Source organism: Lissotriton helveticus, chromosome 1_1 (assembly GCF_964261635.1).
Source record: "Lissotriton helveticus chromosome 1_1, aLisHel1.1, whole genome shotgun sequence".
Classification (NCBI taxonomy): Eukaryota; Metazoa; Chordata; class Amphibia; order Caudata; family Salamandridae; genus Lissotriton; species Lissotriton helveticus.
The window spans coordinates 450,693,555-450,837,733 of record NC_136057.1 but is presented as its reverse complement, the minus strand read 5'-3'; positions in this window follow the sequence as shown (position 1 = coordinate 450,837,733).

The window sequence follows — 144,179 nt, the reverse complement described above, 5'->3', positions numbered from 1 at the left end:
AACATCATTGAGGCCATGGATGGGCTGGGATTGTGCTGATTTGTGTGTTTTTTGTCGTTTTTTTTGGGGCTGCTGGTTTGGCCTTTTGCCCAGGGGTAGTGGTGCATGGACTGAGTGTGCCTGTGGGGTCTCACTCTCTTTAATGTAAACATCCTGGATGGCATTGGATTGTGGTGATTTTTGGGTGTTTTTTGTTTTTTTTGGGGTGTACTGTTGATGTGGACTGGCCATGTGGGTGGTGGTGGTGGCCATCTTGAGTGCTGGTACAGCAGGCAACATGTGCTTGGGGTGCAAGGGGCCATTTTGAAGAGAAGCAGTGTCTTAGGCCTGCACTTATTTTGCCTACTTTTCATCCATTATGCCCAGGAGTAGTGAGTGGTGCATGGGCCTAGTCTTTCGGTGGGGTGTCTTCTTGAATTTAAACACCATTGAGGCCATGGATGGGCTGGGATTGTGCTGAATTTTGTGTTTTTTTGTCGTTTTTTGGGGCTGCTGGTGGGGCCCTTTGCTCAGGGGTGGTGAGTGTTGCATGGGCCTAGTCTTTCTGTGGGGTATCTTCTTGAATTTAAACACCATTGAGGCCATGGATGGGCTGGGATTGTGCAGATTTTTGTGGTTTTTGTGGTTTTTTGTGGCTGCTGGTGGGGCCCTTTGCCCAGGGGTGGTGAGTGTTGCATGGGCCTAGTCTTTCTGTGGGGTGTCTTCTTGAATTTAAACATCATTGAGGCCATGGATGGCTTGGGATTGTGCTGATTTTTGTGTGGTTTTCGATTTTTTGGGGTGTTCATGGGGACTGGCCATGTGGGTGGGGGCCATTTTGAGTGCTGCAACAGGCAGGCCCTGGCCATGTGCTGGGAGGCAGGCGGACATTTTGAATGCAGGCAGTGTTCTTAGGTCTGCAACCATTTTGCTTAGCTTTCAACCTTTATGCCCAGGGGTAGTGAGTGTTGCATGGGCCTAGTCTTTCTGTGGGGTGTCTTGAATGTAAACATTATGGATGGCATGGGATTGTGCTGATTTTTCTGTGTTTTTCGATTTTTTGGGGTGTATAACTGAACTGATGTTCCTCTGTCTTCCATTGCTTTTAGATGCACAAGACTCAAGAGAACCACCTGTGCCAGGAAGAAGTCCTGCAGCGGTGTGTGTGTGCAGCATAACGTCACGCGACGTCACGTCTGGACACAGACAACTCTGCAACTCGAGCAACTGCTGCCTGCTGTTCTGACCTGCTCTGAAGAAGATGGCCCCAAAAAAAGTTACCCGTAGCTCCTCTAGCAAGAAAGTTGCCAGTAAGGAGCAGAAGAAGCAAGTTACCAAGGAGACTGGTGTGCCGGCCGCCCCTTTTTTTGGGAGTAAAAAAAAAAGTATGCCTGCAGCAGCAGCGGGATCTGCTGGGGACCAAGCTGGGAGCAGCACCCCCGCTCCATTGGGCTCAGTGCCACCACCACCACCACGCCAACTTAAGTCCAAGCCCTTCACTGCTGCAGAGGCACTTAGTCTAGTTGTTCAATCACCATCGACCAGTGATGTTGGCTCATCGCAAGAAAGTAGCAGCAATGTCCCTCAATCAACACAGGTTGTTGTAACTCATCTGACGAGTGTTGAACAACCACAGCCGCAACAAAAACCATATGTGCAAGTACAAGCCCAAGTACATGTGGAAGGAGAGGCAGCGCAAGAAGATGCGCAAGCAGAGGTGCATGGAGGGTCACAAGTGCCCACAATAGTTGTTCCTCCTGAAGTAGGGGCACATCAGGAAATCGACAATCAAGGCGAGGTATCATTTGAGGAAGCCACTCCTCCTGATGATCATTCATTGTCTTCCACACCCCTAGCAAGGAAGAGATCAAGGGTGGTGTCTACATCTTCTACAAGCACACCTCCTTCTGATGATACGGATCAAAATTGGGAACCAGCACCACTGCCGTCTGAGAGTGAGGCACACCATGATCTGACAAAGGTAGTTAAGCGTAAAAGGAAGCTCGTCCAAAGTCTCAGAGTTATGGAGTGTGATGAGGCTCAACAAGAAGTGGCGGATACTGCTGCTGATGAAGACTCTGACAACGACGACCCAGTCATCATAAAGGTCACTGCAGCCCCAGCGGGCATGCAGCAAACAGACATTTTGACCCTAGCCCGAAGAGCTGCTGAGCGTGATGATGATGATGTTGTCGACGAGGAGGCAGTGGAAACACCACAATCATTTGAGTTAAGTAGTACACCAACTCGTACCGCTTCCATATTTCTTTCTCGCAAGAAGGGACCTCCATCCACCTCGACCTTAATTAGTGGCGGTGAAAGTGCACAGCGTACTAAAGTTCGGCAATCCACATCCTCCACTTCATCTGGCATTAGCAGCATGACCACCAGTATCGCCGCCTCCTCCGGCCCCCACAGACAATTCAAGTCCCCAGTTTGGGACTTCTTTACTGTTTGCCCAAAAAGGGAAAAGTTCGCCATTTGTAGCATTTGTAAGATTGCAGTTAGTCGTGGTAAGTTTGGTACCAACTATGGTACCGGAGGCCAGAGAGGTCATCTTAGGAGACAGCACGCTGTCCAATGGTTTGCGCACCTGAAGGAGATCAAGGAAGCCCGAATTGGAAGTCAAGAAAACGTTGATGTTTCATCTGATGATGACGAGGAGGAAGAAGACGTGTCAAACACTTCACTTACACCCAGTACCCCTGTCAGCAGCACACCCCATGTGAGGCACACTAAGAGTGTTGGAGCGAGTGAGACACCAATGCGAAAAAGTTCACCAGCGAGCAAAATTGGGTCAACGAAGTCATTATCACCCCGTAAATGCTTGGTCCAGGGCAACATTAGATCCATGTTTTGTTCAGACGCGCCATATGAACGCAACCACCCACTGACGTGTCTGTATAACACTAAGCTGGCTAAAATGCTAGCTCTGGACCTTCTCCCTTTTTTTTTGTAGAAGCGGTAGGTTTTCTAGAATTAGTGGCAGCGCTCTGCCCTAAATGGAAGGTTCCTAGCCGGTTCTATTTTGCCCGAGTTGCGGTTCCAGCACTACATGAACATGTGCTGGAGGTGATTGGGGCAGCTTTGCAGAAGAGTGCTGTTCACACTATACATCTGACAACAGACATGTGGACCAGTGGCGCAGGCGCTGATTACATGTGCATCACTGCACACTGGGTCTCTTTTTCAGGGGTTAAAGAAAAGCTAAACGCAGGTGTTGACCCGGACCAAGTTTTTAAAGCTGCTCGGAAACATTCAACACTAGCCATGTTTGGCTTGGAGAAATGTCACACAGCACGAAACATTTTGGACGAGTTTAACAAAAAGGTCTTTCACTGGCTGTCCCCAAAAAAACGCCAGATTGGTTATGTTTCCACGGATAATGGCGCCAATGTAGTTAAGGCCATGGCGCTGGGTGACTATTTCAGAGTGCCGTGTTTGGCGCACTGTATCAACCTGGTAGTTCAAAAATTCTTGAGTGATAAAGACAATCCAGCGTGCGAGGTAATAGCCACCTGCCAAAAAATGTGCAACCATTTCAGCCATTCTTTTAAGGCCCGGAAGCATCCGAGGAGCCTGCTACATCAACGTCGAATGCCAGTGAAAGCACTCATCCAGGAGGTGTCAACACGTTGGAACTCAACCTTCTACATGCTTGAGCGTCTGTATAAGCAGTATACGGTACTCGATCACTATTTCTTAAAACAGGGTACACCTCAGAAGGACCTGAGGATGGATGCGGCGCAATGGGACATAGTTAAAAGCATGACAGAAATGCTTCGTCCTTTTGAGGTCTTCACGCGTGCAGTCAGCAAGGAGGACTGTAATTTGGGAAAAGCTATCCCATTGTTGTGCATGCTGGAGCACCAACTGAAGGCGGTGTCTTCTGAGTTAGAAAAAGATGAAAAAAACAAAGACCCTTTTGTTTTGTCGGAGAAATTATTAGAGCGCCTACGTGGTGATGAACGTCTTAAAATGATCAACTCAGAACAGCATTACATTTGTGCTACTATTCTGGATCCACGCTACAAAAAGGCGCTGGCAGGCCAAGCATTCTTTCCTTTTGCTGATGAAGATGTTAAAAAGTACAAACTTTGGCTAGCCAGGTCAGCCAAGAGGTTTGAAAAAGAACGGCAGGATATTGAAGGAGAAGGCAGTACATCAGCATCAGCATCAGCAGGCCATCCCCAGTCAAAAGAATCCACTTCTGCACCTGTGGCTGTGGCACAAGTGACCTCTCAGCCGTTAAAGACACCGGCAACCGGATCATCTGCACCACACACAAGAGTAACATTTGCTGCTGAAGAGGATTGGCTATCTTGGCTTGGGTATGGTTCTCGAAAAAAGGTCACAGGCACAGCAAAAAGTAAGCAAAGTGGAGGAACCGTTGAGGACCTTGAGTCGATGGTGCAGGACTATCTGAATGACTCAACAGAGGTCTTTCTTAATGATGAGCCATTGGAGTATTGGCATGGGAAAAAACAATTGTGGCCACAGCTCTCCAACCTGGCTATAAACTACTTGTCTTGCCCACTCGCAAGTGTGTCTTCTGAACGTGTTTTCAGTGCTGCTGGTGGCATTGTAACTCCCAAACGGAGCCGCCTCTCGCCCAAAAATATGGAGAGGTTAACAATAATAAAGATGAATTAGCACCTCATACCACCAGATTACAAAGTACGAGAAACCACGTTGCATGAAGACGAGGAGGACAGCAACGTAGATGAGGGAATTTGTTCTCTGTTCGGTGACACTGACCGCATCCTGCCTGAATTCGCAGAGTATGATGACAAACTCTTATTCTTATTCCCTGACACCGAGCCCTGAAAATGAGACAATGAATAAATAACTTTCTTTTTCGTCCTTATTCACTTTTATTCCTGTGTGTCTGTCTTTCTTTGTTTTGCACAGTTAATTTAATTCAAACTTTAATCACCTAATGACAAAAACAAGCCCATCAGCAGAACTGTCTTCACTTGTTTGCTTATTGATTTGAAGGTGCCGCAGTGTACATTCCTCAGGTTCACAAGTTCAGAAGAACATGCTCCTCTATCCTCCTCCTCCAGACTCCTATTTCCCTCAAAGCAGAGGGCTGGATTACGCCCAATGAAGAAAGACTCAGCACTTGTGGGGGTGTTCTACTTCTTTGCGGGTGAGTTGAGGGCTCTGGGCCCATTGCTCTGAAGCTCTAATAACGGATAAAAGTGGTTTGGACCAAATATGAGGCGGAAACTTCTTGCCGTTTTTGCTGACTTGCTTGCCTTTGAGGTGCTCTTTGGCGGGGTTCCGGGTGTTTGTGGGTGAGTTTTGGGGTCTGGGAGCACTGCTGCGACAGTCTAATCTAGATTGCATTTGCTTTTCAGGAAATCCGTGGTGGAAAACAGGAGTTATGATGATGACCTAGCTTCACAGCGTGTTTGGACCGAAGGCCGAGAGATATTGTAAGTATGAGATTTTGCTTTTTGGCTGTTTGGGGGTGTAGTCGCGTGCTTTTTTGCGGGTGGGTTGGCGGGTCTTGGGGCATTCCTGGGAAGGTCTAATACCGGATAGAAGTGGTTTGGACAAAATCCATAAGGAAAAGCCTTTTGGCACTTTTTGTAACTTAGGGTTCGTTAGGGTTAGCCCTAGCAGCAGGATTGCATGTGTTTCGGGGTGTTCTAGATTTTTGCAAATGAGTTCTGGGGTCTTAGAGCACTCTTGGAGCGATGATGGCTATGGATACTTTTGCTTGCTTGCAAGTGGTTTGAATACAATCCACAGTGGGTAAAGGGGTATTTGGGCCTACTTTTAATTTCAAAGTACGTTTTGTCACCAGTTTTCTGCTAGGCCTCGTTTTTTGAGATCTGATTGGGGGTCTTCTACATTTGTGCGACTGGCTTTAGTAAGGGTCTGGGTGGGAGCACTGCTGGGAAGGTCTAATTTTGTTCTAAAACACAGTTTACAGTACACCTAGCTTGAGGGGAAAGATCCGCTAAATTAATTTGGCCATACTTATTTATCCTTCAAAAGGTGACTCAGACAGAGTACGCACTTTCAAAAATATTGTACTGTCTATTAGGAAAATCAAAGTGTGACTTTTTGCACCACACAGCGTACATACCTTATATTTATTTATCAGTGGTATTGTAATAGCACTTACTGTTTTCCGTTCAATAATTACAGGCCGGGTTTCAGTCTGTGCAATGGGGAAAAAAGATGGAGTCAGGCTTCACATTAACGAGCCGCAATTCAACATCCGCCAGGCAGGCAGTGGACAGGGTGTCTTCTGTCAGTGGTCACCAACATTGATGGACGAAGCGTCAGCTGGAATGGAGGAGTGCCGCTAATAAGAGGAATTGTTTGCTGCATGCAACTTACTTACCAAATTCAACAGGACAACTCCAACAACATACAGATACAGTATCCATTGTTTTCTTCTATGAGTGTGACTGCATTTCTTGATCTCTCTCTGCTTCTAAATTGTTCCCTACAGCCTTTCTATAGGTTTTACTTCGGCTAATTTTTAAACCTAATTTAATGTAAGAAGTGTTTCTCTGAGTGCAGAGATAGGCTAGTGAAAACGCTGCAGCCCTGTACTGTCGCATTCTAGTACTACTTACTTTTCAGTAATGTTAAAATAGGACTTTTGTTATGTTAAAATAGGACTTTTATAGCGCAACGGCTACTCCAAGGGAGTGTCCCGGCGCTTTAAGCTCCAAACCATAGAGGAGAGCATGAAACATAACAGTAACAGAAAGGGGCCCAAAGAGAGAAAAGATTATCCAGCAAAACAAAGTAACAATGCATGCAATAGGGCATGCACTTCCTTTATGTCACTTAAAAGATTTGTGGTTAGCTTTAGTTTGTACCCAAAGATTTCTTTATCTTCAATTATTGTTTGTCCATGTTGTGCTTTTTTTTTCTTCTCTCAACAAAACCTACCCAAAAAGAAACCCCCATTCCCATCCATTTTCCAAACCCTAACCCTCTTCCCCCAGGCTGTGTGGTTTTGCTTGATGTGTGACTAAATGACATCAATAATTCCACACACTTGCTGGGGAGGATAAGGTCATAGCAACAGGCTGGTGAAGGAATACGAGGATATATTCTAGACTTACTCAGCTTCAGTAAATGTAAATGTAGTATACTTGTAAAGCGCACAGCTGCCCCAGCAACGGGGCGTCCCGGCGCTGTATAACTCTGGGGAACCCGTCCTGGCTTTCCCTGTGGGATGGTCCCTTGCTGGGAGTCCCCAAGGTGGAGCCAGGCATCCCCGGAATTGGTGGGGCCGTTGTGGAGATTAGGCAAGCTAATGCCCAGAGTTGCCGAGTGGAACCCCTGATTATAGTAAGCACCGAAGCGAGAATTATCGAGTCCGCTGACCAAGGTCCACGACCCTGCCGCGTCGGGAATTGAACCCTGGTCCCGGGCTGACTTCTGCTCTCAGGCCTGCCGCCTCTAACCAGTGAGCCACACTACTCCACTGTACTATTTCTTGTAGTAGTAGGAGCCAATGTCAAATAAATTCAATGCAAGTACTAGTTATACTTGCAATACTTTACCATTTGTTAGGCTACATTGTGGCACTGTTCTAGTGTACTGTCACCTGCTATATTCTCTATCGTACCGTAACCGTTGTAATGCTACAGTAAGGACAAACCAGGTTTCGTTTTCTTTTTTTCCATATGCATGCAACTGCCACTGTGTCACACCACTAGTACCACCGCAATGAGGACATTTCATCCGCCCAGGATTGCCAACCTTAATCCCCATTTCCCGTGGAGCCAGCCCTGGGCCTAGCCCTACTTTCAAACACAAATTACAGATAAGATAAGCGTTTGGTGGGAGGTAGTATAATGGAGCATTAGGACTAGACGAGAGATTGACGGTAGTACTACTAAAGTCCTAGGACTCTTCAGGAAAACAAACTTACTGTTAAACCCCCACCCACCAGACTCAAAAGCAGTAAAAAACAGGTATGGTCAGATAAAGTTTAAAAAAGTATATTTATGTAGCCCTAACAAAATAATCTCCCTCAAGACCCTCCCTAACCCCAACGATTGTCTTTCAAAAGTCCCAAAAAGAACCCAACTCCCAAATCCCACCCCCCAAAAGTCTCTAAAAAAAGGGCAAGGGACACTACACTACTGGAGGGTGCTGTTGAATTTAGCGGCCAGGGCATCATACTCCTTGCGGAGGGTGGCATGGTCGAAGCGGAGGCCCTCCACCAAGTTCTTGTAGCTATGGACCTCCTGCTCCAGGTAGGACACTCTGAGGGATAAGCGGCGTTGGCGTGCCTTGCAACTCCTGTGGGGGGCAGCTGATGTCTTTGCTGCTCGGCGGTGGCGGTTGGCTTTGGTAGCCCGGCTCCGTACCGCTGGAGCACTGCGCTGGCTGGCAGCCCGTGGGGGCACGGAGGAGGATGCAGCTGTCCCAGTGGAGGATGTTGTTGTGGTTCCACCGGTTGACTGCGTGTCCTCCTCCTCCAGGGCCACCTGCCGTCGATATTCGGTGACAGTGGCATCCAGCCTCCGTTGCCGGGCCATTCGAGCCTGCTCCCTCCGTGATGTCGATTTGGAAGGAGCAACTATATGAAGAAAGAAAGACATAGTCTGTAACCAATGCTCCTTAACATTAATAACACAAAGTGATTGAGCCGAAAGTTGTGTCAGTACAAGTAGCAAATTGAAAGCACTGTACATAACTATTGAGGACAGTATCTATCTAACCTCCCACTTCTGCATCCTTGCTCTAACATTAGTGGGAGTTTAATGAACAAATTCTACGACCACTATGGACTTCCATTACAGTCGACTAGGACAGTACACCAGTCTTATTATTCTTCTTCTTCTCTCTTGTTTAGGAAAATTGGTACGTTATCTTATGCAAGCCGGCAGAATGCCAGCGCAGTGAACTTGCACCCGAGAAAAACAGACGCACACCATGATGAGTGAGACAGACTTGCGTTACTGTACCGGTCCAGTACATGCAGGTGGTGAAGCTATTACTTTTCTATTACAGGTTTCACTGAGAATACTCTGTTACAAGGGCTACTGCTTAATTAATTTAGCTTTCACCCTACAGTGCAAATGAGTACTAGAAAAGGAAAATGAAGAAGCTAAATAATTTGATTATCTATCACTTCACATGGGATGTATTTGATGACATATGGGATGACTTTAGGTGCTTTGCTTATTATTGAGTGAACAGTGATACACCCACACATGAATGACATACTACTACGAAACTAAAGTTATTAAGAGAGGTACGGAGTGTCCACCGTAATAACCGGATATATGCTGTGCTTGCAGTTGTAATACAAACTACTGCTACTATTCAAATTTACAACTTCTTTTCCTTGCCTTCCCTACACTGGAACGGACGTGCGGGTGCGGTGTTACATGCTCTTCAAGGTAACACTTAGTTCATCCAGTGCAGTGACCATCTACTCTCTCTAGATACACATATGCTATCTAAGAGTCAGATAATACCATGCTCCAGGCATCCATCCATTCAAAGTATATGCACACATACAGTTTCTGTTTCACCCACCCAGGCTGTTCTCCTTCCACCCATCCTTGCTTCATCATTGACCCAGCCATGCACCATACCATATTCTTTCCTTCCCAGCCACCTCGGGGACCAAGCAAACACATATCATTCTTCTTTGCCAGCCGTCATAAAATTTCTCGTCCTTCCACACTTACTTACACCCTTCTTTCGCTTTTCGTTCATCCCATCCATCAAGTTCATCTAAGATCTTATTGGGATTCTTCTCACCAAAAACTTCACAGCTAAGTCGAAGTACATTTAGAGGAGGCTACTACCTGGTTGATTTATAATACACCTGTGCAGAAAGCACACTATGCAGTCTTCAATCTCAATAAGTAAGGAATATATAGCTTACCTCTTCCCGCCACCACCGTGTGAACCCTCACAGGAACGTCCGGCACTTGCACCGCCTCCTCCCCAGAGTCCTCCTTCAACACCACCACCTCCGCGCTGGCCCCGCCACCAGATGTTCCACCTACAAAGTACATTTAAGAATGTTAGAATACACCACTCACTACTATATAATATTTGGTCTAGGAGGAATAAAGAAATGTTAAAAAAACGAAATACAATGTAATAATTTGTAACTGTCTACTCTAATGTAAAAATGTCCCTTTTTCCAGGGAAGGCTGTTGTCTTGCTGCACTTTTTGGCACAACTGATGAATGCTTGCTTTTTATTTTTAACACACACCACTTTTTCTCCTAACAGAAGATTGACTTCTAAGAACACGATCAGGGTCAAGCTCAAGTTCAAACCAGGTGAGAGCTCAGCTCGACCACAAGAAATGTGTCCAATTAATCGTTAGCACTAAGCACTTTTCCATTTTCAGTTAAACGTTTACTTTTATGACAAAGTTGCTTTTAATAAATGTGTTTACTTTTAATAAAGCTTTGAAACTTAAATAGACTCTGTGGTTTTTGGTCCTCCAGACTAGAGTGGATGAGCTAAAGGTTTTGGAATTTTTGCAAGCATGAGTGCCTCTGACACTTCTTGACTCTGACTCCGTACTCTTGTCCTGCGTTGGATAATCTAATCATCATTGGGGATCAATCATCGGTGACTTTGGGAGCTAAATGACTCTGCCACACTATCTAGTCAGTAAGGAGATTGGGGGTTCTTCAAAGTCTGATATCACTGAGGTATGTGGAAAGAAAGTCTACCTGCGCCTATTATAATTGATAAACAATGCACTATTTAGTGTTCATAGTTCGGTTTGTGCAGATTTGTCCCTGCAACAGTAGTAGAATGAATTGTCCTCCTATCCAAACCAAAAGTAAAGTAGTATCTTATTCTTTCTTGGTGGTCATTCACCTTTTTATTGTTGGCAATTGTCAAAGCATAAACATTTAGAAGACTTGAAAAGACATTATGGACAATCCCAGAGGACTGCACTCAGTGCATAGAGCTATTGCTGACTAGAATGGGAGTCCAATGGAATTGCCAAATGTGCAATCTTAGTTAGCTACACAGACAGACTAATAAGAATAATCTAGTAATACCACAGGGAGTCATAGTCGAGGCAGGATAAGAATTTAGATCCAGTCTACAAGAAGATCAAAGACGATTTAGAAAAAATCGAATGAGGAACGCTAGGAACAAATAGGTACTCTATATTGAAATTAAAACTTACTGGGGCCAGCAAAGGAGCCCTCGCCTGCCCGATCCTGGCCTGCATCCTCCTGAACAGCACCCTCCTCCTCCTGTGTCCTCTTGCCCTTGGGGGGAGCTGATGTACAACATGAAAGAAAGAAAGACCAGAAAACATGGATGATATTTGTCAACCAAATCAAAAATTTCAAAAGAACAATAACAAAATATTTTGGCGAAATAGCAAATAGATAGACAACTATTCCACGGGATATATTGACCAATCTCATGTGGTATACTACGTTATTCGTATTGCCTGATTTGCGGACCGTTGACTTTGAAAGTTCCTATGTAACTCACTAAACAGACTACTAAAAAGGTTTGCCTAGGCCTGGCAGGCAGCAGTCCGCAGCACGCGAAGTGACAGACAAAGTCCATCGTGCTTGCAGATCAGTGAATACTCAAACTATCAATCCACCGACCACCACCACTATTTCTTCTTATAGCCATGTGTCTAAAGGAAGTACTGGACTTCAGTCTTTTGGGGCTGATTTAGAAGTCCCTTGCGGCTCATTTTCCTCCATTGTTGCGTGACTTTTGTGACGCAGCGGCAGAACAAAAGAGACGCCATGGTGCGGCGTATATCCAAAAAAAAAATGACGCATATGGGAGATGCATCACGTTGTAAAGCCCTGCGCCATCAGGGGGCGTTCCGGCGCAAGGGAGGGCGTTCCTGCGCAGGAACGAATCCTAAAAGTGGCTGAGGGAAATCTACAAGATGTCAATCAGTCACTTTTAGGACAATGATGCGTGACTCAAACCCTGCGCCTGCTTGAAGCCGACGTACGGCTTGATGCAGCATTGGGGAGATAGGGCACCCCAGAGCATTGCTGGAGCTGCGCCATCGTTGGCTGCAACTCCAGCAATGCGCCGCCTTTACGGCACAGATGCGTAAGGCTTCTGTGACGTTTTGGGCCCATGGGTGGTGGTGGTGGCATGGCGCACAATTACTGCCGCATCCCTGCTACTTTGCAGGGATGCACCGGTAATTGAAAATATGACCCTTAGTGTCTAGCATTACGCAGTTCTTTACACTACACTCATACATAAATTCTCAGGCCAATGAAATGAACACAAAATACAAAACAAATAAGCATAGTAGCAAGGCTACTGAGAAGGAGAGCAGTACACCTGAAATGCATAGAAGATTTTGAAATATAATTTACCTACAATGTAATCGGCAGCATTATTGCTCTTGGTAAAGAACAAAGATTTGCAAATAACAGAGCCGGATAAAACAGAGTAGTGATGAAATAGCTAGAAATAGCTACTACTACTCACCAAGCCCGGGGACCTCTACGCCGAGCACGTCCAGCAAGTCGCGTTCCCGGTCCATGACATCCGTCCAGCGGTGGGTGGCCTGGTTATAGGTGCGCCGGACCCCAGAGAGTTTAAACATGGCCCGGCACACCTTCTCCCACCGCTTCCGGCGCTCCCGGATGCCGTAGCCGGTTGCGATCTTGCCGCCTCCCAGGATGGTCTTGGGGAGGCGGCGCTGGACGTGGAATATTAGTGCGGCCACCTCCTCCGCACTAAAAATCTCCCGGGCTGTCACTGTCTCCCCCCTCAAACGCCCGCACGGCAGCCGGGCACAGGGTGCGGGACCCTGCCCCTTCTCAGGGTGCTTCCCGGCTCCCTTTACCATGGTCTGGGCAGAAATGAAGTTAAATAATAAAGAAAAAATAGAATAGGGAAGAAGAAAAGAAAAGAGTTTAAAAAAGTAGTTTAAAATTAACAAAAAGTAGTAGAAAACACAAAAATATAGAGCTAGAAAAATAGAGGGATAGATAATAAGTAAAATAGATCAAAAAAACTTCAAACAAGCAAAGGATGGCAGAGATTCAGAGAGGATACAGAAAGCATGCCCAGAACCATAGCAATGAATGAGGAACAAGATGGCCGCGCCCGTTCACGACCGCGTGGGTAAGTTCGCGCGAGATTTTCCTCGCGATCACGCGCGAAATTGTACTAGCGAGCCGCACACTTTGCGAGATTACACATAGCGGCCGGAAACGGAATTACGTCACGCCAACAAGATGGCCGCGCCCGTGTACGACCGCTAGGGTAACTTGGCAAACATATCGCTACAAGCGCCTTGCGAACACGGAAAAAAACACGCGTACATACACGCCGCAAAAAAAAAAGTGTATTTGCACGAATTTGCGGCTTCCGAAATCGATCTCGCACAGATTCGCGCCCCGCAAATCGCGCGAAATTGCAGAAAAACGATTTTAGCAAAAATGAAAGCAATCAGCAGGTGCAAAAGTTCAAACTTAACATTAGTAACCATTCACTCTAGTGCTTCCTGAGGGGCCCCTCCAGAGTTCAGTTGCCTATTTGCAACTATTCTATGGCCCTGCTATGACCCAAACAGCAGGCTCATAGAATAGTTACAAGTAGAACATAAAGGTCCTGTGAAAAAAAATTGCACTGCAACAGAAAGCAAATTACAGATAAGGAAGGAAGCAGGTGCCAGCCAGACTGGAAGTTTCAAAATTACTGACACATTAATCAACCCCAAATTAATTCATGGCAGTTGAAGAAGGGCAGGTGTGCTTGCTTTCACTGCAACAGAAAGCAAATTACAGATAAGGAAGGAAGCAGGTGCCAGCCAGACTGGAAGTTTCAAAATCACTGACACATTAATCAACCCCAAATTAATTCATGACAGTTGAAGCAGGGCAGGTGTGCTTGCTTTTTTTCACCCCCATAATCTACAGTGATAAACAAACCTAATGGGTGGCAGTGAGGATGTACCAGAGGGTGGCATGGGTGTACCAGAGGGTGGCAGTGGTGAAACAGAGGGTGCTGTGAACCTGTGATGATAAACCAAACGTAGAAACAACATAGTCGCGGCCGTTGCGAGCCGAAAAGTAAGTTCGCAATTGCGAAATGGTCCACAAATCCTCGCGAACGCTCGCCAACACAAAAAACATAAAAATACGCTAATCCGCGAGAGTTCGCGGATTATGCGGATTGCGAATCCGTAAATACGCAAATTCGCGTACGAGATCCGCTAGATCCGCCCATGCTTATGCGTGACTGACTGTATGAGTGAGTGAATAAATGTGTCGTACTAAATGCATGGGTTAGTGACTAAACTGTCTGAATGTGTGCATCAGTATGTCTGTTGTGGTGTAAACTGCTGCATGTGTTGATCATTAGCTATACGAGAGGCTATATGTGTTATTGATTGGTTGCTCAAGTATTTGTATGGGAGATTGAGTGTGTGTGGGGGTGGCTGGGAGGTGTGTGACTCTGTGCATAGATGTGTGAGCAGTTGATTCACTAGGTGTATGAGTTCAAGAGTGCATGTGGAAACAGCTACATGGGCGGTTGACTGTGTGCATGAGTGTATTGATGAGTGAATGGATATCTGAATGCTACATGTCATAGTAAGTACATATGTAAAACACAGTACATGTGAGAGTTGGCATATATAAATAACTGTGCATGAGAGCCAGTGAATGTGTGAGTGGCTGTATGGATCATTGTGAACTTGTATCAGGGATTGTATAAGAGAGTAAATATGTGCTAGTATATGTTTGAATAAGTAAGGTGTGTATAACTGTATAGTTGAGGAAATGGATGTGAGATTGTTTCTTTGCATGACTGACTAGGTGTGTGAGTAACTCCATGGATGAGTGACAGTGTGTGAGTGTCTGTATACACTGAGTGTATCTAAGGTTATATCAGAGTCTGAAGAGGTTCATCGTATTAGCACAAGAATGATGTCATCAGTGATGTGATCAATGATGTCAAATGAGATGTCATCAGTGATGTCATCAGTGATGTCATTTGAGATGTCATCAGTGATGTCATCAGTGATGTCACTGACCATGTCATGAATGATGTAATATGTGACATCATCAGCAGTGGATTGCGGGTGCGCGAAATATATAGTTAGTGCAACTAACTATATATGGAATTTCATTGGTTTTGTATGATTAAAATATTCACCTAACTATATATGGTCTCATACCTATGGTTTTTTCATTGATATAAATATATACATATATATATATAATTAATATTCTTTAAAGTAGAGCTACTATTAAATAGAGATTACATAGTTATAATGTGGCTCAATGGTTAGAGCGTCAGACCCTGATGCAGAGGTCTAGCCCGGGACCAGGGTTCAATTCCCCGCTTTGGCGGGTCTTGGGCTCAAAAAATTCCACGGACCTGATAATTCTCGACTTGGTGCCTATTCCAATCATGGAGTCCCACTCTGCAACTCTGGGCAATAGCTTGCTTAATCTCCACAAGGGCCCCCACAACACTAAGGATGCCTGGCCTCCACCTTGGGGGTGGCCAGGAGTGGACACCTCACAGGGAAAGCCAGGATGGGTTCCACAGCGGTATTCGTACAAGCGCCTTGAGACCCTTGCGGGTGAGTAGTGCGCTATACAAGTATCAATTTACAATTTACAATTTATAATAGCAATAGATAATTAGATAAATATATCTTAAGAAGATAAATAATTATCAATAGGTTTCCAAAATAAATTATAAGAATTACAATTATGATTAATACCATTCAAAGATAAATGAGCTCCTCTTCTAGTAAAAATAACCCATGATCACCAAACATGAACAGATAATAATAAAATATCTTTCCAACATGTTATAATGGATTTTAGAGATAACAAAAAATGTAACAAGTTTTCCGTCTAAGTCAATTAATTTATGAGAAATCACAACAGATTAACTAATTAACAATTTGAATGAAAAATCTTCATGAATAATAATTATCTTTTTTATAATATCTCAAACTTCATACCAAAATGTAAAAACCGAAGGACATTCAAAAAGCATATGTTTTAGCGAAACCACATTGTAAATTACAGTGCCAACAATTTGAAGTTGGAAGAACTTTAGCTTGAAACAAACGCAATGGAGACCATAGACAATCATGTAAAATATAGGAATTTGTTTGATAAAGCGAAACAGGTAACCATCCAGAAATATTATTGAGCCAGATAGTTTTCCATTTATCAAGAGATAGAGAAGTTGAAAGTACAATATTCCAGAATGTTGAGATTACATTAATGTTGGTACTTGAGAAGTGCTCATCTTTTTATATAATATGGAAACACTGTGAGATGAAGTGGATACAGTTTGAATATGAATTGCGAGACCTGATTTAACATTAGTAGGAATATTATGAGGAAAGGAATCTAATATAGAATTACATAAAAAATATTATTTGAGAAAATCAGAGGAAGGTAAATTAAATTTTGTTTGTAAAACATCAACAGTTATAAAATCATTATTATAGGAAACATCTTTGAGATTAAAAATATCTGTTTTAATCCATGAATGCCAAAATCTAACATTTCTAGTAAGTTGTATGCATGGTTTGTACCATTATGACATAACTTCAGTAATGGACATGGGTTATTGAAAAAATAAGTCAAAATCATTTAATATTAGTTTAGTGGATTTTAAAATAACAGATTTATGAAAAAAATGAGATTTATTGGACATATTTAACAAAGTAGGTATTGGAAATGGTTCTAATAAACTGAGGATGATTAAACCAAAGAGAACGTTGTTTTAATATAAAAGCTTTATGATAATAAAAAAAGTCTGGTAAACCAAAACCTCCATTAAATTTCGGTAATTTTAGTTTTATAACTAATACGAAGTGATTTATTGCTCCAAAGAAATTTAGAAAGAAGTTTATCTACATTTTTATAAAACTTTAAAGGAACGCGCCAACTCAGCTAATTCTACCTGCCACTGCCGTGAGGGAAACGGCCACAATCAGCTACTGTACCGGATCTCCCTACCTTGAACAGCTCACCGCCGTGAGGGGAACATCCGTCCGAGCTCCACCAACTTCCTGATGCCTCCAAACTCGCATGAGGACCATGCCTCCCAGGGGGCCTAGCGGGTCGCCAGTGACACGCGTCACCAGATGGTGCCGGAGGCCCTCAAAGGAAGCTTCGCTCCCCTGCAGCGCGGGACGCGCCAACTCAGCTAATTCTACCTGCCACTGCCATGAGGGAAACGGCCACAATCAGGTACTGTACCGGATCTCCCTACCTTGCACAGCTCACCGCCGTGAGGGGAACATCCGTCCGAGCTCCACCAACTTCCTGATGCCTCCAAACTCACGTGAGGACCACGCCACCCAGGGGGCCTAGCGGGTCGCCAGTGACACGCGTCAACAGAGGGCGCCGGAGGCCCTGAAAGGAAGTGCAGCTACCCCGCAGCGCGGAACGCGCGCGGGCGTGCCCGGACGCTGCCCGGGCAAAGCCAGGGCCAAAGGCAGGCCCTTCCCACGCCCGTCAGCGTTTTTTAGTTCCAGGCATTCCTAATTAAAGTGTGGATCGATCCAGAGAACTGAGGAAGGTACTGTTTGCCGTTACAGCTATTGTTTGCCCAGCTGAAATTGCCTGTTATTTACTGTGGCCTACCTAAGGATTAATTGTGCTAATTGTTATTGTATTAAGCCCTTTTGGTTCTAGCAAGTGAGAAGTTCACTGGTATGGGAAAGGGCAAGTCAATGGAAGGGGGAGGGGGGTGATCTGAGATCGCTAATCCCTCTAAACCGCAAAGAAGGCTAAAAAGATGATTAGACATTCCGCTTCTAATTGCATCCTCAACCGTATTGATGGTCTTGTTGAAGAATGCAAGACGATCTTGACTACTGGTAATAGCGCACAGAAGGGTGGGCCTACTATCCAGCAGAATAAAGGTGGTTTGGGTGTAGAATGGGAGGATAATGTATCCATTGTTATCCCTGCTATGTTCCTCTCAAAATAAAAAGGGCCAAATGGAAGCAATTGTGAAGTAAGGGGATCTGTATCCCCAATGAGAAAAACCATCGATCCCAAGGGCACTGATAAGTCTATTATAGTTAGCAGTAGCCATCTACCTGTGTGTGATCTACCAATATCATGCACCAATAGATTCTCTGTTCTGGCAAACATACACAATGAGAATCCTGATTTACAAACATTACAATCCACCAGACTAGGAGTGGCCCCAGCTTCAAACTCTTTATCAAGCCATGTTCCAGATCTCCAAATTCCACATAATAATAAGGATAGAAGTGATCCACAAGACATTTGTGATCTGATGAATTTAGTATCACTTTTAAGGGACGAGGATGAGTCCATGAAAATTTTGATTGTAAATTTAACTGCCATGGTAGCTACTACACTTGACGGGGGGTCACACACCTTATCTAACATTAGTACAACCAATGCTAATTCTTTCCCTCTGAAACCTGGATTAGCACATTTTATGGCTACGCAAAAGGTAGGGGCCGGTGGATGAAAAACCATCCCTTTGCCTGCTGAGGTAGCTAGGAATTGCAGACCCACACCATCCCTGGAAGTCCAAAATAAGCCATCGTTAATATCAATTAAAAGGTCAATCCACCAGAAGTCGATACTGGATTGGGAGCATTTGCCTGCTGACACTAGGGGGAGTGCAAAAGATAGGGTGGCATGTAATGACAAGGTTTATACTAGAAGGGAGAGTCCATACACGAGTGGAGTACATAGTGCAAACAAAATGTATATGACTAATGTCGCTAAGTTCGCTTTGGGTGGAAATAATCATGAGAGTGCTGATTCCCTAACTAATAAAGCGATTCATTGGTTACGAAATGTCAGAGGATGTCGCTCGGTTATTATGGATGACATTACTAAGGCAAGAAGGCTACGTTTTCCTCTGAGCAATATGATTCCATTGAGCTAATGTTAAGGACTGAGCTACTGGCTGAAAATTTGTTTGCCCTTGAATTTAGAACTAGTCTGCCAGTACAGTCATGCATCCAGTTAAGGAAGGTTTGCCCCTTACCCCTGGTTCACTCCCACTCTAGGCAAAGTCAATGGGGCAGGTCTGGAGGTTCTGGGTTGGAGAACATTGACTGACTCCTGTTGAATCTACTTTAAGTTCCCCCAGTAGTACAGTGGGTGACTATGGCAGTGGAGAAACTGCTACCCATATAATTGATAAAATGTGTAGACGTAGTCATAGTCATAATGGTAAGGATCTATCTGACAGTGACAATTCCTCTAGTAACTCCTTGGGGGTGGCCTCCATTATAACTCAGTCAAATAACCGCCCTAACTTAGGATCAAAGAGGCAGCCCAGTATAAATCCATCAAGCGAAGGAAATACTTTACCATCCACAGGTCGCAATTTCAGTGGGGTACGCTAATCTCATGGAACATAGCAGGCCTGGGTCCCAGAGCACAATTGGCGGAATGGCTCACATTCATCAATGAATTTGATGTTTGTGTCTTCCAAGAGACCTGGTTGTGTGAACCACACTTTTGCCAGGGCTATTTAAACATCTTTGTTCCCGCAATTAAAGGGGCTAAAGGGCTCCTGATGGGTGGTCTAACTATTTGGGTTCGCCAACAGCTATCTCTTAACATCAAAGAGTTATCTTCCAGGAGCAATGACATTCTGCTCATTAGATTAGATTTTGGCCCCTTGGGTTGTTTGGACATCTACAATGTTTATTTGAGGGGGTTGCGGGGGGAGGGGGGGTCCCAGGTCATAGCGGCCCTGGACTCCCTCCTAGAACTCCACTCAGTAGAGAGTAGTGTAGTCATCGCGGGAGATCTAAACACAACTTTTGACCCTCTGGCTGATCCCAACTGGTATCTTGTTGATGATGAGTTCAGCCAACGGGGGTGCCAAAGTTGAATCTTAACCCTGTAAAAAAGTGGACAGAGACTGTCATTCAGATTAATGCTATTTATTATGAAAGGGGACTGAGGGCATTAAATGGCAGAACTTTGAATGACAGGTCTGGGTCCAATACATTTGACAACGGGCGTAGTAAAAGCAGGATTGATTACGTCCTTTGTAGTATGAGGCTCTGGCACACAATAGTGGACATGATGGTTAAGGTGCGCATAGAAAGTGATCATAACCCCTTGTGTGTTATGCATCTATGGTGGAAGCCGGAACAACTAGAGGCAGATGGGGTTGAGCTCTGTGCACCTGAAATCATCCCTACTAATGACATGCGCCGGCTCAAATGGTCGCATGTCATGACTAACCAAAAGGACCTAGAGAATATTAGTCAGGAAGTTGATAAAGTCATATCGGACCTATATCATGTAAATAGCTCAGGAGATGATCTGAGATGTGTACCTATACTGCACGACAGTCTCTTTGTGGGTATCAGGGCCCACTTTCTTATGCTGACTAAAAACAAAAAGGTACTGCCCCCAAACCACTGAGGTGGTACAACGATGACTGTAAGCGCTAGAACTGTTCTAGGCTTTGCTATCAGGGGGGGACTTGGACGCTGTTCGTCTAGCCAGACAGGAGTATAAAAGAGCTATATACAAGGCTAAGAAATTATGGGATGATCACCGATGGCAGGATCTCAAAGAGGCAAGTGATAAAAGGATACTAGGTTATTTTGGAATATTGTTAAGTGGGGGGGGGGCAGTCTGATCCACCCCGAAATCACGTTACACAGGAAGGCTGGGTAAACTATTTCAGACCGCAATATGCGCGTAACCCTCTAGACCATGAAATGGAAGATTTTAGATTTGTTTTTTATATTGATAAAGCTTTTAATGATAACGATGTGCTAATGGCTCCTGACACAGTGGCTGGTGGTGGAGCACCGGGACCAGATGGGGTCCCTGCGTATGTCTTTCTCTATGATAAGCCACGCTGGGGCAGATACATCATGTTGTTGGCTAATGCTGTGGCCCAGGGTGCACTGATCCCGGTATCCTGGAAAGGGGCGGTGATAATCCCGGTGTACAAAAAAGGTGACAAAACACAGCCGGGAAACTATAGGCCTATCAGTTTGATAGACACCATCCAAAAGGTAATTGGCAGGATGACCTTGAATAAGATTTTAGACTGGGTCGAGGAAAATAGTATATTGTCCCCTTTTCAAGCAGGTTTTCGTAAATATACAAGTACTATCAACCAGGTCTTTCGTTTTACTCTACTTCATTGGAAGACTGTGGCATTGGGCAAAGGCAGCCTTTATGCTGCCTTTGTTGACCTACGTGCAGCCTTTGACCTTGTTCCCCGTCCACAGTTATGGGTTGTTTTGAAATAATTAGGTCTATCTGAAGAAATTTTAACTTTGGTGATGAGACTTCACGAGACTAACTATGCCAAGATTCAATGGGGTGGACAGGGAATGGTGACTGCCCAATTCCCATGTTGAGCGTGGTGTCCGCCAAGGCTGCCCAATGGCCCCTACACTCTTCTCTTTGTACATCAATGGAGTAGTCGACCACATGTTACTAGTAAATACAGATGCCCCCACTTTAGCCGGCACTAAGATTCAGATTTTAATGTTTGCGGACGATACCCTAATTGTATCCAAAACTCTGAGTGGCTTGCAGCGAGCCCTAGTAATTTTTGAAGAGTTTTGTATTGACCGTGGATTGGAAGTTAACGTGACAAAAACCTAACTTATGGTTTTCAATCCGCATCATAGTTTTAAAGGGAAATTTTTTATGAATGGTCAACCGCTTGAAATGGTCAAGGCTTTTACTTATTTGGGTATCCATCTAGCAAAAGATCTCAAATGGGACCAAAACATAGACATAGCTGCTCTAAAACACCGACAATATGCAGGAGCATTAAACTTGGAGCATAAGAAATCATTAACAAAACCGATTAAGTCTGTTCTCCGAGTTTATGAAGCTAAAGCTCTCAGTTCTGCGCTTTACGGAGCAGAACCTTGGGGGTTTGAGAAAGGGATTCCACTAACTCTCTCAGAAAATACGTTTTTTCGTAGCATCACCGGTCTTCCCCAGAGCACCCCATTAAAGCCACTCAGATATGATTTGGGTAGGAAAGCAATCGCTGATGTAGCAAAGCTTCGACTGATGTTATATTGGCGTAGGCTTTGGACTTCACCGGAGTTCTCCAATTATGCTGAAGGGTTCATTGATGTTATAAAATCCGATCGCTTCCACAAGATCAGTTGGCTATGGGAACTCAGAAATAGTCTGGTTATATTGGGCATGCAAATGCTGTGGGAAAATCCTGCGGTAGCTTCGTTCCCATCTAAAAGTGTTTTAACAGAGAAGTATTGGGAGCTGGTGGCATATCGTATTTGGAGTGGCACCGACTCTTCCACTATGGCGGGGGACTTTTTAGGGGCAAAGCTTATCCCCAGGTTAGAATCATACTGGGACGTTATTACAAACCGGGAGACAGGAAGCTCTACTTTCAGCTTAGAGCTGGATCTTTGCCCCTCAAGTCATTGACCTCTAGGTGGGCTAGCACAAGCAGTGATATCTGCCCTGCTTGTGGGAGCCAAAAGGAAACCATTGCTCATCTTCTGTTTGTTTGTCCTGTATATGCAATACCAAGGCGTGTTTGGCTCACTCCGATGTGCAAATTACTGGGCACAAACAGAAGCGCTGTAGCTCATATGCACCAGCACTTTGCCTTTCATCTCAATAGCATTCATCTCAATAGTAGTTGGTAAATATTTGGGATGGGTGTGGGTGTTAAGGCAGAACCCAAAGTTGCGATAATTGATTATCTGTCTATTTCCTCTTTTTTGAAACTTGGAATTTGCCTAGTCTGATCATGTAGCAAGTTTGACCAGTTTGTATGTAAAGAGTTTAATTTTATCCTAGCTGTCGAGATGAATTTCTACTTCTTCCATTTTTCTAGATCCTGTTTTTAACATAACTCATTGTATGTATGTAAATAGCTAATTAGTACTTTTAAAATTTGTATACAATGTGGAGGTTTTTATTTTTTTGCTTTTATGAGTAAATCTCGAATAAAGCTAATTTGAACTGAGTAGGAATCATAGCAAGCGGATAAAAATTATTTGGTGTGAAAGACATTTTTATAGAGTCCATTCTTCCCCACCATGAAAATGAAGTGAAGACCATTTGAATATTTAATCCTTAACATAACTTAAAATAGAATCACAGTTTAATAATATTGTTGTTTTCATAGAGGAAGAAAACAAAATTTCACGGTATTTAAATGTATCTCTTTGCCAAATTATTTCTTTCATGGGTAACATATTGGATACAGTAAATAGTTAAAGGAAAAAATTCTGTTTATTCGCATTTCACCTAGAACTAGAAATCATGGAATAAGAGGAAATAATCTCAAATAAGGGAGTGAGTGAGGACAACGGATTGCTTATAAATAAAAGTACATCATCTTCATATGCTAATGTTTTAATAGTAACCACCTTAATATTGATTCCAGTAATATCATCACATTATATGATGGAAACAAGCAAAGGTTCGATAACAAGAAGAAATGGAAGTGGCAAGAGAGGACATCCCTGTCTGGTGCCTCTAAAAAGTGAAAATTGGTGCGAAGGTTGACCATTAATAAATGAACAAGCAGTAGGAGTAGCGTTTAGAGCAGATACCATACGAATAAATAAATCACCAAAATGAAATGCTTTTAAGGTATTAAATAAAAACTGCCAATGGACTTTATTGAAAGCTTTTTCAGCATCCAATGCAAGTAATCCTGATGGTAAAGATAAAGTGGATCCATGTTCAATAACATGTAATAATGTTCTTGTATTATTGGTAGAATGTCTGTTTCTCATACAACCAGATTGATCTGAATGAATAATAAAATCTAAAACAGAAGATAATCTAGTTGCATGTATTTTGGCATAAAGTTTATAATCTTGGTTTATTAAGGAAATAGGACGGGTAGTTTGACACAAGTGTAGTGTCTTTGTTAGATTTGGGTACTATATCAATTAAAACCTCAGTAAAAGAACCCGTAGTCACTCCTGCAGAACTAAAAAAGTAAATAGTTTAAATAAATGAGTAATAAGTTGTAACTGAAATTCTTCATAAAGTTCTGCTGGAATGCCATCTGGTCCTGGGTATTTTTTTTTTGAGAGACTTAATAGCTAATAAAATTTCATCTTGAGTAATCGGCAAATCTAATTCATTTTTATTTAATTGGAAAATCTTGGGTAATCCACATTTATATAAAAAAGAAGAATCATCAAAATTAGTTTTATTGTACAGAGTAGCGTAATAATTTAAAAATTCATTAACTATATCATTTTGTGATAAAGCTATTTTATAATTAGAGCCATGAATTGAATTAATTTGTGTTTTATCTTTTTTAATACGTAAATAGTTGGCTAAAAGTCGCGAGATCTATGAGCATTAAAACAAAATTTGGCTTTAGAATTCAAAAGTTAAATGCCAGCTCTTCTGCTAAGGGTTGAACTAAACTCGTATCAAAGTTTTTGCAAATTCAGTCTATATTGAGGATCGTTGGATGTAATAAAAATTCTTTAATATTTTGCAATTTGTTTATCTAGATCTTTAATTCTTGCATTGAAAGTTTTGTTTTCATGTGCCATCAGAGAAATAGAAGCTCCTCCAATATAAGCTTTAAAAATGTTCCATATATTCACCATGGAAGTAGAGCCTTCTGGGTTAAGATGAAAGCAATCATGAAGAGCATTTAAGATTTTTGCTTTATTTTGTTAATTTAGAACACTACTAGTATTTATTCGCCATATAGATTGCGCCTTAAAATTTGAATTACATTGTTAAACAAAGAATATTAAGGCATGATCCGAAATATCAATATTACCAGTAGTAGGAGTATCCACAGAATTAATTTGTTGTCGAACTTAATAAATAATCTAGTCTTGAATGTGAATTATGTGGATTGGAAAAAAAGGTAAAGAAGAATTTCTGTTGGAAAATGTAATCGCCAAATATCTACCAATTTTGTAGTTTTAAGAAAAGATTTAAAAGCAAAAAATGCTTTAGGGGGTTGAAATTTAGTGAGGGAAAATTCATCTAATAAAGGATCAGATATAATATTGAAATCTCCTGCAACTATAAGAGGAACTTTACCCAACTTGGGTTCTTCAGTAGTTATATTAGACCAAAATAAAGGATCATCAATTGTTGGACCATATACATTTAGTAAATATATAACTGAATCATGAATTAAAATTTTAGCTATAACATATCTACCTTCTGAATCTGTAGATTTACTCAAGATTTGACAACGTAAACTTTTTGCTAAAAAAATTGCAACACCGGTTTTTTTACCTTTCACGGGAGAAGATATATTATCAACTCCTTTTTTTCATATAATCAAATACTTTGTCATTAACATGTGTTTCCTGTATGAAGCAAATATCTGCTTTACAACTTGCTAAATAATCTACATTTTTTATACGTTTAACAGTATGGCATAACCCCTTGACATTCAAAGAGATTATTTTAACATTATGAAAATTAGCCATAGTGAAAAAGAGAGGAAGAGAAAAATTAAGAAGAGGAGAAAACAGTTAAGAAAGAACATGAAGAATAGTAGCTCCAGGACAGGGTAAAAGGAAAGAGAAAGAAAAAGTAAAAACAAACAAACATAGAAAAGAAAACAACAATTAAACACTAATAACAGGATTGAAACGCACACACGCTTTACAAGCATGACCAAAACCATTGGAGCCCCGTGTGAAGATAAACAGTAAATTAGTCAGAAATACAAGTAGCAGTAATATTCAAGTAGCGGAATCATGTGTATCCATTGAAGGCTGTGAATGCTGTTCCAGGAATAATCCTAAATCTTCAGGTTATTTAAAGGACTTTGTTATGTTATCAATTTCTTGTAAAGCGCACGTTCACTAGGAGGTTTCATGGTGCTAGCTCTAGCGTGTGCTGGGACCGTTGGAGGAGTTACACTTGGGCCTGTGTAAACAGCCATGTTTTAAGCATTTTCCTAAAGCTCAGGAGGTTGTTACAGGATCGAATCTCTAGCGGAAGGGAGTTCCAAAGTCCGGGGGCTAAGATCGCGAACCTGTGGCCACCCTGATGTTGTAGCTTAAAAGAGGGGGTGGTCAGAAGTTAGAGGTTGGCGGAGCAAAGGTTGCGGGAGGGGGTGTACCTAGGTAGGAGGCATTTGATAAATTTAGGGCTCCGACCATGAAGAGACTTCAAGATGATACAGGCCATCTTGAATGCTGTAAATTGGGGGATGGGGAGCCAGTGGAGTTTTTTTAGCAGAGGTCTAGCAGATTGCCATCTAGGTAGCTGATAGATCAATCTGGCCGCCTGATTCTAGACTAGCTGGAGTCGTACACTGAGGAAGAGTGGTAGGCCCAGGTATATAGAATTAACATAATCTAGGGGTGCTAGTACCAAGGCTATCGCAACCTGAATCAAAGCAGAGTGGTTGAACATATGACTGATCTTCCTAATCCTGCTTAACTGGAATAAGCAGGTGGAGACCACTGTGCCTACTTGAGTTTTTAGAGATAGGTCATTGTTAATGATTACCCCTAGACTCTTGACCGAGGTGGATGGGATGGGGGAGAGCCAAGTTCTGCTGGCCAGTAATGTGGGCCCCAGAGGGTTTGACTGTTCCCGTTCAGGACTAGCTCGGTCTTGCTGGGATTCAGTTTCAGATAGTTTCGGTCCATCCACTGGCGGATGAAGAGCATGGTACCCGTTATCTTTCCAAATTTGTGTTTTTGAAGGATCAAAAAAAACATATTTAAATCCATGACTTTTTAACTGAGGGCAAAAGTCAGTGAATTCTTAGCGAGTTTTAACAGTATCTTTGGCAAAGTCCTGGTGAATAAAAATGTTATTACCATTGACCATTAATGAGGGAATTTTCCGTGCTGCTTTCCTTATCAAAACCAAATGATGGTGACGTAAAACCTTAAAAATCATTTGTCTTGGTTTGGTGTGGTGAGGATTACGATGAGATGGAATCCTATGCGCTTTATCAATTTCTCCGTAAATTTGATGTTTAGGAGGCCAGGAATCAAATTCACGAAGTATAATCTGCAATTGGAACCTTCAACATCTTCTGGTAAGTTAAAAATACGTAAATTGTATTGCCTGTTATGATTTTTCCATATCCAGAAGGAGGGCAGACATAGGAGATATTTTTGCCAGAAGTGGAGTAAAAGCATCAATTTTTACTTTGGTGTCTTGTATTTTACTTGAATTATCTGAAACTTTCATTAACATACTAGCAATGTTTTTGTGCAGGTTTTTAATCTCTGGCGCAATTGTGTCAGTGTTAACACGAAGTGCTTGAATTTCATCAACAATTAATGTCTAAGAAGGATCACTAGATTCCGCTACTTTAGACTTTATTGGAGGAGGAGAAATATGCTGTTTAGTCTAATTAAGAGGTGTTTGCGCATTTTTATTTTCCATTTTTCTTTTATAAAAATTAACAATGCAGAAAAATATAAAATGAAGGCAAAAGAAGATATTGTAGACAAAATACTGCAAAAAATGATTGGTGCAGCAGCTAAATCAGACTGCGGGAGTGGTTAGGCCAAAGCCATGCCCTCTCTTGAACACTTACTTCGCCCCCTGACAGAAAACCTGGGCAGTACCTTAAGGCAGAGCTGGGAGAAGAAGTAGGAGGGAAGAAAACACCACTTCCGACATCCTAAAGTCCAGGAAAAACACCACAGCAGCAGATAAGGTGTTCCAAACGCAGTTACTTAATTTGGAGAAACTTCTGACAGGAATTGGACGATTTATCGTCGAAAAAACGGGCTGTTCGAGATGGAGCTTACCAGGAGGCGGCCATTTTGTTTCACGCTTGCATGTCTCCAACAATAAGATCTTAACCTTAAAGATTTTATTTAAGTGTTTTAGGCATACAGAAGCGGATTATCAATTTTCAAAAACAATTACTCAATATATCCAAGTGCAAAGCTCAGTTAAAGTACAAAATTAATCAAGAATTTAGGGGTTTATTATGAGTTTGGCAGTCGCAATATCATCGAACTTGGGGTGGCGCTGCAACCATCGTAACCTAGGCGATCCAACTACCTGAATATGAGCACTAACACCAACAGAATCCTGGCAGGTACTGGCAGTGTGCAGAGTTGGGATGAATGGAGGAGATGCCGACCCCGGTACCGCTATCCATATTGCAACTTACCCTTTGGCAAGTCTTTTATAGCGGTAACACCGCCATGAAAAAGCTGACAGAATGGCAAGGAGAGGGTGCCAAACAAGGCCTCTGGGCGTCGCACACATTTTGTTATGTGACTCGGGGCACATGTTGTGCCCCCTTATGCCTGCACTCTTGTGCATGCACTGTGGGGCATGCACAACTTGGTGTATCTCAGCAGTGAATGCGCGACAGTGCAGGCACTGCTGGGCTGCTGCATTGGCTTAAGGCTCACTTAGTGAGCTGTAGCATGCAGACAACCAAGACTGCGGCTGGCACACCGCCAACCCAGTGGTCCAGTTGGAATGCGACGGTCTTAAGACCACTAGTACTGCGATCTTGTGGTCGATGCAGCTTCAGCAGTCCAGTGGTTGGACTGCCAAAGTTGTACTAAAGCCCTTAATAAACTACAAATCATCAAATAAAGAGTATACAAAGAGAAATACATCCAGCATATATTTGCTTTCTAAGGTAAAGGAAAAGGGTCCTCTCACATCCAGGAATTACAATCCTGTATAAGGTTCTAAACAACGTATTTCCACCATTCACTACATTAGTACTTAGTTCACAGGCTATTGAACTAATCAGAATAGAGTAAAAGAGAAACCTTACAACTAAAAATTAGCTTGAGTACGAATTTTCAACAGTACAAAGCATTAATTTCAGCAAACCAACTATATCAGATACTGAGGAAATAAAAGCAAGCTAGTATTAATGTTTCTCTGTTTAGCACAAGCTGTATTACAACATGTAGTCCCTAGGTGTCTATGTGGTGGTATTTTATTTCAAATGACACTCCAGGTGCAATCCAAATCAGTACATTCCTGTTGTAGTACTTAGTAAGTAGTAAGGGATGAGTAGTACCAGTTATATGCCTCCACCATTTTCTAGATAGCAACAGAGTTCTGTGACAGTCAAGTGAGCCGCTTGTATATATGCTATGTGTATGCGTTATGAATAGGTGAATGTTCCCCTTTCATTTGGTTGGGATGGTAATGCGATGTATATTTCTTGTTAGATGGTTATACTTATTGGATACTAATTTTCTATTTTGTGAATGAGGTCTGTTTAGCATGCCTGTGTAATTGTGCTAGATTTAATCAGGCTTACACAAAATTCAAATCTGACATGTAATGCTACATTTATCTGTGGGATTTTTACCTGAACAGGCTTGAAATTCCGTAACATGGCAAAATGGCATCATTTGGAGAATTTCATGTAACAGGAATAACACGAAATTGTGGAAATTAGATTAAGCAATTTCAGCTGGTCCTAGACTCATGTTTGATCTACTGAGCTTCCTTCCTTAAGGTATTATGTTGGACTCAGACCTTAGCAAAACTCTTCCCAACTGCCTTACCCTCGCCGTCATCAGTGTGACCACCGGACTGTGATCTGTTTCTTTGCCTGATTTTTTCTGCGCTGGATTCCTCCTGGTCTTCTGATGTCCTGTTGTTGTTGTTCAATTCAATTATTTGAGAACTATGGTGCTTGAATGACATTTGCCACTGGGCGTGCTCTTTTGTTTGTGGCTTGTTTTTTCGTGGATTTCCAAAGGTGCTGCGTGCTGCTGCGCTTCCTGTTACTGCATTTCTTAATGTTTGATCTGCCTCTGATGTAGACTCCCCTGGATTCCAGCCAATCTCAAACATCTGGTACTGATGTAAAGAAGTGAATTGAGCCTACAGTGCCGCAGCGCTGGTGGTGGCTGTGGCGTACTCTTGCAGCGAACTTTCACGCTTTGGTGTTTTATCTGGCTACGGTGATCTGACCCGTTCTTGAGGAGTTACGGGGAGAAAAATACTCTCTTCTAACTAGTGCCCTGAGTGGGAGTGGCGCTATCTTGGAAAACTACTGCCTGCACTGGGGGACTGCAAGTCCCGGTACTCCGTCTGTTCCAGCACACCTGGGCCGGACCATTGACACGCCCCCAGCCTCAGGCGCATTGAAAACGGCTCGCCGCACACGCTATCGCGAGTGCCGCAGCGCTGGTGGTGGCTGTAGCGTACTCTTGCAGCGAACTTTGACGCTTTGGTGTTTTATCTGGCTACGGTGATCTGACCCGTTCTTGAGGAGTTACGGGGAGAAAAAGACTCTCTTCTAACTAGTGCCCTGAGTGGGAGTGGCGCTATCTTGGAAAACTACTGCCTGCACTGGGGGACTGCAAGTCCCAGGACTCCGTCTGTTCCAGCACACCTGGGCCGGACCATTGACACGCCTCCAGCCTCAGGCGCATTGAAAACAGCTGCCGCACCCGCTATCAAGGGTGCCGCAGCGCTGGTGGTGGCTGTGGCGTACTCTTGCCGCGAACTTTCACGCTTTGGTGTTTTATCTGACTACGGTGATCTGACCCGTTCTTGAGGAGTTACGGGGAGAAAAAGACTCTCTTCTAACTAGTGACCTGAGTGGGCGTGGCGCTATCTTGGAAAACTACTGCCTGCACTGGGGGACTGCAAGTCCCAGGACTCTGTCTGTTCCAGCACACCTGGGCTGGACCATTGAACCGCCCCCTGTCTCAGGCGCGATTTAACCAGTCTATCGTCCCCGCGGCGCAGGAGCGCGCGGGAGCATGCCGGGAGAAGCCCGGGACAAGGGCGGGATCGTTCTTGGCCGTTAGTGGCCAGAAGAGGCCCGGCAGGGCAACCCCCCTTGGTTTTCTTGGTAGGGCTTTAAGACTCCTTTCAATCAGTGTGAGCCACATTATTTCTTATTGTTTTAGATTGGTTAATTTTTATGCTTTGTACTGTACATTATTTTTCTGTACCATTGTCCCAATATTAGAACTTGTTCATTGGTACTTTCTATCCCAGCACTTAAGCCTCCACATTTAGGGATAAACAGCTTTGCGATGACTGCCCCAGAGTCAAAGCAAAAGTCGGGCCTAAAACCCCCGTTACCCAGCTTGACAGCAATCGACCATATGCTCCAAAAAACCATCAGGGTGGTGGCTAATGCCATAGAACACACGGAACGCCGTCTTTCACTACCTGCCGGGTCCCTTCCCCCCTTGCCATCTTCTAATATATCCACAACCACCATTAACTCTCAGGACTCACTTTTGGCTCCATCCTTTGTCTCCCTCTCAGGACTCCATCACGTTCTAAATACCCATAATAGTCTCTCTACTAGAAGCAATGTATCACCGGAGTTTCTGCCCCCGCCAAACAGGTTATCCCTGACCCCTACTACCTTTTTGAATGAGCCTCTACCCGATCCCCTTCCTCAAGCTGATGATCCTATTGCTAGCGGGCCCTCTGATTCATTTGTCAGTCTAATTTCGATCTTCGCTTCCCCCCAAAGCGCAAGTAACGATAGCCCGAGGGTTACAACTAGAGGACAAAAAGCTAGGCTCAAGACAAATCATAGTAACTCGGAACACCCACCTATAGGGAACGCTAAGGGGAACGTGGGGGGCCAGAAACAGAAGCAGAAAAAGGCCGCTGTCACACTGAGTACAACAAGAGGAAAAAAAACTGATAAAAGAGTGCTTGATATAGCACCAGCTTCAAGTAGTGACAGTGGTCCTCGGGACCGAATCAATGATACTCTAGCCTCCTCTTTAATTTCCCCGTTACAAAACGAGGGTCTATTAAGTAAAATTGAGCATCTTATGAAATCTCTAATGGCACCCCTCTTGGAAAGGGTAAAGCGCATAGGAGACAAAATTGACAATCTGGAGAGAGTAGTGACCAGCGGCTCGACTACCCCAGGGCAATCAACTAGCGTACCAAACACTAAGTCTATTGTCCAGCAACATCGCCCTACTGTACATAACACTCGTACTAATAACACGACCCAGCCTTTACCCGCCTATCGACCCCTAACTAATCAACTAACGACTACGGCGGTCACTATGGGCAGACCCCCACAGAACATTTTGAAGATACCAGAAACTAAGGAGCTGGAAAAAGCGGAGGGATCCTCAGGTCAGGGCATGGACCACAAGGGACAGACGTTAGTGAACCCTAGCGTAATAAAGGACCTTCCCCCGACAACAAAATCTAGGAGGTCATTTACATGTATCGACCTACCCCCGCAATCACAGCCATACACGGTAGTGTTAGTTGGAGTCCCGGAATTGCCCCAAGGAAGAGTAGAGTATTTTCCTGACTTAAGAAACAAAGTGGCCCACTGGCTGAATAAGAACAGGCCCTTGCCACCTGACATATCCGGGCACATTTTATTTGCAAGGAGGTTAAGCTGGTTGGGACACAGAAGAAAGGATCTTCCTGGGGACTGTGTTGTTATTAATTTTGGGGATAGGCGGGTGGTAGAACACATTTCAACTGGCCTGCCCAGTTTAGCGAGTGTAGCATCCTTTGCCAGGGACTTGAGTTTTTTTTATACCCAACTTCCCCCAATTCAAACCATCAACCACCGTAGGGGATTTCCAAATCGAGACATGCCAGAAGGCGGGGGTTTGAGATATAACATCCCTACCTTCAATTATTTCGATATGCTTTCCGATTTGGAATGGGTGGATTGACTTCCTCCCAGGGTTCCGACCCAACCCGGGGGGGTCAACACACACGTTCGTTCCTCATCTTTAGTTAATTCGGTCCACAGTGGCGTAATAAACAACAAAGCCCCTCTAAACTCCATACAGCTTAGTTACTGTGAGGGAAACGTGGAAATAGATTCTAAGCCTGCACCAACTAAGGCTGACTCTATCTTGAACATTTTGTTCTGGAATGTGGCGGGCCTACGCCTAAAGGTTGTAAATGATATCTGGTTAGATTTCATCCACAACTACAGTATTATAAGCTTGCAGGAAACTTGGGCAATATCAGAATTACACATAGAGGGTTATAGAACTCTCCCAGCGTTACCTTCTCCCTCTGGTAGAGCAAAGGGCGGTCTGGTTATATATGTATCCAACACTCTCCAACTTACAAGGATAGTCCCTGTCACAATGGAACTAAACTTCCAAATAGTCGCCCTTCATCAAAGTAATACCAACGCCCTGGTAATAGTAAATTTTTATAACAACTTAATCGTGGAGGTTTTAATAAATACAATAAAGGAAATAGGCCTTTGTCTCCACAAATTTTCTTTCAGGGCTCTCAAGGAGCTGACTATAATCTGGGGCTGGGACTTTAACCAAACCCACTGCAAAAACAGTGCTAACTAACTCTGTGGTATAGTGGATGAAAACAGCGATCCGATAACCCATTTCCCTCACACCGCATTAGGGCATATCTTGAATGAAACCTTATGTGGCCTAGATGAAATGAAATGATTACGCACTTGTGTAGCGCACGACTACCCGTAGGCATCTCGGCGCTTGTACGAATACCGCCGAGGAACCCTTCCTGGCCTTTCCCTGTGAGGTGCCCACTCCTGGGCACCCCCAAGGTGAAGTCAGGCATCCTCAGCGTTGTTGGGGCCGTTGTAGAGATTAAGCAAGCTATTGCCCAGAGGTACAGAGTAGGACTCATGATTAGAATAGGCACCGAGGAGAGAATTATCAGGTCCGAGGAAATTGAGCCCGAGACCCAACGAGGCAGGAATTGAACCCTGGTCCAAGCCAGACCTCTGCATCAGGGTCTGCCGCTCTAACCATTGAGCCACACTTCTCTACTCGCCCTTGCCAATGACTTGGTTAATCCTCCTGTATCTGTAACACCCACCTATAACGGCAGAGGAAGGCAAAGCACAATTGATTTTATATTTATATTAGGGACAGCGGGTAGGGTTCTTTTAAAATGCAAAACTCACGATATCGCTGTCAGCAACCACTACGCGAATACCATCGCCTTAAAACTTCCTAATAGCCACGTGAGGCCTAACATCGAAATGCTTCTAAGTCAAAACAACATCTTAATGGATAGACTAAACGGCTATTCACTTAGGTGGGAAAAAGTGGATCCGCTGGCCATCACAACAAGCCTGGTTACAAACCTTAGGCAAGCGTTCGCAAATTGTCTTGATCCAGCAACTACTAGTGAGGGAATAATAGCTAATTTTTCTAAAATTATAGCATCAATTAGGGAAATCCTTTTTGTAAACACGAAATCAGGTAAAACCAGAATCAAGGGATGGTTCGACAGTTCCTGCACAAAAGCTCATCAGAACTTAAAAACAGCCTTAAACAAAAAAGATAGAATCCCAAAGGACATCGCAGCTCTTAGAAAGACCTATAATCAGGCCCTAAAATCCAGGAAGACTACTCTTAAACAAGATCTCTGGATACAACTCCACAGATCATGTACTATGAGGGATAGTGCCGCCTTTTGGAAGGTTTTGAAGTCCCCTTTCTTATTAGACGCAACGGCTAACCCCAGCATCGATGTTGCGATTGACGAACACCTGTGGGTTGAGTATTTTGATCGGATTTTCAGCCTTCCCTCAACTGCAAATCGACCAACTCCAGTTGGGCCAGTCCAATCAAACTTTCCGTTGCCTATTTATATCACACACGAGGAGGTGGTATTTGCCCTAAAGGCCAGTAAAAACGGCAAGGCGCCGGGACCCGATAGGGTTCCAATCAATCTCTTCAAGTTCAACACGGATCTATGGTCGCCAATTTTAACCAGGGTTCTCCATGCTTCATGTGACTTGGGACTTATTGAATCATGGTCCCAGTCAATCCTCGTTCCTATTTTTAAAAAAGGGGACCGTCAATCGCCATCCTGCAATCGGCCTATTTCCCTTCTTGATTCACTGGGGAAAGTGGCCGGTCGTATCATCTTAGAGCGCCTTCAACATTGGGCCTCTGATAATAAAGTTCTTTCCAACCTCCAATTTGGGTTCCGCGAGGGATTGGGAACTATAGAGCAAGCTCTTAATTTATCCTTACTGATGGGGAAATATGTAAATGCTAAGGGGGGGGCCCTTTATATGGCATACGCTGACCTTTCTGCAGCATTTGACTGCTTCAACCATAGAAAGCTGTGGTCTATTTTGGCAGAATTTTGGAAACTTCCCTTATTATGTTTCTGCGCGAACTATATTCAGATGCCACAGCCAGAGTCAGATACGGCACAGGGGGCGAGAAAACAGAGTTGTTTAGAGTGGAGCGAGGAGTAAGACAGGGCTGTGTCCTGGCCCCGTTTCTATTTAACTTATATACCAACGGCTTGGAAAAGGCCATGCTGACGGGTTGCCAGGACCTCCCCTTAATAAACACCTGCCCAATTTCGGTCCTACTCTATGCGGACGACGCTGTAATTTTAGCCTGCACCCCTATGGAATTACAGCGTGCTCTTGAGAAATATTACATCTTCATGGCTAACCTCGACCTTAAGGTTAACATTAAGAAAACGTTTGTAATGTCCTCAGGGTCGAGGATTAAGAACATCAAGCCCCTATATATCTATGCACACAAACTAGAGAGCACAACTACGTATCCATATTTGGGAATTACATTTGACCACAAATGCTCTTGGAATTACGCCATAGAATCCAGGAAACTCACCCTTATGAGAACAACTGCTGCCTTAGTAAAGTTCGCGAATAAATTAGGTAGACAGCCCACGGTAGAACTCCTAGAAATTTACAGTGCTAAATGTGTATCGAGCGCACTTTATGGGGCAGGACTGCGGGGTTACGCCAAGGTCGAGGAGGTGCAAAAGGTGGAAAACACTTTCCTACGATTCCTTCTGGCAGTCCCTCAGGGCACGTCTACCTATGCTTGTCACATGGAAGTGGGTCTGTCCTACCTACCAGATCTGATCAGGATCCAACCCCTTCTCCTGTGGCATCGCATATGGTCGTCTAGTGAAACAACCCTCTGCCGGGGATCATAGAGGACTGTCTTTCCCTTGACATGGCCCTAAAGATCGGTTGGCTTGCTTACATCAGAAAATCCTTTAACGACCTTGGCATGATACAGTACTATCACCTCCATAGCTGTAATCCCGAGAAAGAAGTTTAAAAAGATTTGTCTGGCACACTTAGAATCTCTTCGGCTTGCTAGTGAGGTTTCAAAGGTTTCAGTGCAGCACTCACTAGCAATCCAAACATCATCCACGATCCAGCCCTATTTAACTTACAACCTTACAGGCTACGAAAGATTCTTGTTAACCAGATTCAGACTTAATATCTTCCTTCATCTGGTTACTTTTCCTAAGATCAACACCTGGACAAAACCCCTTCAGGCTTGTCCTTGTGACGATAGCTCTCCCCAATCGACGATCCACATAATACTGTTCTGCAAATTCTATCAGGAACTGAGGTACCACTGGCTTTTGCCAATCCTTAAAGTAATGGGTCTGCGTAGGTGCCTTCCAGCACTCCTTGCCCTCCAATTCCGTGACGCTGAACCTTTTGCTAGACTAGTACTAACATTTCTGAAATTAACCATTAAGCACAGGCAGAACTTGGGCTGAACCACCTCTGCATTCCCCCAAATTAGCGTCCTCTCACGACTATTAATACTCTAACCTGTTGTGTTCTATGCCAGTCTTTGTCAGTTTTAGGGTTGCTGTTATTTGTTTTTAGCATTTTATATATTCCTATTTTTTCTCGATACCTATCAGAATTGGAGCAATTCATCTGATTGCTCTTTCACGGGTAAAATGGAATATAGTGCGAACTTACGGTGTAAACTGTGAACTCGTTATTTTTTAGGTTTTGTTTTTATTCCTTTGGCTATCCCTTTTTAACAAGTTTTACTGTGATTTTACTGTGATTTTTGTATATGAAATATATTGTGCTTTTATGGCTGTTTTGCCTACAACCGAATAAAGCTTGATTTGATTTGATTTGATTTGATTTGACTATTCTCAGTTTTGCTGGCTATATTAGGGTGTATTTCAAGCCCAATTGACTGCTATGAAGGAACTCTGTTGACATTTCACTGAGCTATTTAATGTTGTCTTTTAGGTTTCTGCTTTGTTTTTATAAATCATCATAATTGGTCTCATTGTTGTAAGGGATGATTCATTCCTGGTGACTAGTTTCTTGTGATCAGCCCTCAGGAGTCCTTGGGACCAGGGCCACCACGTCTATTTTGGCTTCTAACATGTTTCTCATATCCAGTATAGCTTGCAGAATTTTGTCACAGATCCCTGTGTGCTCATTCAGCTTAGTCACGATGTGTTTCAGGGAGTCTCTGGCGCAATTTTCACTCATGATCTGTATTAAGATATCCTCTTTCATTATTAGTGTTTTGAGGGATTTAGGTATCGCCATGCTGTTGGTTGCGGTGGCTAATGTTACGCCAATTTGTGTAAATTCTCCCTTCATTTCTTGAGAACTCTAATCTAACTGGGGTGTGTCACTTTAGGATTGCAAGAGCTTCCTTACGACTATGAACTTTTATATTTTAGTTCAAACTATTGCAGTGGACCCTCCCGTTCTCCTGCATAAAAGTCCTCACGAATAAAAAAAATTTGAACTTTACTTTTCCACTTCAGGGACGCCCACCACCTATCATCTACTTCAGATGGGCAGAGAGAGGTGGCATCTATTTGGGCAGACATGACTCAGATGTTCCTCTGTCCAGGCCTCTTCTGCAAAGCACTGAAGGAGCACTTCACCCAAACGTGTCAACCCCAGAGACATTGTCTGATGATGTAACAAAGATGTTCGTTGAAACCGCTGATTCTGCTTTTGTATTTGTGCTAGGTATGGTGCTGAGAATTAGTTTAGCAGTGCAACTCAAGCTCGAAATTAAATTGGAAGAGTGGTGTGAAAATTCTGAGGACACATCACACATTATGATTGCCTGCCTAACTATTAATCTGTCTGACAGCCAGCAGACAGCAGTGCAAGCTTCAGAATGTGTCCCAGTCTTTACATTGTCACACCGGGTCTCAGCTACCTGCTGATTATGTGTAGCGTCGTGGACTTGTCTGACAGGAAACAATTAATTCGACAGCTAGCCAGCCGGGAGCAGAAAACAAAACATGAACAAGTATCAAACAGAAAATAAAAATGCCATTGCCAATTTCTAAAATAGAAATCAATTGTCAACTGCTATGCTGCTGGGAAATAAGCTACTACCTGTCTTCTCTACACCTCCACAGTCCTGTAATGCTGCTGGGAAATAAGTTACTACCTGTCTTCTCTACACCTCCACATTCCTGTAATGCTGCTGGGAAATAAGTTACTACCTGTCTTCTCCGCACACCTCCACAGTCCTGTAAACCTTAAAGGCGAGACAAAGGGGGACTTTCTGTCCTCTGGGACAAGCTGTTTGCTGACAAACTACTGCAGTGGATTACAGATGTCGTGGGAATATCCCAGTTCATCAGTATTTTAAACACCGCATTCTAATGAGTAAATAAAGTTAGTAAAAAAATAACGTCGCTTATTCCTGTACTAGACTCAAACATGTTGATGGCTCGCTGATAAGGTGGGGGTGATATCCCAGGTATTACAGCTGGCACAGAATTCCGAAATAATATTTGAATGATGATTTAAGAACAAGGAATGCAAGACCTTGGACAGTAAAGTACCCTCAGATTCCGGGATGAGTACCTATGTTAGCAAACTGCAAACTACCTTTGGCTAAAAGGCAGTGATGCCTCCGACTGCGGGTACTCACAGATGTGGGCGGGTCTTTTTGTAGAGGTTCTTCCGGTGGATTCTGAGCATGCCTACGCATTCTTGTAGGGCCACGTTAAGGAAGTGAATGGGGGAGGGGCTGGAGTCAATGCGCAAATAACTGTGGCTGCCCCATGGAAACCCCCCAAGAGCTCCCCAACCCTTGACTCGTGGAGGAGCATTTATTTGTCTGGTAAAGGGGAGGAGGAGTTCTCCTGTAGAACCACAGCCCCAGAGGTTGTGGGGGGTGAATCGGGAACAAGAGGGAGTAGCACATGCACCTAGAATAAGCACTGGCAAAGGTAATTGTTCTTGGCTTTAATTTTCTAACACATGCAAGCAAAAGCAGACTCCACAACTATTTGAATGCGTTTGTACATTTAAGCCAGGTCTATGGGCAAAACGATTTTCAGTGTCTCAGGTTAAATGATGTGCTGTTTATGCTTCTACTGTTGTCTTTTTTAGGTCTCACTTAGGCAGTACTTGCACTGTTTCTTTGAGACATGCTGCATTCAGGACATGGGCATAAAGCCCGCCCACTTTCTGCCCATCTTTTTCATTGGCTCCCGTCACTGTCCTTTGTAAATGGCGGTTTTTCATTGGTCAATAGGCTTAGTAGTCCCTCTTTAGTACCACCTTATCTCTTCTTGTAACCTCCCATGTGGACACCCCCTGTTACATGTGTTGTTACTCCCTAGGCTTTAATTACAGCCTCAAGGCACTATTTTCTGAAAAAGCTTCAGGCAGAACACACACGTGGTCCTAAGCTAGGCTGGCAGTGGTCATTTATAATGCCGATAACTCCAACTCCAACAAATGCCTGACCAATTGCATTTCCAATGCAGTAGGTCTTGTATTTGTTAAAGTTAGAGCTGTTGGCGTTGAAAATGACAATGTTTTTTACCTTTTTATACCATTGGCAATAGTGCTATGCCAATATAATACCTCCATTGCATATAAAAACAAAAGTAAACTTTCTGCCCATCTTTTTAGTTGGCTCCTGTTCCTTTTAATTACAGCCTCAGAGCAATATCTTTCTAAAGGGCTTCAGGCAGGACACAAGTTTGGTCCTTAGCAAGGCTGGCAGTGGTTACTTTACTCACTGGTACATCTCACATTTAAACGAGACCTATAAATTTCCCTTCATTAGCTCCACACAGAGTACAACCTACTCCGGAATTAATATAATAATTCTTTTGTCAGCATTTCAAAGCTACGAATTGTATATATGGACATAGCTATTTTGTATTCAATGCATGGGTAGGGTGGATTTACCATATGTTCTGCAAGTTGCAGTACCATATGTGGCCAAAAAAGGTCCCCTGGGACCTCTTTTGGCCACATATGGTACTCCACCCTGCAACATGGCTAGGTAAAAAATATTGGGGCAGATATACAATGAAAGTGACTCAGTGCGGAACGCAAGCTATTTGGCTGCGCCGTACTTGAGTCACTTTCAAAGCACAGGGATGCAACATATTTACAACAATAAGTCGCATCTCTGTGCTTCCCCCTGCGCTGGTGCACAAACTGCTGCCATGAGCCGGCGCAGGCACCCTCGCACCATGGTGCAAGGATGTCTGCGTTATGGTGAGATTGTTTTTGTGCAGGAAGGGGCACCTTCCTGCACAAAACAATCACTACAGCCATTTTCCTCTTTAAATGCGTGCCGTAGATTGCACATTGAAAGAGGAAAAAACAAGGAGAAATGAAAACATTTCTCCTCGTTGGGCCTCCTTACGCCTCCCCAGGGAAGGAGTAGCATTTACACACATTTCCAGATTTACGATTCCTCGTAAATCTGGAAATGTTTCTGGTTCCATGAGTGTTGCTTGGGAACACCCACAGCAACACCCATGGAACGCCCCTTCCACGCAAAGTGCTGCGTGTAAAGGGGTCATATTTACAAGGACAGGAAAAGTCATGCAGGGTGGTTTTTCCTGTTCTTGTAAATACGGAGCTGTGAAATTCGCCGCCAGTACATCACAAAAAGTGACGTACTAATGTCAATAACTCCAAAAAAAGCCAGACAAATTGCAATTCCAATGCAATAGGTCTCGCATTTGTTAAAGTTAGAGCTGTTGGTGTTGAAAATGACAATGTTTTTTACTTTTGCTTTTCTCTTGTTGCCTTTTGTTCCTTTTTCCCTTTTCTCTCGATTTTGTGCCTTATTTGCATGTCTTTTTTCACTTTTTTCCACTTTGCTCCCTTTCCCCGCTGCTGCTACCTCCGCGACCCCTCCACCCTGCCTGTTCCTGCTCCCACCTCTCATTTGCGATACCACCCCCCTGACCCCTACTTAATGGTGGCCACTGAGCCACTCCATCATTGCACCACTGCCCCTATACCCTCCTGCCTCCAGGAAAGGTGTTCGAGGCCCTCCTCTACCCGCAGCATCCTGCCTGCGCCTCATCCTGGTTGGTCCAGTGGGAGAACCTTGCTCTTCTGCATTAATGAGAGTGTCATAATGGATTACTGCAAAAATCTATCTGATGTGGTAACTTCTGTGTTCCATCAGGTGGGAACTGAAGTGATTACAAAAGAGAAAGAACAAGCTCATGATCTGTTACCAGGAGATTGGGTGAGGACAAAAGTACACCGAAGAAGAAATTGCCTAGTACCCAGGTGGCAGAAGGCAAGACAGGTGATACTTGTCACAACAAATGCAGTTAAGTGTAGAGGATTGAAAGACGGATTTATGCTAGTCATACCATACGTGTGCCAGCTCCTGAAAATCCTGACGAAGGTGAAACAACAGCTGATTCAGATTCAGAAGAGGAACCTGAAAGAAATCCAGATCCTGAAGATCGACAAGAAGGTCGACATCTGGAAAATTCAAATGCGAAGGAGGCATTGAATGAAGAAAATGAAGAAATTTTGATACAAGATCAAGTGGCAGAAGAGGAGTCTAAACAAGAAGTGATTCAAGACCAGGAGAGTATTGAAAAGCAGATTGGAAGCTCTGGAAGAAGGAACGAAAATTCTGAAACTGGTGGACTGGAAGTAATTGAAGAAGAGGAAGAAGACGAAATTCCAAGTACCAGCTATAAGGATGATGTTCCTAACAGAGTGAAACTGCTGAGTAAAGAAGTACCTGGATCTAGAGCTGATATCACAGAAAGTGAATCAGATGAAAGTCATGATGATTCCAAAGTGAAAATATCAAGGAAAAGAGCTTGGAGAGTAGAGTGTAATCTAACTGAACCGAAAAAGAAATTATCAAGAAAGGGAGATAATTGGCTAAATGAAAATAAAGGCCTGAAATTCAAATTAGCAAAAGAGCAGGTTAATGAGATTTCAAGTCAAAAAGAAGAAGAGAAAGCAAGCAGGAAAGAAAATTGAAGTGATTAACAGCAGAGCAAAAAGAGTAATAAAGACAAACCAAAAATATAAGTCGCCTGAGTGGACTTATATTATTATTCCATCTGTAGTTGAGGTAAACAGTAATCAGATTAATTTGGATGATGCAAGTGACAATGACAATGATTGATTTTGTTCTCTAGGTGACACAAGGTTGAAGAAAAAGTGTTAGGTGACACAAGGTTGAAGAAATTGTGTTAGCTGGAAAAACACATTGATGTAAGACATAGGGTCGAAGAAAAACTTAGAAATTTAGGGTTTCTGTTAAAAAATTTTTTAAAAAAAAGTAAAAAAGAGGGGTGTATATTTAGTAATTTTAGTAATTTTAAAATTAGTAGTTTTTTTTTAAAGGCTCTTGTTTCAAAGTAAAGATGCCTTCTGCTAATACCAATTTGAGATGCTCTATTTTTAGAAGATGCTGCAAATTGTCTTCAATATGTGTAATCCTGTTAATATTGGTTTGGTTGATTTTAGCTGTCATTTTTCCTTTTGGAATAGATAAAGAGATATACAAAACTAATATGACTTGTAAAGTTGTGGTTAAACAAGATAACCATGATATAGTAGATAAGACTAATAAAATCATTGAGCATAAACCGGAGATTCACCAAGATAGATCTGTAGGAGCTTTTTCTAGTAATACTTTTTCAAGACTTTTATCCGAATATGTTAAGGTGATGAATGTAAAAGATTGCTACATTTGTGTGAAATTACCTACTTCTGTTTCTGAAGGAGTCACTTATAATATGCTTCCTCTTACTTATGGCATCACTTTTAGTGTAATAGCTAGCTTGTTTTATCAAACTGGTCATTTGGAATATTATTATTTAAACTTTGATGACATTTTTGCAAATTTAAAAGTTGATAATAGCTTGAATAAACTGAAACATGCTAAACAGATGAGGGAATTCCTCATAGTAACTAGTGAACTTACTTATGAGTATGCTTTTAGAAATAATTTAACATGTAAATTGAGATCGGAAGAAAAAACATTCTTAAACATGGTCGAAGAGAGAAGGGCGATTTACAAGCGAAATGAGATGTTGAAACAAACTACATCTAAGTTTTGGCAAATTGAAGATGAAAAGCTCAATGGTAGAAATGAAAATGTTGCAATTCACATAGATAAACCTGTTAGTGGAGAATTTTGTATAAGAAGAGATAATACGTTGTTTGATAATTACTTTGTAGGTGCTAGTCAATGTGAAGATACTTATCAAATTTTAGGGGGATGGGAATTTAAAGGAGGCAAAGATCCAATTTTTCCTGGAATTTATTTTATTTGTGGGGACAAAGCTTATTACAGTCTTCCCCACCACTGGTATGGGACCTGCTATGTGGGTTTAGTTTTCCCAAAGATTTTTCATGTAGATAGAAATGCAAAAGGTTCATTTGAAGTTAGTAATCATCTGAGTAGATTCAGAAGGGAAAGCTTTTCTGAAATATTGGGTGACATATTTGGTGCATTAATACCTATGGTAGGAATAACCCTGAATGCAATTAAAATTAGGAAAATGTTTACAATTGTTGATAGATTGTCTACTGATACTGCTAGTGGATTTCAATTAGTGAATACAGAGCTTATTGCCATGAGAACTATGGTAATGCAGAACCGTCTTGCTTTAGACATTCTGCTCGCAAAAGAAGGAGGAGTCTGTGGAATTTTACATGTCCAGCATTGCTGCACATACATTCCAGACAAGAGTCAGAATATAGAAATGTATATTAAGAATATTACTGATTTACATAGTGAGATAGAACCATTAGAAGATGAAGATTTTTCAGAACGTTTGAGCAAAAGATTTGCAGCAATCAAAAACTGGTTTCAAGAGATTGGTAGTTCGATCATAGGTAAAATACTTTATCCTTTAATAGTCATAGTTATAGTGACACTTTTGTTAAAAATTAGTTGCATGATTCACAAGAGAAAGAAATATGTAAGAGAAAAGAAGAGAATTTACAAACTCAGAAAAGAAAAAGAAATAGAATTTGAAGAGTTTCGTAGAACTCAATATGAGAGTTGCGGACAAACAGCTGAATCAAAAGTTTAGAAAATACTATTACTGAGAAAGACCAAAACATGTTTAAGGGTTGAAAATTGTAAAAATAATTTGGGTGTTGTTTGGTGATTTTGAAATCACCAGATGAGGGAGTTGATGGAGCAAGGTGACGAACAACATTTTGTTCAAACTTGCAAAGTTAAACTTCCATAATAAACGTAACTGAATTAACAAGCATGTGTTGAAATTATTGATCAATTTAGTTTAAAAATGCAAACATTTATTCACGCGGGACTAATTAATGTGCTTTATGTTGTAAATGTGAGAAAAATAATAAACTAACCTTGTCTATTGTCTTTGTCAGTATTAAATGCGGCTGTTTAACTAATGGCATGTGCTTATTTGTGTGCTTATGTTATGTCTTTTCTGTGACAAAAGCTCGTGGAGAATTCTTGTGGTCTAGAAGAAGAAGGTAGATATAAATGCTGCTTTGTGTGCTTGGCTAGGTAACATAAATTAACGGGTTTTTAATTAGCAAAGGGGGTGGGTACCAGAATGGGTCTCAATTCTATAATTAATTGATGTCTTGTGTTTGTTTGAATAATAGTTTCTGAGTGAGGCCTAAGGCATGCAAAGAAATGGCTGACAGAGATGCAGTTGCGAAAACTTGTCCAGAGTGGAGCCTTGCACTTGCACAGAAGTGGAAATCTTTACCACCTTGACATCTTTGACTGAAAATGCAGTCTATTAATTGTGCTGAACGTGCTCTTGGAGAAAAAGGCTCAAGGACAGGAAACCAGGCGTGACTGCCAAGGCTAGGAAGTTGTGAACTATAACTCGAGAGAAAAGTATCTCTTTTGAGGAAGCCAAATGATGCGAAAGCAAAGGACAATAGGGCTTATGTAAAAGCCTGAGCTTGATCAAGAAGCGGTGATGACTTAATGTGGACTGACATAAGACAGCCAATGAGGAGTCCGGATTTCTAAGAAAGTATGCAATTGTAGAAAGTTTAGCTAGATAGAAAGGTATAAAATGATGTATGTTTAAAAACCATGGTGAGAAAAGATAAACTGCAGTTGTTTATAAATATGTAAATAGTTTGTGAATAGTTCTGATTAATTAGGTCACATGATTCAGTTGCTCAAAAATTGTCTTGTTGGTTTATGGGCCTGTGTTAATGATTCTTGATTAATGGTGAGTATTGTGGTGATAGGTAACGTTGGTGAGACAGTTTTTCATTCAGAGCGCTGGATCACACCGCTTCCACTCCCCCACCCCACCATCCTGCTTGGTAGCAGTCGCTACTGTTCTCCATGGTCTTCTAGTTCTCTGGCTCTAATTTGATGTGTGACACAAGGGAAAGAGGACAGGGCTGTGGGCATTTGATTTCTGTTCTTTATATTGTGATTGCTTCCTGATGAGTGTCATTGTGGTTAAGTGTGACTATTTTCTTCCAATTCAGTTTACTGTGCAGAGTACAGTTACCCAGAGCATGATTCCATCAATGTCAGGTATGCAAAGGTATAACAGACAATTTTGCGTATTGCAACATTCTGTTTGCACGTTTGGTTGTGCACCAATCGACCACTGATGACCCTAAGCATAGGTGGCGGATTGGCATACATATATATACATGCAAGGGATGTTACAAATGTAGCTTTTGTGAACGTGAAAAAGGCTTAATGTGACGTGCTGTCATAGACGTAACTCTGCGTTCATATTCCATTGCATTTGAATTTTTACCATTGTGAATCAGGTCCATTGTGTACATTGGTTTTTTAAAGGCCATTTGGCTTTCTCTGTCATTTGTTTCACACCATGCTTCTTGGAAGTAACGGAAACAAACCTAAGTCCTCTTCAGCATGACAGCACACCTTAGAAGAGGTACATTTCAGCTCCTCTTGTGATCAATGTGATGTGAGCCATGTGCTACGAGATTACACTTACTTATGATTCAAAGAGACTGTATATGAAAAATATAAATATGAATTTTGAGACTGCATATTGCAGAATACTTTAAATTAAATCTCAACACAATTGAAAGTGCTCAAGTACTATTATTTTGAGTTCGCAAATGACTACTTGAGAAAGCATTTTGTACCCTGGCTTTTCTAGGACCAGTTACTTTGAAATATGCTTCTTGGAGGTGCTGAAAACAAGATGGATCACGGCGCCGCACAGTAGCGCACCTTGAAAAGGGTACATTTCACCTATCAAGAGATTATTTGCACATGCTGTCCAAAACAACATAGAGAGCAAATATGAATTTGAAGCAAGGTTTATCAGAAGTCACCTGCTGTGTCAAATTGTCAACACCAGAGAAAATGTTCTAGTGCAGTCATACAAGAGTGCAATACACCACTTGAAAGCCAGCTAAAACATAATGTGCTTACTACTGATAGAGCACAATAGCACCAACTGTGTAAACAGTGTTCTGAGAATATCATAACTAAACTCTAATGGAAAATAGGGAAAGGAGATATGTACCTATTATATTGAAACTATCATGAAAATCAACAGAACAATGACTTACCGTTTCATTAAAGTGACACTAGAAGCCATGATGATGAAAGGGAAGCCCTATGTGTAGGGTAGTAGCTGCTAAACAAGCATTGTTAGTATATATTGAAGCATGCAGTATTACGAAGGGCAAAATCACTAGTTGGTTGGAGTGGTATCTGCATAGGTGATACCACTCCGTGCAATCCATCTTCACTTGTTTCATAGCAGGCACAAATCTTTACTTAAGCTCCAAATGCCAACACGATTGCACTGGAAAAAAGAACAATTGATGGACAGAATATTGAACAACGTCAAACATTCACCCCAGTACGGAGATAAGGGCCTAAATCCATTGTTCTTTTGCTCCCCATGCCATTCCAGTTTAAACCCATCCATATGCAGTCTTGACCCTGTTCGGCATGGGAAGAGTCCAGTCCGAACTGCCAGGCCAGGTCTTTCCTAGACCAGAAACAAGCATCCTGGGACCGGTTTCAGGGTATCACCCCTCAATAATGCAATTTTTTTTTGCCCTAAGTGGAATGGATATACCCAAACGTGTGTCTCTTGCTCGCTGTGCCACTGGATTCAAGCTAGCCTGGCTGATGAAGGGTGATTCCCCGAAACCGGTCCTAGGATGCTTATTTCTGGTCCAGGGAGGACCTGGCTTAGAAGTTCGGGCTGGAATGTTCCCATGGTGAGCAGGGTCAAGCCAGCTTTGCTTATAGCTGGGTCCAAACTGGGGTGGCGTAGTGAGCAAAAGGATTAAGGATTTAACCAAGATCTTTTGACTGGGGGTGAATGTTTGATTTATTCAGCATTCTGTCCATTATTTGTTGCTGCAAAATGATTGATTTATTTATTTATAGGTTTGTATAGCGCTAGAATCGACTCCCGGAGGAGTATATCTGCGCTCAACTCATCTGACGGATAGAAGGCCGGTGCTCTTAAGATCGAGAGGGGGTGCTAAGTTTGAAACAGGAAAGTTTTTAGCATTTTCCTAAATGCGAGATGATCTGTACAAAGCCTAAGGGTGGAAGGGAGTTTGTTCCAAAGGCAGGGGCCCAGGTAGGAAAGAGCTTTTCCACCCAGTCTAGCCCTTCTGATGGGGGGGATTTGAAGTAGGGACTGATTACTGGAGCGGAGGGCACGTACAGGGTTATAGGGAACAAACTTCTCCGCCAGATACGTGGGGCCCTGGCTGTGTATGCCCTTGTGGATGACACATTACAAAGGACAGTGGTCCCTAGTATTTCAGGGATCTGGGAAATGATAGGCATACACTAAATAGTAAGTATGTCTTGTTTTTCTGTGGGTTACGGGTCGTACCCACTGTGTAAAAAAAATCCTTGTGCTATTTTCTATACCACAACATAAAAATCCTGTCCGGCTGGACAAAGGACATACTTACTTTTTAGTGTATGCCTATCATTTCCCAGATCCCTGAAATACTAGGGACCACTGTCCTTTGTAATACGTTACCGCCCAAGGTCCCTAGTCCAATACCTTTGGGGTCCCTTGTTCCTTGAAAAAGCTTGTGGATTACACAGAAGGTTTTGAATTTGATCCGTTGGCGGATCGGCAGCCAATGGAGTTTTTCCAGCAAAGGACTTGAAGGGGGATATAGGTGGGGCATTCAAAACTAACCTTGCGGCAGTATTTTGAACCACCTGGAGCCTGCTAAGTATGGTGTCGTTTGCTGATATCAGTAGCCCATTACAATAATCCAAGCGACTGAGCATAAGGGCCCCGAACTAGGGTTCTCCTAGTGAAGTCTGGTAATAAAGGAAACACTCTACGGAGGAGTACAATTACGTGAAAACAGGACCCGGCTGTTTGATTTACGTGCTCTTTTAAAGTTATACCTTGATCCAGGGCGACACCCAGGTTTTTCACCACCTGCTTGGGGCAGGGGGCGGGGCCCAGGTCTAATGGCCACCAGTCCGGGGTCCACAACAGTGTAGCCTCCCCAAAGAGCATTACCTCTGTTTTTCCTACATTACACTGTAGGAAATTCGAGGTCATCCATTGTGATACCGCCCTCATACCCTCTGAGAAGGACTGTTTGACCGCCCTGGTCAGTGTCTTGAATGGGAACAGGAGCTGAGTGTCATCAGCGTACGACACAGGGATGAATCCATATGACCTCATGAGTCCGGCCAGGGGGGCCACGTATATGTTGAAAAGTGTGGTACTCAAACACTAGCCCTGTGGCACCCCCTTGGTAAGCTCCACAGGTGCAGAACGGAAAGAGCCCATACTGACACTCTGTGTGCGGCCAGATAGAAAGCTCCTCATCCAGGACAGCGCCGAACCCCCGATCCCCACCTCCTTCAGACAACTGAGCAGGATATCGTGGAATATCGTGTCGAACGCATTCATAGAATTCCCCTTATCCTGGGACATTCTGATGTTATCAGTCACTGAGAGGAGTGCTGATTCGGTGCTATAGTTGGGCCTGAATCCGGACTGGGAATGATCCAAACCTCCAGTCAGCTCGATATATTTCGACAGATGAGTGTTGACGTGTTTTTCTGTTATCTTGCTCAGGTACGGAAGCAGAGAGATGGGTCAGAGGTTAGACAGTTCGGTCCACGGGATCATGGAGTTCTTACGGATGGGCCTCACCTGGGCCATCTTCCACTCCTGTGGTACCTGACCCTCTGAGAGAGAGAGGTTGACAAGGGACTGACCGAGTTGACCGAGTGACTTGCCCAATGATGGAACAACTCTTGCAGGAATAAGGTCTGAAGGAGATAAGGTCTTAATTTGACCAATTAGTGCCTTCTCATCACCTAGGCTGACTGCAGGAAACGCGGTAAGCATGATGGAGTTGGTGGCTCTAGGATTCTGTGGTGGCACCGGAGGGCAGCTCATTGGATTGCTCGTCCTAATGATTTTATCATAGATCATCTCTATCTTGTTGGAAAAAAAATAGAGAGATGTCATTACATAATTGTTGTGAGGACAGATCAAGACTCTCACAGGCTGTAGATTTAGTGAAAGATTGTAGGATCTGATACAAAACCTTAGAGGAATTGCCCACCTCAGTTAGTTGTGAGGCAATATGGTTTTTCCGGGCCAGTCTGATGTTTTTATGATATGTGGCCAGGGCGTTGTAGTAGCAATTTCTATCTTCCTCAGAATGAGATTTTCTACAGGCCTTTTCTAACTTTCTGCATGCCTGTTTGTGAAAACACAGTTGGTCAGTATACCAGAAGCAGCAATTCGGCGTTCGACAAGTGCTTCCTGGAAAGTGCCTAATGACACTTATACCACTGTTTACGCTGTGGTAAATAAATAATTAAATACCTGTTCTATTTTTGACTAGATATACAATAACAGATAGCTCAATAAATAAGAGTCAAGATTCGAGGTATCTTGAGTTTGCAGGTTTTAATACAGCATAAAGGACAGCAACAGGACAACCTGCACGGGAATAGGATGGCAGCTGCCGGGGGCAGGATCTGGGAGCATAAGGGTAACTTTTAATAACAGTGCACAATATTTATAGTTAAACAATTGCATTACATTCAGTATAGTAGGCGTAGCAGTGGGTGGAGTTCATAGCAGTCGCGAAAGATAAGGCATAAAGTGGGTGGAACAAGAGGCGTATACATAGACATGTGATTTAAACGTAACAGAATATGTCATAAACGGGGCGGAAACATGGAGGGGGCTACCTAAGGAGCCGGGACCTCTGACCTAGTGGTGCGCGCAAGCTGGCAATGACGTGTTACTAGGAGGAACTGGGGCTATGACTTCTGCGCTAGAAGAGGAGACGAAAGTCTGGAGTGTCAGAGCGACATGTACCTAAACACTATCTAGTATCTGATGTTTAGAGAACATCTTGATAGAATCCAAAAGTTATCAGGGTAAAGGCTAACAGACTCTAAGACTGGTGCATGCATCATTCTATATGTAGTGCGTGTTGAGGAATATTAAATGACCATTAATACAGTATTTCTCTTACATGGAGACGTAAAGGCTAGACGATGACTGAAACTATTGATGCGATTCAGTAGCTTTAGGAATGCAGAGAAGGAGGGCTGGACTGATAACTAGAATCATAACATACTCTTGGCAGACTGGCAGGCAGAGCCAGGCCGAGCCGGGCACTGTGAGGCAGGAAGTAAGTGAAGGGTCAGGGATACAGGTGGGGGCTGTATCGCTCCTCAGCGAGGGTTCAGGAGACAGGAGCTGAATCTGGTGTCCGGGCCCTTTTGAGGCCTAGAAACGGAGACTTTTCAATGAATTAACGTGCACACTGTAAAACGTGGCAACATAACTTTACATAGGCCTAATACTCGTAGCTTTAACGAGAACTGAAAACTGGCATACTAGAGATGGACACAACTAAAATTGCGTCTTTAATCGATCATAAGGGAATACATATGCATATTAATCATGCACATATAACATAGGATGGGGAACACGTAGGGACACAGAACATGGCAAAATTTACTTTTCCACATTCCCTCCTTGTCACTACGTTTCCATCAGGAAACATCAATATTCATGATACCATCTATCATTTCATACAGTATCATTTGCTCATCTCGAATTGTCTTGGAACGGGACTTAGGACTAGGACTTGGAATACAGGATGTAGCACAAATGCCGCAAATCGCAGGGCCACATTGTAAACAGAGGCAGCAACTGAAAATGATCATTACTGCTATACATAGGAATGACAATACTTTCCATCCCCAGGCAGAGATTATACTCCAGAGCCAACCGGACCATGTCCAGGTGCCTGGATTCTGGTGTAACTGATGGGCAATTTTATGAAGTCTGGTTGTAGCTGAATAAACAGACGGCGCGTTATTAGGAATGAAAATGCAGCAACTAGATCCGATGACTCTACATGCTCCTCCTCTATCGGCCAGTATGACGTCAAGAACGAGACGATTTTGGAGCACGACAAATCTCATAGCAGATTGCTCTTCGGTTAAGTTACCTAGAGCAGAAGTAGTCTCATTCACTACTGCTTCAAGGGTTCTGGTTAACCTACGTATTAACTTACTATTCTGGATAGGGCCTATAAAGAAGAAAAAACCTTTATTGAAATCTGTATACTGTTCTAGAGCAGTTTCAGTTTGATCGACAATTGGGGACTCAATCTCTCGTCTATGTCTAACGTGTACTAGATGTGTGTCTCTGTGATAATCTGATGGGGCTAGAAAAACTGGTGGCAGTAGGAAGGCAATGTAACATGTTCCATCCCAATCGAGGGGCAGACGAACATATGCGGTCTGACCACAAACAAAATAAGAATGACGTGAGGCTTTGAAAATAGATTCCCCACTGTCACTATACTCGACAGTAGTAGTACATTCACTATGTCCTACATATGCGGAACCATTCTTTCTGACACATAATTCGCCTTTGACTGGTAGTACTGAAATAGCAGGTAAGTCTGGAGTAGTATCAGACTGAACATTCAGGACCATAAAATTCGAAGAATAATTACCTAAATTATAAACTTCATTTTCTAGATCTAACCCTGTTCTATGGGAGAGACCTTGCTTGTCTGGAAAACATGTTCTATTCAGAAGGGACATATCATTTGAGGATGACGTTAACATGGACCATGCTCCACACGAACCATTATGTGAAAACGGATAAGGAAACAGTGGCAGAACTCCCTTCGGTGTCTGGAAAGGGGGGAGTCGACCACACACCCAACAATTAGTGGCATTGCTGGTCTGGTGTGAATAATGTAACATACGGATAAATGTATTGTTGCGCATAGCAAGACGATAGGATAGTTCGTGAGGAGGCAGATCACTAAACGTGTGTTCTACTGTAGCATTAGAAAACTTATTTACATGAGAAATTGGAAAACATAAATAAAAGGCATAACTCGTGCAGGTAACCATCAAAGTTAAAAACAATATAAAACTTAGAAAAACGATACATCGGATAGAGTTTTGACTAACTCTCTCACTATGGGGGTCTATCTCATACATGTCAGAAACCTGTCTAACCGTTTCACCCGAGGGGGACTTAGACAATTAAACTGGCTGACTTATTTTACTAGACCTGAGCTTCTTTTTATACTCCTGCTGCGGAGTTTTCTCTAACAGAGGAACTTTTAGTTCTGGATTTGAATGAATGTCTAATTTAGAGTCTGGTTTCAGGTAGTCCTTTGAAATGGAAATGTCTGTAGAAATGTCATTAAAAATCTTGTTTCTGAGTCCGTGAAATTTCTTGACATGAGACAGATGGACCCAACCCTTACGGCCCTCCAACTTCACGGCCGTACGGGTGGTCAGAAGGACTAGTTGAGGTTGCTTCCAGCGAGGCTCCAGCGGACTTGAACGATCAAAGTTCCTTACAAAGACTAGGTCGCCTGGAATGACCTCATGCGGTTTCACTTCGGTATTGTCTGGAAATGCGACGGCAACCTGTGAACGACAAGAGTGTAGGGCAGACATCAAGGAAGCTAGGTAATCTGTCAGCATATTACTGGAAACATCGGTAATACTTCGGGGTCTAGGTGTACCCCACATATTTGGGGGGCGGCCGAATACGACCTCATAAGGGGACAGACCTGATCTGGAATGTGCGACCATGCGCATATAAAATAGAGCGACTGGCAGAGCTACTAACCAGTCTACACCTTTCTCTTTACATGTCTTAGCAATACGGATTTTCAGGGTTTGATTATGTCTCTCTACGAGACCGGCTGCTTCTGGATGGCGTACACAATGGAACTTCCACTGGTACCCTAACAAGAGGGAAACATGCTTCATTAGCTCAGATGAGAATGGCTGGCCGTTGTCTGAATACACGACCCTAGGGAGTCCATAACGGGGGAAGAATTCACGAACCAACTGCCTGGCAGTGGTCGCTGCTGTGTAATCTGGAACTGGATATGCTTCTGTCCACCTGGACAAAGCGCATACAACTACAAGGACATACTTGAAACCTCGACATCGCTCCATCTGGATATAATCCATCTGGAGGACTTCAAAAGGGTGGTCAGGAGGCTGAAATCCCCCTTGTTCCACCGGGACACTTTTACCTGGATTGAACTGGCAACATATCATACAAGTACGGACTTTCTGCTTGGCTGCAGCTCGTAAGTGCTTGTTGAACCAAAGGTTCTGTATACTGTCTAACATGGCTTTTTCTCCTAAATGTGCAGGACTATGTGCGGTATTAATAATGACTTGAACCATTGAGTCGGGGAGAAACCATGTGGCTTTTCCCTTCGTCAACCATCCCTGATCTGTCTGGACCCCTCCTTGTTCGGACCATTTCTTGATTTCCTCGGGAGTAGCATGTGACTGGATATCTATGACATCTTGAGTGGGGTCCTTAACTGTCATACAAGTAGTCTGTTCTAGAGTGTGTGTCAGTGTTGTGTTAACTGGAATGTCTGGAGTCTGGGCTGTAAACTTGGCTGTTCGATCTGCTAGATCGTTACCTTGGGAAATAATGTCAGTGACTTTCGTATGTGCTTTGCACTTCATGATAGCGATAGCTGTTGGTAAATGTATTGCATCTAACAGAGCTTGAATAAGGAACCCATGCTGAATCTTGGTTCCATGAGAAGTCATGAAACCTCTCTCCTGCCAGAGCACTCCAAAGTCGTGTACGACTCCGAATGCGTAGCGTGAATCTGTGTAGATATTAACTTTCAGGTTCTTGGCATGTATGCAGGCTTGTGTCAGAGCAACTAGCTCTGCTGCTTGAGCAGACAGGGTGTCAATACGGTGTGTTTCAATAACTTCAGTCTCAGTAGTCACTGCATACGCGGCTACTAGTTCTCCTGTACTTGTTCTCATACATGAACCATCCACATAAAGTGTCAGGTCTGGATCTGGTAATGGAATATCTGTCAGATCTTGTCTTGGCTTTGTCATAGTGTTAACAACTTCCACACAGTCATGTGTGGCAGGATTTGAAGTAACTGACGGTAACAGTGTAGCAGGATTTAGAACATTGCAGCGTCTGATTTCTATGTGTGGCTGGAATAGTGTCAATTCATAACCTGTTAAACGTGCAATTGTCAAGTGCTGAGTCTGTGTTCGGTTTAAAAGAACTTCCACGGAGTGTGGAACTTGTACTGTCAGGGAATGTCCTAATACTATAGAATCACTTTGTCCGATAGCTAGTGCTGTGGCTGCAACTGACTTGAGGCACGCAGGCAGCGCCTGGGCTACTGGATCTAATGTGCTCGAAAAATAAGCACAGGGCTTGTATTGTCCTGCTTGATCTTGGGTGAGAACAGATAATGCTGTACCTTCACCTTCTGTGACAAAAAGCGTAAAAGGCTTACTGTAGTTCGGTGTTGCTAGAACAGGAGCTTGGCATAAGGCTTTCTTTAACTCATTAAAAGCAAGTGTATGTTCCTGGGTCCAAGGGAGGACAGTCGATACGGCTGCCTCCTGTGTCGTTAACTGTATCAGTGGCTTGGCTAGAAATGCATACTGAGGAATCCATTGTCGGCAATAAGAAGTGAGGCCGATAAAAGCTCGTACCTCCTTCTGGGTCTTGGGCTGAGGAAGACTCGCTATTAACTGGATACGGTCAGGTGTCAACTGCCTACCCCACTTGGACAGTAAGTGGCCTAAGTAGATCACTTGCTGGACACAGAACTGGAGCTTCGAAGGGGACACCTTGTGCCCCATCTCGGCCAGGAAATACAGAACTGTAAGTGACGCACGCTCGCAGTCACGTTCAGAACGGGCTGTGATCAGTAGATCATCGACATACTGGAGCAGGGCAGTGTCAGTTGGCATGTGAATATTGTCTAGTTGTCTTTTAAGCGCTTGACTGTAAATACTAGGACTTTCTGTGAAACCTTGAGGAGCTCGTGTGAATTTATAGCTCCTTCCATTTAAACAGAATCCGAAAAGAAACTGACTGTCTGGATGAATGGGGACACTGAAAAATGCGTTTTTGAGGTCTATGACTGTGAAAAATGTAGCCTCAGAATCAATGGCTGTCAATAGGGAAGAAATATCTGGGACAACTGGGTACTGGGGAATGATACATTTATTAAGTTCTCGAAGGTCAATCACTAATCGATATACTGGAGGTGCATTTGGATCAGTACGTTTCATGACTGGAATGATAGGAGAATTACATACATTGGAGTCAGTTTCTACAACCACTCCTTGAGCTATGAGCTCGTCAATAATTTTGGATAAGGCTGCTACAGCCTCAGGTGGCAATCTGTACTGTCTGATTCGTGGTAACACTACACCTTGTTTGAGAGTCACACGATGGGGTGTGATTTGCATAAAACCAACATCAGTTGGACCTTGTGCCCATAGATGCTGCGGAACATTCAATAATCTTGGATCAAAATCACGTAATACATAGTGACCCTTAAAGTCACGTAAAAACAAACGTATTCCTTCTGGGGAGCAGCAAATTACTGCACCTAATTCTTTCAATGTTTTAATACCTAACAAATTTTCTGGACATGATTTCGTAAGTAATAAATCAGTAGTTCGAGACAATGGACCAACTTCTAGAGTAACTGGCTTTGATATCTCGTTTACAATAGGCTTTCCTGAAAATCCAAGGGAAACATTTCTAGAGCCTGAGAGCGGAGCCCCTGGAACCTCGTCATGACTGATAGTAGTCCTACTTGCCCCTGTATCAATCAGAAACTTTCTGTCTTTCCCTAATACTTGACTATGAACATAGGGACCCTCTTGATCTACAGGTATCTCGATGAGAGGCAAGCCTACCTCCCTCTCTAGGCTGTTTCATGAATACGCTTGATACTCTGGATACTCTGTCTGTGCATACTGGTACATCTGCTGTTTAACATGCTGTGTTGCAGCGATAGGCTGCGGTGCTGGAACTGTCTGTGGTGTATTCTGTGGTAACTGGGAAGTCTGTGAAACGTGTTCTTGTCTAGGCGGACGTGGTCTTTCTTTAGTCTTACCAGTGGCTATGTTGTGTTTCAGAACTGCACACTCGTTTATAAAATGACCTGGCTGTTTACAATAATTGCAGGTCCCTTTAACAGGAACTGCAGGATGACTGGCTTGATTTGGACCCCTCTTCTGACTGTCCTGTGGAACAGATTGTGCAACTAATACTTTCATTTTCGTGTCTTTCATACGTTTCCTTTCGTGTTCTTGCTCTTCCCTGATTCTATTCTGGTGATACTGGAGCATCTGGAGCATTTGGGACGGAGTATTAGCTTGCCAGGTACTCTCGACTTTCAAAACTCTATTTTTAACTTGTGGACTTGAATTCTCGACTAGTTTAGTAACAAAAAGATGAGGTTATGACTCACTACTCGTCTTCAAACCACTGTTGATGCTAAAACATTTCTCAAATCTGGAATAAAAATCACTAGTATCTTCGTCTGGTTTCTGTTTACAGGCTGAGATTGCATCCCAGTCTTCCTTTTTCGTGGCTAGTAATCTTGGCAAAACTTGTATTAACAGTTCAGGTAATTCTTTACATTTATCTCCTTGACCGGTACCTGGTACACGTGTATTTTCTTCAGCTTCTAGAGCTGCCCAATCTATCTTTTTCTCTCCCACCTCCCATTCTTTCTCCTTGAGTTTTTCATATATGCCCGCGGGCAACAGGACCTTTAACATTTTAATTATATCTGGATACGTGTATTCTCCCATACGGAGCATGTCTTTTAATTCACGGTGGAACCCTGCTGGATCTTTATCGTGACAGGGAATTAACTTTTTCATCTCTAAGAGTTCCATCTTTGTGATTGGGGTGTAAACAAATACTCGTTGCATTTCACCACCCTGTGTCCTAACTGGGTGTACTTCTCGTAACGGATGCTGTCTGTCTATGTAAAAGGGTTTACTTTCTGGGGGTGAGACGTGAACAAAATGCGGGTTCAGAAACGTTCTATATTTGTGGCGCTGTTCTAGAATGATACTAATTAAGTCGGTACCTAGACCTCTCCATTTATACTGGAGTAACTTGTTCAGAACATCATGTAACGGACCTGGATCGGAATGCTGACCCTCATACAATGTAATGAGGTGCTGGATCATATACATACCCACCAGTCGCTGCTCGGCTGGGGGCAGTTTCAGAAACATTTGTGCCACTATTTCGTCTGAAAAAGTGGTAGAATCAGTAGCCCATCGGACTGCTGATCGGGCTAGTTCTTGTTCATGCATGGTACTAAGTTCACTATAACCGATTCGTGATTTCAGAATGTGATCGGTAGCTTGAAATACTTGCTCTAGAGAACCTTGTTCTGGTGCTGGAAGAGGAACAGTTTTCTTGTGTTCTAGACGTGAATGTCAGTCGGGAAGTCTAGCTTTACCTACATACGCTATTCTGGCGGTATTCTCGTCGTCTACCTCTTCAGTAGAAGAGTCGTTTTCCTTCTCGCTTACTTGTGCTGCTTTGCGTTTCTCGTGTAACCTTATTATTTCCTTACGTATTTTCTTGTACATACTCTCTATACTATTGAGTGTCTTGTGCTTACCCTCGGCTATATTATCACTCCACCTTGTCAGAACTTTCATTTCGGTCGGATCTTTAGTCGGGGAATCTTGTTCCCGTATTAAACAATTGATCAGAAACTTTAATAACATGAACTGGATCTCAGCTTTCCTGAGAGACATGACTTTACCAATACTTTCTGGATCTTGTCCTGTACGAATGAAACGATACATTCTGTCTAGATCTTCTTTCATATTTGGTAGGGTGTCCAAATACTCGGTCACCCGTCTTACACGTAATGAATATATAACCATACTATCATCACCTGGGACCGGATCATAACGGCATTCGGTAAGAGCTCGTCTGATATCTGCAACAGACTGATGTTTGGGCGTGCGCTGTAACGCACGTTCATGTAACTCGACTGACTTTACACGTTTGTGTGGCGGCGGGGTTCCCGGAGGACCTCCTCCCGCGGCCCCTAAACTGGAATCGTCGACTGATACTCTTCGTGCTGGCAGAGTGACCAGTGTAGCGGGTACTTGTAATGTAGGCTGGACCGGGGGTACCGTAACAGGTGCTGTAACAGGTGCCCCGGTGACTGGAGGACCATGAATTACATTATTTACAGGAGCTGGTGGAACAGGATTTGCATATTCTGGGACTGTGTCGTCCAAATAGGACGAGAGAAAAATATCAGCTGCGGTCGGTTTGTGACGTAGCTTGGTCGGAACTAAGGGTGGCGGAAAATTACTGGATGCCTCCGGGGTTGCTTTTGGCAAGCCCTCGGCAAGAAGAGGATACATACCCTTAATAAGGGCATTCTTCTGTCTGTCTGACTGTTCGGTTTTAACTCGTTCACCTATTTCGATTAATTCCCTTTCTTGGGCTCTTTCTGAGGATTCTCTACTTAATTCTGACTTTCTGATTTCTTTTTCGGTTCTTTTATGAGATTCTTTGCGCCATAACTCGATGGCATCTTTCTGTGACTGTCTGGCTTTCTTTTTCCATAATGCTTCTTCTACTCGCATGATGCACTCGGCATCCCATGTACCCGATACGGGCCATCTATACTTTTCTTCTAACTGTTTGGTGTACTCCACCCACAAATCTAGATACAATATGGCACTTATGCCATGCTTTTGATACATAAAATGACCTGGACTGTCCCTAGGCGGGACAGGAACTGCTTCTTCTAACAGACCTTTTCTAGTTTTTAACTGACGCAATTTGGAAAACAATGGCATGACTGGGCTGGAGTCTAGACACAATACAATATACAATGAACACGATAATTACTGAAGAAACACCACTTTCATACCACGACATTGAAATACATGAATGACATTTAGGACAAAATACTACCTGGAATACTGAAAACAGAATACATGAATTTCTCGAGAACAGAACGGACTAGAACAGAAACTAGATGCACTGCTAAAACAGTACGAAACTTACCGGTCTCATAAAGAGACACGTCAGGACCCGCATCCACCTAAGTGGACACTTCGTGTTGGATCTGTGTACCCAAACCCACGGACCAGAGACAATGCAATTGACCCTGTCTAGATACTACCCCAGCAACGGTACTCACCGGGCAGCAAGAACGGAAGGCCTCGGACTGGACTGGACTGCTACGACGACGGACTACGAACTTCGGACTTCAGTTACGGGTGGGCCTCCGGATACCTCGGACCTTGGACTCTCGGCTTGGGCTCTGGTCGGGACTCGCCGCGTTCCTCCACCGCCTCGTCTGGATGCTGGACCGCAACCTCCGTCTCCTCCGTGGGCCTGAGGGATACTTGAAGCAGAAATATCTGCACGTGCACGGTATGGTTCCGTCACGGCTGCAGAGGATCAGGGGGCTTGCGTGGCTTCTCCGGCGCGTGGGGAAAGGGCAAGTCCCTATTCGGGCGCCATTATGTGGTAAATAAATAATTAAATACCTGTTCTATTTTTGACTAGATATTCAATAACAGATAGCTCAATAAATAAGAGTCAAGATTCGAGGTATCTTGAGTTTGCAGGTTTTAATACAGCATAAAGGACAGCAACAGGACAACCTGCACGGGAATAGGATGGCAGCTGCCGGGGGCAGGATCTGGGAGCATAAGGGTAACTTTTAATAACAGTGCACAATATTTATAGTTAAACAATTGCATTACATTCAGTATAGTAGGCGTAGCAGTGGGTGGAGTTCATAGCAGTCGCGAAAGATAAGGCATAAAGTGGGTGGAACAAGAGGCGTATACATAGACATGTGATGTAAACGTAACAGAATATGTCATAAACGGGGCGGAAACATGGAGGGGGCTACCTAAGGAGCCGGGACCTCTGACCTAGTGGTGCGCGCAAGCTGGCAATGACGTGTTACTAGGAGGAACTGGGGCTATGACTTCTGCGCTAGAAGAGGAGACGAAAGTCTGGAGTGTCAGAGCGACATGTACCTAAACACTATCTAGTATCTGATGTTTAGAGAACATCTTGATAGAATCCAAAAGTTATCAGGGTAAAGGCTAACAGACTCTAAGACTGGTGCATGCATCATTCTATATGTAGTGCGTGTTGAGGAATATTAAATGACCATTAATACAGTATTTCTCTTACATGGAGACGTAAAGGCTAGACGATGACTGAAACTATTGATGCGATTCAGTAGCTTTAGGAATGCAGAGAAGGAGAGCTGGACTGATAACTAGAATCATAACATACTCTTGGCAGACTGGCAGGCAGAGCCAGGCCGAGCCGGGCACTGTGAGGCAGGAAGTAAGTGAAGGGTCAGGGATACAGGTGGGGGCTGTATCGCTTCTCAGCGAGGGTTCAGGAGACAGGAGCTGAATCTGGTGTCCGGGCCCTTTTGAGGCCTAGAAACGGAGACTTTTCAATGAATTAACGTGCACACTGTAAAACGTGGCAACATAACTTTACATAGGCCTAATACTCGTAGCTTTAACGAGAACTGAAAACTGGCATACTAGAGATGGACACAACTAAAATTGCGTCTTTAATCAATCATAAGGGAATACATATGCATATTAATCATGCACATATAACATAGGATGGGGAACACGTAGGGACACAGAACATGGCAAAATTTACTTTTCCACAACGCAAGAAAGGTAGGGAAGGAGGCCGTTTACTGGATTTAGCCTTGCCGAGCATGGAAAATTCCATAACAAAATGGTCGGGCCAGTTTACCTGTCTGGGAGGACTGCATACAATCTTGGAGGAGTTAGAAAAAATCATATCCAGTGTATGGCCGGCTGAATGAGTAGGGCCCTTATTATGCTGTGTTAGTCCTAATAGTGATAGATCCGCTAAAAAGGACTGAGTCTCAGGATTATCCGGCAGATCACTGTGCACATTAAAATCCCCTAGCAATAGAAAATCGTTTCCGGATTTAATGTGCGGAGCCAGTACTTCGACTAGTGAGATGGCAAAATTAGCACTAGGGCCTGGGGGACGTGTGGAAAATGACAAAATGTATATGTACATAAGCGGCGTTCATTTGTGTTCACCCTCGCCACTGTTGAAGGTAAAGAAAGTCACGAAACAGTGGCCTGCCATCTTGTTCCCTTTTAGGCTCCATCACGAACATAGATAGTAGCCATCTTTGTGTCATGACCTCCCTGCCCATTGCCGATAGCCATCATCTCTCTCTCAATCTCCCTCTCTCTCTCTCTCCAGCCCCGCAAGCACCCCGCGCCCGACAGCCCCCGGTCTCTCCTGTTCGGGCCATAAACGCACCGCTAAACACGACCTTGTCTCCGTGCTGAACCCCTGCCCCCTCGCTCTTTCATCCTACTCATAGAACGGGCCCTTTTGGTAACCTCTTCCTCCCTGCCCGATTGCCCGGCCTGATCCCAGGCCATCACCTAGCCCAACAGATGCAGTTTATTGCTTCCTACAGTAGGACCTCGCCTCACATCAGAGGAGCGGTGATTAATCAAGGCCTTCACACCCCTAGACCTGACCGACACCCCCGCATCCCTCCCAGGAACACCCTTCCTCTCTTCTGATGCCCCCCCCCCCCGGCTACACCTGGCCTCTCGACCCAGTCCCACATCATAAAACTAGGTCTCGTGGATGTACCCCTCCGGCCCCGCATAGCGAAACATGATCTTATCGCCCGCCCAACCTTAGATCTGACCACCCCCTCCTGCCCTCGTGCCCTGTTGGAATGTCCGGCTGCAGATTACAATCACATGTCACATTTGGGAGGGGAAAACAACATCAGAGCGGTCAGTATGGGAATGGGCCTGGAGCTGGGGTCCCAAACATGCCCTTTTTGTACTTCAAAGTGTCTTTATTGCAATAAGGAATGTTTGTACATCATAAACCTGTGTATAAAAGACGGAGCCGTAGAGAAACTTGTTAGAGCACCTCGAGAAGATACCCTGTTGTCTGATTTGACGTGTTCTGTTCCGTCGGAAATAAACTCCTGTTTCCTGCCTTCCAGTCTCCAGCGCCTGCCTCTTTATTTGGGTAATCGTGAGTTGGGTGAGAAGCGGCTAACGCCGGGCAAACCTAGAAAAGGGGTACACGACCTGATCTGCCTGAACCCTTTTACGACAGACGGTAGACCAGTGCCCCTTTCCAGCAGGCCTTTGAGGGAGTATTGATCCTAAAGAACATTACTTCCATACTGGCAGTACTCCTTTGATCCAATATGGAAACAGTGATCCCACTTTTGTAAACAATAGTGATACCGCCTCCAGTTTTAACAGATCTGTCTAGCCTCACCATTTTAAATCCTTCTGGGATACCCAGAGTGACTGCAGGGACCGAATGTGGTTTCAACCAAGTCTCTGTCAGGAAGCACAACTCAGGCTGTACTGTGAAGATGAGATCCCAGACCTCTGTGTGATGTTTAGGCAGAGATCGGATGTTACATAACAAATTCTTCCACCTGTTCAGTGAGTGTGTATCTTCCGGAGGGGGCACTAAAAGCTGACTTGCGTAGGAGGCCTGAAACTGAAAATGCAGGCAGGAGATTGGACATTCCAGGCATGGCCAAGCTTCAGCGGCACAGCCTTGCAAGGGGGTTGTCAGCAGGCTTAAAAGCTTCTGGATGGTATAGCTAATGCGCCTGTCTGCGTTTCCGTCCCTAGCAGGATGAACAGGGTTCATGGCCCCTCGTCCCGTTCGGGTGCGGACAGGCGCAGACGGGCTTCTCTTTGGCGCGTCTTCGGCGCGTAGACGGTGCTCCCTCTGAGCGCGAACTGTGCGTGCTCGTAGATACACGAGGGCTAAATAGCCCTTCAGTTCCTGCAACTAGAGCGCTAACCGCTCCAGTGGTAGGGCGGAAGTACCTGGCTCTCCTTGTCCCGCCCTCCGCGCAACCGGACTGGCTACCGCGTCGGACCGGGGCGGGCAGGAGCAGACACTGAGCCCAGGCTTCCCAATCAAGTAAGTGCCAGGCCCCCCTTTAAATTTCCCGTATGGCACAGATGAATGTTTAGAATACAATCAGTTAGCACACAAAATTGCAGTTTAAAATTTTCAAAAGTTTAAAAGTTAGCACCAGCGAGTAGAGCTCTTACGATCTGTCTGTAGCGTGAAGCGGATCTGGAGAGACACTGCCACCGTCCTCCCTACCGCCGCGCAACCGCAGATACACTCCGCCTAAATAGCCCTTCACTTCCTGCAACTAGAGCGCTAACCGCTCCAGTGGTAGGGCGGAAGTACCTGGCTCTCCCTGTCCCACCCTCCGCGCAACGGACCGGGGCGGCCAGGAGCAGACACTGAGCCCAGGCTTCCCAATCAAGAAAGTGCCAGGCCCCCCTTTAAATTTCCCGTATGGCACAGATGAATGTTTATAATACAATGAGTTATCACACAAAATTTCAGTTTAAAATTTTCAAAAGTTTAAAAGTTAGCACCAGCGAGTAGAACTCTTACGATCTGTCTGTAGCGTGCAGGGGATCAGGAGAGACACTGCCACCGTCCTCCCTCCCGCAGCGCACCCGCAGATACACTCCGCCTAAATAGCCCTTCACTTCCTGCAACTAGAGCGCTAACCCTAACCTGATTGCACCTGTCAAAAGTAAATGGAACTCACAGCTTGAAAATGGCCTTGTAACCGGGGATGATATGCATAAGTAGGCATAATAGCGACGCACCTGCATTCTAGTCTACCTTACCAGGTAATTTTCTAGAAATTGTAATGGGGAAGGTACTGCATGGTACTAACAATTTCCGTAGCTGTGTATTGCCTAGACGTACACTATATTATGAAGACTTAATGTTGCATATGTCTCAACAAAGTATACTATTCACTTTTGATGTGACAATTAAGTTCTGTATATCTGTAATGTAACCATCCTAGGGCCTGGCTGAACAAAATGGAATGGAATCTACAAAGGACATTTAGGAAGGTACACAACATATTAGCTTTTACTCATCAACGATTAGTAAACAGTCAATCAGTGCTCAAAACATATGTCTGTTGAGTGCGAAATAAGGGTTATTTGTAGATGCTACACATAGATAATGCCATTATGTGGAGAAGTGTGGCTCAATGGTTAGAGAAGGCAGACCTTGATGCAGAGCTATGGCCAGGGACCAGGGTTCGATTCCCGCCTCGGCGGGTCTCGGGCTCATTAATTCCCCTGACCGGATATTCTCGCCTCAATGCCTATTCTGATCATGGGTGCCACGCTGCAACTCTGGGCAATAGCTTGCTTAGTCTCCACAACGGCCCCCACAACGCGAGGGATGCCTGGTCTGCACCATGGGGGTGCCCAGGAGTGGACACTTCACAGGGAAAGCCAGTAAGGGTTCCCTTGCGGTATTCGTACAAGCGCCAGGAAACCCACTGTGCGCTATACAAGTACAAAAACATTTACATTAGTAAGACTAACCTCTGCTTTTTAGTACCCAAAAATGTAGAACTTTGTTTGCAATATCTCTCTCATTTGAGTGAGTGGCTTTAACCAATTATATAGCACACAGCTTAATTATGAATGAATCTTGGAAATGACCGTACTGCCCTCCATATGAATACAGGGAATTAACCACCCTTCTGCTCTCAGTAGCCATGCATTCAATTGTGCCGACCTATGATGTGTAATGCCTTGTTTCTGGGTCTGGCACATGAGGCAAAAAAGTTCTGATCAGCTCGCTCAGTTATGTTAGTTTACATTTTTGTATATATTTGAAGGTCACTCTTGCACTTTCTGGCTTCAGGATCGTGCACCTGTCTGTTTCAGTTTTATCAGATGATCTCCATTGAAGCTCTGGATATGAACTTCTAGAAATGTGTGGCTTGTCTCTGCTTGTGCAGCTTATGCTCATTTGTGGTGTTGGGGATCCCCTTGTCTCTCCTCTATGTGATTCATAGATATATATATTTTACCTTATAAACAAACTGCTTATGGTATTTTGGAAAAACAATATCCAAATAGCCTTATACAGATGTTAAAAACAGAAAACATACAATCAGCAAGACAATCAGTAGGCAAGGTGTGAAAATATGCTACAGTGTCAGACATTTATTACTAGGTGAGGCAAAATATGCTGCTTTCCTTAATCGATATCCAATGACCAGAGCTCTATAGGATGGCAAGGAAGCATTTGCACATTGTTTACAAGGTGGGACAACACAAAACAGTAGCTTCGACTAGACCAGTGGCAGCTGGTGAAATTTTAATGTGGTGAGGCAAAAATAATTATTGTACTGCACTGCAGAAAGCGAGCGAGCCCGAACAACCTATAAAGGGTTCTCCACCGAGAAAATATTGAAAAAAGAGTGGACAAATGGTGCATTTTCAAGCACATTTGAGAAAGCAGGAAGGTTAATAAAGCAATTGTTAATTGCCTTGCTACTTCCCTGTCAAGCAGCATCACACCCCTGTACATCTCCCTTCGATGTTCATTGCCTTGCTATGTCCCTGTCAAACACCAGCACAACCGTGTATGTCTCTCTTCTATGTTCATCACCTTGCTATATACCTATCAAACAGAAGAAAGGTCCTGCATATATCTCTCCGTTCTGTTCATAGCCTTTCCAGGTCCCTGAGCACAGGCGCCTTGCGCCCACCTCCAGGTGATGGAGGAGCAGGTAGATCAACCTCTCCCCGGGGACACCCAGGGTGGAACCTCAGACTCCAGCGGGGACCTTTAAAAACAGGAGGCATCTGTAGGGACTTACAGTACGGACAGCGTGAACCTCTGCCTTAAAGAGGCCGCCCGGCTCAACTATGGACAGAAAAACAAACAAAACATACTTAATCCTGCTGTGAAAGCTCACCTCTCAGCCCAAGCACAAGATAAAAAACAACAAAACACAGCGCTGCAGTTCCCACACGGGCATCAAGGCACGCAGGTGATGCGCCACCTGCAGTCTCATCACCCCAGTGGGAGTGACGCTGAGCTGTACACCGCCTTTACATAAGAGTCTGCAACACTGGTCACAGATCCAGGTGTTTGAAGAGTCACGAAACCCAAAGAAAAAACTAAGCACTTCGTAAACCGTCCGTGCACAAGCACTACACAGACCTGGCGCAAGGTACGTTCAAACTGTTCTGCACCACCCTCCTCAGCCAAACACTGAACAATCTCCAAGATCCACACTACCAAGCCCGATGAATAACACAGCTGCTTGGTGGCATTCCCAGGCTCCCAAGAAGAGGTGCAGGGCTCAGGGTGCACTACAGTGACAAAGCAATGGTAATGAGCGCTCTACATAATGTCTTTGTGTCAGAGATATACCTCGCTCATGGAAGTGGTCAAGGCAGGAACAGCCCATCTGTTCCGATACATCGCGCAGGAGAGAGAGCCCTTTCACTCCGAACCCCAAACTTCATGCCAATGCACCTCAGAACTCAGAAGAACTGAGGCTCCTGGGCCTCTGGATATCCCCTTACTTGGAGTGTCCATTTTGGACACGGTCATTCAGAAGTTGGGCTCTGGGATGCACCCAGACGCACATGTCAAGTCTTGGCACCCTGCTGGGCGTACAGTGTGATACCATGCAGTTAGCACCCGTGGCGGTATAATGTCTTGGAATGGTCCCCACATCTTTGAGGCGCTTCCAGGGTGAAGTAGCAGAGGTTACTCAGAGCAGTGGCAGTGGTGGCTCAGATCTCAGTTAAGCAATCTGCTGCTTTTTTGTGGTCATAGGGATGCAGCCTGTGCCGTAGGTCCCAAGACCTTACGCAGGAGTCGTTTTACTACTGTTCAGTAAAAACACTATCAGAGTGGTTGAACCGTTTGATCGGCAAAGCGACCCCTTGTGGTTTCCTAATTCATCCAGAGGTGTGCATATTAATGTGCAAATGCTTTGCATATAAACATATTACAGTCTCATTATTTAATAAGAGTAGGTGCAAAATCTATTTCCTTTCTTCGGAGGCTAAATGCAAGGAAACTCACGTTAAAACCTGATACCAATTTACAGATAAATACAGGACATAGGTTAAGATATGTAATATGACTGAGAAAAGATGGCACATGTTTGTTTGTGTACTTTCATGGTCCATAGCTAATTGTGCCTATTCTCTACAGATTGGAACTAGTGAGTACAGACATTGCACCCGACTCGAATTCCAGCACACCCTTTTATCCTGCACTCCTACCAGACGTGCCGTGGTCCAGTGGGGTCTGTTTTCTATTTTCTCCTTCCCATCCCCCTCCTACTTGGAACCTTACTTGGTACAGTGTGTCCTCTCTTGCCATTGCTACCACAGTAGGGTTCCCTGAGGGAGTTGGGCCCATTCTTCAATCCATCAGAACTGCCTGGAGTTCAGGTGAGTGTCTTGTGCCAGCACTTTAAAAAATGTTCTAGTGCTTTTATACAAGAGTGTAAATTAACACCTCATATATTCAATGTGTATACTTGATAACTGGAGGCAGATTGTTTTGCACCATGTTTCTTGGTGTTATTGTCAGAGAAATTGATTATGTAGTGGTATTGCAGCAATCATGAAAAAGGTACATTTATGTTCCTCTGATGATAAGAAACAACTGTAAAACGTTTCAGGCAATTACTCATGCAAATTTCAAGATTACGTGTGCTAGAATTTAGTAGAGAGGTCACATTATTTTCCAACCCTCCAACAGACACACCAGCAAGAAAGCCAGCTGGATCACCGAGGACCTCCAGGCCTCCGAGCAAACTTGCAAAAAACTAGAGAAGAAATGGCTCAGTTAACAAACTCCGGACAACTACGCAGCCCACAAGAACGCCATGCGCCAACACAATCACCTCATCAGATCCTCCAAAAGGGCTTCCTTCAAAGACCGCCTAGATGACACAACAGCAAAGAGCTCTTCAACATCGTAAAGGAATTCTCCAACCCCAGCTCCAACACCAACAACATCCCACCCTCGCAAGACCTATGCGACTTCCTTGCCACCTTCTTCCATCACACGATCGCAGACATCCACGACAGCTTCAATGCCACGACCGCCCCAACAGCCACTGAGACCCCCGTCCCCACGGCCACCATCCACACCGATCCCCTGCTTTCCTGGACCAATATAAGCGACAACGACACCATAAAAATCATGAACACCATCCACTCCGGATCTCCGTCAGACCCATGCCCATACCACATCTTCAACAAAGCCAGCACCACCATCGCACCCCATCTCCGGAAAGCCATCAACATTTCCTTCAAGACAGCAACCTTCCCAGAGACCTGGAAGAACGCCGAGATCAACGCCTTACTCAAACAACCCAAGACCGACCCTAAGGACCTCAAGAACTTCCGGCCCATTTCCCTGCTCCCGTTCCCGGCGAAGGTCATCGAGAAGACCATCAACAGACAACTGACCTCGTACATCAAGGAGAACAACATCCTGGACCCGTTCCAGTCCAGATTCCGCAGCAACAACAGCACCAAAACTGCCCTCATACCCGCCACCGACGACATCAGGGCCCTGCTGGACAACGGCAAAACCGCGGCCCCATTCTCCTGGACCTGTCAGCCGCCTTCGAGACTGTCTGCCAGCGCACCCTACGTACACGCCTCCACGACGCAGGGATCCGAGACAATGATCTGGACTGGACCACCTCCTTCCTCTCGGGCAAAACCCAGAGCGCCTCCCCCTTTCCGCTCCGAAGCCACCAAGATCATTTGCGGCATACCCCAGGGCTCATGCCTCAGCCCAACATTGTTCAACATCTACATGGCACCGCTCACCCACGTCACCCGACTACATTACCTCAACATCATCTCCTACGCCGACGACACACAGCTGATCCCATCCTTCACCAAGGACCCCTCACAGCCAAAACCAACCTCCACAAAGGAATGAAAGCAGCCGCCGAGTCGATGAAGAACAGCGCCTGAAACTAAACTCGGACAAGACAAAAGACCTCATCCTCGGCTTCCCCCTCTCGGCCTGGGACAATTCCTGGTGGCGGACTGCACTAGAAACAGCACCAACATCCACCTCCCATGCATGTAACGTAACCTGGGGTTCATACTCGACTCTACTCTCTCCATGACAAAGCAGGTGAACGCCGTCTCGTCCTCCTGCTTTAACACCCTCCCCATGCTCCGTAAGATCTACAGATGTATTCCCACCGAAACAAGAAGAACGGTCACCCAGGCCCTCATCAGCAGCAGGTTGGACTACGGAAACGCCCTCTACGCAGGAGCCTCGGCCAAACTCCTGAAATGACTACAACACATTCAGAACGCCTCTGCACACCTAGTCCTCAACATCCCTCGCTGCAGCCACATCACAACCCACCTGAGAGAACTGCACTGGCTCCCCATCAACAAGAGGATCACCTTTAACCCCTTCGACGCTCATGACGAGCTGGGCTCGTCATGGAGTAGCCTCCTCGCACGCTCATGACGAGCCCAGCTCGTCACGTAAAGTGCGATTACGAAAAACCCAGCGTACGGGCGGAATTCCGCCCGCACGCATGCGGTTAAGCTCCTCACCCAAGCACATAAGGCATTCCACGACACCGGACCAGCATACCTCAACAGACGACTCACCTTCTACACCCCCAACCGCCAGCTCCGCTCTGCCGACCTCTCCCTCGCCGCCGTCCCCCGTGTCTGGAAAGTGACCTCCTGCGGTGGATCGTTCTCCCACCTCGCCGCCACGACCTGGAACACCCTCCCCATCCTCCTACGGCAGACCCAGGACCTACTAACCTTCAGAAGACTACTCAAAACCTGGCTATTCAAGCAGTAGCATCTCCCTATCCCCCCCCAAGCGCCTGGAGACCCCCACGGGTGAGTAGTGCACTTTACAAATGTTCTATTTGATTGATTGATTGATTGAACTCTTGAGAAAATGTTCATGGACTGTTAAGTGAGAGTACAGAAGTTCACTTTAAAAAAACAGTGAGTCTAACCCACAAATCGGCTTCCCACAGTGCAGTACACTGCAGTAGTGGCTCCTCCGCTAAGGTGGAGGAACCTCGCACCACTACTCTGCAGTAGTAAAAGAAAGGCAGCTTTGCATGAGGGGTTCGGGCTGCAGAGCTGGGGAGGAGTGGTAGAACCCTCCTAAGTGGGCAAAGACTGTTTGGCCGGGCTTTTCAGGCTGCCCAAAACAGTCATACGCACTTTCCTTGTTCTCGATGTAGGATGCATTACAGCCTGCATGGAGAACATGCCAACCCCTCCAGCCCCTGGCTGAGCACTGTGTCACAGTGCTCAGACCAATCACAACACTGCATTGCAGCATTGTGATTGGTCAGGGGATCCTGGCTGGGCTTTCTGCTCCTAGAGTCAGATGCAGGAGAGCAGGAGCAAAGACACGGGACCCAGCAGCAAGGTAAGTGTATATATATATATTCCTTTTATTCTTACATTGCTTACTCTGCCAAATCCTCCCCCCCAGCCACCCGCGAGCCTTGCCGGTCGCCACGGTGCACAGTACGTTTTTACACAGAGTACAGAAACCAGAAATACTTGCAGTTCACAAAACCCTAAGCAGAAAGGTACATGCAATAGCAGCCTGACTTGTGTAGCACATTTTCTGAACTATGAGCAGAATTGTATGCAGTAAAAAAAGTTCTACTTAGCCATAAATGTAACACATATAAGGTAGTAGACTCAAAATTGGGGTATGCCTTTCCCCTCCAAAGTCGGTGTGGTCAGGACACAAAAAGGGAGGACAATTCGGACATGCTAACAACATCCACAAACATGCCTACAAAGGTGTATGTCAGGATGTAAGAAAACCAATTCATGAAACACACACCAAGCACTACTTAAGAAGTTCTACAAGTCAAGCAGGTTCAAAATACACCCACCTAGCCTTGAGATAAGGAGGTGGAAGGTCTTGTCCCTGGGTACACCATATGTGGGCAGTGACCGAAATTTGGCTCATCAGTGGGGGAAAGTGGTGGGTACAGTTTATGGTTTCTAGAGGTTGTTGCAAACAGTTGTACCAAAAGCATGACTGGGTCCTGTGAGTGTGACCAGTAGCTTATTGGCAAGTGCCCATAATAGTTGAAGAACCTCATTCTGCCAGTTGTCATTTTCCTTCATCATAATTTATAGATATTCCCCATACAACTTATCTGTATCCTGACAGAGCTTATTCTGGCCTTACATGAGGCATGTTTGCTCTTGCAAGAAATTGTTGAGGGACCTCCGGTGGAAGTCTATGGACTGCATGATTATCGTATTTTGATGAAACCATGATGCTTGGAAGCTTGTTGTGTAAAGAAGTCTCCTACCAGAGTGCTGGCCTGAACAAACCCAAACCTGCCTGTTTATCTTATTGGAGGTGGAGGAGAATATTGAGAAAGATACGCCACAATTGGAAGAAAGGTGTGGTCTATTCTCCACCTGGGGGGTCATGTGATCACGATAAAGGACTATATATTACAGTTACACCTTGGGGGAGTGTGATAGTGTGGAGTCACCTGGAGTATCTGCAGCATGTGTGTGGATAGGTGGTGAGTTTATGAAGTTGGGACAAGCACCTCTGGCCTTGGTCAACACACCTGGGGACTTCCAACCCGAAGGAGACTAGGGAAATTGGTGACCGACTGTGTGACATGGATGGTGTTGCAAGTGGCTGTAAACCGGGTGGAAGGTGAACATCCTGAGTTGGGCTAACTATCTGCTTGTCCACATACCTGGTGTTTGCAGGTGATATGGCAGCCTACAGGAACAGGGGAGTAATGGTGGCCTTCAGTAATTGAAAATCTGCAGCCAATTGTGGGTGAAGCCTCATTGTCAGCCTCCTCTCTCACAGATGTTGTGAATAACAGACACATTCTTCTTGGTCAATGGACATGTGGTAGGGTAAGGATATAAACAAAGTTATTTAGAGGTATGTGACATGTCAATTGGGTAGTTCTCATGAGACAGTGAACATATATTATAACAAAGACAATTTTGCACATTGATGAAATAAAGCTGCCTCCTGGTGTTTTAATTGGACAAATGGCTTTGTTCCTTACCATGTGTTAGCTGCCAATGATGTGTACAAACAATCTGTATGATGTCTGTTGCGTCTCAAGGTGCCGCACGGGGTTGGGTTATATGGTCTTGGAAGATGGAGCTATTGTAAATAAGTAGTAGAAAATGCTCACTACAAGCTCTAAAGCAAGACTTATAATATGATATGTCAAACATTAATGCGAGGACATGGTGTTTTCACATGGATGATGTCATTAACTTAGTCCAGGCCAGAAGAAGACAGGATAGATGTCTATGAAACGATTAGATGATCAATTAGATTTTGCATCCATTACTTTACTTATTCAATTTTGTTTTATGCTAAAAATCAGTCCTTAGGTGATATTAAAATATAGACTCACCGATAATTAAATAACACCCAGTACATACATGAATCTTGACATAACAGAAAAAGGCACCAAAAAAACATCGGGAAACTGACAGTTTTATTGGTGCTTCTTCTTCAAAAGATTTGTTCTATATACTGGGAAGTTACTACTGTTTTAGAAGAAAAACATCCATGAGAGCACCTATCACAATATCACACGTTTATTGTCACATAACTTACAATGATCTGGGAACCGGAAGTACGCAGCTTCCAAATACTGAATCACAAATTGTGACTGTAAGCAAATCACAATTTGCAATTTGTTATTCATTATGTATCATTCAGACACCTGGGGAAATGTAATCCACAAATGGTAGCGGAGCCAGCCCCGACTCTGCCGTTGGGATTACAATTTTGCTTTCCGCCTGCCCTTTCATTACGGTTCACCCACCATCAAAAGTCAGGCGGAAAGTGACTTTGGGGACCAATAGCAGGGCTTCCTACCCTAGCCCCTTCCTATGTGGACTGGGGGCCATCTGTGGTGCCCCCATAAACATCCCAGTGCCGTGTGGCAGGCACCGCCACACGGTACAGGGATGTTTAAATTCTGGATCTTTTCCATTGCGTTTGTGCTGCGACTGGCAGCACATGCCGCAATGGAAAAAATACAGGATCTGAACGCAAACATGGCGGTCAGATTGTAATCTGGGATGCAGAACCTCTCACTCCTTGTCGGGCGGTCCTGCTTTCACTAGGATGCCGGCCGGACACACATCCGACCGGCATTGTAATCGACCCTTTGTCATTTAGCGATTCTTTAGAATTCATATTTGCATTCTTGAAATTCTCTTAAACCGAATTAGTGAACTATTGTTTGTAAATAACAAATTGTGAAAATCGTTGTGAATCACAAATTGCAAAAATTGTGTTTGATGACCTCAGAATGAGGAAATCATTTAACATATGATGTTTGCATGGCTCTATAACATAGAAAAGATAAGGCTTGTATCAAGAGCAAAGTGATATTTTTGTGGCTCTACTTCACTTCTTTGTGCCATCATGTCTATAGAGGAGTCGGTAAATATGATGGAGGAAGGAAAAGAAAACTAAAATGTAGTGAGATGGAGCCGGAGGTGCTCACAGGGGAATATGTGACACACAATGATGGCTTTTTGGGAAAAAAATCCATTTAATGTTCCTGATTCCCAGAAAAATAAGATTTGGACAGGGATAGAGGAGAAAATACATTCTGTTTGTATGATGTAATGTACCACGGAGGAGATCAGAAACTCTGGTATGATGTGGGTTTCACAATAAAAAAGAAGGTTGTAAATCGCATGTCTCAGGCACATGGAACAGGCATGGAACCCTCAAGACAGCCACGACCAACTGCTCTTGAGGACCTCATAAAATTGACTTTACAGCCGGAGAGTAATGTCGGCCTAACAAGCATCAACACATCCAACCCACCCACTACATCTAATGGTAAGTGTAAAAGTGTTAATGCTAATTTTTAACTGTGTATTTAAATAGCTAGAAGTTTGTAATCTATTCCATAAAAATGCTTACTTTTAAAGTTTATGATGCATTATAAGAGATGTGGTTCATGAACTTTAGTGACTTGTCCCACACAGTTCAGCTCTATTTAAGAAAATTTGCTGTAACATTTAGCATTGTATTATACATATGTATACATCAGAGATGTTCCAACACAGAAAGGTGAAAGTCTCAACAAGATGTACCTTAAGATAATCCATCAGATATGGAGGAAGCCATATATCTCGCACCGACACCAACACAATTTGTGCCATCTTGAAGCAGACCAGCAACATCTCCACAGCCAGATTTTCCTGATGACTCCGAGGAGACAACAACAGCCAGAGACACACCAGACCCCACTGTGTGGCAGAGGCATATGCGCAGGAACCTTCACCGGTGTTGTCACAGTGCTTTTAGACCAAGAAATGCTGGGTTTCCAACACCTACAGATGGTTGTCAAAGATCAGCATTGTTTGCTGGCTTATAGGCCTCAATGTTGGCAGTGCAGCACCAACAAATAAAAAAGTAAGCTGTCAATAGCCAATTAGTGGTCATCTGGTACAAGCTACTGCCACCTCATCTATCTGCATTGTGAACATACAGGTGGAGATGGGCCACTACAGCAGGGATATGGCAAGTGGGCTTGTGCAAATGACAAGTGCATTGGAGAACATTCAAACTAGCCACATCTCTTCAAGTGGTGACATCGCTGGTGATGACAATCAAGATGCTCAAGCTCTGGTAGTCTCTATGTCACTGATGTCAATAACATGCAACATACACACACGCATTCATCAAGTGCTGACGTGTCTGGAGAGAGAGAAGGCCGCATTAATGTTTTTTTGTCATCAACATTGTTTTAGTTATGTCGTTTGTAAAAGAATTGTTAGAAAAAAAAACCAAAAAACTCTTTATCTTGTTTCAATAATACCACAAAGTTAAACCATTTATCCTAAACATTAATCAAAGGAACATTTTGATGTATGGCATAGGAACAAAGTTGTTTTGTATTGTCGTTTATATTTGTTCTGCTTACCTTAAAGGTAATGACGTTTAGAGGCCGTGTTCTGCATTCACCAGCACGAGGGGAATCTTTGATTCAATTGGCAGGGCCGGAGCTAGGCATGGGCAGTGTGGGCAGCCGCACAGGGCCTCGCGGCTGTCTAACTGTGATGGGGCCCCCCCACGAGCCCATCAACCTTTTGAAATGGTGCCATTGTAAAAGTGACAGATGGGGAGCCCCCTCCCTTGGGGTTTGCAGCCTTGGTGTAAAGTGCGAGGCTCACTGAGGGGGCCCCCCTCACCTCCTCATCTCGCCCGGCTGCCATTGACTGAAAAAGGCAATATGACACCCCATCGCTTTCAGGTGCTGCAGAGTGGGAAGGCGGGTTTGTGGCCGTGATCTGCCTAATCGATGCATCTGCATAACATCAGTTAGGCAGCTACTTGAACTGGCATGAGGTGTGAAGTGAGCCCTGCCCCTGCATGAATGAAACGCAGAGCATCCTGCAGGGCTCACATCACAAAAGGCGCTGCTCCTTCCATGGAAGGGAGAAGACAGAAAATGGATAAAGGGCTTATTAATCTTTTCTTTTTTTGCAATTCTGTTTTTTTTCTCAAACAAGCACGTTCATCCAAAACAAACATTACAGGAGTAAAACATAAATAATAACTCCAGTTATAAGCGCTTGGTGTTTTTTATTTTCATGTAATTTACATGAACCGAAGGAAGAATGAGCAATTGGGTCTTTAAAGGTTTAGTGGAGATGCTAACATTCAGTGAGGGGGAGGAATGGGGGGGGTTGATCCCACATCCATCCTTATCACCCAAGGGAAGTGCAATGAACCCTCCAAGATACATCCAAGTAATATAACCCCTCAAGCCACTCACCATTCATTGCTGTATGCCTGAAAAGTAACACGAGAGCAGTTGTGTAACAACAAAATTATGGGGTCCCTCTCTGCAGAATGTAATAATGGGCCCCAGAGTCTCCCACATCTCACAGATATTAATTTGCCCTAGGCTTCATGGGAGCCCCCAGGTGGGATGGGGCCCTCAGAAGGGTTGTGGGCCCATCTGTGCTGCAGGGGCCTGTATTGTGCCCAGGCACAAGACGTGAAGCAAGGTAAGAGGCCGGAGAGAAGAGTGGTGAATTGCAGGGCATGTAGGGGAGAGATGGAACTTGAGAGTCAGAAACAACGAATGAAGGGTAGAGGTGAGAGAGAGATAAAACATGAAGGGGGAGATTTTCAAACCTTTTGCCCTGGTTTTGTGTCACAAAAGTGACGCTAACCGGCGCAATTTTTTTTGCTGCTATTTTCTTTCCAGCGAAAACTTGTTTTGCGCTGGAAAGCACCATCTAAGTAGTGCAAAGTAGTGCATAGCAGTGCAAAGTAGTGCAAAGCAGCGCAAAGCACCATAGCGCTTCAGCGCTAAGGTGTGTGCATGGCGCACAGAGCTGAAACGAGTAACGGTGCAAGGGAAAGGGGAGGAGAGAGCCATGTGTCTGAAGATATGGTGCTCTCCTGCTCCCTCCCTGTCGTGCACTGCAGCACATCCTCACCGGGGAGTGGGGGGGAGGGGGCTGCACTGCATCACATGACTTTTTTTTAAACCTCCCCTAAAGAGTTGAGCATGGAGGGGAGAGGTGGACATGAGGGAGGCAGAACCTGTGAACAAAGTTGAGGCCAAAGAGAAAGATGAAAGGCAGTGCTTGGATAGGAGAGTTAGATATAAGAGAAGCAGAACCATCAGGAAAACTTAAGTGTCATAGAGAGGGAATGGTAAGTGTTGGATGTAAGAGGGCAAGACAACCAAGAGCCGGTAAGAGGCTGGGGTAGAGAGGCAGGGGAGAGGTAAATTTCAGAAAGGTAGAACCAGTGAGATAAGGCTAGAGACTGCAGAGAGATGAGAGGTGAAGGGCTCAGCAGGTAGGTAGGAGGTGGGTGAAATATAGGCAGAATTTGGGAGAAAGGTAAGGGACAGTAGGTAAGATAAAGTGAAGTGTAGAGCATGGAAGGGAGACATGGATTTATGAGACAAACAGTGAGACAAGGTAAGAGGTAAGGGGATCAAAGAGGAGAGGTGGCTGTAAAGGGGACAGACCAGCAAAGAAATCTTAGGAGGCTGAAAGAAGAAATGAGAGGAGAAGGGCAGTACATGGATGGGGTATGTAGATGTAAAAGAGGCACTACAATCAAGAAACCTTATACAGAGAAGAGAGAGGGAATGATGAGAGGTGGGTGTAGAAGGCCAGAATCAGTGAAAAAGGTAAGAGGCGGGGGGGGAGATGAGGCATACAGCATGGAGGAGAAAGGTGGATATAAGAAGGACATAACGAGAAAGAGAAGCAACAAAGCTGGGGATAGCAGAGAGATTGATGTAAAAGGTGCAGAATCCACAAAATAAGGTTTGAGGAAGAGATGAGAATAAGAGTAGAGCATGAATGGAAATAGGTGGTGTAAGGGGCAAAATCTTTGAGAAAAGATTAGTGTTCAAGAGGATGAAAATCGAGAGAAGATGTAAATGGGGCAGAACCAGTGACAAAAGTTATAAGGCTGGGGGAGAGATGAGCAGTGAAGGTAGTGTATTGATAAAAGTCATAGCTGTAAGAGAGACATAACCAGCAAGAGTACATAGGCAGAGTGGCAAGAGAGAGAAGTGGATGGAAGAGAGAAAAACCAACAAAAAAGACAGAGGTGAGATGAAGAGTCAGAGAGGAGGGGAAGGTAGATGTTCGATGTGCAGAACCGGAAAGAGAAAGTTAAAGGCTTGGTGAGAGATTAGAGATGAAGTGTAGATCAGGGAGGTAGAGTTCGATGTAAGAAGGGCAGAATCAGCAAGGAGAGAGGGAAGAAGGAAGGGGAGAGGTGTATGTAACGAAGCAGGAGCAGAAAGAAAAGATAAAAGGAAAGGGAAGAAGTTAAAGGCATGGCTGGATTTAGGATGGCATAACCAGCAAAGAAGATAAAGACTGGGTGGAGAGTTGAGATGTGAAGAGTAGGGCAGGGACGAGAGATGTGGATTTAAGAGGGGAGGAATCTGCAAGTGAATATGAGAGGCAAGGTAGAAAGATGAGAGATAAAGAGTCGAGCATGGAGGTGTGAGGGTCAAGATGGATGTAAGAGTGGCAGAACAAGAGAGTACAGGTAAAAGGCTTGGGCATTGGGGAACGATAATACTTTAAAAGGAGAGCATACAGAACGAGGTGGATGTAAGAGGGGCTGAACAAGAGGTGAGATAAAAAGTAAAGCACAGAGAAGAGAGGTGAATGTAAGTGGGCAGAATCAGCAAAAAAAGTAGGAGGCTGGAGGAGAGGTAAAAGTGTCTTTGAACTAGCATGTGCTGCTAAGTACATTTAGCCTTCTGCCAAAGTTTTCAATTACCTGTCTCTTTATTTTCCAAGTAGAAAGTGTGGCTTAGATTTGCGATGTGTGTCATCCTTCACAAAAGTTTGTGATCTCGAACCATCCTCGACGTGTCTGCGGAATTACAGCCTGCTCTCTGCGTACTCTTACTACTCTTACTACGCTTCATCTTTCTATTAAATGTAGCTCCCATTTGGGACCCTTTCCTGCCCATTTAATGAATGGATATCTAAACATCATAGACCCTGCCCTGACCTCCATTTGCAATATCGCCCTTACGTTATCATCTGTCTCAACCAATGTAGAAAAAAACCCAAAAAAACTAAAAAGCAGCGTTTGTTCCTCTGCTCAAAAATCCTTCAGCAGGCTCAAAGCTTCTCAGCATCTTCTAACATCTCTTTGCTGCCTTTTTCTGAAAAATCCTTGAAAAATAAGTCAACTGAGAAATCTGTTTCATATAAACTAAATTACTTCTTAATCGCTTGCTAGTTGGATTCTGACCTCTCCATAAGTTGTAAGCATTTCTTGCTGTGTCGAACAGTTTGTGCCTGATTCTTGATCAGGAAGGCAAATCAGCCTTAATATTACTAAATTATATTGTTGAATTTATCAGTTTCCCGTCTGGTGCTTTTGAATCAACTGAAACAACCTGGAATTCAAGGTATTCCCCTGACGTGGCTTCAGCTCTATCCTTTCTGAGAGGCCTGGTCTCTAACCAAGAAAATGTTTTGGACTTGCATGCAATCAGTTGCTTTTTGGATAAAGACAAATTCATTAAAACTAAACAGCAAAACATCAGACATCCCCATCTTTAAGGGGCCTGGTACCATACACACTGCTCTTTGGTGGCTTCTGGAGCTGGGTCAATCAACCACCATGGTTGTGTCAACAACAAAATATTGGATTTATTTTCCAATGTCTTCTCTCTGTGTCTGGACAAATGGTGTGTTATCTACTTCTACTACATCCATATGCAATACCAATATCTGCATTTTCACCTGTCATTAAGCAAGACTGTTGTACAGTCAATTATCTTCTCACAACCAGATTATGCAAGTGTTCCCTGTCTTGAACTTCCCACCTTATGCATTTGGTACCCTTCAGATCATTAAGAACACTGATAGGATTCTAATCTGAGGCTGCTCTAGATACTCTTTCTACTGATTACCGAAATCAAATGATCTATCAATTTGCCATTGTGCACTGCATAAAAGGGCCTGCTCATTCTTCAGTACTATATTAGTCCTTCTGTTTAATCCAGAATCCTACGCTCTGTAACAGCCATGCACCTGTGTCATCCTAAAATTAGGAGGAAACATAGTGGAGGTAGATCCTTCTCCTTTCTAGCTGCACAGGACTCGAAATGTCTCAGTCTTGAGCTACGGTCATCTTAAATCTTCTGGGGAAAAAACGTAAAACTGGCCTTTAAATACATTAGTATAGCATGTACCTTTTCCTTGGAAATTCCTTAGCACCAGGTTACCCTCTTGGTGTGGTATTGTCATTCATCTCTTTCCATAAAACAATAACTAAAGAAATTTGCTTTATGTGCACACTTTGGTGTAATTTAACCAAACAAACCTGAGGAAAGGGGCAGGAGAAGAAACCCAAATATCTTGTAAAAGTAGTTTGCAGGCCTATTAGGTATCTGCTCCAACATGTTTTAAAGTGTAGCATTGGTCAATAACTGTCCAAGAAACTAGAGCCACTAGAACACTAGGTATCCTGTCCCAAAGAGTATTAAAATATATTTACCAGGCTGCTGCACATGGTCAGTCTGGTCATGCTCCCAAAGATAGCCTGATCACTGTCACGTGCGGAATGACAATGGGAAGGCCTGGGCAACACAAGATGTAGTGATGTGAGGCCTGGGGAAATTTCTGCTTTTCTGCAGTACACTTTAAATGAGCCTTGCTTTGGAGGTGAGAATAAGTGGCAGTTTACAGTAAAAGGGGGCTGCAGAGGGGAGCTGACTGAGGAGCGAGTGGCTCATTTCCATAGAGTACATCATCACACATGGAGCGATTCGCCAGTCACTGAGCCTAGGTGAGTGGGTGGCCAGTAGTTGTAGGAAGGCAAATATAGTATTGGCGATTGGAAGGACCAAAAGTTTTTGATTAGGTAGCCTGGGGCATGATTGGAGTAATTTATGGATAATGGACATGGTCTTTCAAGGGTCTTGCTTTCAATTGTCTCTTTAACCAAGATCTAGTGCATTTACCTGCGGCTAAGTGCAATTTGGTTGTTACTTTTTAGGCTAAATTTGAGTCAAGCGACATGTGTCTGGACCCATCGCAATTTGGCAGGTGTCTTCTCATTTATTAAGGATATGTGACTTAAAATGTGACGTCAAATCTTTAAAAATGCAAAGCTCAGGGATTCTGAGGGATTCTGGGAGATTTATTTTGAAAATCAAACACCGCTTCCCCAACCTATTCCACATTGCTAGATTTAATTTTCTTGTAAGGGAAACCTGCATTGAGTCTGCTAAAATAAATCCCTCTTCTTGTGTTGCTTTATTTACTACTTGTCTGTTGAGTGACTGGCTCCCATTGTAGCTTTTGGCAGTTTTTTTTTACCTGGATACACATTCTTGTCCCTATTTAGCCATCTCATCTTTATATCTTTAAGTTATTTCTTTCTTTTCATCTCTTAAAAATGAAGTTTGACAGTAGTTGCCGGGATTAGGCATTCCGTTTGTGGGAAAGGTCTAGCTTCTGGTGCTCCTGCCACCCAACCTGTGTATGTCATCTGTGCCATTTCATCCTCTTATTTGTGCTTTCTGTTTACTGGAGCATTTTCAGGTCGCTCACCCGAACCAGCATAGATCCCTTTATTTTGATGTCCATGCCTGCTAAAACCAAATGCCTTAACCTTGACCTTCATTGGTGCGACTGGAGTATCAGGGAGTCACCTGAAGATCCATTGTATAGCTATGGGACAGTCTGTCTTAGAATTTTATTCATTCATTAATCTGGAAACATCGGTTTTGAAGAAATAGAGGCCTAGCTTTTAAACCCCGTTTGACGTGTTGCATTTCCACATAATAGAGCTTAAAAAATATTTGCACTTATTTCATTAGGGCTATTATTTGTATTTGTAACCATCTCAGTGATGTACACATTAGAGAGGTAACTTCTTGCAAAGCTACTTCAACAGTGCCAGAAAATGATTAGTCAGTGGACACTTCTTATGATGTCACTTGCTATGATACTACATCTTATGCAAATTAGAGGGGCCTCGCATGTTCCTATCCTGCCCGGGGCCCCACGAATCCTAGGACCGGCCCTGTCAATTGGTACATTGGGTAGAACCCTCCTTAATGCTAGGTTATGCAGCATAGCATATGTGGATAATATTTTGCACTATCTGTTTGTACTATACTGAAGTACTCCCCTACTTTTATGAAGAAACCTCAATCTTCCTTTCAGAAGGCCAAATGTGTGTTAAATTACTGAATGTGGGAGCCAGTTTGCTTGATTGTATCCGCGTTCACTCATTATCCATGGCCGTAAAGCATAAGCACTGTCACCAAAATAGCAAAATAAATAACTCTTAATAAAGTCACTGTTTTTAATCAGTATACATGTGTGTGCGTAATATTTAACACATTTATCAAGCAAATGGCCATCTCCTACGTCACCTCTAGAAAAACAATTATACATTTCACTGTGTCAGAACATGTAAGAGTCACATGCGCCACCAGGGAAACGGGCTATAAGGTCTCTTATAATACAGGAGGCATCACACATAACCTTTATATTGAGTGAGTGACTATTTTTAAATGTGTGATACAAGATCTTCTTTGCAGACGGTGGGCATATTGCAAATTAGTTCCATCAATCTCAACCTATATCATGGGGGAAATACGATAAAAAAAGTTTACTTTGTTGTAAGTCATGTTTTGAGCTTGGAAAACATATCCAGATTAATTTTAAGCAACATAATATCCAAAACTCTGCAACACAAATGTGATAAGGACTTTGTGAACACTCCCATCTCCCTACACTACTGCAATGACTCCCTGGTAACTCCCAGAATCTAAAAGGTGTAGGCAACAGAGTACTTGGACATGCAGTGGGATTGCATTACTTCTCCCCGTTGGTCTTTCTAATCGTAAGGCTATGTAGCTGGTGTGGGTTTATATGATATTAAAGATACACCGCTCTATCTGGGAGAGTCAAAGGTGTGCTCTGAGTTTGCCATCACGAAAACAGCTGTCACATGTATCCTGGCAAATGTATCCTCCACACACCTCTTCTCGTCCTGACATTTCAAAATTTCCCACACCGTGTTTATCTTCACCCCTATAGCATTCACCCTATTGATGACTGCCTGTCACATCGCCTGTTTCACAGCTCCACTCTGGTTGTGTGGTTGCAGAACATAGGGTCAATAATGGTCACTACAGAGTTTAATACAATGTCTACCTCCTTCTTGGTGAAGTTTCTGTTTCTCCTGAGTTGGATGCACCACATTCTCCATCAGCAGCGGCTTGTCTGCTAAGGCGGAGGAGTGGCGCCCCACTGCTCTCTGAGCAGTTCAAACCGCAACGTTATTATCATTTTATTTATCCGTACTGGCTCAGTTGTTTGGGGGGCAGGGCTGAGCTGTTCATCGCTGGGGGAGGAGTTGTAGGCACTTTCTAAGTGAGCATGGCAGTTTGTCTGGCTGTCTTGGGCTTACTAAACAGTCATGCGCTCTTTGCATGTTCACCACCAGGCTGTATTACACAGCCTGGGTAGAGAACATGCTCAGCCTCCCAGCCCCTGTCTGAGCGGCGAACCACTGCATTCAGACCTATCCCAACACTGCTGTCATGCAGCGTTGCGATTGGCTAGAGGATTCTGGGAGGCTGTGGGCTTCCTAATGCTGGAGAAGACGACGGAGGAGAGGTGGCGGTCAGCCGTACTTAGGTAAGTAAATGAACCCACCCTTCAATCTACTCGCCCAATCAACCCGTTTAGTAGCAGCCGCTACTTTTATCCATGGCCTTCTAGCTCTCTGGCTCTAATTTGATGAGTGGCCCAAGGGGGAGAGGACAGGGCTGTGGGAGTTTCATTTTTGTTCTCTATATTGTGATTGTTTCCTGATGAGTGTCATTGTGGTTAAGTGTGACTATTTTCTTCCAATTCAGTTTACTGTGCAGAGTACAGTCCCCCAGAGCAAGATTCTAACAATGTCAGGTATGCAAATGCATAACAGACATGAGAATTCAATTTTGGGTATAGTAACATTCTGTTTGTACGTTTAGTTGTGCACCAATCAATCACTAATGTGCCTAAGCATAGGTGGTGGTTTGGCATACATAAATATACACATCCAAGTGATGTTACAAATGTAGCTTTTGTGAACGTGAAAAAGGCTTAATGGGACGTGCTGTCATAGACGTAACTCTGAGTTCATGTACCATTGCATTTGAATTTTTACCATTGTGAATCAGGTCCATTGTGTACATTGGTTTTTAAAAGGCCGTTTGGCTTTCTCCGTCATTTGTTTTACACCGTGCTTCTTGGAGGTTACTGATAAACAAACCTAAGTCCTATTCAGCATTACAGCACACCTTAGAAGAGGTACATTTCAGCTCCTCTTGTGATCAATGTGATGTGAGCCATGTGCTACGAGATTACACTTACTTATGATCCAAAGAGACTGTAATGAAAAAGGTAAATATGAATTTTAAGACTGCATCCTGCAGAATACTCTGGTAGGCAGCATTAAATGTCAACACACTTGAAAGTGCTCAAGTACTATCATTTTGAGTTCGCAAATGACTACTTGAGAACGCATTTTGTACCCTGGCTTTTCTAGGACCAGTTACTTTGAAATATTCTTCTTGGAGGTGCTGGAAACAAGACGGATCATGGCGACCCACAGTATCACTCCTTGAAAAGGGTACATTTCACCTATCAAGAGATTATTTGCACATGCTGTCCAAAATAACATAGAGCGCCAATATGAATTTGAAGCAAGGTTAATCAGAAGGCACTTGCAGTGTCAAATGGTCAACACCTGAGAAAATGTTCTAGTGCAGTCATACGAGAGTGCAACACGCCACTTGAAAGTCAGCTAAAACATAATGTGCTAATTACAGATAGAGCACAATAGCACCAACTGTGTAAACAGTGTTCTGAGAATATCAATAACTAAACTCTAATGGGAAATAGAGAAAAGAGATATGTACCTATTATATTGAAACAATGATGAAAACCAACAGAACAATGACTTACCGTTCCACTAAAGTGACACTAGAAGCCAGGATGATGAAAGGGAAGCCCTATGTGTAGGGTAGTAGCTGACAAACAAGCACTGTTAGTGTATATTCAAGCATGCAGTATTATGAAGAGCCCAATCACTAGTTAGGTGGAGTGGTATCTGCATAGGTGATACCACTCCGTGCAATCCATCTTCTCTTGTTTTCAAAGCAGGCACAAATCTTGATTTAAGTTCCTTATGCCAACATGATTACACTGGCAAAAAGAACAATTGACGGACAGAATGATGAACAATGTCAAACATTCACCCTAGTACGGAGATCTGGGCCTAAACCCATTGTTCTTTTGCTCCCAGTGCCATTCCAGTTTAAACCCATCCATATGCAAATAAGTCTTGACCCTGCTCTACATGTGAACAGTCCAGTCCGAGCTGCCAGGCCAGGTCCTTCCTGGACCAGAAACAAGCATACTGGGATCGGTTTCAGGGTATCACCCCTCAATAATGTAATTTTATTTTTGTCCTAAGAGGGATGGGTGTACCTTGCTCGCTGTGCCACTGGATTCAAGATAGCCTGGCTGATGAGGCGTGATAACCCCAAACCGGTCCTACGATGCTTAGTTCTGGTCCAGGGAGGACCCGGCTTGGAAGTTCGGGCTGGACTGTTCCCATGATGAGCAGGGTCAAGGCTGCTTTGCTAATGGCTGGGTACAAACTAGGGTGCAGAGTACTAATATCGACGTAGAAATATCGCCTGACAATATCTCCGCAGAAATATCAAGTGGAACAAATATCGACAACAAAAATATAGTTTGACCAGAATATCGACTGACAGGTAAGTAATATCGATAACAATAATATAGTTGTTATAAATATCGTTTACAAAAATATAGTTTACAAAAATATCGATTTATTAATAATATGTATTTTAGTGTTTTAAATGAGAATTGTTTGTTATTTTATTATATGTTTTGGAATTGTATTAGTTATTAATATTTTTTATGTTTAATTTTGTGTTATTACTTCTGTAGCGGGTTGTGGGTTTATAGGGGAATAGGGTGGGAAGTAATTTAATTATATAAAATTAATTGATTAATTAATGTGTTAATTAATCAATATTAGTGTAATAATTAGTTGTTAATTAATTTCAATTAGTCAATTAATAATTAATTATGTTAATTGTTTAATATTTTAGGTGTGTGTTGGGGAGTTCATACGTGTAAATGGTGTGAAGGGTGGTAATTACTTAATTTATTATTGATTAATTAATAAATAATTTTTAAATTAATTACCATTAATTAATTGGTAATTATCAACTGTAAATGTGTAATTATTTTAGGTGTGTGTTGTGGTGTTTTTAAGTGTATATGGTGTGAAAGCTGGTAATTAATTAATTAATTAATTAAAACAAATATATTAATTTTCATTAATTAATTAGTAAATATTACATGTAATTGTGTAATTAATTTTAGGTGTGTGTGGTGCATATTATAGTTTTAAATAATGTGTAATTAATTAATTTTTATTATCTTTGTTAATAATAATATATTTAAATGTATATATTAATTATGTTTATATTGGAAATTAAATGTAAAAAAAATTTTGATAGTTAGTTTTTTTATTGTTTTGTGTTCCAGCGCTTTCCTTAATATTGTACTCACTGGAGTGGGAATAGTCATTTTTACCCCTACGCTATCCAACGCTTTCCCTACTGTTGCACTCTCTGGAGTGGGAATAGTAATTTTCACGCCTACGCTATCCAACGCTTTCCCTACTGTTGCACTCTCTGGAGTGGGAATAGTAATTTTCACCCCTACGCTGTCCAACGCTTTCCCTACTGTTGCACTCTCTGGAGTGGGAATAGTAATTTTCACCCCTACGCTATCCAACGCTTTCCCTACTGTTGCACTCTCTGGAGTGGGAATAGTAATTTTTACCCCTACGCTATTCAACGCTTTCCCTACTGTTGCACTCTCTGGAGTGGGAATAGTAAATTTTACCCCTATGCTATCCAATGTTTTCCCTACTGTTGCACTCTCTGGAGTGGGAATAGTAGTTTTTACCCCTACGCTATCCTGCGCTTTTCCTACTGTTGCACTGTCTGGAGTGGGAATAGTAATTTTTACCCCAACGCTATCCAGCGCTTTCCCTACTGTTGCACCCTTTGGAGTGGGAATACTCATTTTTACCCCTATGCTATCCAATGCTTTCCCTACTGTTGCACCCTCTGGAGTGGGAATAGTAATTTTTACCCATACGCTATCCAACACTTTCCCTACTGTTGCACTCTCTGGAGTGGGAATAGTAATTTTTACCCCTACGCTATCCAACGATTTCCCTACTGTTGCACTCTCTGGAGTGGGAATAGTAATTTTTACTCCTACGCTATCCGACGCTTTCTCTACTGTTGCACCCTCTGGAGTGGGAATAGTAATTTTTACCCCTACGCTATCCAGCGCTTTCCCTACTGTTGCACTGTCTGGAGTGAGAATAGTAATTTTTACCCCTACGCTATCCAACGCTTTCCCTACTGTTGCACTCTCTGGAGTGGGAATAGTAATTTTTACTCCTACGCTATCCAACGCTTTCCATAATATTGCTTTCACTGGAGTAGGAATAGTAATTTTTACCCCTACGCTATCCAACGCTTTCCCTACTGTTGCACCCTTTGGAGTGGGAATAGTAATTTTTACCCCTACGCTATCCAGCGCTTTCCCTACTGTTGCACTGTCTGGATGGGAATAGTAATTTTGACCCCTTCGCTATCCAGCACTTCCCCTACTGTTGCACCCTTTGGAGTGAGAATAGTAATTTTTACCCCTACGCTATCCAACGCTTTCCCTACTGTTGCACCCTCTGGAGTGGGAATAGTAATTTTTACCCGTACGCTATCCAATGCTTTCCCTACTGTTGCACTCTTTGGAGTGGGAATAGTCATTTTTACCCCTTCGCTATCAAATGTTTTCACTACTAATGTTTGTATTTTGTTATTAAATGTATGTATTTTTATTTTTTAATACTTTAATGTGTTAATTAAATATAGAATATTATTTTTTATTCAAAATATTTTATATATGTGTTTATTTTTATATAATTATTAAAGTTTATACATTAAATAAAGATAATAATACAATGTAATTAAGAAAATATATGTATATGTACACATTTATTGTGTTTATATTCATTAAATTAAGTTTATTTGTTATAATTAGTTAAAATATAAATGTAATTTAATTAATTTTTTTAATAATATTAATATTATTTAATTATTTAATTTAAGGTATATTATTTTTTAAAGTCGATATTTTTTACATCTATATTTTTTACATCTATATTTTTGAGTCGATATTGTTGTACTTACCTGTTTAAGTATAGGGATTTGATATTTTTGTAGTTGATATTTTTACATCTATATTTTTGTTAACTATATTTTTGTTATCGATATTTAAACATGGAACCCAAACTGGGGTGGCGTAGTGAGCAAAAGGATGATGGATTTAACCAAGATCTTTTGACTGGGGTGAATGTTTGATTTATTCAGCATTCTGTCCATCATTTGTTGCCGCAAAATGATTGCACCTGTCAAAAGTACATGGAACTCACAGCCTGAAAATAGCCTGGTAACAGGGGATGATATGCATAAGTAGGCATACTACGGACACACCTGCATTCTAGTCTGCCTTACCAGGTCATTTTCTAAAAATTGTAAAGGGTGAGGTACTGCATGGTACTAACAATTTCCGTAGCGGTGTATTGCCTGGATGTACACTATATTATGAAGATTTATTGTTGTATATGTCTCACCAAAGCATACGATTCACTTTTGATGTGACAATTAAGTTCTGTGTGTCTGTAATGTAGCCGTATTAGGGTCTGGGTGAACACAATGGAATGGGATCTACAAAAGACATTTAAGAAGGTACCCAACATATTAGCTTTTACTTATCAATGATTAGTAAACAGTCAATCAGTGCTCAAAATCTATGTCCGATGAGTGCAAAATAAGTTTTTTTTTGAGCTGCTACACATAGACAATGCCGTTAGTAAGACTAACCTCTGCTTTTTAGTTCCCACATATTTAGAACTTTCTTTGCAATATCTCTCTCATTTCAGTGAGTGGCTTTAGCACATTGTATAGCGCACAGCTTGATCATGAATGAATCTTGGAACTGACCGTACTGCCCTCCATATGAATACAGGGAATTAACCACCCTTCTGCTCTCAGTAACCAGGCATTCAATTGTGCCTACTTATGATGTGTGATGCCTTGTTTCTGGGTCCGGCACATGGGGCGAAAAAGTTCTGATCAGCTCGTCCAGTGAAGTTAGTTTACATTTGTGTATATATTTGAAGGTCACTCTTGTACTTTCTGGCTTCAAGATCGTGCCCCTGTCTGTTTCAGTTTCGTCAGATGATCTCCATTGAAGCCCTGGATATGAGCTGCTAGAAATGTGTGGCATGTCTCTGCTTGTGCAGCTTATGCTCATTTGTGGTGTTGGGGATCCCCTTGTCTCTCCTTTCTGTGATTCACTGATTGATGTATTTTTCCTAATAAACTCTCTGTTTATGGTATTTTGGAAAACAATATCCAAATAGCCTTATACAGATATTAAAAACAGAAAACATACAATCAGCAAGACAATCAGTAGGCAAGGTGTGAAAATATGCTACAGAGTCTCTTGGCATCAGACATTTATTACTAGGTGAGGCAAAATATGCTGCTTTCCTTAATCGATATCCAATGACCAGAGTTCTATAGGATGGCAAGGAAGCATTTGCACATTGTTTACAAAGTGAGACAACACAAAACAGTGGCTTCAACCAGACCAGTGGCGGCTGGTGAGATTTTAAAGTGGTGAGGCGAAAATAATTATTGTACTGCACTGCCCCCCGAGAAAATTTTGAAAAAAGAGTGGACAAATGGTGTATTTTTAAACAAATTTGAGAAAGCAGGAAGGTTAATAAAGCAATTGTTAATTGCCTTGCTATTTCCCTGTCAAGCAGCATCACACCCCTGTACATCTCTCTTCTATTTTCATCGCCTTGCTATGTCCCTGTAAAACCGAAGCAATATCCTGCATTTGTCTGTCTGTTCTGCTCATCACCTTGCCAGGTCCCTGAGCACAAGCCCCGTGCGCCCACCTCCAGGCGATGGAGGAGCAGGTAGATCGACCTCTCCCCGGGGACCCCGTGGGCGGAACCTTAGACTCCAGCTGGGACCTTTAAAAACAGAAGGCATCTGTAGGGACTTACAGTACGGACAGCGTGAACCTCTGCCTTAAAGAGGCCACCCGGCTCAACTACTGACAGAAAAACAAACAAAACATACTTAATCCTGCTGTGAAAGCTCACCTCTCAGCCCGAGCAGAAGACAAAACAACAACAAAACACAGTGCCGCAGTTCGAACACGGGCATCAAGGCACGCAGGTGACTCGCCCCCTGCTGTCTCGTTACTCCAGTGGGAGTGGGGCTGAGCTGTACATTGCCTTTAAATAAGAGTCGGATCTACTGCAACACTGGTCACAGATCCAGGTGTTTGAAGAGTCATGAAACCCAAAGAAAAACTAAGCGCTTCGTAAACCGTCCGTTCACAAGGCACTACACAGACCTCCTGAAGCAAGGTACATTCAAACTGTTCTGCACCACCCACCTCACAGCCAAACACTGAACAAACTCCAAGACCCACACTACCAAGCCCAATGAATAACACAGCAGCTTGGTGGCATTCCCAGGCTTGCAAGAAGAGGTGCAGGGCTCAGGGTGCACTACAATGCCAAAGCAATGGTAGTGAGTGCTATACGTAACGTCTTCGTGTCAGAGAGATACCTGGCTTGTGGAAGTGGTCAAGGCAGGAACAGCCCATCTGTTCCAATATAGCGCGCAGGAGAGAGAGCCCTTTCACGCCGAACCACAAACTTTATGCCAATGCACCTCAGAACTCAGAACAACTGAGGCTCCTGGGCCTCTGGATATCCGTGGACTTGGGACGTCCATTTTGGACACGGACATTCAGAAGTTGGGTTCTGGGGTGCACCCAGACGCACATGTCAAGTCTTGGCACCCTGCTGGGCGTACAGTGTGATACCATGCAGTTAGCACCTGTGGCAGCAAAATGGCTTGGAATGGTCCCCACGTCTTCGAGGAGCCTCCAGGGTGAAGTGGCAGTGGTTACTCAGAGCAGTGGCAGTGGTGGCTCAGAGCTCAGTTAAGCAATCTGCTGCTTTTTTGTGGTCATAGGGGTGCAGCCTGTGCCGCAGGACCTGAGACCTTACTCAGGAGTCGTTTTTCTACTGTTCCGTAAAAACACTATCAGAGAGGTTGAACCGTTTGTTCGGCAAAGCGACCACTTGTGGTTTCCTAATTCATTCAGAGGTGTGCATATTAATGTGTGAATGCTTTACATATAAACATATTACAGTCTCATTATTTAATAAGTGTAGGTGCAAAATCTATTTCCTTTCTTCGGAGTATAAATGATAGGAAACTCACGTTAAAACCTGATACCAATTTACAGAGAAATACAGGCTATAGGTTAAGATACGTAAGCACATGTTTGTTTGTGTACTTTTATGTTCCATTGCTAATTGTGCCTATTCTCTACAGATTGAAACTAGTGAGTACAGACATTGCACCCGACTCGAATTCCAGCACACCCTGTTATCCTGCACTCCTACCAGACATGCCGTGGTCCAGTGGGGTCTGTTTTCTATTTTCTCCCTCCCATCCCCCTCCCACTTGGAATCTTACTTGGTACAGTGAGTCCTCTCTTGCCATTGCTACCACAGTTGGGTTCCCAGAGGGAGTTGGGTCCATTTGTCAATCCATCAGAACTGCCTGGAGATCAGGTGAGTGGCTTGTGACATTATTGTTTAAGTTTTAGAAGACAAAGGTCCTTAGCTTATCAAAATAAAGAGTTTTTTTTTTTTTTTTGCTGAGTTTTATATAGCGCGAACTAGAACCGAACCGAATCAGTTATCAGAGCGCTTTACATAGCACCAGTTACGTTACATGAGGACACACTTTAATTTTAGGCACGGGGAGATTAAGTGATTTGCCCAGAATCACAGGGGGGTTTTGGCGTCGTTACCGAGACTCGAAGCCAGTTCCCCAGGCCCGAGGTCGAGCGCCTTAGCCGTTAGGCCAACCCCTCTCCCCATATGACATATAGGACATAATAGGAGACTATATTTGCCCTCTGTCCAGCCGGACAGGGTATTTATTTAAACACGATGAAAAGCAATTGTAGCAATTGAAAAGCACAGTCTTGTACCGTAATCAAGAAGGACAAACAACATATAAGAGAAAGGATTTCACAGGCAAAGAAGAGCAATGCTGGCCACTTTTTCGATCAATGTTCAAATGGAAGTATTTGCCAGTCAGCGCTAAACACAACTAGGATAAAACACAATGGCTTGGTTGTGAAAGCACTACTTAAAGTCGACGTTTCGATCCCTTTCAGCTCTGATTAAACGGGATCATCATCAGGACTAAGATTAACAACATTTGCCTGCCTGTAATTGTAATAAAACCGCCTGTTGTGGAGGAAGAGGGAAGGAAGAGAAAGGTGATAGCCAAAGGCTGAGTTAAAAAGTGCACCTTCAATGAGTCAGACAGTCCAACTGCTTTGTACATTTTACAATTATTCAGAATCGGCTTAACGTGTTCTAATTGGTGTTTAGAGCAAGGTGATGGTTCAGGGGCTTTCATAACCGAGTGCACAAGTGACTGGTGTCAGTACATTCAATCTCCATTAGCTTACAGTTTTACTCAATTCGGGAGACCTCAGAAGATATAGATGTTTAAGTTCTTATCATTTAAGTAATAGAGTCTATGCGTAACCATTTGTACCGATTTTCGGCAACCTTCGAGTGATCAAGCAAACGTGTTCATTCATACAGTGTCCTGGGGTAGGGGTGATTGCGCCTTTTGGTTCCTAGTGATCGAGAAGAGTTTCTTACCCAATTCTGGGCTCTCAATATTGAGAGCATGTGGCGTGCCCACCTACCCGGCTGGCTGACAGCTCGGGTTGCTGATATCAAGGTATGGGTGCTTAACCTAGGGAAAGGGAGGTGCCCATTATGCACTTGTTATACCACTCAAGGGGGTGATCTCAGTGCCTGCATTAAGGGATTTTTACCTGAATCTAGAGGTCCGCACACTGAACAATTTTTACCAATGGTAACGGAGAAAACTGCAGAAGTGATACCCATCTTTAACCTCTCACACCATACCCTGTTAGATACAGAACTTGAATTATTGGAAAAAGGCCTGTCTTTTGTGCCTACCATTCGCCCCAGGAATTACACACGGAATTGTTAAGATTTTTTAGAACAATCCGCCTTAAAGCATTCTTCCAAATACATCCAAGCCCCCATTTCTGACTTGAATACCCCTTTCCGACCACCATCCACCTTCTCACCATCATCAACAATGGTACCTCCCGAAATCATAGCATTCGAGAAACTTGTACTAAGAGACCTCACTACAATACAGAACAGTAAACTATTCATCCCCTATAATATCTCACTCCAAGAGAAAAAAGCAATTGAAACACTTAAAAACAATAGAAATGTAGTTATCAAAAGTGCAGATAAAGGGGGAGGAATTGTTATTCAAGAAACAGAAACCTATAAGGCAGAAATCATGCGCCAACTGAATAACCCTGACCATTACCAAAGACTTCCTGGGAATCCCACTAAACAAATCCAAGAGATCATTACCAAACTGACATCTCAAGCCTGTACAGAAGGTTTTTTGAGTAAAAAAGAATATAACTTTCTCAACATCAAATCCCCGAGACTGCCAGTTATATATACACTACCCAAGATTCACAAAAATCTAACAAGTCTACCTGGACGGCCCATTGTATCGGCATGCGGCTCAGTTTTGGAACCCCTGGGAGCCTATGTAGACTTTTTTATCAAAGAGTTCGTTCCAACCACGACATGCTATGTGAGAGATAGCATGTCAATGATCAATCTGGTGGAACATCTAGAATTTGAACCCCTTCATGAGACACTCTGCACGTTAGACGTGGAATCATTGTACACAAATATTCCACAAACGGCAGCATTATTAGTCATCCAGAAAATCCTAGATACCCGCCAACGCCCACACAGGGTGCCCACTCTTTTTATCCTCCAGTTACTGGAATTGTGTCTAACGAGAAATTTCTTTTTCTTTGACAACACATATTTTCAGCAGGTCAAGGGGACATCTATGGGGGCTATTTTTGCCCCCAACCTGGCCATACTGTTTATGGACCAAATGGAAATTGGCTCCATACTGACACCATCTAATCCCTTCTTCTCAGGTATTAAAATGTGGAGGCGCTATATAGATGATATTTTCCTAATTTGGAACCAGACCAATGAAAAGCTAAACAGTTTCCTACATTGGCTTAATAACAATTGCTGTGGGCTCACATTTACTCTAAGCCATGACAAATCCTCAATATCATTTCTGGACCTCACCATCTACCACTCAGAAGGTGAACTCCTTACCAGACTTTTCAGGAAACCAACGGAGCGAAATACGCTTCTATACTACAAAAGTAACCACCCCAGGGCTCTGAGGGATTCCCTACCATACTCTCAGTTCCTCAGGATCAGATGAAACTGTTCCTGCAAAACTGATTATTTTAGAGAGGCTGCAGTTCTCTCTAACAAACTAAAAGATCGAGGCTACCCGAGGAGAATAGTCAAGCAGGCTCTCAAACGAGCATGGTATTGCCCACGAGAGGTTTTACTGACGCCGAAAGACAAGGATCAGAAAGAAAGAATCGCATGCGTCACAACCTTCTCGCCGGTTTCTAATAAAATCACAAGGTCAATCATTAAACAATGGCCAACAGTTAATGCAGGCTCTATAAACATTGATAAACCCCTCTTTGCATTCCGTAAGAGCAAGAACCTAAAGGACCATCTTGTTAGAGCAGCATTACCAATGACACCACAGGGAGCTACACTTGATACAGTCTGGGGCTTACCACCACTGATAGGCCATGTAAAATGTGGATGTTGCAATGTCTGTGAATACACGGTGGAGGGCAAGGAGTTCACTCACAATGACACCACGTTTGAAAGACGCTCATTTTCAAATTGTAACTCTTCAAATGTAATTTATGCCATACAATGTCCCTGTCTAAAACTGTACGTTGGCCAGACCACACAAAAAGCCAAGACACGCATTTGCCAGCACAGGAGCCGTGTAAGATGTAAGACAACCAATGCTCCCCTGGTGGACCATTTCGTGGAAGTTGGGCACAATGAAAATGACATAAAATGGACAATATTGAAAGTGGTCAAGTTACCAGGAAGAGGAGGAGACATTGCCCAAATGCTCAACCGAGAGGAGCTAAAGACAAGGATTCAATTCGATATGATAAGGAATGGCAGAAGATTGGACCACCTTATTATAAACATTGCTCATTTTGCTTCCAGGCCTGGAAGCAAGCAGACTGATAGACTATGGTCGAATCATAACAAAATCTCAGTAAATCAATTTATCTCACAATTTAGTCCCTTGGTGCTTTTGGCAGTTCCCAATTGAAATCTATGTGTTTTATATAATCTTTAAATCGGTTTATTTATTGTCACAGAATGCACTTTTACTTATGTATCGCAGTGACTACACGAGCCCTTGTAGTAATCACTTCCTTTCACCACTAGCACAATCACGCCTGCACATGAATTAGTGAAGTATTCCTGCGCCGCGATGCTCAGTACTCTTTGTCCCAATAACTATACCCTAATGGCTGCCACTAAAATCGCCGCCTTCTAGAACTTGTAAATATGACAACTCATCCTTAAGAATTACTTAGGAATGACCCCCTCCAAAATGGCCGCCACAAGTTACGGAAGACCAGCTCCAACATGGCCGCCACAAGTTGGCCTCTTTCTATTTCCACCCACACGCTGCTTTAGGCAACACAAGCGTACTACCGAACCAGACTATAACCACAGCAGCGGACGGATAGGACATCGCTCCCCCGGGCCCCTGAACACCAACTTTAGCGTAGTCATCGCACTACCAAGGTAACAGCCAGAACTTCTTGGTACCAAATATACAATGCGTTATTTAGAGGTTTAACTCCATTGACTCACCCGTTCCCTTTCCCCTGTAATAGACGCAGCGGAGGTACCCCATTGGACCTTATAGTTTAATTCATAAGATTTGGAGATATAGGACATTGTTCCCCCGGCCCCTAGAACACCAACTACAACGTGGTCAACACGCCACCGAGGTAAGTGCGGTCCCTGTGCCGCACACATATTGTGATAATTCTAAACGGAATCAACCCCCTTAGCCACAGACTGATCCGCTCCTTCTCTCCCCCCCCTGTATTAGACGCAGCGTTGTTACCCCTGCGGACCCTGCAGTTCAATTCATACTGGTTGGACGTAGGATATCACACCACAGGTAACTCCCGTTTACTTTCCGGTCCTGAAACCAGTTTACCGTTTTATAATAATTTTTAGTAATCCCTTTCTCGTGTTTCAGAATATTCCCCGTGGCACACACAAGGACCTTGCAGTTCAATCTCCAGTGTGCGGACCTCTAGATTCAGGTAAAAATCCCATAATGCACGCACTGAGATCACCCCCTTGAGTGTTATAACAAGTGCATAATGGGCACCTCCCTTTCCCTAGGTTGATCACCCATACCTTGATATCAGCAACCCGAGCAGTCAGCCAGCCGGGTTGGTGGGCACGCCACACGCTCTCAATATTGAGAGCCCAGAATTGGGTAAGAAACTCTTCCCGATCACTAGGAACCACAAGGCGCAATCACCCCTACCCCAGGACACTGTATGAATGAACACGTTTGCTTGATCACTCGAAGGTTGCCGAAAATCGCTACAAATGGTTACGCATAGACTCTATTACCTAAATGATAAGAACTTAAACATCTATATCTTCTGAGGTCTCCCGAATTGAGTAAAACTGTAAGCTAATGGAGATTGAATGTACTGACACCAGTCACTTGTGCACTCGGTTATGAAAGCCCCTGAACCATCACCTTGCTCTAGACACCAATTAGAACACGTTAAGCCGATTCCGAATAATTGTAAAATGTACAAAGCAGTTGGACTGTCTGACTCGTTGAAGGTGCACTTTTTAACTCAGCCTTTGGCTATCACCTTTCTCTTCCTTCCCTCTTCCTCCACAACAGGCGGTTGTATTACAATTACAGGCAGGCAAATTTTGTCAATCTTAGTCCTGATGATGATCCCGTTTAATCAGAGCTGAAAGGGATCGAAACGTCGACTTTAAGTAGTGCTTTCACAACCAAGCCATTGTGTTTTATCCTAGTTGTGTTTAGCGCTGACTGGCAAATACTTCCATTTGAACATTGATTGAAAAAGTGGCCAGCATTGCTCTTCTTTGCCTGTGAAATCCTTTCTCTTATATGTTGTTTGTCCTTCTTGATTAAGGTACAGGACTGTGCTTTTCAATTGCTACAATTGCTTTTCATTGTGTTTAAATAAATACCCTGTCCGGCTGGACAGAGGGCAAATATAGTCTCCTATTATGGCCTATATTTCATTCAAACTCTTTATTTTGATAAGCTAAGGACCTTTGTCTTCTAAAGCATAATTCCCCACGGTCCTCAGCCAACCGGTTGGGTCCCCTTGTTACGTTAAGAAATTATTGTTTAAGTAACACTAAGTGCCAGCACTTTCGCACCCCATCTCCGGAAACCCATCAACATCTCCTTCGAGACAGCGACCTTCCCGGAGTGCTGGAAGCATGCCGAGATCAACGCCTTACTCAAAAAACCCAAGGCTGACCCTAAGGACCTCAAGAACTTCTGGCCCATCTCCCTTCTCCTGTTCCCGGTGAAGGTCATCGAGAAGACCGTCAACAGACAACTGACCCACTACCTCAAGGAGAACAGCATCCTGGACCCGTCCAAGTCCGGGTTCCACAGCAACCACAGCACTGAAACTGCCCTCATCGCCACCACCGACGACATCAGGGCCCTGCTGGACAACGGCGGAAATGCGGCCTTCGACACTGTCTGCCACCGCACCCTACGCACACCCCTCCACGACGCTGGGATCCGAGACAATGCTCTGGACTGGACCACATCCTTCCTCTCCGGCAGAACACAGAGCGTCTGCCTCCCCCTTTCTGCTCTGAAGTCACCAAGATCATCTGCAGCGTACCCCGGGCTCATCCCACAGCCCGACATTGGTCAACATCTACATGGCACCGCTCACCCACGTCGCCCGACTACATGACCTCAATATCATCTCCTATGCTGACGACACCCAGCTGATCCTATCCCTCACCAAGGACCCCCTCACCGCCAAAACCAACCTCCATGAAGGAATGAAAGCTGTCGCCGAGTGGCTGAAGAACAGCCACCTGAAGCTAAACTCGGACAAGACAGAAGTCCTCATCCTCAGCTCCACCCCTCGGTCTGGGATGATTCCTGGTGGCTGACTGCACTAGGAACAGTGCAAACACCCACCAACCATGCACGCAACCTGGGGTTCATCCTCGACTCTCTCTCCATGACAAAGCAGGTCAACGCCGTCTCGTCCTCCTGCTTTAACACCCTCCTCATGCTCCGCAAGATCTACAGATGGATTCCCACCGAAAAAAGAAGAACGGTCACCCAGGCCCTCGTCAGCAGCAGGTTGGACTACGGACACGCCCTCTATGCAGGAGCCTCAGCCAAACTCCTGAAACGACTACAACGCATTCAGAACGCCTCTGCACACCTGGTCCTCGACATCCCTTGCTACACCACATCACAACCCACCTGAGAGACCTGCACTGGCTCCCCGTCAACAAGAGGATCACCTTCAAGCTCCTCACCCACACAAACAAGGCACTCCATCGTTGTGTTTCTATCTAGGACCCTAATTCGATATTCCCGATTTATGCCCTTATGTGGTTATAATAAATATTATCCTTGTAAAGGCATAAGAATCATATCCATATTTAGTAATAGCCCATGCAGTCCAAATACGGCAAGGCTACTCCCCTAGACTCCTAGAAAGTACAACGCGTTCTTTAAACAAACCAAGCCTCCAGCAGCCCGGGAAATCCCCCTGCTCTTGTTTTGATTTGCACAAGAACTCCTAGAGTCAGAAAGAACTGTTAGTTCTTGGTGACGTCTTATGTCCAACCTTACGTCAAACCCGGCACCTTTCAGGTATAAATATACCAACGTTGCCTTAAGCAAACACACAGTGGTTTGGAGCAGAGCGGCCATCTACTTGCCCGGAAGCCCAGCTGATGCGAGACCCGAAGGAAGCCGCCCCTCCCTTTTGACGCACTGAGAGAGACAATGTCTTTTTCTCCAGCCGAGAAAATCCAGCTCCGGTGTTTCCAGTCACCCTTGCGGATTGCTGGGATATCGAGTCCTGAGAGAGAGATACAAGACCTCCTACATTCTAAGAACCAAGGTACGGAGCTGACTAAACCCTTAAGAGAATTCTTGATTTAGATCATTGGCAAAAACCAACTTAACTTAAACTGCAACTTACTTACTCCTTCCCACGTATTAGGCTTAGGTCAGGTACACCGGGGTAGGCGTAGATTAGAAGCACCAGTTGAGTACGTTAGTCAATGTTTTTATGTATATGTACATATTTTATCCAGTATCATATGGCTAAGAAACCATATCAATGCTTTTACAGTATTATTTCATTATACTCCTTTTACTGTACGCACTTTACTTCATGATAAGTATTGCAATTGTGGCAATTCATTTCTCTTACATGAGAAAGAAGACTGCTCAATAAATAACACCTTTTATTGAAAACGCCCGTCTCTCTATTTCTTTGCACTCTGGTGAAACTAAGTATGCACAATTGACTGAGTGAAATAGTTGTCTATTGTTTTCACACGACTCTAGAGATACACTCTTTATTCTGAGGGAGCAAAGTTGTCATGTTATATGGTTGTCAGAAGCTAATCCCTTCTTGTCTATCCAGGGAAGTTAAACTCCTCCTTGTTTACTCGAGAAAGTTGCTAGTGACCTCTGAGCTAGCGGGCAAAACTAATTAAGTCTAATATAGTCATTAGAGACCTAGTCGACCTCAGTCCTACGTCTACACTGCTGTTTATAGTATGCCAATGCGCAGAGCCTATTGGGAATATAGGAACTACACTACATGGCGCCCAACGTTTGGTAAGGCGATAATCTAACGCAAGACATTAGAGTAACTCAGTCATGCTTTTTCACACAGACCCTTTTTCCCGTAAATACTCCAAAAGACGTCTGGAGTGGGTAAAAGGTTAATATCTCCCGGAACTTAGTAGGAAGAGATTCCTATGTATTAGTTTTTGGTTTAGTCAACGTTGAAGGATACAGTGTTCCAAAATATTGTGCACCTAATCTTTGTTTCCCTTGAAACTTGATCTGCAACAAAAAATAACTTTCTGTCAGTAGAAATAGTGGAAAGTGATGATGAAACAGAGAGAGCTAGAATAGCAGCTCAGCTCTTAGCGGATGACACAACCATCCAGCAGAATGACCCAGATGTAACACTCATTCCGGTCAATGTAAGGAGAAGTATAACTCTTAAACTTATAGCAAACGGACTATCATCACGAGGTGGTACAGTCATATTCGTGGTAGAGGCCCATGAATATTGGCAGACAGAGGTATTCTATTAATGGATAAACTTTCCAAGCAGCAAACGCTGTAACACAGGACTTCCACTATTACAAAATAGGGGCACCTCCGGATGAATACACTCCTTTCGAGGACGTTGAAATCCCACTAACTTACCAAGAGCACCTGCTCTGGTTTAAAGGCGCCCTAAAACATCAAAATCACATCACCAGGCTCGGTCCACTAGGTAGACCAGGAGCCACGTGGCCGGTTCTAGCCAGCTACACACCACATCCAGACATTGATAAGATGTCAGACCGGAAACTTTTAGCTCAGCTAAAACTACTAATTAAAATACATAGACAATTGGTCCAATATGTAATGCGGACTTCAACAGTCCAACCAGCAATACTAATTCCACAGAACACCCCTCACCAGGTGAACACAAATAAAATCACACCACAGAATATACAATCTGCCATTGGCAAAATACCCGCAAAACGGGAACAAATTCCATTCTGGCTAGCACAAAAAATCACTCAAATAGAGGCAGTATTTCCTGATACTACGCCTACTGAGAAACACAGAATTCTGACTATCTGCCTTCCAATGGGGATCGCACCACATGTGGAGGACTGTGACACTTGGGGCACAGTCTTTGCTTCCATATACACAAAAAGACATGGTGTTCCGTCCATGGCGGTTATACCAGACGTACTAAGACAGATTCAAAATGAATACGTTCCAGAACCTGCTTTAACTCTGGGTGTGCAATTACTGAAAGACTTCAAGCAGGTCTCGGCTATATTATTAGCCAACATAAAAGGAGAAGCAGCATCTGTGGCGATCCGGCAGAAATTGAAAGAAACAGATATAGCAGAACAACCTTTGAACTTGCCAGAATCATAGAAAAATCCTATGAAGAACTAGGAAGAGATAGTTTGGGTGGGAAACCAGTAAAACCCAAACTAACTGAAAATCCTGAAAAAACATTTATTAAAACTAATCTAAACACTCCAAAAAAGAGTTGGGATGGAAATAAACAATCCACTCCCAAAGAAAAACGATTCCAGTCCAGAGGAAGGTATCCTCAACGGAGAGATAGATCTCCAGAACGAAGTGGCAAGTCTCCCCAGAGGGAGCCCTCTGAGAAAAGATACAACCTTAGAGATAGGGATAAATTGAGAAAACCTGATAGATATCAAGATATTGATACACGTCCCTCTCGAACTTTTCAGACTTCCTCACAGAAATCGGAAAGAAGAGGATGGTCAGAACACAAGGAAGATCACGTCAAGTCCAAAGACAAGGAACCTGCTCATCAAAGTAAAAAATTACAATATCCAAAGAAGAAGGTAGCTAGTATTAAAATAATAAAACATGCCGAGGATACTGAGGACACAACTGAAAAATGGAGAGTGGGCCCAGACAATGCTAGACAGCGCAGCAGAAGTAACCATAGCTCGCAAGATCCTGATGAATCTTCTGGAGACAGTGGACACGAATGAATACATTCAAGTGGAAACTGCAGACACCAGAGTTAGCAAACCCCATAAATTATACGAAATAACATTGCGTATAGAGGGGGACAAGACTAGGAAAGTAAGGGGTCTCTTTTTGGATAACCTTTGGAAAGGCTATGACATCCTGTTAGCTGAGAAAGACTGGCCACCAGAGTTTGTCAGGGAGTGCCCGCATGGCGAAGAAATGATTATGCCTGCCTTCTCAAATCACATTCCAATTCATAAAAAATTTCCTTTGCAAGAAAATAGGCAGTAGCCCAAGCTCCTGCATTATATAAAAATCATGTAGGATGGGATGAGGATTCTCCTCACCATAAAATCCAGTTAAAAAATCAACCCACTGCACAAAGGCAGTACCCAGTTAAACAAGAAGCTAAAAAGCAAGTCAGGGAGATCTTAGATCAACTTGAATATCAGGGGTGATTGAAACATGCACCTCACAAATGAACAATCCTTTGTTTCCTGTCTCCAAGCCAGACGATTCATATCGTCTAGTTTTGGACTACAGACACCTAAACTCCTGCTGCAAAACATTTGCAGTACAAAACTCACACAGTGCAGCACTAATGAATAACATCGTGCGCAAAAAATATAAAAACAACATTAGATATCTCAAATGGTTTCTTTTGTCAAAACATTGCACCTGAAAGCAGGTATTTGACCGCTTTCTCAATAATGGGGTCGCAAAAACAATTCTGTCAACTCCCACAGGGATTCAAGAATAGCCCAGGATTATTCTCAGCAAGGGTAACAGAGTTACTACAAATATATGATGATGAGGCATTATGTTATGTCGATGACATCTATCTCACAGATGATGACCTGGAGACACACTTGAAAAGAGTGAACACCATAATACTTGGGTTTGCAGCTGAGGGTTACAAATTCAACTTTAAAAAGTCACGAATTGCCCATCTAACTGTCCTATTTTTAGGATATGAATTATCAAGTAAAGACAAAAGCCTAGCAGATAACTTCTTAGAGAAGTGTGCTGTACTCCAAGCACCTAAAACGATGAAGAACTTACAATCAATACTAGGTTTCCTGAATTTCGGAAGAACATACATTCTAAATTATGCAGAGAGGGTTAAACCTCTCTATGAATTAATAAAACCTGATTTCAAACAATAAATTGGACTCAGAAACACACAGAAATTTTAAGATCATTGCAAACAGACATGTTAGCTAAAACTAAATTGCAAACTCGCGAAAACGTACGCATACTTGTAATCCGAGTCATCCCAGGAAGATGCGGATTCACGTACCTAACCTCTAATGAGGGAGAAACTGTACCAATAGCTTACAAATCACACTTGTACACACAAGCTGAAATGAAATTCAGTTCTACTGAAAAAAATCTAACTGCGGTTCAGACTGCTGTAGCAAAAGAAAGAGCCCTAGCACAAGGTAAACGAATAATAATCGTTACACCAATACCTGCCCTAGAAGCAGTGACAAAGGCAAGCATTCCAAATGCTAAAGCACTACATCCGAGTTGGATACAATGGGTTAATTCTCTTGCTGCAACAGACGTAGTATACGAATTTGATCCTAATTTAAAAACACAAGAATTTCTCTAATATGAATATGAATGTCCTCTGCCAACCGAAATCCTGCCTCTAGAACATTACGGCTGTATAATATATACAGACGGATCAGCACAACCCGCGGTTGTGGGTAAACAAGCTTACAGTGCTGTGTGCGCGATTGTTAAAGGTCGTTGGCACGAAGGAAAATTTAGAGAACTAGTCACTAAAACCCAATCTCTAGGAGATTGTACAGCTCAGCGAGCTGAACTACTAGCATTTAAGATGGCGCTTGAAAATACTGATCGCGAATTCCCCACACTAATAGTGTGCGATTCATATTACAGCGTTCAGTCTTATAATGAATACTTGCAGAACTGGGTTCAAAACGGCTTCAAAGATGCGAAAGGTGGCACAATCAAGCATAAAACGCTTTGGGAACAAGTAGTTCTTTTGCAGAAAGAACTACAAAAGACTCACGTGATCCATACACTCAACGTGATGGCGTTCACGTTGCAGGGAATTCATTGGCTAACAGAGCCACAGCGGAAGCGGTCCTACCGGCTTCCGTAGCCACAAAAAAGCGTTCTAAAAAATATATAGACGGATAAACCATGCTAGCGGTAAAAGCCTCATTAAAAGGCGACTATGCAGCATTACCTCTCGGCTATCCACTCAATAATACATACATAATTGATGCAAATTCCGTTCCTTTTGCTCAAATCCCTGGAGTGGGGGATAGAGTAATTCCAAACACGAACAGGAGAGTCTTCTTGATTGAAGGCGCACACATGGAATTGGGTCTAAGGCACCAAGAGATCATGAAATCTCTAAAAGAATTACAATCAGAATACTGGTGGCCGGGGATGAGCTTGCAAAATTACAAATTTACAAAGGATTGTCCAGACTGCAACCGAGATCGCAGTCGCGAACCGGACCAGACTAGTGCCAGGATACCTCTATTAGAAATCATAAAGCTATCTATACGCAAAAATCCAGCGGGAGAAATGCGATCCCATAAATATTAAGACTAGATTCACTTAAAATGCAGACACCAGCGCTCGGCTGACGCCAGAACTGTTATAAAAGATTTGCGAGTCTTTATCAGCACATACGCAATTGGCATGCTACATTCTGACAAGGGTCCTGCGTTTAGCTCTAGGGCTTACAAGGAGGCCATGGCCAGCATGGGCATTGCATTGCGGTACTCTTCTCCATTTCATCCTGAGGGAAATGCGGTAGTGGAAAGAAAAAACCGGGACATAAAGCAATCTATAACGGCGAGGGTATTAGGTTCGGGTGATGGGTGGGTCAAACATTTAACAAGTGTCCAACGTAGTCTTAACAATCTGCCAAGAAATTCTCTAAAAGGTCTCACTCCCTACGAACTATTGTTCGGTACTAGAATGCATATCCAGGACTTAGATAGTCACACTTCAGTGGTAGAAGAAAAAGCCTTTGATATCAAAGACCGTTTGGCTGTTTTACAGGACTTAAATGAAACAAGAAGAAGTCTGAGTAATATAAAGCTAAAGCCAACAGCCACTGAAGAAAAACCACCTGTCCCAGCAAGACCTGTCTGGATTCCAAAGATTGGGGATCTGGTATGAGAAAAGATCGCGGTGAAGAAGGAATTTGGGCCTTCTTACAGAAAAACAGTACCTGTCTTAGCTGTCAGCGGAACAAGATCAGTAGTACTACCGCCCCTTGCTGGTAAAAAGGAGAACCGAGTTGTATCCATCGACCTGGTAAAACCACAATCATGTGGCAATAATAAGTAGTAGGCCTAGAAATAGTAGAAGACCAAATCTTGCTACAATCGAAGAGGTTCAAACTGAAAGACTAATCACTTTTGATAAACCTGCAGTGAATAAAAAAGGACTATGCAACAAAGCCATGGAACTTGTGCCTCTTGAAACACAAATTGCAACAGTTTGTCAAGAAACACCTGTCTACAACGATGTAGCCTCAGACTATGCTAATCAAACAAAGAAAAATCAAAAAGCAAATGAAAATCCGGAAACAATTCCAACAATTGACAGAACTGCATCTGGCTACTTCATCAATTTCGATGACTTTTCTGATGATCCAAATGAACATGAAGAAACGCCAGCAACAAAAACTTTCAAAGACAAAGTAACTGAACTCTTTCATCAACTCAAAGAAACCTATCTGATTTAACATGGATTGAATTTTGGATTGTGTTAGGTGTACTTTTCCTCCTGCTTTGGCTCATCATTGTTCTTTGTTTGGGAAAATTCATTGAAGGAAAATACAGTACAATGGACACAGCAAGTCAGAACATCAACTTGGTCCTAAAGCCTCACAAGTCATCTCACATCGAAAAAAGAGAACTGTCATCAGTGAACATCACAGCCAATCCAATACCCGGTGGGGTGGCCTGGGACAAAACGGATTATGAAATTTATGGCCCGATTGAGCTCTTGAAATATCTACACCAGTTCAAGGTTTCATTAAGTGACTTTGTAAAACCAAGTCGTTTTTCTGATGATTGGGACTTTGAAAATATTAATAATATGATGTCAGATTTAGTAATGTCAGCTAAATTCACAGAACATAATTATTTGCAGGGTTCATCAAATTATGAAGAGTTATATTGTTATAATCACTATGGTCATCACTATTTGCATAAAACTGCTCAACTTAGAAATGTTTTTAATTATAACCAATGGGAACATTGTGCGACACCGCCTAAAGGCAGCTCGAAAACATTTTATGAGAAATTCCCATACTTATCAGGGTTTAACACAAGTGATGGAGAAACGTTTTATTTTAAAATGTTAAATAAGACAGGAATGAAAACAATGTTGACAAATACTAAATTGATTTATTCTGAAAAATTTTATGAAAAAATGACTACATTTGGTTTTGAATTCTGGAAAAACAACATTGAAACAAAAACCATCTTGGGTACAAAAGAATGGCCGGTCCAAGGTTTAGAAGCATTATTTAGAGCCTGCATGATCCCAGAACAAATAATATTTCTGAATGACACAATTCAGCAAACGACTTGTCTAGGTTTAGCCAAGATAAAAGACTTAAATAAACTGTCTATTCCGAAGCCCATACCTGATGGTATTAGCACTACAGATGTGGAGATAGATGTATCCCATATTTTACACCAAAACAGAACAAATCCTGATTGGAAAAATGGTTGATCTGGCCCACAGACACAAATAACTGTCAAGATAGATTCCTGAACAAAATACAGGGGTTCAAACAGAACAGGCCAGACCCAAGATATTCCCAGAGACAACATTCAGGGATAGTTACAACATACAGTGTAGGGAAACTATGCCTTGAGTGGCTACAAATATCCACACTGGCTAAAATTAAGCAACACTTGGCTTTACCTAAAGACTGTGCTGACTTGCGTGATTTCATACTGGGACCACGCAACAGCGTCAAAAACGTTTCATATACGCCGGTATATACGCTGCTTACAACGAGGCTTGGAAAGTAACACAAATTGAAACAGCTGAAAAAATACGAGAAATTGATCGTATTAATTTGGAAAAATCACTTTCTGTTGTGGACAATGGGTCAACGACTCTGTCCTCCAGAATATATTCACTGGACAGCATTGTATCATCTGCTATTGATATAATAGAGCAGGACCTGATAATGTTACAACATGGTCAGTCCCAATTACGTTCTATTGTACAGCTTGGCTGGACGTTGCAAAATCTGCGTTCAGGCTACGTGCCATGACGTTTAATCAACACAACGTCATTATTCTCTATCTTTAACCTTACTGATAAACAAATCAGTTTGGCACAAAAAGGAGCAGACTATACGATTCTGAGCATTGAAAAACTTAAGAGATTACCATTGACAATGTCAGAAAGACCTGCCATTGAATGGATAATACATGGAACGATTACAATCCCAATAACAACTTTCCAGTTTAAGTATTGCCAAAAATATATACCAGCAGGCCTGTATGAAAGGTTGGGTAAAGGATACATCAAGTCAACATCGAAATTACCTTATACATACAAATGTTATAGTGAAGGAAAAAAATAGGTATTTCTTAGTGGTAATAATTGTAAAAAATCACTAAGTGGTACACTTCTGTGTCAAGGTATTAACTTGCATGGAGCCTGCGAAGGGTCTTCAAATAACCTTACATGTCACCTGCACGGCACTCCTGCAGCACAGATAGAGCCATTTTTCAGACAGCTTTCCAACGGCAGCTACGTTCTAATAAGTGACCACAGCTGTTGTGGCATGGTGTCAGGAAATGCCTATCTCGTGGGCGTTAGTTCCATGGTCACTTGCTGTATGCAAGTATTGTATCCAAACAGCAATCCAGACATGGAGGCGGCAATATGGCCTTCTTTGAATATCTCTTCTATTCGAATTGATACTTTAAGCAGAATGAAATCCATTCTTTTACAGACAACTGTGCCTTTAACCTCGTCCAAAGAGACGTATGATCTGCAAGTTGCAAGGACAGCAGCAGAGATACATTCCCTATTATCAACAAATTGCCCCGTGCATTTTGTAGAAATGTTAGGTCAAATTTTAAACATGTCTGATACCAGTGGCATCGCACATGTATTTAAGACAATTTTTTCGGGACTGTTAGCACCCTTTGAAACAGTTCTTGGCATTATCCTGAATTTTGTGCATTTGTTATTTGGCGGTCTGCCTCTTCTTTTGGGACTTGTAGCAGGAATTTTATTTTTGATCCTTCTGCTCCGATATGGCAAGCCAAACCACAGACAAGATTCCAGCAACGATGGGAGAAATGATCCTAGCTATACGCTACCGGGACCGCATCACTAAAGTCCTCATATTTGCCCGGCTAAGAGATCTAAGTACAACATGGTTTCTTTCATTCAGACCTATCTGGCAAGATTGCATCTTACCTGTGCTTCGATGTCTGCTATGTGGAGAAGAATGCGTGTTGGACGTCTGTCTTACACTACCATCAGCAGTACCAACGGATATAGGTACCTTGCTAGGTCCGGTAACGACTCATGCAACGTGTTGTCCCCAGCGGTTACCTATTCTGATGACGGCATTCATTGAGACTTCACCACTACAAGTAGGTGGCGGTGAAGTACGAGAGGAAAGCAGCACCAAACAGGTACAACCTTCTGTGAGCATTGCTGATCCAAACATCGATGATAGCAATCATTCTCACATATGCACAATTTCAGCATTTTCGAACTTGGTCGAACTTTCACCTGATGTTGTAGACCAATTTTTTGCAAGCCTGTCTGAAATGATGTTCTCCCCTGAACAAAAAGAATAACTTTTTAAAACAACGAGCACACAGCGTTCCCTGAACTCTGAATTCGGCCTTCAGTTTTTGATAAACACAGCTACTGAAAACAATTGGAACTATTTTTTCCCCTGAAAGCGAAATTATTTTTTTTCACTTCCAAAATATTTACCCTTTTTTCTGGCACAAAGTACTCTGCTTAAAGTAGAACTATTCTTAAAGAACAGAGCTTCTATTTTTAGGAACTCTAGAGACAATATTTTACCTCAGCCTCTAGCACATGTACAGCATTTGTATAAATATGTGATGGAATGGTCTCAACCTTCTTTTCTGTATTCAGAGCCATTTCATGTGTAATTTCCGCAATTCATTCAGCTGATATATATATGCATTTAACTGAATGATAACACTGCTTGAAAAGCGTACAGTACAAATACTCATTTTCGTGTATTTGTCATATACCATTTCAAATGCAATTTATGTATTTTGGGGTGGGTTGTTAAACACACATGCATCGTTATATGTTTAATATTGCTTCGTTTTTAGTAATGATGGACATTAATTCGTGGAGTGGGTGTTGTGTTTCTATCTAGGACCCTAATTCGATATTCCCGATTTATGCCCTTATGTGGTTATAATAAATAATATCCTTGTAAAGGCATAAGAATCATATCCATATTTAGTAATAGCCCATGCAGTCCAAATACGGCAAGGCTACTCCCCTAGACTCCTAGAAAGTACAACGCGTTCTTTAAACAAACCAAGCCTCCAGCATCCCGGGAAATCCCCCTGCTCTTGTTTTGATTTGCACAAGAACTCCTAGAGTCAGATAGAACTGTTAGTTCTTGGTGACGTCTTATGTCCAACCTTACGTCAAACCCGCCACCTTTCAGGTATAAATATACCAACGTTGCCTTAAGCAAACACACAGTGGTTTGGAGCAGAGCGGCCATCTACTTGCCCGGAAGCCCAGCTGATGCGAGAGCCGAAGGAAGCCGCCCCTCCCTTTTGACGCACTGAGAGAGACGCTGTCTTTTTCTCCAGCCGAGAAAATCCAGCTCCGGTGTTTCCAGTCACCCTTGCGGGTTGCTGGGATATCGAGTCCTGAGAGAGAGATACAAGACCTCCTACATTTTAAGAACCAAGGTACGGAGTTGACTAAACTCTTAAGAGAATTCTTGATTCAGATCCTTGGCAAAAACCAACTTAACTTAAACAGCAACTTACTTACTCCTTCCCACTTATTAGGCTTAGGTCAGGTACACCGGGGTAGGCGTAGATTAGAAGCACCAGTTGAGTACGTTAGTCAATGTTTTTATATATATGTATATATTTTATCCATTTTAAAGTATCATATGGCTAAGAAACCATATCAATGCTTTTACAGTATTATTTCATAATACTCCTTTTACTGTACGCACTTTACTTCATGATAAGTATTTCAATTGTGGCAATTCATTTCTCTTGCATGAGAATAAATAACACCTTTTATTGAAAACGCCCATCTCTATATTTCTTTGCACTCTGGTGAAACTAAGTATGCACAATTGACTGAGTGAAATAGTTGTCTATTGTTTTCACACGACTCTAGAGATACACTCTTTATTCTGAGGGAGCAAAGTTGTCATGTTATATGCTTGTCAGCAGCTAATCCCTTCTTGTCTATCCAGGGAACTTAAACTCCTCCTTGTTTACTCGAGAAAGTTTCTAGTGACCTCTGAGCTAGCTGGCAAAACTAATTAAGTCTAATATAGTCAGTAGAGACATAGTCGACCTCAGTCCTACGTCTACACTGCTGTTTATATTATTCCAATGCGCAGAGCCTATTGGGAATATAGGAACTACACTACACCATGACAACAGACCAGCATACCTCAACAGACGGCTCACCTTCTACACCCCAAACGCCAGTTCCGCTCTGCCGACCTCTCCCTCGTTGCCGTCCCCCAAGTCCGGAGTGAGTAGTGTGCTACAAATGTTCTGATTGATTGATTGATTGAACTGTTGTGTTCATGTACTTTGAAGTGAAAGTACAGATGACCACTCGTTGCTGTCCCCCACGTCCGGAAAGCGACCTCCGGCGGCAGATCGTTCTTCCACCTCGCCGCCAAGACCTGGAACACCCTCCCCATCCTCCTACGGAAGAACCAGGACCTACTAACCATCAGAAGACTACTCAAGACCTGGCTATTTGAACAGTAGCAGCTTCTCCCCCCCCTCCCCCCCAGCACCTGGATACCCCCACGGGTGAGTAGTGTGCTACAAATGTTCTGATTGATTGATTGATTGAACTGTTGTGAAAATGTTCATGTACTTTGAAGTGAAAGTACAGATGACCACTTTAAAAGACATTGAGTCTAACCCACAAATTGGCTTCCCACAGTGCAGTACACATTAGTAGCGGCTTCTCCCCTAAGGTGGAGGAACGATGCAGCACTACTCTGCAGTAGTAAAAGAAAGACTGCTTGGCGTGAGGGGGTGGGCTGCAGAGCTGGGGAGGAGTGGTAGAATCCTCCTAAGTGGGCAAAGAATGTTTGGCCGACCCTCTCAGGCCGCCCAAAACAGTCATACGCACTTTCCCTGTTCTCCTACGTGTAGAACATACCAACCCCTCCAGCCCTTGACTGAGCACCGTGTCACAGTGCTCAGACCAATCACAACGCTGCATTGCAACATTGTGATTGGTCAGGGGATCCTGGCTGGGATTTCTGCTCCTAGAGTCAGATGCAGGAGATCTGGAGCAGAGATGCGGGACCCGGCGGCAAGGCAAGTGTATATATATATATATATTTTTTTATTCTTACATTGCTTAATCCCCCCAATCCTCCCCCCCAGCAACCCACGAGCCTTGACTGCCACTACGGTGCACTGTACGTTTTTACACAGAGTACAGAAATCAGAAATACTTGCAGTTCACAAAACCCTAAGCATAAACGTACATGCAATAGCAGCCTGACTTGTGTAGCACATTTTCTGAACTATGAGCAGAATTGTATGCAGTAAAAAAAAGTTCTACTTAGCCATAAATGTAACACATATAGGGCAGTGGGCCCAAAATTGGTGAATGCCTTTCCCCTCCAAAGTCGATGTGGTCAGGAAATATAAAAGGAGTAGCACAGGGAGGGCAATTCAGACATGCAAACATGCCTACATAGGTCCATGTCAGGATTTAGGAAGCGAAGCCAATTCATGAAACACACATCAAGTGCTACTTAAGAAGTTCTACAAGTCAAGGATGTTCGAAATACACCCACCTAGCCTTGAGATAAGGAGGTGGGGGGTGGAGGGTCTTGTCCCTGGCCACATGTGGCCTGGGACTGAAATTTGGCTCATCATTGGGGGAAAGAGGTGGGTGCAGTTTATGGTTTCTAGAGGTTGTTGGCAAACAGTTGTACCAAAAGCATGACTGGGTCCTGTGAGTGTGACCAGGAGCTTATTGGCATGTGCCCGAAATAGTTGAAGAACCTCATTCTGCCAGTTGTCATTTTCCTCCATCATAATTTATAGATATTCCCCATACAACTCATATGTTTCCTGCAAGAGCTTATTCTGGCCTTACATTTCAAGAAATTGTTGAGGGTCCTCCAGTGGATGTCTATGGTCTGCATAATTATCGCATTTTGATTAAACCATGATGGTTGGCAGCTTGTTGTGTAAATAAGTCTCCTACCAGAGTGCTGGCCTGAACAAACCCAAACCTGCCTGTTTATCTGATTGGAGGTGGAGCAGAATATTGCGAAAGTTATGCCACTATTGGAATATAGGTGTGGGCTATTCTCCACCTGGGGGGTCATGTGATCACGATAAAGGACTATCCCCCAGATTCATCACAGTCCCTGTGGCGCCGCGGCCAGGGCGACTGACGCTGGAATCTGGGGATCACGGTTCGATCCCCGGCTCCGGCGGCAGGTTAGCCCAGCACCATGTGACTCTGGGCAATAGCTCGCTTAATCTTCCCGACGGCCCCCAGCGCCTAGAGACCCTTACGGGTGATTGTGCGCTTTACAAATGTGGACTTTTTTTGCGAGTCCTTAATAGCGATTATTAAGGAATCGCTATTAAAGACTCGCAAAACGGGATTCATGTAGAAATCGCAATAATTCTAGCGATTTCTACTGCCTCCTTATTTGCGATTCGCTAATTGCTAATCGCAAATAAGGAATGGCTTTCCCATTCATTCCTATGGGCCTAAAGGCCCATAGGAATGAATGGGGAGTCATTCCTTATTTGCGATTCGCAAATAAGGAAGCGATTTCAAGGGTGCCAGGGTGTCCAAAGGACACCCTGTAGCACCCCTGAAATGCTGATGTACACTGGTGTTGCGCACACACATGTAAATGTAAATGTAGGTGTACTTATATAGCGCAAACCTGTCACCCAAAGGGCATCCTGGCGCTTGCTTAGGGAACCCGTCCTGGTATTCCCCTGTGAGAAACCCCGGCAGGGTGTCCACAAGGTGAAAGCCAGGCATCCCGCCGCGAGGGGCCGTAGTGGAGATTAAGCATGCCATTGCCCAGAGTTGCAGAGTGTGACCCCGTGATTCGAGTAGGCACCGGAGCGAGAATTGTCGAGTCCGTGGAATTTTGAGCCCGGGACCCGCCGAGGCGGGGAATCAAACCCTGGTCCACGGTCGATCTCAGCTTCCGGGTCTGCCGCCTCTAACCACTGAGCCACGCTTCTCCACAATGTCCAAAGGACATATGTGTGTGTAACATACAACTTAGAAAAATGCACTAAAGTACATTTTTCTAAGTTTTCGCTATTTACCACGAAGTCAGACTTCGCGGTAAATAGCGGCCCCAGATTGCAAATTCGCAATTTTTAAATGGTTCATGAATTGCATTTAAGAAATCTCTAATTGAGATTCCTTAAAAGCAAATATTCGCAAATTTGCGATTTCTACAAATGCGATTTTTGCATTTGGGATGATGAATAGCGCTCGCAAAAGGCCAGATTCTCAGAATCTGGCCCATTGCGAGCCGTTTTCGGCTTGATGAATCTGGCCCTATATATTACAGTTACACCTTGGGTGAGTGTGATAGTGTGGAGTCACCTGGAGTATCTGCAGCATGTGTGTGGATAGGTGGTGAGTTTATGAAGTTGGGACAAGCACCTCTGGCCTTGGTCAACACACCTAGGGACTTCCAACCAGGGCCGGACTGATTACCGGGCAGTTTGGAATGCTGCCGAGCAGGGAGCTGATTTCACTGCGGTGGGGGCTGATTTAGTTCATGGAGACCTGCGTGTGCTTCGAAATAATTAAAGCAAAACGAATTTCATTTAGCACACGCCGGTCTCCATGAACAAAATCAGCCCCCAGCTCAGCAGCATTCCAAACTGCCCGGTAGGCAGTCCGGCCCTGCTTCCAACCCGAAGGAGACTAGTGAAATTGGTGACCGGCTGTGTGACATGGATGGTGTTGCAAGTGGCTGTAAACTTGGTGGGAGGTGAACATCCTGCGTTGGGCAATCATCTGCTTGTGCACATACCTGGTGTTTGCAGGTGATATGGTAGTCTGCAGGAACAGGGGAGTAATGGTGGCCTTCAGTAATGACAAATCTGCAGCCAATTGTGGGTGAAGCTTCATTGTCAGCCTCCTCTCTCACAGATGTTGTGAATAACAGACACACACTTCTTGGTCAATGGACATGTGGTAGGGTAAGGATATAATAAGGTTATTTAGAGGTATGTGACATGTCAATTGGGTAGTTCTCATGAGACAGTGAACATATATTATGATAAAGAAAATTTCGCATATTGATTAAATAAAGCTGCCTCCATGTGTTTTAATTGGACAAATGGCTTTGTTCCTTAACATGTGTTAGCTGCCAGTGGCATGTGTATTATGTGTACAAACAATCTGTATGATGTCTGTTGCTTCTCAAGGTGCCACACAGGGTTGAGTTATATGATCTTGGAAGATGCAGCTATTGTAAATAATTAGTAGAAAATACTCACTACAAGCTCCAAAGCAAGACTTATAATATGATATGTTAAACATTAATGCGAGGACATGGTTTGTTTGATGTCATTAACTTACACCTGGCCAGAAGAAGACAGGATAGATGTCTATGAAATTATTAGATGATCAATTAGATTTTGCACCCATTACTTTACAATTTTGTTTTATGATAAAAATCAGTCCTTAGGTGATATTAAAATATAGACTCACTGATAATTAAATAGCATCCAGTACATACATGAATCATGACATAATAGAAAAAGGCACAAAAGAAAATCGCGAAACTGACGGTTTTATTGGTGCTTCTGCTTGAAAAGATTTTTTCTATATACTGGGGAGTTACTACTGTTTTAGAAGAAAAACATCCATGAGAGCACCTATCACAATATCACACGTTTATTGTCACATAACTTACAATGATCTGGGAACCGGAAGTACGCAGCTTCTAAATACTGAATCACAAATTGTGACGGTAAGCAAATCAAAATTTGCAATTTGTTATTCATTATGTATCATTCAGACACCTGGGGACATGTAATTCACAAATGGTAGCAGAGCCGGTCTCGGCTCTGCCGTTGGGATTAAAATTTTGCTTTCCGCCTGCCCTTTCATTGCGGTCTTCCACCCACCAAAAGTCAGGCGGAAAGTGACTTTGGGGACCCCTAGCAGGGCCTCCTACCCCCGGCCGCTGGTAACAGGGGATGATATGCATCAGTAGGTGTAATACGGACGCACCTGCATTCTAGTCTGCCTTACCAGGTCATTTTCTAGAAATTGTAATGGGTGAGGTACTGCATGGTACTAACAATTTCCGTAGCGGTGTATTGCCTGGATGTACACTATATTATGAAGATTTAATGTTGTATATGTCTTACCAAAGTATACTATTCACTTTTGATGTGACAATTAAGTTCTGTGTGTCTGTAATATAACCGTATTACGGTCTGGGTGAACAAAATGGAATGGAATCTACAAAGGTCATTTAAGAAGGTACCCATCATATTAGCTTTTACTTATCAGCGATTAGTAAACAGTCAATCAGTGCTCAAAACCTTTGTCTGTCGAGTGCGAAATAAGGGTTATTTTGAGGTGCTACTCATAGATAATGCCATTAGTAAGACTAACCTCTGCTTTTTAGTACCAACAAATTTAGAACTTTGCAATATCCCTCTTATTTGAGTGAGTGGCTTTAACCAATTATATAGCACACAGCTTGATTATGAATGGATCTTGGAACTGGCTGTACTGCCCTCCATATGAATACAGGGAATTAACCACCCTTCTGCTCCCAGTAGCCATGCATTCAGGCTGTGCCTGCCTATGATGTGTAATGCCTTGTTTCTGGGTCGGGCACATGAGGCGAAAAAGTTCTAATCTGCTCACTCAGTGATGTTAGTTCACATTTTTGTATATATTTGAAGGTCACTCTTGCACGTTCTGGCTTCAGGATCGTGCACCTGTCTGTTTCAGTTTCATCAGATGATCTTCATTGAAGCCCTGGATATAAACTGCTAGAAATGTGTGGCTTTTCTCTGCTTGTGCAGCTTATGCTCATTTGTGGTGTTGGGGATCCCCTTATCTCTCCTCTCTGTGATTCATAGATATATGTATTTTCTTAATAAACACTCTGCTTATGGTATTTTGGAAAAACAATATCTAAATAGCCTTATACAGATATTAAAAACAGAAAACATACAATCAGCAAGACAATCAGTGGGCAAGGTGTGAAAATATGCTACAGTGTCTCTTGTTATCAGACATTTATTACTAGGTGAGGCAAAATATGCTGCTTTCCTTAATCGATATCCAATAACCAGAGTTCTATAGGATGGCAAGGAAGCATTTGCACATTGTTTGCTTAGTGGGACAACACAAAACAGTGGCTTCGACCAGATCAGTGGCGGCTGGTGAGATTTTAAAGTAGTGAGGCGAAAATAATTATTGTACTGTACTACTGTGAGTGAGCGTAGCCCGAACAATCAACTGAGGGTTTGGGGGGTTTCCTCCCTAGAAATTTTTCAAAAAAGAATGGACAAATGGTGCATTTTCTAGCAAATTTGAGAAAGCAGGAAAGTTAATAAAGCAATTGTTAATTGTCTTGCTATTTCACTGTCAAGCAGCATCACACCCCTTTACATTTCCCTTCCATGTTCATTGCCTTGCTATGTCCCTGTCAAACATCAGCACAACCTTGTATGTCTCTCTTTTATGTTCATCGCCTTGCTATGTCACTATTAAACAGAAGCAAGGTCCTGCGTATATCTCTCAGTTCTGTTTATCGCCTTGCTAGGTCCCTGAGCACAGGCCCCTTGCGCCCACCTCCAGGCGATGGAGGAGCAGGTAGAGCGACCTCTCCCAGGGACCGACTGGGCGGAACCTCAGACTCCAGCGGGGACCTTTAAAAACAGGAGGCGTCTGTAGGGACTTACCGTACGGACAGCGTGAACCTCTGCCTTAAAGCGGCTGCCCTTCTCAGCCATGGACAGAAAAACAAACAAAACATACTTAATCCTGCTGTGAAAGCTCACCTCTCAGTCCGAGCACAAGACAAAACAACAACAAAACACAGCGCTGCAGGTTCCCATACGGGCATCAAAGCTCGCAGGCGATGCACCACCTGCAGTCTCGTCACCCCAGTGGGAGTGGCGCTGAGCTGTACATTGCCTTTAAACAAGAGTCGGGTGTTCTGCAATACTGGACACAGATCCAGGTGTTTGAAGAGACACGAAACCCAAAGAAAAACTAAGCGCTTCGCACACTGTCCTTGCACAAGGCTGAGGCCCGACCAAACAGTCAGGGCACTCAGAGTGGTGCAAGCCACTCCTCCCCGACTCACCCAACCCTAACCAGGCATACCCTCTCGGCCGCCCCCAACCAGCCATACCCCTGCCTTCTGCTTTCTTGCAGCGCGAGAAACAGAAAATAAAATAGTATTTAAAATACCATTTTATTTACTGTGAGAAAGCAGTGGGGCGGCGCTCCGACACCCTAATGGAGCAGCCACCACTGGACCAGACGTATTCATTCTGCAAAAATGGTAGACATATTGCAGCAGTAAGTTGCTATACTGAACTGATAAGAGCCAAAAAGCATACAGTGTTGCCTCACAATGTCCTCACTCACATACATCTATCTATAATAGACCCTTGACCCTGCTCTCAGGCCAGTCGCTCCCCACGCCGCACAGCACCACCTGTGTGTCGCCGCCACCGCCCCGACACCACCGCCCGCAACCTCAGACAATGGATCGACAACTGCGCCAACACCATCGCCCTGTTCAAGAAACCCTCCAACAGACACACCAGCAAGAAAGCCAGCTGATTCACTGAAGACCTCCAAGCATCCAAGCAAACCTGCCGGAAGCTAGAGAAGAAATGGCACCGTGAACAGACACCAGACAGCTACGCAGCCCACAAGAACGCCACACGCAGGCACCACTACCTCATCAGATCCGCCAACAGGACCTCCTTCAAAGACCGCTTAGACAACAACACACACAACAGAAAAGAGCTCTTCAACATCATGAAGGAACTCTCCAACACCAACGACATCCCACCTTCACAAGACCTGTGCAACTCCCTCACCACCTTCTTCCATAGCAAGATCGCTGACATCCTTGACAGATTCAATGTCACGACCGCCCCGACAACCACTGAGACCTCCATCCCCACGGCCATCATTCGCATCGACCCCCTGCTCGCGTGGACCTACATTAACGACGACGACACCATCAAAATCATGAACACCATCCACTCTGTATCTCTGTCAGACCCATGCCCACACCACATCTACAACAAAGCCAGCACCACCATCACACCCCATCCCCGGAAAACCATCAACATCTCCTTTGAGACAGCAACCTTCCCGGAGAGCTGGAAGGACGCCGAGATCAATGCCTTACTCAAGAAACCCAAAGCTGACCCCAAGGACCTCAAGTACTTCCGGCCCATCTCCCAGCTCCCATATCCGGTGAAGGTCATCGAGAAGACCGTCAACAGACAACTGACCAGCTACCTCGAGGAGAACAGGATCCTGAACCCATCTCAGTCCGGATTCCGCAGCAACCACAGCACCGAAACGACCCTCATCGCCGCCACCAATGACGTCAGAGCCCTGCTGGACAACAGAGAAACCGCGGCCCTCATCCTCCTGGACCTGTCAGCTGCCTTCAACACCGTCTGCCACCGCACCCTATGCACACGCCTCCACAACGCATGGATCCAAGATAAGGATCTGGACTGGAAGATCACCTTCCTCTCCGGCAGAACCTGAGCGTCCGCCTCCCCCTTTCCGTTCCAAAGCCACCGAGATCATCTGCGATGTACCCCAGGGATAATCCCTCAGCCCAACATTGTTCAACATCTACATGGCACCGCATGCCCACGTCGCCTGACGGCATGACCTCAACATCATCTCCTACGCCGACGACACCCAACTGATCCTCTCCCTCACCAAGGACCCCCTCACCGCCAAAGCCAACCTCCGCAAAGGAATGAAAGCCGTCTCTGAGTGGATGAAGAAAAGCCAACTGAAGCTAAACTCGGACATGACGGAAGTCCTCATCCTCCGCCCCACCCCCTTGGCCTGGGACAACTCTTGGTGGCCGACCACACTGGGAACAGCTCCAACACCCACTGACCACGCCCGGAACCTAGGGTTCATCCTCAACTCTACTTTCTCCATGACAAAGCAGGTCAACACCATCTTGTCCTTCTGCTTCAACACCCTCTGCATGCTCTGCAAGATCTACAGGTGAATCCTAACCGAAATAAGAACGGTCACCCAGGCCCTCGTCAGCAGCAGAAACACCCTCTATGCAGGATCCTTGGCCAAACTCCTGAAACGACTCCAGCACATTCAAAATGCCTCTGCTTGCCTGATCCTCGAAGTCCCTCACCACAGCCACATCACACCCCACCTGAGAGACCTGCACTAGGTCCCCGTCAACAAGAGGATCACCTTCAAGCTCCTCACCTACACACACAAGGCACTACCCGACACCGGACCAGCATACCTCAACAGACAACTCAGATTGTACACGCCCAACCGCCAGCTCTGCTCCGTCGCCCTCGCCCTCGCCACAGTCCCCCGCATCTGAAGAGCGACCTCTAGCGGCAGATCGTTCTCCCACCGGGCCGCCAAAGCTGGAACGCCCTCCCCATCCTCCTACGGCAGACCCAGGACCTGCTAACCTTCAGAAGACTCTTCAGGACCAGGCTATTTGAGCATTATCAGCATCCCCCCCCAGCGCCTTGAGACCCTCACCGATAAGTAGTGTGCTTTACAAATGTCCTGATTGATTGATTGATTGATTGATTGATTGATTGATAGAAACTCTTTCGTAATGGATTCAATAGACATTCTTTCGTAATGGATTTAAGTCCGGATCCCTCAAGAGCCAACGCATTCATTATCAACTACCCACCCAACCTATCGAAAAACGCCGCCAAACAACACAAGCATCACACACACAGGGCTAGGCCAGAAATGTTAATCTCTGACATCTACTTTTGTTCAAACACAGGTAGTAAAGTTAATGACCTTATTTTCTACACCAGAAATAGAGCATGTTGGAGACAAATCTTCCACACTATGCTCGGAATATCAGGAACTAGAAGAACACCTCATGGCCTCAAACTAACAATAGCACCCTCGTCCACCCTCAATGCCAATGTCACCATCACCCTTCATAACAATGGTATCATCCTTATCCAAGCTTTCAATGCCAATCTAGTTAAGTTAGCCATTATTTTCCTGCTAAAAACGCGGTTTCGACAAAACCCAATGACACCTGCATTCACCTTACCATCACTCGGGACATTACTTGTCCCCCCCACCTCCTTGGAGAGGCCCTCACTATATGTAAATCACACTTCCCCTTTAGATGATCAGAGGGCGCCCCCCAGCTGCCGCTGAAGATGCAGGATAAATAAAATGGGATCCGCCGTCCTGCAGTTCCCCAGTCGGTGCAGGTCACAGCACCGAGCTCCCCTGCTGCAGGCGCCGATGACCCGTGGGGTCTCCCCAGGAACACCCAGCTCCTCAAAGTCCTGCAGCAAGGCTGGGATCAGTGGAGTCAGGGAGGCCCTCGATGGTAGAGGGTGCCTCCTCGATAGTTATTGATGTTGTTGGCCACAAAAGAGGGAACCGTCGCCCCCGAGGCCTGTGTGGACCTCCAGTCGGCGTAGGCCTCGTCCCCGGGCTCGCGTAAATGTAGGCGACCGGGCCGGCGAGGCCGAGTCCGTCACGGCTGTCTCCGGGCACCTCCTTCGTCCAGCACTTCCCCAAAGATGCCCTCGTAGCGTGTAATGGTGCTGCCACACAAGGGGGACTATCGTGTGCGGCAGCAGGCAGGATAATTCAGGATTCAGTGGCTGGCCAGTCGGAAGCCGAAGGAGCTCACGTCCTGTCGGCCATGTTGCTTCCCCTTAAATCCTTCTTAAATGAGCAAGACCTGATTCAGCACTGTGACCAACCCATTCATAATAAAGGAGAAACTCTAGACCTCATAATCTCGAAAGGGCAGACCATCACTCTTGATTCCATTACCCCTTGCGATTGGTCCGACCACCACTGCATCCTATTTTATATAAACAGATAGGTATTGATGGTGAAGGGTCAACCAACAAAATCAAAGATCTGGAACAGGGACCTCAGATCAATAAACTCAGTTGAACTAGCAGCTCATTGTAAATCTACTCTCTCTTCCCAAGCTGGCCTGGGTGAGGTGCAGCTACTCACCGACTCCTACAACTCGACCATCTCCAACATCATGGATGACATTGCACCACCCCAACAAAAAAGTGCCTGAACAAAAATATCCAAACCATGGTACAATAACAATCTAAACACGGAACGCCGCAACCTCAGGGCAGTTGAACGTTCCTGGAGATCCAAACCCTCCTTGGAACAACTAAAACTTCTTAGAGAGGTTAGGAGTCTCTACAACAAACAAATCAAATGCGCAAAAGCTGACTACTTCAGACACCAACTTGATCAAGCTGCTAACCGCCCCAAGAAACATTTCGAATTGGTCAAATAGCAATCAGTAGTAGGTCCAAATCTCTCTGACTTTGGATGCAGCCCACCCTCATGCGACGACCTTGCTGCTTTCTTCATTGAAAAATCAAGACTCATATCCATTGATCTCGCCACTTAGAAGGCTCTCCTTCCATCCTCAGGGTCCGCATCACATCTTGACCTATTAGAAAAATGTGTACCTACTAGCCTGAGCACTAAGAACAACACGTCATGGGGCACCTTTACCCCTTTCAGTGAAAAAGACATCAACAAGATTCTTCAGAAAATCAACCCATCTAACCACTTCAATGACCCGCTGCCCCAAATCAAGAATGTACTCATCCTCACCTGGACAAGAATTGTAAACCCTTCTCTATCACAAGGCACGATCCCTGACTGCCTAAAAGCATCTCAGGTGTCACCTATACTAAAAAAAACTAACACAGATAAAGCTGACTTCAATAACTTCTGCCCTATGTCCAACATCCCCACCCTATCTAAACTCCTAGAGAAATGCGTACAATCCCAACTTTGTGCTCACATAGAAAACTTCCAACTCCTAGATCAGCATCAATCGGGCTTTTGGAAGGGGCACAGTACCGAGTCGGCTCTCATACATGTTATGGATGATATCTTAAGAATGCTTGACCAAAATGAGTCATGCCTCCTAATCCTCCTTGACCTTTCCTCAGCAGTCAACACGGTTAATCATGACAACCTCCTATCCATTCTGAAGAATAGGATGGGTTTCTCTTGTCGGGTGCTACAATGGTTCTAGTCCTTCCTCCACCACATATCACAAAGAGTCAAGGGAAACCACTCCCTCTCCCAGGACTCTCGAGTGCACATGGGTGTCCCCCAAAGTTCAGCACTATCTCCTATCCTCTTCAACCTTTTCTTGGAACCATTAGCTTATTCTCTAAATTCCATGAACATTATTTCCATATGTATGCAGAAGATACGCAACTTTATCTGAAAATCTCATCTCCGGATGACATCATCTCATTCAACTCTACCCTTATGTCTACGCAAAATTGGTTAACTGAGAGCCATCTCCTGCTCAACACCTCCAAAACTAAATTGAATTCCTTCTTATCTCGCCTCCAAACCACATCCCAAACTAGACAATTAGTTAAATCACCTCACTGCTTTCAACTACACCCCTCTCATCATAGACTCTCCCAAATTCCTCGGAATCACTCTGGATAAACACCTGAATATAGACAATCACATCAGAAATGTGTGTAAGGGAGCTAATCACTTGATGAGGACAAATTGAAACATCAAACCATTCCTCCCACAATCCCACTTCAAGCAGGTGGTCCAATTGCTTGTCTTGCCGAGGCTTGACTATAGCAGCGCTACTCTCTGTGGCCTTCCCAAATACACCCTGGCTCCACTAAGGGCATCACTGAAAGCTGTGGCTAGATTGGTGTCTGGAACCAAATGAAATGAGCACATATCCTCAGTCCTAAAGTCTCTTAAATGGTTACCCTACGAAGCTAGCATTCAGTTAAAGATTGACGTTCTGGTGCACAAAGCTCTGCATTTCAATACTCGGAGATACCTAGCGCAAAAGCTTGAATTATCATGTTGTGGTAGAGCCTCAAGAAGCGCTAACACTTCCTCCTGAAACTCCTCATCCTTAGCAAAAAGAGAACTTGTCACCGAGCCTTTCCGGCGCAGCTCCAAAGATATGGAACTCTCTTCCACCTGAAATTCGCAGAATCTCCTCAATGGCTACTTTCATACTGGAAGCCGAAAGAGTCCTAATTAATACATTTCTACCATAATTGGGCTAGGTTTCGCCTGCTCGAAGATAGTGATCCTAAATTCACTGTACAATCATTTGATGCTGTTCTTCCTTACCGCATAGTGTGCTCTCCTGCGTAGCCTGCTATATACCTGTTTTGTGTATTACTCATCCTGTCTTATTTGCCTTGTAATTATGTGATTATTCCTTGCTTTTTTTTGTATTCTTACTCGATGTCGTCATTGCTCTTATGTCCTTCCTCCCATCATTTTTGTAAAGGGCTCTGATATCTTTTAGGATCTTGTTTGCGCTATATAAAACTTTATAAATAAATAAAATAATTCTATCTATCTATCGATCTATCTATCGTTCTGTCTGGAAGCTCGAGAGAGTTGGTCAATAAATATTCTGGGCGTGTGACTCTATCAATGGGGCATCCGTTCTGATCACCCAGCATCCCAGAAAGGTGCCAGGTCCGCTTTGACTTTGACGTTCTGTAAACTACTGCAAACAATGAACAGCCCCAACGTATCAGCGACTTGGAGGTCATTAATAGCAAGCTTATGCCAACTTTGATGTACGAAGCGCTGAGGTTTAGAGATCGCCTGGAGACTCGGCTGGAATAGGCCCAAAATAAACGCTTCTGTACAGTATTTGCCCTTCCAAATTCGCCACCAGCGCCCTGTTTGTGGTTAGTATTTAAATTATCCAGGCAAAGCCTGATGCTAGAAGCGCGCTTCTTGGCATACAGCTCGAAAGTGAAGAGTGGAACATAGGAAAATATCATCAGGCAAGATATTTCAGATGAAAATTAAAATGGCATAACTACTGGAGAACTTCATTTGAAGTCTTGAAGGCTCAAGATATCTGGGGAAGCGCCCTGCCAGCTAAAACACTCGGTAGAATCAAGATGAAACAGACAAAATGACTTTCAAGAGACTTCGTCACATTCACCGCAGCAAAGACGCAAAGATAAATGGAAATTACGGCACTGAGCCTGCGTAAGACAAGTACCGTCCTAGGACACGCCTGGCCCCAATAAAAGCAAAACACAAAAATGATAACACTAAACCAGGGCGGTGTGAAAGATGCCGTCCATCTAAAGTACACACTTGGGCTTGGTGGGGCCGCATGAGCAAAGAGTATGGACTTGTTGTAAAGCCCTGTAGGATGAGCCACACACAAGCAAAAACGCAGGGAATCGACATTTGCAAAATTGCTGTGGAATACATTTGACCTGCACGTGAATGTGATTAAGGATTACATTATACGGTTCTGAAGGGTATTCGGGTTCTTGAGATGTCGGATGAATAATAAAGATAACAATTGTGACGGAACGGCAGGACGGGATGGGGCCTATCAGAGGGCGCTCATGGCGCTAAATGCAGGTGATGGCTGCTCTGTGCAAAATGATACAACATTTGAGAGATTACAGCGAAGGGCGCTCGCTTCCCGCAGTACTGGTAAAGGCACAAGCTCTCTCGATGCTGGACGACCCTGAACACACAGAATATGGTTGCGGCACACTGATGCCACTGTGATCTCAGACACTTACCATTATATTGTTACCACAGCGCACAGGTGCAGAACTGGTTCGGATGGATTTGAGCTGCCTGTATGTGAAGGTGCTACCTCGGGCTTTGTGCAAGTTAGTGCATGAGCTGTAGCTCAGAAACAGGGCAGTAGTAGTTACTCTGGCCCTTATTATCAGGGCCCTCTTAATTCGATGGGGGTTTGTCACGAGAAACTCTTGATAGATCATTACTGCCCCCACAAGTAAAAGTGATCACCCTATTTACTGTCCTTGCTTCCTGTCCCAAACCCCCAAGAACGTAAAAACATGTTCAAACTATTTTACATCCCCATAGTGTGTCTTGCATAAATAAGGTGGTAGTGCTCTGCTCACTAAATCGTTTCCTAGAAATGTTTGTTTTTCATTTCCGTACGCAAATATGTCTCCATGAAAGAGGACACAGGCACATTAACAGAGAGCAGTCAGTGTAGTGGTCAGGAGAGTAACCCTACTTTCATTGTTCTGGCTCGGCGTTGATTTGGAAGTGCTTGCTATTCACGTGTCAGTCTTACAAGTTGTTCTCCATGAAGATCTGCGCATGATTTGTAAAGTTAGCAGGACGTGGCCTGTCACTGTGCGTTGCTTTGCAGAGTCGGGATCTACACTAAGGCATAGCGACAGATGCCACAAATAAGGATTGAGGTGTCATGAAGCAACTAAATGCAGAGTAAAATATTGAAAGAGCGGTGGATTTGAAGGCCAGTAATGAGTTGCACTGAACATAGCATAAAGCACACATTCACCCAAGGTATCTTGGCGCTGAATAAAAGCCGGGATTTGAACCTATGCCCATGAGGTCTAACACAGGCCCCATCGAGTGGGCCATTAGTCCACTAAGCCACCAGATCTCACATATAGTGAAGGCACTATAGAGTCTGGATCTTGGCACTTGTCAGATCAGGGGCTGCTGCAGGTTTATAATGGGGTACTTTTGCAGAGTTCACCTGGCCTGTCAAACACTCTGGCACTACAGATGGGGCCTGTTTGGTTGGTCCTATCCCAGCCGATATGACCCAAAAACACTTGTGATGGAGAAATCCACAATCGGTAAATCAATTATGCCTGCCAGGAATCCTTTTGTGAATTCTGAACCTCGAAAAGGAAGCCCAAGTTTGACATTTAGGGGCCCATTAGGATGACAGGCGGACTTTGTCCGCCCGCCATCCCATCGTATATAGTGACTGCCCGCCATAAGGGCGGGGGTCCTGTGCCTGCAATTAGGATGCGCCCGCCACAGTGGCGGGCGCATCCAGCATTCCTGACATTGTGGTGGGCGGTGCACTCAGCACCGCCCGCCACAATGCCAGGAAGGCATGCTGTGCACTTCCATGCACAACATGGCAGGCACCGCACGTTGCCTGCCATGTTGTGCATTAAACTGCTGGGGGTACCATAGGTACCCCCCATGTGCACCCCCCACCCCCCGGAGTCCCTGGGAGCCCGCAATGGGCTCCCAAAGCTGACTCTGCATGCCACAGAAAGGCATTGGAAAATGCCCATTCTAATATGGCTGGCGGTGTCTGATAGACACCGCCACCATATAGAACCCTTTTCGCCCGGTCGCAAGGCAATCAGGGCGGAAAAGAGGCGGACGGTCTTTCTATCCGCCGCGGACCCGCTAGCCATAATAATATGGCGGGGGGGGTCATTCCTGCATGGATGGCGGGCGGATCGCCCCCGCCAGGCCGGCGGTGGCGACCGCCAGCCTGGCGGGGGCGATCCGCCCGCCATCCTAATGGGGCCCCTAGTGCGCCATGTAGCATTCTAAAAACCCGCTGCCACTACCCGCGCTCCCAAAAACCTGCAAACTGCCCCACTGAAGCGCTAAATTGGTGTCGGTGGCGAGGGAGTTCCACATATGCCGGCCATCCTATTCTGCAGTGTGCTGAAGAGGAGCTTGCAAGAGACTTCTTCAGCTGAATATACACGGTCTTGGGTGAATTCTTTCTCTCAAATGTGACAATTTACAAACATGAAATAACAGAACATATTAAAAGGGTAATCCTTCAGAAAAAAGCATACTTGTTGTATAAGCCCCAAAATAATTAATTTGATATTTTTCAGTATTGCCACAATTGTTTTAGCCTGTGAGTGGTTAATAATTTTTGCTGCTGGGTGTTTTAGGTTTTAGTTAAGGTATATTTTTTAAATCATTTCCACGGGTTCCTTAAACTGTGAGAGATTACTGGATCAGTATCCTAGAAGGTACCTGAGTCTCCTGGGCATGGCAATATGCTGTGAAACTTAACTTAGCTTAGATCTGGGTTGTGCAGGAATGAAAGTAAAGTGGTGTGGATTTCATGGCATGAGAACCGTGTTTCTAACATTCCATCAAAATAATTCCACTCTACACCATCTTAATGTTTTATAAGGAGGAGGTTTATTTATAATATTTATAAAGCGCTTTTGTCACCAATACTGGTATTTGGCGCTGTAGGACAAGGGACCTGACATGAGACGATGCCCAGACAAATTATTTAGTGAAGATTACAAACTGTGGCAGATAGCTAGGGCACCTCCGCCGAGAGGGGACTAAAAATTGTGGGGGAGTGTCATGGGCTTCCTGCCTGTTGAGCAGCAAAGAAACTCGGGGGCATATTATCAAGAAAGGCGATAAAATTATCGCCATTTTAGCGGCAGTTTTAAAACGGCAATAATGGGCTTGATAATATGCTCTATGGAATTCCAATTCAAACCCATGTTAGATGTCCTTCACATTTAACATGGGCTTCAATTGGAATTCCATAGAGCATATTATCAAGCCCATTATCGCAGTTTTAGCGGCAGTTTTCTGTTGCTAAAACAGCGATAATTTTATCACCTGTCTTGATAATATGCCCCTCACTTTAATCCCTGTTTAGTTTCAAAGAGTAAGTGTTCATCCAATCACGGATTTCTGTCATGCCTCTTTTGAAAGGCCTGATACACACTTTTATATTCTGACCTATACGGTGCTAAGGCAAAAGCCTGACTCCTATCGGCCAGATATGATTTAAACCATTTCAGAACCGAGTCCCCCACTTAGGAGACCCCTAATCTATCCAAAAGGACTGTATGGTTGACTGTGTTGAAGGCAGCCGACAGATCAAGCATTATCAAAAATGCCGACTGACCTCCATCCACTCTCATTAGCAACTCCTCCAGTGCTGTAATTATGGTCGACTCAGTGTCGTGCCCAGGACGGAAGACAAACTGTTCATCCTCCAGGAGGCATTGGGCATCAAGGAAGTGAGATAACTTCCTGCTCACATATCACTCCACTATTTTCTCAGGGAAGGAGCGATATGGTCTGTAGTTACTCAGGATTTGTGGATCTGCTTAAGGTTTCTTTAGAAGGGGAGTAACTATTGCCTTCTTCCAGACAGATGGTACATTCCCCGACAGCAGTGATTGATTACAGAGTTGCGGAGTCGGGGGAATCCAGCTCATCTTCCAACTCTTTTCACACCTTAGGGGGGAGGGGCACTAATGGTGATCCAGAGGTGGTGGATCTTGCAATGAGTCGGAAACATTCCATCGAAACTGGTTCAAAGGAGTCGAACCTGATTGCCTGATCGTCCGATGCGTCTGGTGCCTTTAAACTCCTAAGGATCATGATTTATTTTATTTATTTATAAAGTTTTATATAGCGTGAACAAGATCCCGAAGGATATCAGGGCGCTTTACAATAAATTGGTGAGAGGACAATATGAAATAAACATAGTAATTGAGAAAAAAAATGAACAGTTTGAATGGGGGTACTGATGTCTTCTAATATCTTACTGATTTTCTTATAGAAGAAATCAACAAGGTTGTCGCATAACTCCCGAGAATGGATGACAGTCTTTTTAATACAGTCGGGATTGGATAGTTCCTGGAGGATCTCATAAACATTTTTGATGCTATTTGAGGCTTCAAGAATGTCATTAGCAAAATAATCTGCCTTAGGCCTCTGTTTTGTAGTTGTGTAGCGAGGTTTTTAAACACATCTTGCCAGTTTCAGAGTAACCTCTCCGCCAGTTCCTGTCAAGTTTTTTACATGCAACTTTGAGCGTTTTCAAGGACTCGTTGTACCAAGGCGCAGATGGAATTTAGATCTGTTGACAGGTATTATTTTATCCACAGATTTGAGGATCCTTTGCTCATACATAGAGCAGTTGACCTCCAAGGAGTTCTCAGTGATAACGAGGGGAGGGATAAAAAGGGGCACCCCGTCTGCCCTTATCAATTTGTACCACACCCTACCTGTTCTTGTTGGCAAAGGGGCTAGTTTGGAGAAACAGGGTTTCTTTCTCAATATAAGGTACGGGGAAAGGAACCCCATACAGATATGGTATGAGGGGGTTATATTGTAATTATCTTGGGCACATTTCTTGTTCACACCTTTGTTTTATTATGAAGATCTTGTCTTTTTAAATGCCATGTACCCCAGAAAACGCTTTCGTCTAACACTTCTGACTTTAACCTTTTCACAGATGGTGCACAAATGATGCTACTTTATCACGCCATGACTGCATATACTGGAGATTAGTAAATGGTACTATTTACCATATTTACTATGGCAGCATAGGATATCACAGTCCAGATCTGTTTTGCAGAGATGGGGTCCACCTTACTGATGATGTTAATGCTGTCTTGTTGCGTAATGTGTGTGCTCTGAGACATAACATTTAATCACCTCCACTTACACCAGCACCCTGTGTATCCTTAAAAAGCCCCCTTTTTCAACTGCATGGTAACACAGATGTACACATTCTGCTGTTAGTAAGACAGCTGCACGGTTACTGGTATCCAGCAATCTTTCTTTTGGTCTGGCACACACAACAATCATGCGCAGGGTCTATGGTCTTGAGTCATGCAACATGCGTACCCTCGAGCTGAGACAAGGCTACTTTCTATGTCTTAGGGCATATACAGTAAGCAATGACGGCAGAGTATGACCATAACCACTGCAATTATGCAATTATGTGGTGATTTACGCATATTTATAGATGTTCCGTATTTGTTACATATCCACCATATGCCACATAATCTGAAGATTTTAGCAAAAAAACGTGTTTCTTGTTCAATCGGTAAAAAAGTTACAAAAAATTTAGCAACATATTGCAACATAGTGGAATGCCCTTTGCACAGCTGGACTGGTCATCTTTCTGTTACTTATTGCTGTATTTGAGTGTTAAACTGGTACCAATGAGGAGCAACTAATGCCCGCACAGTGTTACCAATTTTAAAAATGTCGAATTAATGAGGTAATGAGGTAATAGTATTACAAGACGTGCAGCATTATGCCGCATAATTTGGCTTTTCTTGCTGCATAATTTACTCAATCCTGCCGCATTATTTGGCCACATCATTCCAGTGGCCCTAAGTAAAATATGTTTCCGTAAACATGCCTTTTTTCCTATTTAGAACCAGTGTCATGACTACCAGCCTTACTTGAGTAAAGTTCTGCTTCAATAGACTCTGCACAGACATAATGGGTGAATGTGCAACAGTACGGTGTGTATAAGGTGGAGAAGCCTGGCTCAGTGGTTAGAGGCGGCAGACCCGGAAGCTGAGATCAACTGTGGACCAGGGTTCGATTCCCCGCCTCGGCGGGTCTCGGGCTCAAAAATTCCACAGACTCGACAATTCTCGCTCCGGTGCCTACTCGACTCACGGGGTCACACTCTGCGACTCTGGGTAATAGCTTGCTTAATCTCCACTACGGCCCCTCGCGGCGGGATGCCTGGCTTTCACCTTGTGAATAACCTGCCGGGGTATCTCACAGGGGAATACCAGGACGGGTTCCCTAAGCAAGCGCCTTGAGACCCATGGGTGATTCGTGCGCTATATAAATCGAAATACATTTACATTTACATTTAGCTGGGCTAACGTTAACGATGAGTGTATGCTTCACCAAGCCACTGGGATAGATTTTGAATAGCTCAAGGTACAACATACCACAAGACGAAGGTTATGGCTTAGCTTCTCCCGACAAGAGAGTATATTGCCTGCATTATGCACTGGAGGGTAAAGCGGTGGGCACTAATATATGTGAGGAGGGAGACAGCTTCTTTAGACATGCAGCAGAGACCATTTGGTCGAGGGCCTACATATTATCTCTCTCACAGCACTACCGTTAGGGATGAGAGTCGGCCGGTAAGATGAGTCAGCAGATTCTTTTCAGGTGTAAAGTGAATCTTTCAGCAGAGTCTGCCCTTTTGTTTTCCCCAAATGCGAATCCCAAAAGAACTGTTGTCAGCCAGGATCAGAGTTTCACATTTGAATGTGCTGCTGTTGTGGTTGCTTGAGTTGCATACACCCTCATCCCAAGAGATTAAGACTGCCTCTGCTCCATGGAGTTGGACTGCACAAAGGAGTAACAGTTTCAAACCTGTTCCAGCCATTTGACCGGGGCATCCACATCCTCTGTATGGAAATTACTATAAAAGTGGTGTTGGAAATCAGGACCTCTTTGCAGTGTCCTCCATCGTTTTTCCCTATTTAAAACCCCTGGATACTGGCTTTCTGACTCTGAGAGTGCCCTGGGCTCTGCTAGGCAGGCCCAGAGCGAGTGCTATGCTAAAACCACACTTAGAATACAGTGAAAACACCTACATACACTGGGGTACACTATGGGTTAGGGCTCCCTCATGATTGGCATGAACTCCCCTATGAGGACCTAGTACATAATAGAGCAGAGGAATCAAAACTACCTTAAGACCCCTAGTATATAATAGGGCATGGCAGTTTAGAAGCCAGCAACCCTTTCTGTGCTTGCATGTGTGCACTACTGAGAAGTATTTATAAGGTGGACCCTTATAAAATAGGTTTTATATGCCTTGGGTTTAGTGAAATTGCACATTTCACCTCCCACATGGTAGTGAAGTGTTTCCCAAAAGCGACTTTGTGCTATGAGCACTTTGGAGTGAGGATCTGCAATATTTTTACATATTCAGGACCCCTAAAGTCTCCCATAAGTATTCCAGGGGTGAGAATCCTATAGATATAGGCAGGGTTCTATAAAAGATGTTTTAAAATCCCTGGTGATGGAGGGTGCAGAGACAGAATATCAAATCACAAATATCGAGTCGCAAATATCGTGGGTCAGAAATATCGGCAGCAAGAATATCGTGATCAAGAATATCTACTTAAGGTAAGTAATATCAATTTAAAAAAAATCGAAGTGTTTAATTTTGTTTACAACAATATAGTTGTTAAAAATATTGTTTGTTTATTAATGTTATGTATTTTAGTATATATTTAAATCTATGTGTTGTATGTTTTTTTGTATAAGAATTGTTTGTATTTTTAATATGTGTTACATTTTTAGTAGTTATTAATTATATTTATTTGAATTTTGTGTTTTTAGTTCTGTAGTGAGTTGTGCATTTATAGGGATATAGGGAGGGAAGTAATTTAGTTATATTGCATTTATTGATTATTTCTTATGTATTAATATTTGTTTAATTGAGATGTTATAGTGTTAAATGTGTAAAGTATGTGTAATTATTAATTAATTAATACTTGGTTGATAATTAATTTATATTATTAATTGGCAATTAATAAAGGTACTTGTGTAATTAATTTTAGGTGTGTGTTGTAATGTTTATAGGTGTTAAGGGTGGGAAGTAATTAATTCGTAATTGATTAATTAATAATTCGATGTTAATTAATTGTAATTAATTAATTGATAATTGGTAATTAATTATGGTAATTGTGTAATTGATTTTTGGGGGGTGTTTTGGTGATAATAGGAGTAATGGGCGGGAAGTAATTTGTATTTAATTAATTAATATATAGTTGTTAATTAATGTTAATTATTTTTATGTATTTTGGGTAATTGTTTTTTTTTGTCTATTGTTTTTACTTTTAACTCTTTCCGTGCTCATGACGGCTCCGCGACGTCATGAGTCATGGGCTGCGTGTGCTCATGATGGCGTGGAGCCGTCATGCAACTGCTGCTCCGCCCACGCGGCACTAATGCCCCACCTGTGCGGGCGAATTAGTGAGTGGGCGGGGTCATGACGGCTCCACGCCGTCATGAGCACACGCCGTCCGTGACTCATGATGGCGTGGAGCCGTCATGAGTACGGAAGCACCACGTCTACCCCATGCCATGCCCGCGCCACGGCGGAATTCACACCGCGGCAAAAAGGTTATATGGGTAAAGGGTGGGTATTAAATACATTTTAATCTCTTTATTACTAGTTGTTAATGGTAATAGTTTTTTAGTTGTGTTTTATTATTTTAGAGTTTAATTTAGGTGTGTGTTGTGGTTATCATAGTGTTTAGGTGTGTGTAGTCAATTAATGTTTATTCGTTATTTTTATTAATAATATTTTTTACATTGTTTATTAATTATATTAATTTTGGGTAACATTGTAATTAGAAATGCTGAAGTGTTTTGTTGTTGGTGTGGTGGTACAGGGTATGAAATGTAATAAATACATTTATGTATTAATTCATTTATTTGAAAATATTTTCTAGTTTAAAAGATTTAAAAAAAAATACATTTATATATTTAATATTATATATTATTTGTAGGTTTTTTAAATATGTATTTAATATTATAATATTTTTCCTTTTTAAATATTTAATATATTTGATTTTTCATTTCTAAATATTGTTTATTTATTTTTATGAATATTTATTATTTCTTTTTTTTAAACCTTTTTTTTTATTTTATTTTTTATGCAAGGAACAGACGCAATACATAGACAATAAACCATACAGTTGCACCACCAGCAATGCAATTTGATCATATGACCATAACGAAGGATAACAAACAAGGGGATATAACAAGCACCAGAATTTGTAAGAGCATACAAGACACTTTATATGAGACAATAAAGGACAATTTTACAGTTAATATTTCGAAAAATAACCCAAAAACCAATGGCCAAGTAGGAGCAATACTACATTCAGTTAAATCCATTCAGTTATAGGGGTCCATATTTTTAACCCTCTACTTCTTTTGCGAATACTCTTAGTTTAAAATATAGCAACTTCAATATTGTACATAAATAATAACCGGGCCCTCCAGGAAGAAAATAACGGGGGATCTGGAGATATCCAATCCTTAGTAATACAGGCGCGCAGAACGGCCATACAAATAAAAAGAAAAGCTGCACGTGCCTCTCGTATCGTTAGAGCATTTGAATCAGTGCCTAACATGACCAGCTCTGCAGAAATACAAATTGGGGGGGCCAAGTATTTCTATCAAGAACTGTTGGATAGAACTTAGTGGAGCTGCGAGCTTAGGGCATAAAAAGAACATATGTTGCGCATCGGCAGCGTAACAGCCACATCTGCTGCAGCTGGCCCCAGCTCCAGTACTCCATTTGGAGACTTTCCTGGGAGAATAATACCAATCATACAAAACCATATAATGTTGTGCGCGCATCCTCCCGGAAATCAAAACATCATTCGCCAGAGAGGTATTTAGTTCTCCATTTATCTTGGCATTGCTCTAAATCCTCTGGGAGTGTCAAAATTAAATTAGAATTAAAAAAAACAATAGGGAGCCCGTTTCCCATCCCCTCTATCAGAGGGAATATCTTGAACCAAATGTTGTATTGCCCCAACAACCCATAATAGCTACGGATTTGTAGTAATTTAAAAAAATCCTTCTTATGTACACCAAATTTACGTTGTATCTCAATGAAAAACAATGGTTGAAGATCTTGAAACATATCCCCTAAATTGAAAATACCTAGCAGGAGGTACTTCCTAGATCCAGTGGGGAATGGGGTACTCCGAATTTTTTATTTTATTACTGGGCATCTATCTTGCAATTTATTTCACCTTTAGTTATAGGCAAAAAAGCTAAATTATTACCATGTCATAACCCCTCAATATACAAATTTGCTATCGGAGAGGAGGCCAATGGGTGTCTGTTGAAAATTTGGAGGCAAATCAAGCGTTATTTAGGGCTTCCTCAACTAAATCGTTACACTCCTTTTGATGCAGCTGGAATCTTTCCCAGTATTTTTTGAAATGCAACAACCAGTAGTTTTTATCATTTCTAATGTTTTTTATTTCTGTTTTAACAGTTTGAGTGTGAATAGTAATTTACCCTAATATTGCACTCACGGGAGTGGGAATTGTTATTTTTACCTTTCCGCTATCCAGCACTTTCACTACTGTTGCACTCACTGGAGTGGGAGTAGTAATTTTTACCCCTCCGCTATCCTACACTTTCCCTACTGTTGCACTCACTGGAGTGGGAGTAGTAATTCTTACCCCTCCGCTATCCAACACTTTCCCTACTGTTGCACTCACTGGTGTTGGAATAGTCATTTTTACCCCTCCGCTATCCAACACTTTCCCTACTGATGCACTCACTGGAGATGGAATAGTAATTTTTATACCTCCGCTACCCAACACGCTCTCTACTGTTGAATTCACTGGAGTGGGAATAGTAATTTTTACCCCTCCACTATCCAACACTTTCTCTACTGTTGCACTCACTGGAGTGGGAATAGTCATTTTTACCTCTCTGCTATCCAAAACGTTCCCTACTGTTGCATCCACTGGAGTGGGAATAACGTTTTTTGCCCCTCGGCTTTCCAACTGTTATTCTATTGTTACATTCAGTGGAGTGGGAATAGTCCTTTTTACCTCTCTGCTAGCCAACACTTTCCATACTGTTGCACTCTTTGGAATGGGAACAGTATTTTTTACCCCTCCGCTATCCAACACTTTCCCTCCTGTTGCTCTCACTGGAGTGGGAATAGTAAATATTACCCCTGCGCTATCCAACACTTTCCCTACTGTTGCTCTCACTGGAGTGGGATTAGTAATTTTCACACCTCCACTATCCAATACTTTCCCTACTGTTGAACTGATTGTATTGGGAAATGTGAGTGTAAATATTTTTTAATAGTTTAATGTTTTAATTTATTATAGAATGCTTGTTTATATTTTAAGTTATTGATATATATATATATATATATATATATTACCTACTGGCGGTCGCCAGTAGGTATATATAGTTAGGATTTTTTCTCTATGGGATTTTTGAAAATTCTATGTCGAATAACTTTGGCGTTTGAGGACGGAATTGGCTGAAATTTTCAGGCAAATGGAACATTTTGTTTCTGAGCAGCCCCTGCAAATTTGGGGGGGTTTCGTCAAGGGGGGGCCGAGAAAAAAGGGGGTCCCAAAACGCGTTTTTCCCATGCAATTTTCCATAGGGCGGTTGGCCTCACTTTTAGCTCGAACGGCTGAATGGATTTCCACGAAACTTGGCAAAATTGTAGGGACTGGTAGCCCGATGTGCCTTTGCTCAATATATGTGCTCCAGTGGATTTTGAGAAATTAACGTTCAAAAAAACATATATATCTGTAAGCGCGCTCCGGGCAGCGCCCCGGTTCGCGTACCTGACGCGTAACGGAACTTCGCGAAGCGAAGCTGATTGGCTCTCCGGTGTCTGTCAACATTCTAAACAGTCCGCGGCGGCCGCCATCTTGTCTCTCGGTAGGATCGAGAGACAAGAGGAGGCCAAAACAAAGGGGTAAATGACCATAAGGGGGCATAGCAGATCCTCCCTGACCCCCTAGGTTTGATGTGGAGGCTTTAAAAGGGCCCCGCGGGGGAAAAAAAATAAAAATTGTTTTCGTTTTTTTGCGTGGGGAGTGCCCGGTACGCGCACCGGGAAGCGGTCCGGGGAGCGTACTATAAGGAAAAAAGAATGATAGACTTTTTAAATATTGTATGTTTATTGATTGTTCATTTTTTTTTTTTATTAAATATAAATTTATTTTTGTGATTCTTTTTCCAAATTTAACAGAACATTTAACAACACATTGGCGGAAATGTCCTCATTTTCAATTAGCGAATCTACTGCATCTACACATTGAACTAATTCATGGTCCCGTGATTCATCCATGAAATCTGAGTCATCATTGTCCTCAATATCTTTTTCTGTGTTGTTCTCCAGAACAATTTTGAAGGAAATATTCTGCTCTCCTTCCATTTTCTTGCTGTAATTTGCATACAAAATAAATATATCAGTAGAGATAGGGCACTGTTGGGTTTAAGTTCAGACAGGTACTTGTGAGTTTATAACAGAGAAGTAATCTTTGGGCACTGTATGGTTTCAGGCGTGAAGTAGTACTATTAAAAAGTGCCTGTGAAGAAGCCTAAGTAAATTCATAATTATACCACAGAAACCTAATCAATCCATAATTATAATAAACAAGCCTTTCTCAATGTCTAACTCTTACAGAGGGACAGTATATAACTATCTAAAAATGTTTTCCCAAATTAATTTAAAGTGCATGACATAGTTCTCCTTTCAAATTTACAAAATAACATCTTACCTTTTAAAAACAAGTTTAAGTTGTCAGTGAAAATGCTCTTGCAATGTACTTCAGGAAGTAGTAGTCAAAATGGCTGTGTTTCTCTCTCTTTCTTTATATATATTCAGGTACATAACCAATCAAATGTCAGGTAAAAAAAGTAGAAAATGAAAGTAACATTTTAATTGGTTGTCAATTCCAACACTTCAGATGTGTTTTGTGAAGTAATTTACCTCTGGGTATTTAGAGAGGTCTACAGGCTAAATGGCTAAATGGAATTCCAACCAAATTTGTGAAAATGGTAGGGATTGGTATGTAGTATGAGCTAATCTATATTTGGTGAAAGTGTCTCCAGTGGTTTTTCTGTATATTACTTTCCTACCTTTTTTGAGCGAGCGCTTCCCGGTGCGCGCCCCTGTACGCGAACCGGCAGCGTTACGGGAGTCCTCCATTTTGTGTTTCGGTAGATTTGAGATACAAGATGGAGGGCAAATAATGTTGAGAATGGGTAGAAGGGGGCACGGTAGACGTATCCTGACCCCATAGGTTTTCTGAGGGTGGCTGAGGAGGCCCATATGTGCGAAAACCCCCCATTTTTTTTCAAATTTTTGCACGGTTAGCGTCCGGTGCGCGTACCGGGTAGCGCTCCGGTGAGCGTACTTTGGTGAAAATTAGTGAAAAAAGTTAGAGTAAAATAATAATTGTGAGTGACCAGATGTAGGGTAGCTCTGAAAAGAGCTTTTGGTTCCTGTGGCTGATTTAGGTACCTACAAGTAGGTACCAATGCACAGTCTTAAATTCAGGATGAAAATTCTGTTCCCCTCAGCTGAGAAGTGAACTCCATCTCTTCTGTAGATATCTTGCATGTAGTAACGCAAGTTATTGTTGTAGATGGAGCCCATTCCATGGTCTCTCATGTAAGCTGAAACAGACTTATTTACATGCTTCCTCGATTTCTCAATTTGTGGACAAAATTGGTTGGACCACCTCCATTTCTGTCTTTGGCATATATTTGAATATACCAAGGCAGTTTGAGGAAAAAGTGCCATCAATTGGTCAAAGGTGTCTTTTAAAAGCATTTCCAGACCTACCCCAGTCAAAGTGCCCAAATCATTTCCTCCACAGTGCACAATTAACAGGTCAGGTTTGTAATCTATGGGCACTGTATGGTTTCAGGCGTGAAGTAGTACTATTAAAAAGTGCCTGTGAAGAAGCCTAAGTAAATTCATAATTATACCACAGAAACCTAATCAATCCATAATTATAATAAACAAGCCTTTCTCAATGTCTAACTCTTACAGAGGGACAGTATATAAATATCTAAAAATGTTTTCCCAAATTAATTTAAAGTGCATGACATAGTTCTCCTTTCAAATTTACAAAATAACATCTTACCTTTTAAAAACAAGTTTAAGTTGTCAGTGAAAATGCTCTTGCAATGTACTTCAGGAAGTAGTAGTCAAAATGGCTGTGTTTCTCTCTCTTTCTTTATATATATTCAGGTACATAACCAATCAAATGTCAGGTAAAAAAAGTAGAAAATGAAAGTAACATTTTAATTGGTTGTCAATTCCAACACTTCAGATGTGTTTTGTGAAGTAATTTACCTCTGGGTATTTAGAGAGGTCTACAGGCTAAATGGCTAAATGGAATTCCAACCAAATTTGTGAAAATGGTAGGGATTGGTATGTAGTATGAGCTAATCTATATTTGGTGAAAGTGTCTCCAGTGGTTTTTCTGTATATTACTTTCCTACCTTTTTTGAGCGAGCGCTTCCCGGTGCGCGCCCCTGTACGCGAACCGGCAGCGTTACGGGAGTCCTCCATTTTGTGTTTCGGTAGATTTGAGATACAAGATGGAGGGCAAATAATGTTGAGAATGGGTAGAAGGGGGCACGGTAGACGTATCCTGACCCCATAGGTTTTCTGAGGGTGGCTGAGGAGGCCCATATGTGCGAAAAAACCCCATTTTTTTTCAAATTTTTGCACGGTTAGCGTCCGGTGCGCGTACCGGGTAGCGCTCCGGTGAGCGTACTTTGGTGAAAATTAGTGAAAAAAGTTAGAGTAAAATAATAATTGTGAGTGACCAGATGTAGGGTAGCTCTGAAAAGAGCTTTTGGTTCCTGTGGCTGATTTAGGTACCTACAAGTAGGTACCAATGCACAGTCTTAAATTCAGGATGAAAATTCTGTTCCCCTCATCTGAGAAGTGAACTCCATCTCTTCTGTAGATATCTTGCATGTAGTAACGCAAGTTATTGTTGTAGATGGAGCCCATTCCATGGTCTCTCATGTAAGCTGAAACAGACTTATTTACATGCTTCCTCGATTTCTCAATTTGTGGACAAAATTGGTTGGACCACCTCCATTTCTGTCTTTGGCATATATTTGAATATACCAAGGCAGTTTGAGGAAAAAGTGCCATCAATTGGTCAAAGGTGTCTTTTTTTTTTTGTTTTCTCCCCAAAAACGTGGGCATATATATTTTTTTTTTTGTTCAAATCTGTTTTTATTGTGAACACAGCGATAAGCCTACAACCCCATTTCAGGGCCGGCCGCGCAGAGAGAAAAAAAACCCAGTAGGCAGTATTAACCAGGGGAGGCGGAACCATTAACACAGCGCTCTGCCTACAACCCCTGGAGGGGCCGGCCGCGTGGCTTAGGGGAGATTATAACAAGAGGTGGCCAGATGACGGCAATGCGTCGGTGCGCGGGGGAGGCGCGTATGTAAGAGAGAGCAATGGTGCCACATTTTCAAAGGCCCAACAGGGACCGAACTGCCCCAAAGAGGGGTGGAAGCCAGAGCGGCAAGTAGGAAAGAAGAAAAGTCAGAGGAGGAGTGAGCAGTAGCGAGGTGGAGAGGGATCCGGGGGGTGTGTCTGCAGTCGCCAATATGGGATGGAAAGCGCAAATCGGCACTGGGGGAAGCGATTAGGTGGCTAGCCTGCTCGGGTCAGCAGGGATGAGGGCATCCTCAAACAATTGCAGGGCGCGGAGCCGGGGAGGCATGTGGCGGGCATAGCTGATGGAGCACAGGTATCGCACGAGAGGTTCCCACACTGCCTTGAAGCGTATCCCCCTTGATTGTATCCGCGCCGTGAGTAGCTCCATAGTCAGGACGTGCCAGAGGCGCACGAACCAAGAGGCTATCGGCGGTGCCTCAGCCCGCTTCCAGTATAGAGCAATGAGTTGCCTGGCTGCACCTAACATGTGGAGGGAGAGGATCCAGTCGCTGCGCGTGAGGGCCCTAAGTGTGGGGGGTCGAATGCCCAGCAGGAGTGTGCAAACCTCTTCGGGGAGGGGAAAACCCAGCACCTTCTTAATGTGACTAAGGACCTCCTTCCAAAAGACAGCTAGGGTAGGGCACGACCACCAGATGTGTACGAAGTCACCAGTCGCAGTGCCACACCTCCAGCACAGCGGCGAGGAAGTGGGGAACATTTTGCTGAGTCTCAGGGGAGTGTAGTACCATTGTGTTAGCATCTTGTACGCGTTTTCCCTCTGCGGGATGCTGCGGTAGGTTTTGGGGATGTCGTTCCAGAGCCGAGTCCATTGAGATGGCGTGATATCAGCGCCAGTCACCGACTGCCACTGCCTCTGATAAGGATGTGCAGGCGGAGCGACGGGGTGTTGCAATATGTTGTAGATCTGGGAGATGAGCCTTTTCAGTCCCCCGAGGGAGCGTGCCAACTTCTCAAATGGGGTATATGCCCTGGTAGCAGCCTGATACATGTCGTCTCCCGAGAGCCAGTGGCGTAGCTGCGCATACTGTAAGCTAGCAGTGAAAGGAAGGCCAAATTCGTCCCTGCAGTCCAGCCATGATTTAGGCGACCCACCAAGAAAAAGATCTCCTGCGACCCTGCAGTCTCCTTGTGTCCAGCTCTCGAAGGCTCGGGTCTGGGCAGCAGGGGGAAAGTGCGGGTTACCTGCAATGGGGGTGTGTGGAGAGGGGAACGTGGTTAGACCCTTGGGCACTGCCACTCTGTCCCATACTTCAAGAACCGTCCTTGTGGGGACCGCCATATATGCACTTCTGGAGCGCGCCACACGTGGTAGCCAAGGTAGGTCCCATATGGTGCGTCCCGTGACCACTCGGTCCATGTGGAACCAGTGCTTGTCGCTTTCGCGTGCACCCCATTCGATCACGAACCGGAGATGCGCCGCCCAATAGTAGTGGAGGAGATTCGGGCAGGCCAGTCCACCCCTATCTCTCGGCTCCATGAGGACTTTCTGTGAGAACCGGGGCCGTTTGCCCCCCCATATGAAGGACGTGAGGTCGCGTTGGAGGGTTCTGATGCAATGAATCGGGATCGGGGTGGGGAGGCACTGGAAAACATACAGAATGCGGGGGAGGACCGACATCTTGACAGCGTTGAGCCGCCCCAGCCAGGAAATCATCAAAGGTTTCCATTTCCGCAGGTCCGCCAGAACTTCCTTGCGGCAAGAGGCCCAGTTCCTCGGGGACCACGAGTCGAGGTGGGGTGTGAGGTCTAGACCCAGATATTGAATGTGGTCATCCGCCCAACGGTAGGGTGTGACCCCCTTCAGGAGGGAGACCTCCTCTTCGGGGATGGTGAGGTTAAGCGCCCAAGATTTGGTGTGATTAATTTTAAGGCCGGACGCCTGCTCAAACAGTGAGAGGGCTTCGTGCACCGCTGGGAGGGAGACCCGAGGATTCGTAAGAGTAAGAATCAGGTCGTCCGCAAATAGCGCTACCTTGTTAGAGCGCCCTCCGTGGGGGATACCATGAATATCAGGAGTGCACCTAATCAGCTCCGCCAATGGCTCGACCGCAAGAGCGAACAGGAGCGGCGAAAGCGGGCATCCCTGCCTCGTGCCCCTGTGAATCGAGAGCGGCGATGTCAGCTGACCGTTGACCCGAATTCTGGCCTGCGGCCCAAGGTAAGGGGCCATGCACCTGGAGATCATGGTAGCGCCAAGACCAAGTTTCGTGAGGACCGCCCGTAGGAAGGTCCAGTCGACCCGGTCGAAGGCCTTTTCTGCGTCCAGCGAAAGGAGGCAGGCCGGGATTTTCCAGTGGTGCACCTTTCCCACTAAGTGTGCCAGCCTGCGAACATTGTCGGCTCCCTGACGGTCCCGTATAAATCCCACCTGGTCCGGGTTCACTAATCCCGGCATGTGCGGGTCTAGCCGCTTGGCCAGGATCTTAGTGTAGATCTTGAGATCGGTGTTAAGGAGGGCGATGGGGCGGTAGGAGGCACATAGGTCGGGGTCCTTCCCAGGCTTGGGGATCAGGGCAATTTCCGCCAGGCCCATATCAGGGGATGGGCCAACGGTATCAGAGAAGGAGCTGTAGAGCCGCAGCAGATGCGGGCGGAGTTGGGTCAAGAACAGGCGATAGAAGGTCAACGGCAGGCCGTCCGGCCCCGGGGTTTTCCCCACGGGGAGGTCTTTGACCGCTTCCATTATTTCCTCCTCCTGCAGGGGCCCCTCCAGCGTGGCCGCACAAGCAGGGGACAGTGGGGACCCCCCGAAGTCCGCGAGGACGGCCTCTCGCGCCTCCGCAGAGGTGGGCTCCTCAGCATACAGGGAGGAGTAGTAAGCGACAAATGCGGCCTGTTTGGCCTTCTCTGAGGTGGCACTGGTGCCATCCTGCCGCTTGACATTGGCAATGTGGGCCCTAGCTGCGCGTGCCCGCAGCCTGCCGGCCAATAGACGACCAACCTTGTCCCCTCCCTCGTAATACCGTTGCTTGAGCGCTAATAGGGAGTGCTCCGCCTTGTTGGTGCGCAGGGCGCGGAGTTGCCCCCTGAGAATGGCGAGAGTTCTCTTTGACGCCCGTGAAGGGGAGTCCCGGTCCCGAGACTCCGCCTGCTTGATCTCGCTAGCCAGGTCGGTTTCCATCTGGAACGCTTCCTTCCTCCGCGCCGCCGCCAGGGAGGTGATATGGCCCCGAATGGTGGCCTTGAAGGCATCCCAGATCGTGTGAAAGGGCAGGTCGGGGGTGTCGTTAATGGCGAAATAAGAGTCTATGGCGTCTCGGATGCTGGCGACGTCGTCCGGGTCCCGGAGGATCCTCGGCGGGAGCGCCCACCTGCGCTCACGAGTGGCACGGGTCAGGGGGTCCTGCAGCAAAAGCTCCACGTGAGCGTGGTCCGACAGGGAAATGTCGGAGATAGCGGCAGCTAAGGAGTCTCGGGCCAATTCAAGGGAGGTGAAGAGATAGTCGATTCGGGAGTATGTCCGATGGGAATGTGAATAGAAGGAATAGTCCCGGGTCCCCGGGTTGTGATAGCGCCACACGTCCACGAGTCCCAGGTCTGTAAGCTGCGTTCTAAGGGCAGAGGACATCGCTCCTGCGCCGTTAAAGGGGGCTCCCGCCCGATCTAGCTCAGGGTCCCAGACAAGATTGAAGTCGCCGCCCAGGATCACATTAGTGTCGCCCGATGGGAACTGTTCCCACAGAAGCGCCTGGAGGTATTTGTCCTGCGACTGGTTGGGTGCATACACACATCCTGGAGTGAACTGTGCTCGTCCCAGCTGTACCGTGGCTCGGAGGAAACGCCCGTCAGCGCTTTTGAAGGGTTTCACGGGTCCCCGCCTAATGCCAGCTCTACAGAGGATCGCCACCCCCGCTGTCTTGGTGTCAGAGGATGCCCAGAACTGTGTAGGGTATCTGGGGTGTGCCATGCGTTTGACGTCTCCCCTGAGAAGGTGCGTCTCCTGGAGGAGGATAATGTCAGGGGAGTGGTGTAGGAGGTAGCGCCATATCTGCTTACGCTTGTTGGGGGAGTTGAGCCCTTTGACGTTGAGGGAGAGGACCTTCAAGGGCGTAGGGATGTTCGCTGTCATAGCACTAAGGGGGAGTGGAGTCGCGCAAGACCCAACATAGCAGACCCACCCGCAGACAGGACAGCGGCAGCCTCATCTCGCCTCCAGCGCGCCAACCCCCGCGGGACCCACCCCGCCACCCCTTCGCAGGCGCGGGGAAAGAGTGATAAGAGAGGGCATTGAAGGGTAAAGTAGGAACAAAGGTGTCTTTTAAAAGCATTTCCAGACCTACCCCATTCAAAGTGCCCAAGTCATTTCCTCCACAGTGC